The 135,168-nt window shown below is 48.9% G+C and overlaps 32 protein-coding genes across 32 annotated transcripts; 13 read left to right on the plus strand and 19 right to left on the minus strand.

Annotated features, from left to right (window-relative positions):
* Positions 1–380: 380 nt before the first annotated feature.
* Positions 381–1,718, minus strand: VC83_09212 (uncharacterized protein; the record flags this gene model as incomplete). Its single annotated transcript, XM_024472657.1, has 3 exons — positions 381–909; positions 969–1,458; positions 1,529–1,718. 3 exons carry the CDS (start codon positions 1,716–1,718, stop codon positions 381–383), a joined length of 1,209 nt encoding a protein of 402 aa, XP_024319767.1.
* A 421-nt stretch (positions 1,719–2,139) lies between these two features.
* Positions 2,140–3,836, plus strand: VC83_09213 (uncharacterized protein; the record flags this gene model as incomplete). The annotated part of the gene is made up of 4 exons (XM_024472658.1): positions 2,140–2,527; positions 2,551–2,810; positions 2,887–3,648; positions 3,705–3,836. 4 exons carry the CDS (start codon positions 2,140–2,142, stop codon positions 3,834–3,836), a joined length of 1,542 nt encoding a protein of 513 aa, XP_024319766.1.
* Positions 3,837–4,255: 419 nt separating this feature from the next.
* On the minus strand, positions 4,256–4,720 carry VC83_09214 (uncharacterized protein; the record flags this gene model as incomplete). The annotated part of the gene is made up of 1 exon (XM_024472659.1): positions 4,256–4,720. One exon carries the CDS (start codon positions 4,718–4,720, stop codon positions 4,256–4,258), a length of 465 nt encoding a protein of 154 aa, XP_024319765.1.
* Positions 4,721–4,848: 128 nt separating this feature from the next.
* Positions 4,849–5,406, minus strand: VC83_09215 (uncharacterized protein; the record flags this gene model as incomplete). Its single annotated transcript, XM_024472660.1, has 1 exon — positions 4,849–5,406. One exon carries the CDS (start codon positions 5,404–5,406, stop codon positions 4,849–4,851), a length of 558 nt encoding a protein of 185 aa, XP_024319764.1.
* A 17,760-nt stretch (positions 5,407–23,166) lies between these two features.
* VC83_09216 (uncharacterized protein) lies at positions 23,167–24,672 on the minus strand (the record flags this gene model as incomplete). Its single annotated transcript, XM_024472661.1, has 2 exons — positions 23,167–23,598; positions 24,544–24,672. The coding sequence occupies 2 exons, from the start codon at positions 24,670–24,672 to the stop codon at positions 23,167–23,169; spliced, it is 561 nt and encodes a 186-aa protein (XP_024319763.1).
* A 13,525-nt stretch (positions 24,673–38,197) lies between these two features.
* Positions 38,198–40,959, plus strand: VC83_09217 (uncharacterized protein; the record flags this gene model as incomplete). The annotated part of the gene is made up of 1 exon (XM_024472662.1): positions 38,198–40,959. Exon 1 carries the CDS (start codon positions 38,866–38,868, stop codon positions 40,957–40,959), a length of 2,094 nt encoding a protein of 697 aa, XP_024319762.1. The 5' UTR covers positions 38,198–38,865.
* A 115-nt stretch (positions 40,960–41,074) lies between these two features.
* Positions 41,075–47,653, minus strand: VC83_09218 (uncharacterized protein). Its single transcript, XM_024472663.1, has 2 exons — positions 41,774–47,653; positions 41,075–41,714 (listed from the first exon to the last, which is right to left on the minus strand). Exons 1-2 carry the CDS (start codon positions 46,831–46,833, stop codon positions 41,591–41,593), a joined length of 5,184 nt encoding a protein of 1,727 aa, XP_024319769.1. The 5' UTR covers positions 46,834–47,653; the 3' UTR covers positions 41,075–41,590.
* An 8-nt stretch (positions 47,654–47,661) lies between these two features.
* Positions 47,662–48,309, minus strand: VC83_09219 (uncharacterized protein; the record flags this gene model as incomplete). Its single annotated transcript, XM_024472664.1, has 2 exons — positions 47,662–48,121; positions 48,163–48,309. The coding sequence occupies 2 exons, from the start codon at positions 48,307–48,309 to the stop codon at positions 47,825–47,827; spliced, it is 444 nt and encodes a 147-aa protein (XP_024319768.1). The 3' UTR covers positions 47,662–47,824.
* On the plus strand, positions 48,032–51,040 carry PDC1 (Pyruvate decarboxylase). Its single transcript, XM_024472665.1, has 3 exons — positions 48,032–49,248; positions 49,307–50,026; positions 50,081–51,040. The coding sequence occupies exons 1-3, from the start codon at positions 49,050–49,052 to the stop codon at positions 50,893–50,895; spliced, it is 1,734 nt and encodes a 577-aa protein (XP_024319749.1). The 5' UTR covers positions 48,032–49,049; the 3' UTR covers positions 50,896–51,040.
* A 299-nt stretch (positions 51,041–51,339) lies between these two features.
* Positions 51,340–52,997, plus strand: VC83_09221 (uncharacterized protein; the record flags this gene model as incomplete). The annotated part of the gene is made up of 5 exons (XM_024472666.1): positions 51,340–51,411; positions 51,633–51,794; positions 51,845–52,255; positions 52,418–52,558; positions 52,779–52,997. The coding sequence occupies 5 exons, from the start codon at positions 51,340–51,342 to the stop codon at positions 52,995–52,997; spliced, it is 1,005 nt and encodes a 334-aa protein (XP_024319750.1).
* A 2,303-nt stretch (positions 52,998–55,300) lies between these two features.
* Positions 55,301–55,546, minus strand: VC83_09222 (uncharacterized protein; the record flags this gene model as incomplete). Its single annotated transcript, XM_024472667.1, has 2 exons — positions 55,301–55,486; positions 55,541–55,546. 2 exons carry the CDS (start codon positions 55,544–55,546, stop codon positions 55,301–55,303), a joined length of 192 nt encoding a protein of 63 aa, XP_024319747.1.
* Positions 55,547–55,578: 32 nt separating this feature from the next.
* On the plus strand, positions 55,579–56,772 carry VC83_09223 (uncharacterized protein; the record flags this gene model as incomplete). The annotated part of the gene is made up of 1 exon (XM_024472668.1): positions 55,579–56,772. One exon carries the CDS (start codon positions 55,579–55,581, stop codon positions 56,770–56,772), a length of 1,194 nt encoding a protein of 397 aa, XP_024319748.1.
* Positions 56,773–56,956: 184 nt separating this feature from the next.
* VC83_09224 (uncharacterized protein) lies at positions 56,957–59,088 on the minus strand. Its single transcript, XM_024472669.1, has 3 exons — positions 58,764–59,088; positions 58,513–58,712; positions 56,957–58,462 (listed from the first exon to the last, which is right to left on the minus strand). The coding sequence occupies exons 1-3, from the start codon at positions 59,002–59,004 to the stop codon at positions 56,981–56,983; spliced, it is 1,923 nt and encodes a 640-aa protein (XP_024319745.1). The 5' UTR covers positions 59,005–59,088; the 3' UTR covers positions 56,957–56,980.
* A 144-nt stretch (positions 59,089–59,232) lies between these two features.
* Positions 59,233–63,722, plus strand: VC83_09225 (uncharacterized protein). The gene is made up of 2 exons (XM_024472670.1): positions 59,233–63,046; positions 63,152–63,722. The coding sequence occupies exons 1-2, from the start codon at positions 59,397–59,399 to the stop codon at positions 63,405–63,407; spliced, it is 3,906 nt and encodes a 1,301-aa protein (XP_024319746.1). The 5' UTR covers positions 59,233–59,396; the 3' UTR covers positions 63,408–63,722.
* On the minus strand, positions 63,723–66,194 carry MCA1 (Ca(2+)-dependent cysteine protease). The gene is made up of 6 exons (XM_024472671.1): positions 65,754–66,194; positions 65,590–65,701; positions 65,467–65,533; positions 65,016–65,402; positions 64,314–64,922; positions 63,723–64,225 (listed from the first exon to the last, which is right to left on the minus strand). Exons 1-6 carry the CDS (start codon positions 65,858–65,860, stop codon positions 64,200–64,202), a joined length of 1,308 nt encoding a protein of 435 aa, XP_024319744.1. The 5' UTR covers positions 65,861–66,194; the 3' UTR covers positions 63,723–64,199.
* On the minus strand, positions 66,195–66,961 carry VC83_09228 (uncharacterized protein; the record flags this gene model as incomplete). Its single annotated transcript, XM_024472672.1, has 2 exons — positions 66,195–66,744; positions 66,791–66,961. The coding sequence occupies 2 exons, from the start codon at positions 66,959–66,961 to the stop codon at positions 66,580–66,582; spliced, it is 336 nt and encodes a 111-aa protein (XP_024319742.1). The 3' UTR covers positions 66,195–66,579.
* Positions 66,962–67,335: 374 nt separating this feature from the next.
* VC83_09229 (uncharacterized protein) lies at positions 67,336–69,609 on the minus strand (the record flags this gene model as incomplete). Its single annotated transcript, XM_024472673.1, has 3 exons — positions 67,336–68,975; positions 69,028–69,126; positions 69,186–69,609. 3 exons carry the CDS (start codon positions 69,607–69,609, stop codon positions 67,336–67,338), a joined length of 2,163 nt encoding a protein of 720 aa, XP_024319743.1.
* A 415-nt stretch (positions 69,610–70,024) lies between these two features.
* On the plus strand, positions 70,025–71,686 carry VC83_09230 (uncharacterized protein; the record flags this gene model as incomplete). Its single annotated transcript, XM_024472674.1, has 3 exons — positions 70,025–70,159; positions 70,214–71,454; positions 71,512–71,686. The coding sequence occupies 3 exons, from the start codon at positions 70,025–70,027 to the stop codon at positions 71,684–71,686; spliced, it is 1,551 nt and encodes a 516-aa protein (XP_024319759.1).
* Positions 71,687–72,029: 343 nt separating this feature from the next.
* On the minus strand, positions 72,030–72,332 carry VC83_09231 (uncharacterized protein; the record flags this gene model as incomplete). The annotated part of the gene is made up of 2 exons (XM_024472675.1): positions 72,030–72,035; positions 72,099–72,332. The coding sequence occupies 2 exons, from the start codon at positions 72,330–72,332 to the stop codon at positions 72,030–72,032; spliced, it is 240 nt and encodes a 79-aa protein (XP_024319758.1).
* Positions 72,333–72,760: 428 nt separating this feature from the next.
* Positions 72,761–73,723, minus strand: VC83_09232 (uncharacterized protein; the record flags this gene model as incomplete). The annotated part of the gene is made up of 1 exon (XM_024472676.1): positions 72,761–73,723. One exon carries the CDS (start codon positions 73,721–73,723, stop codon positions 72,761–72,763), a length of 963 nt encoding a protein of 320 aa, XP_024319761.1.
* A 42-nt stretch (positions 73,724–73,765) lies between these two features.
* On the plus strand, positions 73,766–75,656 carry COQ1 (coq1 putative hexaprenyl diphosphate synthase). The gene has a single exon (XM_024472677.1). It carries the CDS (start codon positions 74,040–74,042, stop codon positions 75,264–75,266), a length of 1,227 nt encoding a protein of 408 aa, XP_024319760.1. The 5' UTR covers positions 73,766–74,039; the 3' UTR covers positions 75,267–75,656.
* Positions 75,657–75,996: 340 nt separating this feature from the next.
* Positions 75,997–76,329, minus strand: VC83_09234 (uncharacterized protein; the record flags this gene model as incomplete). Its single annotated transcript, XM_024472678.1, has 1 exon — positions 75,997–76,329. The coding sequence occupies one exon, from the start codon at positions 76,327–76,329 to the stop codon at positions 75,997–75,999; it is 333 nt and encodes a 110-aa protein (XP_024319756.1).
* Positions 76,330–85,035: 8,706 nt separating this feature from the next.
* VC83_09235 (uncharacterized protein) lies at positions 85,036–86,477 on the plus strand. The gene is made up of 2 exons (XM_024472679.1): positions 85,036–85,121; positions 85,179–86,477. The coding sequence occupies exons 1-2, from the start codon at positions 85,039–85,041 to the stop codon at positions 86,257–86,259; spliced, it is 1,164 nt and encodes a 387-aa protein (XP_024319755.1). The 5' UTR covers positions 85,036–85,038; the 3' UTR covers positions 86,260–86,477.
* On the plus strand, positions 86,478–88,431 carry VC83_09236 (uncharacterized protein; the record flags this gene model as incomplete). The annotated part of the gene is made up of 1 exon (XM_024472680.1): positions 86,478–88,431. Exon 1 carries the CDS (start codon positions 86,893–86,895, stop codon positions 88,429–88,431), a length of 1,539 nt encoding a protein of 512 aa, XP_024319751.1. The 5' UTR covers positions 86,478–86,892.
* A 158-nt stretch (positions 88,432–88,589) lies between these two features.
* VC83_09237 (uncharacterized protein) lies at positions 88,590–89,761 on the minus strand (the record flags this gene model as incomplete). The annotated part of the gene is made up of 4 exons (XM_024472681.1): positions 88,590–88,597; positions 88,695–88,847; positions 88,912–89,056; positions 89,561–89,761. 4 exons carry the CDS (start codon positions 89,759–89,761, stop codon positions 88,590–88,592), a joined length of 507 nt encoding a protein of 168 aa, XP_024319757.1.
* A 69-nt stretch (positions 89,762–89,830) lies between these two features.
* On the minus strand, positions 89,831–90,779 carry VC83_09238 (uncharacterized protein; the record flags this gene model as incomplete). The annotated part of the gene is made up of 2 exons (XM_024472682.1): positions 89,831–90,201; positions 90,680–90,779. The coding sequence occupies 2 exons, from the start codon at positions 90,777–90,779 to the stop codon at positions 89,831–89,833; spliced, it is 471 nt and encodes a 156-aa protein (XP_024319754.1).
* A 560-nt stretch (positions 90,780–91,339) lies between these two features.
* On the minus strand, positions 91,340–94,854 carry VC83_09239 (uncharacterized protein; the record flags this gene model as incomplete). Its single annotated transcript, XM_024472683.1, has 7 exons — positions 91,340–92,215; positions 92,268–92,812; positions 92,871–93,845; positions 93,905–94,233; positions 94,285–94,432; positions 94,477–94,683; positions 94,746–94,854. 7 exons carry the CDS (start codon positions 94,852–94,854, stop codon positions 91,340–91,342), a joined length of 3,189 nt encoding a protein of 1,062 aa, XP_024319753.1.
* Positions 94,855–95,532: 678 nt separating this feature from the next.
* VC83_09240 (uncharacterized protein) lies at positions 95,533–96,810 on the minus strand. The gene is made up of 5 exons (XM_024472684.1): positions 96,658–96,810; positions 96,527–96,599; positions 96,442–96,467; positions 96,191–96,392; positions 95,533–96,137 (listed from the first exon to the last, which is right to left on the minus strand). The coding sequence occupies exons 1-5, from the start codon at positions 96,769–96,771 to the stop codon at positions 95,680–95,682; spliced, it is 873 nt and encodes a 290-aa protein (XP_024319752.1). The 5' UTR covers positions 96,772–96,810; the 3' UTR covers positions 95,533–95,679.
* A 189-nt stretch (positions 96,811–96,999) lies between these two features.
* On the plus strand, positions 97,000–98,624 carry VC83_09241 (uncharacterized protein). Its single transcript, XM_024472685.1, has 4 exons — positions 97,000–97,315; positions 97,380–97,451; positions 97,545–98,057; positions 98,121–98,624. Exons 1-4 carry the CDS (start codon positions 97,099–97,101, stop codon positions 98,144–98,146), a joined length of 828 nt encoding a protein of 275 aa, XP_024319739.1. The 5' UTR covers positions 97,000–97,098; the 3' UTR covers positions 98,147–98,624.
* A 22,054-nt stretch (positions 98,625–120,678) lies between these two features.
* VC83_09242 (uncharacterized protein) lies at positions 120,679–122,229 on the minus strand. The gene is made up of 2 exons (XM_024472686.1): positions 121,917–122,229; positions 120,679–121,843 (listed from the first exon to the last, which is right to left on the minus strand). Exons 1-2 carry the CDS (start codon positions 122,086–122,088, stop codon positions 120,702–120,704), a joined length of 1,314 nt encoding a protein of 437 aa, XP_024319740.1. The 5' UTR covers positions 122,089–122,229; the 3' UTR covers positions 120,679–120,701.
* Positions 122,230–122,721: 492 nt separating this feature from the next.
* VC83_09243 (uncharacterized protein) lies at positions 122,722–124,211 on the plus strand. The gene is made up of 2 exons (XM_024472687.1): positions 122,722–123,239; positions 123,304–124,211. Exons 1-2 carry the CDS (start codon positions 122,915–122,917, stop codon positions 124,104–124,106), a joined length of 1,128 nt encoding a protein of 375 aa, XP_024319741.1. The 5' UTR covers positions 122,722–122,914; the 3' UTR covers positions 124,107–124,211.
* A 6,921-nt stretch (positions 124,212–131,132) lies between these two features.
* On the plus strand, positions 131,133–132,516 carry VC83_09244 (uncharacterized protein; the record flags this gene model as incomplete). Its single annotated transcript, XM_024472688.1, has 4 exons — positions 131,133–131,570; positions 131,618–131,731; positions 131,794–131,824; positions 132,407–132,516. The coding sequence occupies 4 exons, from the start codon at positions 131,133–131,135 to the stop codon at positions 132,514–132,516; spliced, it is 693 nt and encodes a 230-aa protein (XP_024319738.1).
* Positions 132,517–135,168: the final 2,652 nt, after the last annotated feature.

Consider the following 135,168-nt stretch of genomic DNA (forward strand, 5'->3'; position numbering starts at 1 on the left):
AAAGGCCCGTGATCTTCCCATTTCCCCCGAGATTACTATCATCCCGGCCTATGCACCAGCCTGTGCGTTGCTGCTACCTTCATCGCTTTGGCACTTTCTCTTGCAGCAGCGGAGTTCTAACTCGAGCAGGGCTCCTAGCCTTCGTGCCATCTCTGCCTTATTATTTCAAGTAATGTAAGGGATCCGTGTATCCTTTCCATGCACTTACGCAAACCCTCGGGGCACGCCACCTGGTTACGGCCACTCCTCTCGTAAACGTATTAGGACGTCCGACCCACGTCGTGGCCACGCGATGCATCCACTCCCCCCCAGGCTTCGTCGCAATGAAACCACATCCCCTGTACGACCTGGCCCCATCTCCTTCATCACCCACCCCCATCCTACCTCCCCAGCCCCCCAACCACCGCCCCAACCATAACAGCAACCTCCCTCTCCCACTCCGCCATCCGCCTCTCATCTCTCATCTTCCCCGCCCCACTCGGAACCTGACACCCCCTCGCCACCGCCTCCGCCACCATATCCCTAACCGCATTCCTATTACTCTTCAGCGTCCTCGCCTGCATGCCCCCCGCCTTAACCAGCTCCTGCACGCGCGGCGACAGCGCCGATGCAAGGCTACGCCAAAAATAGCTGGTGAGACTATTCGTCTCTAGCGCTGCTAGTACCGGGACGAGGAAATTTGGTGGCGTGGAGAGCGAGGGGAGGGTGGGGGCTTTGAGGGAGGAGAGCAGGAGTTCGAGGGCGACGAGGTTTTGGCACCGGGAGGAGACGAGGAGGAGTGCGTCGTCGAGGGTGCGGAGGACGCCGAGGGCGCGGATTATGGAGGTTGTGGAGGTGGTGAGGGCGACGCGGAGGTACTCTTGGATGGATTGTACCATCCACTCTGCTTCGAATCTTATGCTCTTCCCTCTCTTCGGTGGTTGTGGGGAGAGCAGGTAAAGCGTCTGTAAGGCGGAGGTGCGCGGGACTTTGCGTCCTCAGCTTGTGCGTAGGTGCTGCCGGAGCCGGTGAGTGTTGACATGGAGAAATCCCGCACGACTTGCTGGGCTTTGGCGTGAAGTGATCGTTCAGCTGGTGCGATCAGTTCGCGCTGTAAGGCGGCGATGGCGTGGACTTTCTCTAGGTTCTCCCCCTCTTCGCCGGGGCCATTAGCGGCTAGCAGCGCGCGACAGGAGAGAATTGTGTTTGAAGCGCGGACAGTGGAGCGGTGGTCATCGCGGGACTGGGCGTTACGGGGCTGCTGCTCGGACATCTGGACTTCGAGCTGGCGACCTAGTTGGAGGGCGCGGCCGACAGAGCGACCTAGGCGGACAGTGTGCCATAGGCGCTCGGAGACGCGTTGGACTTCTTCAGCGGCTTCGTGGCGCGAGATGACTTCCTGCTCGAGGCGTTTGTAGGAGTCGTTTAGGGAGGCTGCTTGGGAGGAGAGTTCGCTGACGATGTGTTCTGAGGCGTGTGCTTGGGTTTCGGTGTGCGAGAGGAGGGGGAGGGCGGAAGCGGAGGTGAGGGTGTGGATGTGGGAGTCGACTTCTTGGATGTCGAAGAGGGACGCTGGAGAGGGGGGTGGAGAGGTCGAGGGGGGAGTCGGTCGCGTTGTTGGTGGTGAGGACGAGGGTGTTGGCGAAGGCGGGGGCGGAGAAGGAGGGATCGAGGAAGAGCTCGTAGTCGATGTAGGAGGGGTCGGAGGCTTCGGCTGAGTTGTTGGAGGTGGTGGCCATTGCGACTGCTGGTTGTGGTAGTGGGATTATGCTACACTGGCTTTGGCATTATGGTGAAGTCGCAAATGGTGAGTGCGTTGATACTGTGACTGTGTTAACTAGCCACTAAGTTATATCAAAGATTTGTGAAGCCGTCACAGAGAGCACCGGATGGATTGTTTCGCCGCGATCCGTAAGTTTATGGGAAGCTTGGACCATGGATCGGTGCGTCATGGCTCAAGTCCAAATGGTTTTGTTAGTCCTTAACTAAAAACTGGGACTGTGTCCGAACCTTGCAACTTCATCAACAAATCCCTCCAGCATATCATTATCACCCATAGATCGGCCCCCAGCTCGAGAAATGTGCTCAATCGAGGAGTGAATGCGATTCTAAGCGCGAGCCGACACTCATCCGCGCCTCCGAAGCTCTCCCACCATCACGATGCCTCTCTTCGACGCACGCGACGTCCTCTCCTTCCCCGGCGGGAACAACGCCAGCGACACCGTCATCGCGGGTATAAACTTCAATCTCACAACTCTCCAGCACTGGAACTACACCCTCTACTCTAACGGCACGCTCTCGAATAATTCGAACTGCTTCCTGACCTTCGAGTCATACACCCCCCACCTCCTCCCCAACGGCACATTCCTCAACACAACATCATGCTATAGCCCCTTGAACGGACTCGGGAACCGTGCGAAGCCCGGTATTGCTCTAGGCGTTTTCTTTGGTCTCAGCCTTGTCTTCACAATGATCACCTGCGCAAGCACGGCAGGCTCTTCCTGCCATCTGAGAAGAGGTTCCACGCCATCGGACGCCGCTGGCAATGGTACTGGATGCTCTGGGTGGCAGGGTGTGGGATGGCCAGCGGCTTCACCAGCGTCGATGTCGACCGCTACTACCTCCCCGAGTGGCCGCTAATCCTCAACTCCATATTCTGGTACCTGATGATTCCCAGCACACTGGCCATCGTGTGGGAAAGCGTGCGCCACTGGGGCAGTTGGCAAGAGCGCCAACTCATCGACCCAGACCCCTTCATACTAAGCCAAAACGATAAAAGAGGCCGGAGGGAATTCTATATGCCCCTCGTCTTCTACGGCTTCGGTTTCCTCGTGAGTCCCCTAACCTGACCCCTACACCCACCCACCCCCAAGTCGGAAAAAAACACCCCACTAACACCCCCCCCAGCACTTCTTCATGGCCGTCCCCCGCAACTGGACACCAATCTCCTACCAACGCTCGCCCTCCCAATCCCTCCAAGTTGCCGCCCCCCAAGCCACAGACGGCCGCTTCAAAGCCGGCGCCATCTTCCTCTTCTTCGCGTGGCTCACGATCCTCTTCTCCCTCGCCCACTCCATGCACTACTACACCCCCCGCCCCTCCCTCCTGCGCACCCTCGCCTCCACCCCACCGGCTTTCCTCCTCACCCTCCCGCTCTCTCTCACGATCGTAGCGTACCAATTCCTCGCCGCTTTCTCGTTTGCGCATAGCCCGCTCAACCTCTCCGCTTCCCCGGCGATAATTTATTCCTTGGGCTGGGCGCCAATCGTGCTTATCTTCATCATCTACGAGGTGGCTGGGTACACGTACCCCAACGAGGACCGCGAGCTGATCCGCCAGCGCCGCCTCCGCGGCCAGGAACTCGATAGGGAGATGGGGTATAACCGCAAACCACCCTGGTGGCGCCGTCTCAACGGTAACCACAACCTGACTGTCCAGCAAGCCCTAGCGAGGAACGCGCAGGAAGTCAGCGGTGCCCCAAGGGCCGCAGATTGGTCAGCAAAGGACGACGTAGAAATGTCCCCCCTCCCCTCAAAACGCAATGCCGAACGCGAGGTGCGGATTGACAACACCCCCGCTGGCCGCGCCTTAGCGCGCCACGAGAGTCGCAGGGAGGCAGAGCTGGATGAGCGGGTGCGAGAGGCTGCTATGGCACTATTCACGCCGCCTGTAGAGAGGAAGAAGACGGATATTGCGTATTTGATGGGGGATGATATGGATGGGAGGGGGGGCCGGGGGCGGGGACGGGGGTGGCGTGGGATGAGTGTGGAAGGAGTGGGAGTACGGGGAGTGTGGCGTCGGGGACGACGATTGTGGGGGCGAAGCCGCAGGTTGTTAGGAGTATGTTGGATATTTAGGGTAAAGGTAAAAAAGGGGGGGGGGCGGGGTGGGGTTTGGTTGGGATTGGTTTGGGGGTTGGATACTGGGATAATATGGTATATGGGATGGGAATAACTAGATACACCTCGGCGGTTACGGGCATGGGGCTCGAATTCGCTCTTTTAATATATATTTATGCACATACACCTGCACTTTCATCCTTCCGAGCAGTAGTTGTGTATATATTTCCTCTCTTCAAACAAAATCTAAGCTGTTTTGGATATGCTGAAAATAACTGAGTTATACCTCCCCCCTTTCTAAGTGTAAGAAACATCAACACCCACACCCATCACGTCCACATGTCCCCGCCCGCAGCGGTACAGTCTAAGCGCCCCCCTCAACACTCTCCATCCTCTCCCCGCCCCCCTCCCCTCAACATCCCTCATCAACCATCCCATCATCCCCCACACAGCCCCATAGCCTCAACCCTCTCCTCCGCACTAAAAAGATCCCACCACCTACTCCTCCACACCGTCACTCCCCCCCCCTCCCCATCCCCCCCTTTACACCCTGGCCCAACCCCATCCCCCCCCTCGACCCCGTCAAGGCCCTCCAGCCCCACCAACACCCCCCTCCCAACCCGCAACCGCGAAATAGCAACATGGTGATTCAAACAGCTCACCAAGAAGACATCATCCCACTCCGCGCCGGGCTGCCGGCCGATACACTGATATCGCGCCTTCCGGTCCCAGGTCGTGGAGGGGGGGCGGAGCTGGCGGTATGCGTCGTACAGGGAGGCTGTTTTGCGGGTTGGGCGGCGTTTTGGGGGAGGGCGGGGGCCTGTAGAGGAGGGGGTAGGGAGGTCTAGTGCGGGTTTGGCAGCGGTTGTAGGGGTAGCGGCGGGAGTTAGAGCAACAGCCATACCCTCTTCCTTCCCGATTGGGCCGCCTGGTCCGCCGCCCCAGCGCGGTTTGAAACACCACCATTTCGCCGGGTCGGCGGGGTCGTGTTTTATTTCCTCCCTGCCTTCGCGGTTGCGCTGCTGAGCTGCTACGAAGAGCGCAGCAGTTTCGCGGGCGAGATCGAGGAGCTCATCGAGGGGTTTGTCGAAGGATGTAGCGTGGCGCGCGGACAGAGCGGCGAGGGGTCCCTCGATGATGCCGCCGCGGGCGGAGAGGCAGTCGGATGGGGTGCGGTAGATGAAGGAGATGTTTGTAGGAAACGAGGATGGCGGGGAGGAGTTGGGGAATGTCGAGTTTGGGGGGGTGAGACGGAGGGACCGATGTGGAGACGTGGTTCGACGCGGGGGAGGGAGACATTGCAGCTGAAATCGTAGGCGACGAGTTTGACGAACGTGGCGAGCAGGGCGGCGCGGAAGTCGGGAGGGGTTTGGGAGCCGGTGCCGGAACGGATGTGGATGCGTTGGTGCGCGGGTTCGGGGTCGGCGAGCGGTTCGGGCCCGGAGAGGGAAGTGTCGACCCAGAATCCGGAGATGAGCTCGAGGTTCTTGAAGAACTCGTAGGCGTTGCCGAGGCGGGCCGTGGGGGTGGAGGGGAGGCGGCGCACGGTGCGGAAGGCTGCGGAGTTGGGGGTGGAGAGTTCTTTCATGCGCTCGTTGTAGGTGGCGCGGCCGGGGGCGGGGCGGCCGTTGTTGAGCGGGGGAGGTGGGATGGGGGGGTGTCGTCGAGGTCGTCGGCGTCGGTGTCGGAGGAGGTGGGGAGCGGGGTGGACCAGGAGGAGGGGGGGAGGAAGGAGGGGTCGGGCAGGAGGGAGGTAAGGGGCGCGTTGGGGATGATGTGTAGCCCGAGGGCTTCGAAGTGTGTGAGTTTTATGTCGGCGGGCCGCTGGATGCCGCGGATGTAGGTGCGTAGCGGGATGTCTTCCGGTGGGGGTGGCGCGGTGCCCGGGGCGCGAGGGAGGAGAGAGGGGAATCGGACGGGTGTCGGGGGGGGGATCTCATGCGGTTGGCTTGGTTCGGCTGGTGCTGCTCCTGGAGGACCTGTGGTATGAAACGTCAGATGGGTGCCAAGCGCGTTTGAGGGAGCGCGGATGCAGTATGCCCGCTGTATCCGGTGGACGGATGCGGAATTGAGGCTATGCGACGGGGGAATCCCGCGGAGATGGAGAGGAGCGCTGCGCGATACTTCATGGAGACAGACGATGGGTGAGTGCCGCACGAACTGGAGGCCATGGGGGAAGGGAGGGGGCCAGGGCACACCAGAAGCCGGGCGAGCAAGCCACGAATAGATGGTCACAGAACGGATGAACTCTGGGGAGTACCCTTATGTCTATGAATGCTATGGACGCGCATTTATAGGCTGAAGGGCGGATGTAGAGACAGTAGACAGAGGTTGGTATGACATACCTGGAGCGGCTCTGGCTCCCGCGCTGGCAACTTGGAGTATACCACCGCTGAACATGGCTGCCAGAGATTGGCTGGCAGGATGGAGAAAGATAAGAGAGGCAATAGAAATGTTTTGTCTATATCATGTCGAGTAGCTGTGAGTATATGGTATAACTATAGTATATATAGCTAGGGAAGAGACGTCGTTGAATGTTTTTGAGGGGGGGATGTTTGTTGTAGTTCGAGAGTGTGGGGTTGGGTGGCTGGCGTTGGTGTGGTATGGCCCCATAGACACTAAGGTGACAACACCTGTATAGTGGGACGATAGTGGAAGGATAGTAAAGGACCGTATAGGCACAGGACTGGATAGTTGGGGAGAATAACTCCGTCCGGGACACCGGTTCACATCCGGGGACGCACGAGAATGCCAGATAGGGCAATTTGTGTAATATATGCTGTGCGATGTTGTGCTGTTCCGACGCGGTTGTAGACGGGGTATTAAGAATCGCACAAGCGCTTGCTTAGCACTTCATTTACCTGTCGTAGGTTTTAGTTCTCTGCTTTTAACAATGCTAATTAATGCATTATACAATGCACCCTTTGCAAACTAGTTAACAGCTGTATAGATTAAGGTTAGAGAGCTATTTTAATGATGCGCAATTGTGATGAGGCTTTAGTTGGGTTATTTAGTGTCTAAGAAACCTATGGTTAAGCGGTGTTTAGGTGAGAGGTTGGAGGTGTTAGCGTTCTAAACCTTAAGATCAAGTGTAGATATTACACCCTTAGGGTTGAATGGGAGAAGTCTAGCACCTTGGAAGCTTCCTTAAATGTTGCTTTCTGTCATTACAATGTTAAATGTAGCATGGAAGGCAGGAAAGAAGTCATCCTTAGTAATGTGAATAATATAACGTACATGTATAGCGAAAGCGCCAAACAAGCGAAAGCGCCAAAATGATGCGGTGACCAAACCCCCCAACTAAATGTTAAATTCCTCAACAACAAAACATGCCCCATAAAAACGATGAAAGCCAATTAGTGCTAGCTATCCAGGCTATGCAAAGCGACCCAAAGTTACGCCTTCGAGTTGCTGCTAGGATCTATTCTGTGGACCACCGCAAGCTAGGTCGTCGTCTAGAAGGTGTACCTTCACGACGCGATATCCAAGCCAACTCACGGAAATTAACTAACCTAGAGGAGTACGTCCTTGTTCAGTATATACTCGACCTAGCTGCCAAAGGGTTTCCTCCTCGGCTGTCTGTTGTTGAAGATATGGCAAGTCGACTACTTGCAACACGCGACGCGTCACGCGTTGGGTCGCGTTGGGCTTCAAACTTTGTTAAGCGGCGTGTAGAGCTCCAGACACGCTTTCAGCGCAAATACGACTACCAGAGGGCTAAGTGCGAAGATCCAGAAGTTATTAATGGCTGGTTTGAGCTTGTGCGTAACACAATTGCGAAATATGGTATCGATGAAGCAGATATCTACAACTTTGATGAGACTGGGTTTATGATGGGCGTTATCTCAACTGCTATGGTTGTAACAAGCTCAGACGGGCGGGCAAAAGCAAAGAAGGTACAGCCTGGTAATCGGGAATGGGTTACAGTAATCCAAGGCGTTAGTTCTCAAGGTTGGGCAGTACCACCATTTATCATTGTTGCAGGCAAAAACCACCTTACATCTTGGTATGAGAATAGTGGATTTTCAAGCGATTGGGTGATTTCTGTTACTGAAAATGGCTGGACTACAAACGAGAGAGGCATGGATTGGATTCAGCACTTTGAGAAGCATACAAAGGCCCGGAGTGTTGGTGGTTATCGCTTGTTAGTCCTTGATGGTCATGAGAGCCACCACTCAGATGAGTTTGAGGAGTACTGCAAGGAACACAACATTATTACGCTTTGTATGCCTGCTCACTCTTCTCATCTACTCCAGCCACTTGATGTTGGCTGTTTCGGCCCGTTAAAGCAGGCCTATGGTCGGCAAATTGAAGATATGATGCAGGCTCATATTTCTCATATTACAAAGGATGACTTCTTTCCTGCCTTCCACGCTGCATTTAACACTACAATGACGGAAAGTAACATTTGAGGCGGGTTCCGAGGGGCAGGGCTTCTTCCATTTGACCCTGAGAGAGTGATATCTACACTTGATCTTAAGTTAAGGACACCAACGCCTCCAAGCTCCCGCCCAGGTACTGCTCAACCTTGGGTTTCTCAGACACCAAACAACCCAATTGAAGCTATGTCACAGTCTACATTTATTAAAACTCGGATTTCACGCCATCAAAATAGCTCTCCAACCTCAATCTATGCAGCTGTTGACCAGTTTACAAAGGGTGCATCGCAAATAATGCATCAATTAGCACTGCTAAAGGGAGAGAACCAAAACCTACGACAGGCAAATGAAGTACTAAGCAAGCGCCGGAGAGCTAGGAAAACACGACTACAGCAAGGAGGATCACTTAGTCAACAAGGGGCGCAAGAGCTACAGGATGAGAGGGATGTTGTGCAGCAGGTAGAGCAGGAAATAAGGGCAAGCCGTGGTCGGAAGCCAAGGGAAGAAACCCGTGCCCGTCGCTGTGGCAAGTGTGGTGAGACTGGGCACAATGCGCGCACGTGTCAGATTGTAATAGACACCTCTGAGGAAGAGGACTCCGAGTAGTTTCAATTGATTTCTAATGTTGTGGTAGATTTATCGCAATGTTTGTCGTGAGGGTAGATAATTTTGGCGCTTTCGCTTGTTTGGCGCTTTCGCTATACATGTACGTTAAGCCTATATCATATCTTTAATTTGCCGACTATAGGCTCTCTTTTACGGGCTAAAACAGCTAACATCAAGTGGCTAGAGTATATGAGAAAAGTAAGTAGGCATACAAAGCGTAATAATGTTGTGTTCTTTATAGTACTCCTTAAACTCGTCTAAGTGGTAGCTCTTATGACCATTAAGGACTAACAGGCAATAACCACTAACAGTCTAGGGCTTTGTATGCTTCTTAAAATGCTAAATCCAATCTATCCCTCTCTTGTTTATGTTATGATTATAGCTGTAAGGACACAGGCAACCCAGCTTGTCATACTGACATTCGTTGCACTCAGTTTGCTATCAAACTCAAGAGCAAACTTAGAAATCTCCTCCTCAAACCTACAAGTCACTATACATATTTTGGCTTGTCACACCAACAACAAGAGCAATACTACTCAACGATTGCTACAACCCTCTATGATTCATTACATGACATCACTCCTTAGTTACTGGGCTAATACTACACATGACATATTTCTATCAACTAGAGGCCTAGGAACATGAACGATAGCTCCAAAAGCTTCTACAACCATCTATGATTCATTACACGTCATCGCTCCTTAGTTACCCACAAGATTGGTTAGGTTATGACATAATCTGTCTATAGGGGTACTCTGACTTTGGACCTCCTTTCACTTCCTATAGGCTAGAAACCTAGGAGATGGTTCTATGGGATTCTCTTACGTCGACTACAGTTACCAAGCCTGGTTAGTCATGGAAAGTCTTGGAAAATGAGAGAACTACACTCCTTTAGCATAAATAGGATTGCCCTTTCCTTAAGAAAGGGCAAGCAGACAATACAGTAAATTGACTATCACATACTTCCACGTCTTTTCCAAGCTTTCAAGCATTGATCTTGTTACTCCTTGTTTCTGAAAAGTCAGTGAGGTTCTAACCTCTGACTTATCCCTGAGTTCTCAGACTCAACATTTGTTACAACTTGTCTAAACAACTCCACTACATCATACACCTGATTGCTGCGTTGTGGAATAGTCTAAGCTACGACCCTTTGGCTCTTTTTCCTAAGACAGTGTGTTGTCTTAGTAAAATCACCCCTTCCTTGGGTGGCTAGATTCTCACATCAGGTGCACCCACCATTACATTGTTGGTAGTACTACCTTTGGATATCAAGGTAGATTAACAGATATTTCGATTAAGGGGGAGGCATATAGACAACCACAACTAGATGAATCAAGAGCAAAACAAGCTATGATTGCTGTGTTACTAGGGGTGGTTTGACCTCTGCAGTGCTGGGATAACAGCACCCTGTAACGCTGACTTCTAAACGATAGAAGACACAGAGGTTCTCTTGCGTAAAGGTTTACTTATCAGAGGAGGCAGGGGATCAGACACAAAGGCTTCAAGTAACACGTTACTAGTATATAACAAATACTGTATTGAGTTGAGCACGAAGCTCCTATCTAAGGAAATACTATCTACTTATATAGTGGCGTCGTGCCTAGTGGACTCTTGGGAACTCACTCGAGTCCTCGGAGTCCTGGACTCTTAGGACTCTTCTCATCATCCTGCGAGTCCATCACGTGCCTAGTGGACTCCTGGGAACTCACTCGAGTCCTCGGAGTCCTGGACTCTTAGGACTCTTCTCATCATCCTGCGAGTCCGTCACGTGATACTTTCGGAACTACTATTCCCCGCTGCCCCTCCAGGTACCAGGGCCGGTCTCATGCGACCTCCCTCCTTCCTGTCCTGTAGTTGGCCAGCCTTCTTGTTCCGTCGTAACACTCGCTCCCTTCCCCTGGGCATTCGTCTCGAATCCTATAAGTACGTCCATGTCCCCGGGACTCTGCTGCTCCTCAGCGAGTCCTTCAACATGCAACATGCCTACTGACACTGCCCGCAAACTCCAGGAACGCAACGATCTTGTCCGTCGAATAAAGAACCACGGATACGAACTACCCGAAATGGATTCTTGCTCGAACTGCGTGAGGCGAAACATTACTTGCGTGTCGTCTCCAAATGATTCACGGCGGTGCGCCGAGTGCGTTCGTCGCAACTTGAAAGAAAAGTGTGACTGTATGGGTCCTGAGCATCCCGACTGGGTGAAGCTCGAACGGGAGGAGGATCGCCTGGATCGCGAAGAGGAAGAAACCCTTTCGAAGTTACTTCGTCTGCGGAAGCAGAAACGCCTCATCCGAACCCGTGGTAAAGATATGCTCCGGCGAGGTTTGAAAACCTTCGACGAGCTTGATGCGGCAGAGGAGGCCGAACGTGTGGCTGCTGAGAAGCGTGACGCTGTTGAGGCCGAGGAACAGGCAGTTAGCGCTGCCTCCTCGTCTGTGACCGGGACCCCCGCTTCCTCCGATCCACTGGCCTACTCCCCTGCATCTTGGGATCAATGGCTGGCGGATGGCGGCGTCGATATTCCTCCAGCAGTTCTTTGCTGATGTTCCTTGTTGGTTCCCACGAATTATCCGTAGGTTCGTAATTTTCCCATTTTATCAAAAACTCTTCTCGACGTCCTACTAACCTTCTGTCTAGGATCGCTTCGACCTCATATTCGATTATCTCATTCTCGGGTTGGAGTTCGGTGTCGGTCGCAATTGGGGTATTTCCTCTTGCTGGTTCCAGTAGTGAGACATGAAATACCGGGTGTAGTCTAGACTTCCTGGGTAGCTGCAGTCTGTAATTAACTGAGCTGACTTTGTTCAATATTTTGAATGGTCCCAATTTCTTGAAGTCCAACTTTGTGCTTGGTCGTTTCGTTTTGATATGTTTCCGGAGTAGGTATACTTTATCCCCCTCCTTGAAGGCAGGTTCCATACTGCGCTTCTTGTTTGCGTATGCGGCGGATCGTTCATTTAAGAATTGGATGTCCGTCGCAAGTTGTTCGTGGAACGATTTCAGTTGTTCCACCACGATCAGGGCTTGTTCAGCTCGTGATTCATCCGGTCTTGGTTGCCTATATGCTTCTGGCTGGTAGCCATAATTGGCAAAGAATGGTGAGACTTTCGTTGCTTCTGTCATCGCGCTGTTATATGCAAACTGTGCGATGGGTAAGATCTGAACCCAGTTATCCTGTTGATGATTGACATAGCTTCGCAGGTACTGTTCAAGGGTCTGATTTAATCTTTCTGTTTGGCCGTCTGTCTGGGGATGAAAAGCTGTTGATAGCTTATGATTTGTTCCCAGTAGCGCCATCAATGATTTCCAGAATTTCGAAGTAAAGAGCTTGTCTCTATCTGAGATGATTTCTTCTGGCATCCCATGATCGGCTAATATGACTCGAATGAAGGTATATGCGAGCGCCTCGGCGTCGCTAGCTTCTAGATATGGTATAAACTTCCCATATTTCGTGAGTCTTTCCGTGATGACGAGGATAGAGTCGTATTCTATTCCTGTTAACGGGTCCTTGGAGGGTGGAAGCTTGACGATGAAGTCCAAAGCTATTGATTTCCACGCTCCTTTTGGTACTGGTGTCGACTTGAGTTGTCCGTATGGCAGATGCCTATTGGATTTTGACTTGCTGCAAATGTCGCACTCTCTTACCACTGTCTCTACCTGCTTCCTCATACCTGGGAAGTAGTAGTGTCGAGTGATTCGTTCGAAGGTTCGTGTTACTCCCTGATGACCGTGTGCTGGTAACGAGTGTTGTTCTTGCACCAGCGGGCGTCTCATTTGACTTGGGACATACACTAACCCTTTGTATCGAATCAATCCTTGTTCGTCGATGGTGAAGTCGCCTTCGACTTTGGACAAGACTCGCTTGGCGCATTCGTCTGTTGCGTAAGCTTTCTTGAGTCTTTCCTCGAGTTCTGTATCTTCGATGACTGAGATCGTCGCTAGTAACTCGTTGTACTGTATTCCTGCATCTGTTTTCTTCAGAATTGCTCTAGGTCTTTCTTCCTTTGGGCCGGCGTAGTCGGTCCGTCTGCTGAGAGCATCTGCTTTTGCATTCTCGGAGCCCTTGCGATAGGTTATCGTGAAGTTGTAGGCTGCGAGGGTTTCTGCCCAGCGGACTTGTCTGCGGTTTAAAACCTTGGTCGTGGTGAAGTATATGAGGTTCTTGTGATCCGTCCATACCTGCACAGGGTAGGTGGATCCCTCAAGATATACTCGCCACTGCTCAAAGGCAACGACAATAGCCAGTAGCTCCTTGTCGTGGATGTCGTAATTAAGTTCCGCGGGTGACAGTTTCCTAGAGTAGTACGCGATTGGTTTGAACTTACCGTTCTCGTCTGGTTGATTCAGACATGCTCCAATTGCGAAGTCAGAAGAGTCCGTTTCGAGGATGATCTTCTTTGCAGGGTCAAATGTAGCAAGGATAGGTGCTTCCGTGAACTTCGTCTTAAGTTCCTGGAAAGCAGCCTCTGCCTTGTCCGTCCATTTGAATTCGAGATCCTTTCTGGTAAGCTCCGTGAGTGGTTGAGCTACCTTGGAATATCCCGAGATGAATCTTCGGTAGAAGTTGGCGAAGCCTAGGAAGGCTTGCACTTCCTTGACCGTGGTCGGTGTTGGCCATTCCAACACTGCCGTTACTTTTGCTTGGTCCATCTTGATGCCGTGCGTTCCAATAATGTAACCCAAGAATTCGACTTGGTTTTTATGGAACTCGCACTTCTCTGGTTTGAGGAGTAAGCTGTACTCCTTTAGTTTCTTCAGGACGAGTTTGACATGCTTGACATGCTCCTCCTTGGTTGCTGAATACACCAGGACGTCGTCTAGGTAGACAATGGTAAAGATGTCTAAGTATTCGTGCAAAGCATCATTCATCAGTCGTTGCATAGATGCGGGTGCGTTTGTTAGCCCAAAGGGCATGACTTGATACTCGAATAGGCCATAGCGGGTGCGGAATGCTGTTTTCCACTCTTCCCCAGCCTTGATTCGGATCAGGTTGTATGCTCCTCGCAGATCTAGCTTACTGAAGATCTTTGCTCCTTAAAATCTATCGTGTAGTTCGTTGATTAACGGCAGGGCATACCTGTCCTTGATTGTGATGTTGTTCAACGCTCGATAGTCCACACATAACCGTAGGGAGCCGTCTTTCTTTGGTACGAAAAGCACCGGACTTCCTGCTGGTGATGTGGATGGTCTGATGAATCCTTTCGCTAGGTTATCATCGATGTACTCCTTAAGTACCTTCAGCTCCTTTTCCGATAGCTGATATATTGGTCCGAACGGTGGACTCTTGTCTTTCTCCAAAGGTATCTCGTGATCCCATGGTTGGTGCTTAGGAAGCGCCTCGTTCTTAGGGCCTTCCTGGAATAATCGCTCGTATTCCTTGTACTCCACCGGTATACTCGTCGGTGAGGATGCCTGGGCTAGGTCATCGAGCTCGGAGGTTGCACATAACTCCTTCCGGCCCTGGGAGGGTTTCTCCCGTTGTCGCGTGTCCGTCCGTTGTTCACACGCGCACTGGCTCATCACAACTTTCTCGTTCCACCAGTCGATCTGGGGGTTGTGTTTCTTGAGCCATGGCACACCAAGGATGCACGCATGGTTGTCCATGTGCACGATGTCAAACTGAATCGTTTCCTTGTGCCCGTGTAGCATGACCATTTCCAATGGGACCGTTTCGTGGGTCACCATTCCTTCATTAGTCGAGATGGGCTCTCCATCTACGACCATTAACGGGTATGGTTCGGTTTTCAATTGCGTCTTGAAACCTTGCGTGTCTGCTACTTTCTTTGTCATAAAGTTGCCCGTCGCTCCTGAGTCAATCATTGCTCGGAGGTGTCGCTGTTGTATCTTAGCAACCACATATAGTTGCATGCTGCCCGTCGTGGCGCATAGCTGGTCTGTACTAGGCCTCTTCGTGTCGCTCGCCGGTGGCCTACCGTCGAGGACTCCTAGTTTTTTGACTCGTCCGAGGAAGGATAGTATTCATCCGCTTCCAATGGTGGTCCTTGGGGAGATCGTTTCCCTCGCTCTTCTGCTTCGTCTAGCAGATGTGGGTATTTCTCGTATACCTGTTCGCTTTTGATAGGCAAGTCCCCTTCAGACTGGCTTCGCCTGAGGGCGTGAACTTGCTCTGCGTCTCTGAAGTGTATCCTGGGCGAGGATCGGGGAAACAACTGATTCTGGTGTTTCTTTTCCCAGTGGAGCTTGCAGTCATCTTCGCTGCAATACTCCCAGTAGACATACGCGTGCCAGGGATGATCAGTCTCTGTTGCGTCTGTCGTTGATAGTTCCCGCTGTCCTCTCACCCATGCACTATCTTCCCTCGGAGGCGTGGAGAACGTGTCTAGTTGCTCCATGGCTCTCCTTTCGATGCGTGGAGTGGGTCTCGCATTTTCCCGTCGGAGCATATCTCTGGCTTTCTCGTCGTACTTCTTCAGGGCTCTCCTGCGGTCCTGGTAGTAAAGTTCGACGCTTTTCATATACTTCAGTTTAGCCATATGCTCGACATCCTTCTCCAGTTCTTCCGCTTCTTGGGCTTCCAACTTAGCTACGTCTTGGGACGTGCCAAGCAGCCTGCGGGTATTCGTTAGTTGGTCGTAGTATCTCCAGAGGTCATCCTTGCAGTCGTCCACCTTGCATTTTAACGGAAGTCCCTGTAACAGGTTCCCGTAGAGGTCTTTAAGCATGGGGATTTTCCTCTGGCCATTGGGCTTGTCTCGTTCGGCCCTAATCTTCGCGTGGGCGTGTTTTGCCATGCGTCTTACTACGTTCTTGCACCGTGGACTCATTGGTTCCGTAGGTGCGAGTTCATCGAAGGTCTCCTGTTCCGAGACGGTGAACGATTCCGCCTCCGACCCTTCGTCTGAGCTCTCGTCTTCTGGGGTGCTTTCGCCATTAGTTCCCCAGTCCTGTTTGTTCACAAATGTGGCGTTCAACTGCATCCCCGAGGCGTTGTAACCTCCCCGGCCTTGCCAGGTAGCATTGAGTTGTTTGCCGACTTTGCGTCCGCCGTTCCCTTTCTTTGGCTGTCTGCAGTCTCGGGCCATGTGGCCTGGCTTGTCGCAGTTAAAACAGAGTCGTTCCTTGAATTGTCTGTCTTTCTTAGGGTCACGGGGTCGTCCAGGTTTGAACGTGGCATCGAGTTCCATTGGGTCCGACCAACGGTTGTCTCGCGGGTGTTGATCCCGTCGTCTGCCCTCGTTTCCCCGGTAGGGGTAACTTTTCTTGGGCTTGTCATAGGTCCGACGTTCCTTCTGGAATTCGTATAGTCGATTGTCGATTCGGACCGTATGTTCGATTAGCGCTACCATGTCCGTTGGTTGTTGTTCCAAACGGGCAAGTTCCATACGTATATGGCTCTTCAGCCCATGTCGGTAGTGGCTGATGAGTGCGCTGGCGTCCCATCCTGTCTGATTGCCGTATCTCTGGAATTCTGTGGAGTATGTGAGGGCGCTGCCAGTCTGCTTAAGTGCAAACAGATGGTCTTCTGCGGTCTTAATCTCATCGATGTCTCCGAACATGCGTCGGATTTCCTTACAGAATCCATTCCAGCTGCCAAACATAGTCTGCGTAGTTGTCATGCTTCCATTGGTACTTTCATATTTGAAATAGTCCTTGAGGAATGGTTCGATCCATCGCAGGGCTTCCCCCCTAAGGTAGGACGCAGTCCACAGGGCATAGCTCTCCTGGGTGGGAAACTTCTCATCATTGAAGTGCTGGTACAGTTCGACCTGTAGCAAAAACACCTCAAGTTCCTTTCGGTTGCCGGAGTAAGTGTCGGGCAACTTGACGCGTAGAGTTTCCTTGAGTTCGTTGACGGTGGGTGCATCGGGCATCTCTTCATTCTCAGGCTTAGACCTCTGAGACGAAGTTGGCGTGGTGGGGGTTTTCCCCTTCGAACTGACGACAGACATGTTGCTTTGTGTGTAAGCCGGTACCTCGTAGAAGTGGTGCTCAAAGTGTAACGCTGACTTCTAAACGATAGAAGACACAGAGGTTCTCTTGCGTAAAGGTTTACTTATCAGAGGAGGCAGGGGATCAGACACAAAGGCTTCAAGTAACACGTTACTAGTATATAACAAATACTGTATTGAGTTGAGCACGAAGCTCCTATCTAAGGAAATACTATCTACTTATATAGTGGCGTCGTGCCTAGTGGACTCTTGGGAACTCACTCGAGTCCTCGGAGTCCTGGACTCTTAGGACTCTTCTCATCATCCTGCGAGTCCATCACGTGCCTAGTGGACTCCTGGGAACTCACTCGAGTCCTCGGAGTCCTGGACTCTTAGGACTCTTCTCATCATCCTGCGAGTCCGTCACGTGATACTTTCGGAACTACTATTCCCCGCTGCCCCTCCAGGTACCAGGGCCGGTCTCATGCGACCTCCCTCCTTCCTGTCCTGTAGTTGGCCAGCCTTCTTGTTCCGTCGTAACACACCCGTGGTTTGGATTCCGCAACTGCTCTCGAGTTCGTCAAGACTCTGAGACTGTCGACGAACATCAGTGGCGCCACTGCCATTGTTGCCATCTACCAGGCGTCCCAGTCCATCTACGATGTCTTCGACAAGGTCGCTGTGCTCTACGAGGGTCGCCAGATCTACTTCGGACACAAGTACAAGGCCAAGGAGTTCTTCGTGAACCTTGGTTTCGACTGCCCCGAGCGCCAGACCACCGCCAATTTCCTCACCTCCCTCACCAGCCCGCTCGAGCGCATTGTCCGCCCTGGCTTCGAGCACAGCACCCCCAAGACCCCCGACGAGTTCGCCGGGGCCTGGCACAGGAGCGCAGACCGCGCTGAGCTGCTCCGCGAGATCGAGGAGTTCGAAGCCGAGTACCCCATCGGTGGCGCCCACCTCGAGAAGTTCAAGAAGGGCCGTCGCGCCCAGCAGGCACGTGGTCAGCGCATCAAGTCGCCTTACACCATCTCGGTTCCCATGCAGATCTAGCTTTGCGTTACGCGTGGCTTCCAGCGCTTGAGGGGTGACATGTCTCTCCTGTTCGCAGGTATCTTCGGTAACACGGTTATGGCTCTGGTCATTGCTTCGGTCTTCTTCAACCTCCAGAATAACACAGAGACGCTCTTCAGCAAGGGCGCTCTCCTCTTCTTTGCTATCTTGATCAACGCCTTCAGTTCTGCTCTCGAAATTCTTACTCTCTTCGCACAGCGTCCAATTGTCGAGAAGCACACGAAATATGCCTTTTATCATCCGTTCGCTGAAGCCATCGCGTCTATGATTTGCGATATGCCTAATAAGATTGGCTCGTCCATCTTCTTCAATATCACGCTCTACTTCATAACGAACCTGAAGCGCACCCCAGGTGCCTTCTTCACTTTCATCCTCTTCGGTTTCTCCTGTGTCATGGCCATGTCTATGTTCTTCCGTTCCATCGGATCCATGGCTCGCAGTCTACCTGAGGCTCTTGGTCCTGCCGCTGTCATCATTTTGGCTCTTATTATCTACACCGGTTTCACCATTCCCACCGTTGACATGCACCCGTGGTTCCGCTGGATCAACTACATCGATCCCGTCGCCTACGCGTTCGAGTCGCTCATGGTGAACGAGTTCTCCGGCCGCGGGGTACGAACCGCGTGCACGGAATCTTTAGAGGTGGTAACGATAGCTCCTCCATTTAAGAATAGCTCTTATGATCTAATGGCAAATCTAACAACTCTAAGTCACTCATTTTTACCACAATTGTCACATTTATGACAGTATTTGAAGAGTATTATGGATTTACGCATTGGCATTTGTGCGGCCTTGGCAATTCTTGGCAATTCTTAGCAATATCCTTAAGATCTAGATATATCCCTAGATCCTAAGGATAGGTCATAGGCCTTAAGGATAGGATATATCTAGATCAGTATCTAGATCAGCTTAGGTCATGTACGATCCGCGCCTAACACTAAGGAGGGAGTTAAAGGCTCTATATATACCTAGATTATAAATTCTAGACTATTCTATATAGATATATTTATAAGCATTTATAAGCATCTCAAATTCTCTAGAAGTTTGTAGAATTCTCTAGAAACATTTCATTTTTCTTATCTTATCTTATCTTATTGTTTATCTAGAACCATACCTAAATAGGTAATACTAAGCCTAATAAGATATAGATTATAATCATGATTATAATCATGACTAATGTATTTCACAAGCGAATGGATCACACAAGCAAGAGGATCACTAAACTTCCTACCTAAAATCGAGAAATTTACAAGATAATAACTCAACAACAACTTCATAATATCTCCATATTAAAAATGTATTTCCAGCCTTTACTATTCAGTTAAATTCCTACCTAATCATTTAGGAATAATCTATTTAGTAGTTCTTAAGATATTAAGTTTAAGCACTGAAATTTAGACTAGGTCTTTATATTTTAATATCTACTAGTCTAATTGCTTTAAAGCTTAGTATAAAGGAGTCTACATGTATATATAAGGCTACACACACATTTTCAGAATATATTATGAAGTTGTTGTTAAGTTATTATCTTGTAAATTTCTCAATTTTAGGTGGGAAGTTTAGTGATCGCTTCGCCTGGGTGATCGCTTCGCCTGTGAAATACGTTAAAATATAACGTGCATGTATAATGAAAGTGCCAAACAAGCGAAAGTGCCAAAATATCGCGACTACCCCATAAGAATTGCGATAAATCCACCACAACAATATAAATTAATTAAAACTACTCGGAGTCCTCTTCCTCAGACCTGTCTATTACAATCTGACAAGTGCGCGCATTGTGTCCAGTCTCACCACACTTACCACAGCGACGTGCATGGGTTTCTTCCCTTATTTCTTGCTCTACTTGCTGCACAACGTCCCTCTCGTCCTGTAGCTCCTGTGCTACCTGTGTCACGGTTCACCAAGGCATAGGGCGCCAGTTGGGTATTATGAATTAAACTCAATCTAGAGAAGAAAGGAAAGAGAAGAGGAGCACTCGAGCAGTGGCTCGATCTATATACAGCTATGTTGTTGTGGAGTGAATTCTCTTTAGCGAGACCAGTTCTGAGAGTTCACTCCACAACTGAAAACTTCGCTCCAACCCCGGAAAGATCCCCACACCCCTGAACCCCCACTCGAGTTGCAAGGCGCACTTGATATCATAACAACCTGTTGACTAAGTGATCCTCCTTGCTGTAGTCGTGTTTTTTTAGCTCTCCGGCGCTTGCTTAATACTTCATTTGCCTGTCGCAGGTTTTGGTTCTCTGCTTTTAACAATGCTAATTGATGCATTATTTGCGATGCACCCTTTGTAAACTGGTCAACAGCTGCATAGATTGAGGTTGGAGAGCTATTTTGATGATGCGCAATTCGGTTTTTAATGAAAGTAGACTGTGATACAGCTTCAGTTGGGTTATTTGGTGTCTGAGAAACCCATGGTTGAGCGGTGTTTGGGCGAGAGGTTGGAGGTGTTGGCGTCTTAAACCTAAGGTCAAGTGTAGATATTACACTCTCAGGGCTAAATGGAAGAAGCCCAGCACCCCGGAACCCTCCCTGAATATTGCTTTCTGTCATTGCAATGTTAAATGCAGCGTGGAAGGCAGGAAAGAAGTCATCCTTAGTAATGTGAATAATATGAGCCCGCATCATATCTTCAATTTGCCGACCGTAAGCTTGCTTTAATGGGCCAAAACAGCCAACATCAAGTGGTTGGAGTATATGGGAAGAGTGAGCAGGCATACAAAGCATAATAATGTTGTGTTCTTTGCAGTACTCCTCAAACTTGTCTGAGTGGTGGCTCTCATGACCATCAAGGACTAAGAAGCGATAACCACCAACACTCTGGGGCTTTGTGTGCTTCTCAAAATGCTGAATCCAATCCATACCTCTCTCGTTTGTAGTCCAGCCATTTGCAGTAACAGCGATTACCCAATCTGCTGGAAATCCGCTATTCTCATACCAAGATGCAAGGTGGTTTTTACCTGCCACAATGACAAATGGCGGCACTGCCCAACCTTGAGAACTAACGCCTTGGATTACTGTAACCCATTCCCGATTGCCAGGCTGCACCTTTTTTGCCTTTGCCCGCCCATCTGAGCTCGTTACTACTGTTGCGCTTGAGGTGACGCCCATCATAAATCCAGTCTCATCAAAGTTGTAGATATCTGCATTGTTGATGCCATACTTTAGAATTGTGTTCCATACAAGCTCAAACCAGCCACGAATGACTTCTGGATCTTCGCACTTAGCCCTCTGGTAGTCGTATTTTTGCTGGAAGCGTGTCCGGAGCTCTACATGGCGCTTAACAAAGTTTGAAGCCCAACGTGACCCGACGCGTGGCGCGTCGCGTGTTGCAAGTAGTCGATTTGCCATATCTTCAACAATAGACAACTGAGGAGGGAACCCTTTAGCAGCTAAGTCAAGTATATACTGAACAAGAACTGATTCCTCTAGGTTACTTAATTTCCGTAAGTTGGCTTGGATATCGCGTCGTGAAGGTACGCCTTGTAAACGGTGACGTAGCTTGCGGTGGTCTACGGAATAGATCCTAGCTGCAACTCGAAGGCGCAAATTTGGGTCGCTTTGCATAGCTTGGATAGCTAGCACTAATTTGCTTTCATCATTTTTATGGCGCATGTTTTGTTGTGGAGGAATTTAACATTTAGTTGGGGGGGTTGGTCACCGCATGATTTTGGCACTTTCGCTTGTTTGGCACTTTCGTTATACATGCACGTTAAAGACGAGTATTGTTAACCGGCGCCGTAGGCGCCGGTTTGTAAGCCGCCTGCCGTGAAGCCACGTAAGCACGTTATTGGGTGTTGGTCACGTGACCACGACGCGTAAACCCAGTAATATTACCAACCCCTCCAAACCCACCTTCTTTCTTCTTCAACAACGCGACGATGACCTCCACCAACCCCGCCACCGCCGAGGCTTCTGGCCTCAAAGCCACTGGTAAGTTCAATTTGTTTCCTTTCCTTCTGTTTTGTTTGATTGATTACTGTATACTAACCTACGTGTCATACTGACATTCGTTGCACTCAGTTTGCTATCAAACTCAAGAGCAAACTTAGAAATCTCCTCCTCAAACCTACAAGTCACCATACATATCTTGGCTTATCACACCAACAACAGAAGCAATACTACTCAACGATTGCTGCAAACTCTTCTACTACATCTGTTTATGCTACATACATCACGGCATATCATTTGGACACTCATTGAACAAGTTATTAAGAAAATCTCCTCCTTAAGGGGGTGGGCCAATACTACCACATGGCATATCTCTACCAACTAGAGGCCTAGGAACATGAACGATAGCTCTAGAAGCTTCTACAACCCTCTATGATTCATTACACGTCATCGCTCCTTAGTTACCCACAAGATTGGTTAAGTTATGACATAATTTGTCTATAGGTACTCTGACCTTGGACCTCCTTTTCACTTCCTATAGGCTAGGAACCCAAGAGATGGTTCTATGGGATTCTCTTACGTTCACTACATGATTAGCAAGCTAGTTGTGGGTCGCACTTGATTTCTAATACATTTACCAAGCCTGGTTAGTCATGGAAAGTCATGGAAAATGAGAGAACTACACTCCTTTGGCATAAATAGGATTGCCCTTTCCTTAAGAAAGGGCAAGCAGGCAATACAGTAAATCGACTAGCACATACTGCTACGTCTTTTCCAAGCTTCCAAGCATTGATCTTGTTATTCTCTGTTTTTGAAAAGTCAGTGAGGTGCTAACCTCTGACTTACCCCTGAGTTCTCAGGCTCAACATTTGTTGCAACTTGTCTAAACCACTTCACCACATCATACACCTGATTGCTGCATTGTGGAATAGTCTAAGCTACAAACAACCCTTTGGCTCTGTTTCCTAAGACAGTGTGTTGTCTTAGTAAATTCATCCCTTCCTTGGGTGGCTAGATTCTCATATCTGGTGCACCCACCATTACACTACGGATAGATGAAGCTCCCGCTCCCGCAACCACCACCTCACCAACCACCACCTCCACCACCACCACCGAGTCTGGCGCTGCACCAATGGCTACCAGTAAGTAACACCCCTCCCTCCGATAGATAGATGGATACTAACAACTGGATAGAAGAAGCTGCGTCCGAATCAACTGTCCCGGCCGCGACCCCACCCGCAACCTCCTCCACGGCGACATCCACGGCGACATACACGGCGACCTCCATGGCGACCGCAACACCCACCAGTAAGTAACACCCCTCTCCCCGCAAGATAGATAGATACTAACAACTGGATAGCTGAGGCTGGATCCGAAGCTGTGCGTCCTCCTGTGTCGTCTCCCGTGACGCCCGCACGCCCGTCCACAGCTACGGCCGTAAGAAGTAAGTAACACCCCTCCCCCGTCCGTAAACATTAGAGATCAATACTAACAGTATGTATAGGTTCACCGCGTCCGATTGTGCTCGACTCCCCGACTCCGCAACAGCAGATGGCGCTGCAGCTGCTGCGCTCTAGCCTCCTGGAGGAACCCCGTCGCTCCCGCGCCCTTGCAGCTGTGCTCGCCCTCCCTGACGCCCGCCACTTGGAATTTCGCGCCCTCGACTCCTCCGACCTGCCGAACCTCGCGAGGATGCAGAACCTCGAGGCGGCCGTAGGGTTTACGGTCGGCGAGCTTGTCCAGCCGCCGTGTACTGACTGCGCGGCCGGATACGGCCAGTTTGCGGGTTGTGTCCGGGCGGAGGGGCTCCTCCATGGGAGCTGCACCAACTGCCACTTCGGTGGCGAAGGCGCGCGCTGTTCGCTCCGTGGTAATTTTTCTCTCCCCCTCTTGTTTTGGTTTCTGTACTAACATGGATGGAATAGCCTCTGCGGTCCCCTTGTGTAATGGTGGGTGCACCAGATATGAGAATCTAGCCACCCAAGGAAGGGATGAATTTACTAAGACAACACACTGTCTTAGGAAACAGAGCCAAAGGGTTGTTTGTAGCTTAGACTATTCCACAACGCAGCAATCAGGTGTATGATGTGGTGAAGTGGTTTAGACAAGTTGCAACAAATGTTGAGTCTGAGAACTCAGGGGTAAGTCAGAGGTTAGCACCTCACTGACTTTTCAAAAACAGAGAATAACAAGATCAATGCTTGGAAGCTTGGAAAAGACGTAGCAGTATGTGCTAGTCAATTTACTGTATTGCCTGCTTGCCCTTTCTTAAGGAAAGGGCAATCCTATTTATGCCAAAGGAGTGTAGTTCTCTCATTTTCCATGACTTTCCATGACTAACCAGGCTTGGTAAATGTATTAGAAATTAAGTGCGACCCACAACTAGCTTGCTAATCATGTAGTGAACGTAAGAGAATCCCATAGAACCATCTCTTGGGTTCCTAGCCTATAGGAAGTGAAAAGGAGGTCCAAGGTCAGAGTACCTATAGACAAATTATGTCATAACTTAACCAATCTTGTGGGTAACTAAGGAGCGATGACGTGTAATGAATCATAGAGGGTTGTAGAAGCTTCTAGAGCTATCGTTCATGTTCCTAGGCCTCTAGTTGGTAGAGATATGCCATGTGGTAGTATTGGCCCACCCCCTTAAGGAGGAGATTTTCTTAATAACTTGTTCAATGAGTGTCCAAATAATATGCCGTGATGTATGTAGCATAAACAGATGTAGTAGAAGAGTTTGCAGCAATCGTTGAGTAGTATTGCTTCTGTTGTTGGTGTGATAAGCCAAGATATGTATGGTGACTTGTAGGTTTGAGGAGGAGATTTCTAAGTTTGCTCTTGAGTTTGATAGCAAACTGAGTGCAACGAATGTCAGTATGACACCTTGGCGCCCATTACGGGTAGTCCTTCAGAACGTTCAGGTAAGTCCCCTCCCTCCCTTATTGTTTGCAGTCCGTAACTAACTTGTAGAAGGTCTACGTGCCCGGCGCCCTGCTGCATCGGCCGCCTCATGCTCCACCGAGGCGCTTACGGGTGGGGTGGGCCATGGCCTAAAGCGGCCCCCCCCCCAGCTGAAAGATCTGCGCTCGTTCCGCCGCGCCCGCACGTCGTCGCCCGCTCGCGCTGCCGCCTCCCGCGTGCCTCCCACCCGCCGCCCTGACGACCCCTACTATGTTGGGAATGAGGAGGACCCCACCCACACCCTCCATGCCTGGATCGAGCGTTTCCGGGCCGCAAGCCCGGCCTCCTGTAGGAGGCTCCGCCTGGGGCACACCCTTGCCGGGGTGGCGATGGATTTCGTCACCTCTACCGAGGCTGCCCCTCGCGGGACCTTCTATACGGAGGTCGTGGTAGGGCCAAGGTCAGAGGAGGAGGAGGATGGAGAGGGATAGGGAGGGGAGGAGGGTGAGGAGGAGGCCTAAGGGCCGTATATTCATGTAAAGTAGTGTAGAATAGTAATTGACACGCCTACGGGCAATGAACCTTGTTTTATTTCTTGTAAAAATGTGATTAAAGTAACTGGTAGATGATTACGGACGTTTACGGATGGTGTTTAAACCCGTAAGCATATTACGGACGAAATCCAAACCTATAAATGCCCGTAACCACCCGTAAATAAAGTTAAGGTAAGCAGTAGAATAGTAGTATAGATAGTATTTCTAATTAATATCACATAATACCTCTGGATATACAACGTTAGGTGTAGTGTTATCGTCACCTTCCAGAAGTAGAACGTGTAAGCCAGCTACGGATGACGTCCGTGACATTGCAACGTAGAATTGCCCGTGACTAAATGTAGGTGCCCGTAAATCAACTCCAACAAACTTAAATGACTGGCCTTGAGACTTATTAATAGTCATTGCAAAACATAACCAGACTGGAAACTGTTTACGGGTAAGGATATATCGTAAGTCCCCCTCGTTCGTCTAGAGCTTTACCCTCGGAATCGTCCGTAGCTGCCCGTAAAATTGTTCTCCAAGTAAGCGGACTGCAAGACAGTGCTGTGTTATGCTTAAAACAATCATACGTGACCCGTTACATAATCCTTCCTGCGGAACTATATTCCGTAAGAGCATTACAGGTACCCCAACCTTAAGCTGCAGAAAGGATAATGGTAGCTGGGCGGGTGAGCAATTCTGAAGCTCCTCAACTGGGACATGATGAAGATTGCCACCTCTATCATTAATGTCTGCAGTATCAATGGATAGTAAGGTTCGTACTGGACCTGGATACCGAGACAGTATAAGAGCGTTAAGGTGTAATACGGTCTCATTATGGACCGTAAGAATAGCCCGGTCCGTAAAGAGATCTTCTACATGATTATGCGGCCGTAATACATTATCTGGGTAGATTGCAGCAATAAGGCCATCTAATTCCTTTAACTGTGTAATATACGGCGGTATTAGTATTATGCCATTAAGTTGCGGATCGTATGGTATTCTCCCAATCCACATAACAAATTCCTCATCAAGCACCCCACCTCGGACACGCATATTAACCCGTAAATGTAGCCGCCGAAGCCGTGGCCATACAAATGAGCACTGTAAACAGGCTTGGACAATCTGCGCTCGAGAACCCTGAGGCATTACGGGTAGAATCTGTGCAAAATCGCCACCGAGTAATACGGGTACGCCACCAAAGAGAACATCGTCCGTAACGGACCGTAAATCGCATAGAAGCCGGTGTACTGCCTCAAAGCAGTATTTATGTTGCATGGGAACCTCATCCCATATAATAAGGCCAGCCTCTTGTAATTGCATGCCGAGCCTTGAGTTGCGGGTTATAGAACAACACGTCTTACTATCAAGTTTTATAGGAATCTTAAACTGATGTACACCCGTTAGGCAGTAATAAGGCGGCAATTCCGGTTGAAGCAACACAGAGTACTGACTTCCCCTGCGCACGGAAGTAATGACATAGAGCCTTATATAAAAAGGTCTTTCCAGTTCCCCCAGGGCCCTGTAGGTAGAAGTGGGCTGTTTGCGGATCACCTTCAATAGCCGTACAGATCGTACGGAAGCACGTAAGCTGGTCTAGGTTTAGTTTCAAGACTAAATCATCTGCAAGAGCTGTCTCTATAACTGGATCAAAGCCTCGGCCTACATACGGGAGCCTTACGGACCATCCGTATTGCGGGAGTGGTAGGTTGAAGTCCGTAAGTGACTTTCCAATGTCCGTAAGGCCAACAGATAGTAGGTATAAGCCGTAATCAAGGTGTGACTCCTGTAGCGAGCTTATGGAAACACTCCTACGTTCGAGCTCTCGTAGTAAGTCGTCACAAAGGTGCTCCTTGAACCGATTCCAAAGGAGAAGCGGCTCAGCCATCATCTCCATCCGTAGACCTGTAAGAAATAGCATCCGTAACCCATGACCACTCGTAAATATAATAGCCTCATTAAAGCATTCGACCCATTCCTGGTCATTTTCAACTAACCCGCGGGCAATACAGGCCTGGTGATAAGTTTCATGACAAATACCATCATATGTACGGAGGTCCGTAAATGACGTTGAGCCCCGGACTACAGTTAATAGCATCCGTAAATAGAACCGTTCGCCAGCCGTAGGGCTACAATGGAACATATGGCCGATATTCCGATCCATTCCCCTTTGCCGGGGCTTCCATTTACGGATCCGTTTGTCCCATACAAACTGCGAAGGGAACTCAGAGTATAATAAGGACTGACCATCCTCATACGTAGCGTTATAACGGAAGAACCCCATTAACGTACTATCCGTAGAGTTAAGCTTTGCAGCAAGCTCTTGGGAAGAAAGATTTTCTGGAAAGTACACTGGCTGTTTGTGCTCTAAATGGATTGAAAGCTGCGTTACGGGTGGCCATTCACCATGAGTTGGATACTCAAATAGGCGCCATATAGCCTCTGCAGACCCAATATACCGGCCTTGGATATAGCGGTCAATCTCATCATTAGACTCAACCGCAAGTGTAGTACGGTCAGAGCCCTTATAGATATATTTATGAATATATTTAACAGCTTGTACAGTACTACATACTTCAACGTTCATATGACAACGGTATTTCTGAAGTAGATACGGGTTGTATGGAACTACCCACTGGTTATTACGGACGACGTTTTCAGTCCGTAAGCCTGGCCGTGGGACCGTAAACGTCCGGCCATCATTGCGACGCCTGTATTGAGGGTATCCCTCCTCGGTAACAATAGTAGCAGGTGCAAATGGCTTTGGGAACTGTTTCGTACATCGTAGCGGTGATGCAGGTGATTTACGGGCCATACACGGTGCCCGTAAATGATCATCTCCACATGGCCCATGGGTCATTGTGGAAATTATCACATCCGTAAGCTCGCCCGTAACATCCCAAGCTGGATCCGGGAGCTCTGCGCAGACCACCTCATCAATTAGGGACGGAACGTTAAATTGGAACCCCTGAATGAAGAGTAATAGGTGCATATGTGGTAGGCCCCGTTTCTGATACTCAATAGTATATACGTGGCCGACATACTGCCCAAGCACACCATCCTTAAGGTCCGTAAGTAGGCTACGGACCTTTAGGTGGAATACTCGGGCAATAAGATCCAGCCGATCCGTAGCTTGCTGACCTGGAAACAGTGCATTTGTAACCTCTGGCCATTTTGGATTAGCCGTAAAGGTGATAAAAAACGTAGGCTTTCCAAAGTGGCGTACAATAGCCATCGAATCCTGATAAAGGCGCTGCATTGCACGATCACTACCCGTAAAGCTTGAAGGTAATACAACGCGATGGCCGAGACTATCCATATCAACGTCGTCGCGAGAGATAGCGTCAGCTAAGCCACTGTACACATCTGAACGGATGGATTTTTGGTTGTTACGGAGCCAACTTAGGGCCGTAGACTCGCAAATCACCAAAATATCAACCGCAAACTGCTGGAAGAGGCGCCCAGCATAGTGTAGAGTATTAAAACACTCGTTACGGGTGAACATGTAGAAGCGGTAGAATGGTCTTTGCTCTAGCCGCCGTTGCTGCCGTGGACCGTTATTCTCCCGTAAGGTAAGACCCCAATGCCACCCGTATTCACCAAAGACAAATAAGAGCACGTAGTGGAGTGGCATATAAGAGGCATGCGTAACATGAACCTTTGATAGCTGCCGCCGCCCGTTTGAAGTGTTACGGAAGGCTAATACCAAGTCTCGCGGACCGGAATCTCCTAGCTCGTCCGGAATAACAGCTGCAATCTCATCACTTGTTGGTAGGTTCTCGCGGCGCTTATCAGCACCACTCTTGACTATAAGACGCATCTGCGGGTTGAGTATGACCCGTTGCGGACTATTACCATCCGGAACAGCCGCAAGTCGCTCCCGAGCTGTCTTATATATGTGGATAAACGGATTATGGTCCGTAAGCAGCTGTAGTAACTGGCTAAGAACCGTAGAATCGAGTTGCGGGTGCTGTAATCGATGGGCTTCTGTAGCATAAGAAGGGTCGTAAAAGAAGAGCTGCGCAAAGGTAGGGGTTTCCTGGGTATTAGGCTGTAACGGGCCCTGGTAGTGGAATAGCTCGCCGTGGATCTGGAAACTCTGTATTCCAGAGTTCTCATTAATCCGTGAATCGCGAGTATAGCTTACGGAAGTAAAAGCCAAGGCATTGTTATATTCGCGGATCTCCTTACGGAAGGCCCTCCCTCTTGGGTCTTGGTCCGTAAATAACTTCCGTAAATATAAGGGGGGCATCCGTAACGTCGGAAGGTCTACATCTCCTTTCTTGCAGCATATCTCATACTGCTTATCCTGTGTAGTCTCTTCTATCCAGTGCAGGGCAGCGCAATATTCACACTCATGGTTAAGCCGGCCAAGGTTATGTGGAGTAGCCTGTATAAAGGAAGAGAGAAAGCCAGGCGGCTTAGAGTTACGGACCGCAACGGGATCCTCAATGACTGTAGACTCCGTAGGGTGTGGTAATATAGGTTGTGGCTGTCGTGGCGGCCGACCACGACAACGCCTTTGCGGTTGCGGTTGAATAGAGTCCGTAACGGGGGGTGGAACGTCCGTAAGAGGTGGTATGCTACCTGTAACGGGTGCTATAATACGTGGCGAGACCCTTCGTTGGATACGGCGAGAAGTACGGGTAGAAGCGCACGTAGAACAGGTCCCGTAGCGTCTTCCGAGCCGATTTGTACGGAAGACTGACGCCTCGCGGAAGGCATGGCAATACGTACACCGAATAGGGGGCGAAGAACTCATCGCAAGCACCTATGTAGCAGGCCAATAGCTTCAAAAACAACACAGAACAAAGCTACAACTACAGATAGAACTATATGCAAAGTAAGGAGTTACGGACAGGGGTTACGGACCGTTACGGGCCTAGGGCCGTAGGTGAAAAATTCTCATACACATTAGGCCCCAATAAGTGGGTCCTAGGCTAACGCAACCAATCATGAATTTTGACATTTAATAGCCAATCAATTCTAACACGTAAGATCCAACGAAGCGGCAGGGGTTGGCCATAAGACAGTATACGGAGGTGTTGTTCATAAGTTTTGTGAGTGGGTTGGGCTAGGGCCCCCTGCGTAGGCTGGTTTGGCAATTCTGGCCAAAGTACCGATTCTCACGCGTCACGAACACTTGAGTGTGAGAGCAATCAATTCTGTAGAATAATGAGTAGAGTAGATACCTAAACCCCTATATAAAACTATACTATAAGCCTAGTACTCTGTGTGCATACCATTTGCAGCAATTACTGCTGCCATACGTGTAGGCATACTATTAAGGAGAGCATTAAGCTCAGCTTCTCCAACTTGCTCCCATGCTTCCTTAACAGCTACACGGAGCTGGTCGTAGGACATATGTTCTGGATGATTATCTTGTAGATAATTCTTCATAATATGCCACACCCGTTCAATTGGGTTGAGATCTGGTGAATATGGGGGCCATTCTATAGGGCAAATACCACGGGATCTCAACTCTTCATATGTTGCACCTGCTCTATGACCTGGAGCTCCATCTTGCATCAATGTAAGGCCTGGGTATAGGCGTAGCCAGCCGTGGATTAGAGGGACAGTATGAGCCATATAGGACTCAGCTCCTATTTTCCCATATTCCTTCTCCCAAAATAGTATAGGACCCTTTCCAAGACCACCTGAGAAGCAGCCCCAGAACATCCAACCTCTAGGGATTGTTAGTAAATCCTATAGTAAATAGGAGTCTCTTACCTTCTCCGTTGTACTCTATCTACAACACATGTATCATCCCACATTTCCCCTGCTTTTCGAGTAATCCATGTACGAGTATGGCGGCCTCCCGTTACCCACGTCTCGTCAGTCCAAAGTATCCTATTCCAATCATTCCGTACCCAATCCTTATGTTCAATAGCCCATGAAAGTCGCTTTTGTCGATTTGTCTCTGAGATAATAGGCTTCCGCATAGCAATCCCTTAATAATTATTAGTCTATATAGTAGTAAAGTAGAGAGGGATACTTACGTCGATTATAGCCTCTCACAGACAGAGCGCGGGTGTAATGGTGGGTGCACCAGATGTGAGAATCTAGCCACCCAAGGAAGGGATGAATTTACTAAGACAACACACTGTCTTAGAAAACAGAGCCAAAGGGTCGTAGCTTAGACTATTCCACAACGCAGCAATCAGGTGTGTGATGTAGTGAAGTGGTTCAGACAAGTTGCAACAAATGTTGAGTCTGGGAACTCGGGGGTAAGTCAGAGGTTAACACCTCACTGACTTTTCAGAAACAAGGAGTAACAAGATGAATGCTTGGAAGCTTGGAAAAGACGTGGAAGTATGTGATAGTCGATTTACTGTATTGTCTGCTTGCCCTTTCTTAAGGAAAGGGCAATCCTATTTATGCTAAAGGAGTGTAGTTCTCTCATTTTCCAAGACTTTCCATGACTTACCAGGCTTGGTAACTGTAGTCGACGTAAGAGAATCCCATAGAACCATCTCTTAGGTTCGTAGCCTATAGGAAGTAAAAGGAGGTCCAAGGTCAGAGTACCCCTATAGACAAATTATGTCATAGACAAATTATGTCATAGACAAATTATGTCATAACTTAACCAATCTTGTGGGTAACTAAAGAGCGATGACATGTAATGAATCATAGAGGTTCGTAGGAGCTTTTAGAGCTATCGTTCATGCTCCTAGGCCTCTAGTTGGTAGAGATATGTCATGTGGTAGTATGAGTGATGTCATGTAATGAATCATAGAGGGTTGTAGAGATATGCTATGTGGTAATATCGGCCCAGTAACTAAGGAGCGATGACGTGTAATGAATCATAGATGGTTGTAGCAATCGTTGAGTAGTATTGCTCTTGTTGTTGGTGTGATAAGCCAAAATATGTATAGTGACTTGTAGGTTTGAGGAGGAGATTTCCAAGTTTGCTCTTGAGTTTGATAGCAAACTGAGTGCAACGAATGTCAGTATGACATGATACCCCTCTTAAGGACGTTTGTTAGCTGTGTGCTTGCCCTTTAGCCAGGTGGCTTTCTTAGAAAAAAATTCTAGAATCAGCTTGGATGCATTTTTTAGATTTCTCTTAGGTTCCCAAGTGTTGTCACTTGTAGGATAGCCTTTCCACTTAACGAGGAAGTAGTCCTGACCTCTAAGTGTCTTTTTGTCAAGGATAGACTCTACTTCATATTCTGGTTGATCCAAAATCAGAACAGGAGGTGGAGGAGACTGAAGTGGTCTTAAGGAACTTTCTTGTGCCTTAGACAAGAGAGATGCATGGAAGACATTATGGATAGTCCAAGTAGGTGGTAATGCAAGCTCGAAAGCATTCTTGCCAATAGTCCTTGTGATCTTAAAGGGTCCAAGTCTTTTAGTATCAAGTTTGTCTGATGGTCTAGTAGTTGTGATATGTCTTCTAGACAAAAAGACTTGATCACCAACTTTGAATTGTGGTGCAACCACCCCCCTGTTAAAGGCCTGAGCCTGCTCGTCTTGTGCACGCTGTATTTGGACCTTGAGATAGTCCTGGAGGCCCTTAAGGTAGATGATTCTTTCAGTAGCAGAAGGGTTTTTGAGATTTTCAGGACAATTAAGTTTTGCCACTTCAAACCTAGGGTGATAACCATAGTTTGCATAGAAAGGTGTCTCTTTTGTGGTGTTAGAGACCGTGTTGTTGTAAGCAAATTCTGCAAGATGGAGAAGATCTGCCCAGTTGTCTTGAGCATAGTTTGTATAAATTCTTAGATATTGTTCAAGTACAGAGTTGACTCTCTCTGTCTGGCCATCTGTTTGAGGGTGATAAGCTGTAGAAAAGCGTTGTTCCATGTTTAAGAGTTTAGAGAACTCCTTAAAAAAGTTTGAAGTGAAAACTGCTCCCCTATCTGAGATCCAGTGTCCAGGAATTCCATGATATTTAAAGACCACCTTGAGGAATAGCCACGCAAGTTCAGAAGCTGTGATAGTCTCATTGCAAGGCTCAAAGTGTGCCATTTTTGTGAGCCTTTCTACCACCACAAGGATAGAGTCATAAGGGGTAGCACCCCCTTTTGGGATAGAAGGAGGCAACTTGACTATAAAGTCAATGGATATGGAGTCCCATGGGCGTTCTGGTATAGGTAGAGGCTGCAAGAGGCCATAGGGCTTTTGCCGTGTAGGTTTGTTCAAGTTGCAAGTAGTGCAAGAAGATATATAGTCTTGAAGAGTAGTCCTTAGACTAGGCCAGTAGAACTTTCTTGTTAGAAGTTCATAAGTTTTTGCAAAGCCAAAGTGCCCTGCAGCTGGAGCATCATGGAACTGCTGTAGGAGGTGTAGCTGTAATCGTTTATCCCTTGGGACATAGATATAGCTCTTGAATAAGAGAAGTCCTTGCTGATTTTTTGAGAAATTTTGTAGTCCAACTTTCTCAAGAGAGGAGCCTTTCTTCTGGAGGTATTCCAAAGTTCTTTTGGCAAAGGGATCGTGGTTGTAAGCATCTTTGAATGCTTTAAGAAGTGTTGCTGAGGGTGTATAGTCTTTAAAGGTCTCTGGTTTCTGAGAAGAGGTAATGGGGGCAACTTGGTTTTGAAGGGATAAGTTTCCCTCTAAGTCCTCTGTAGTGCGAGGGTTGCTTAAAGATGCTGCTATAAGCTTTGTAGAGTCTAGCAGGGCCTTTGTATTGCTTGTTTTAGCAGAATCTTGGTAGTCATGTCTTCTTGAGAGGAGATCTGCTCTTTGATTCTTGGCCCCTGAGACATGTTTTATAACAAAGTCAAAACCTCCTAGTTGTTCAGACCACCTTGCTTGTCGTCGATTGAGCTGTTTAGTGGTTGTAAAGGTCAAGAGATTTGAATGGTCACTGTAAATAGTGATAGGATAGTTTGCCCCTTCAAGGTAGCATCTCCAATGCTTTAGAGAACATACTATGGCAAGCAGTTCCTTGTCTGTAATGGGATAGTTTTGTTCGGCTGCTGATAGCTTTCTTGAGTAAAATGCCACAGGCTGTAGCTCTTCTTGTTTGTCTTTTGGAGCTTGGTATAAGATTCCAGAAATGGCAAAATCTGAGGCATCTGTCTCAAGAGTGGCAGGTTTCAAGGGGTTAAAGTGTAGTAACATTTTCCCTTCTTTGAATTCTCCTTTAAGAGCATCGAAAGCATCTTGCTGTGTCTTATCCCAGTGATACAAAGTGTCCTTGTGAAGTAATTGAGTAAGGGGTAAAGCCAAGGATGTATATCTTGGTATAAACCTCCTGTAATAGTTGGCAAACCCAAGGAAAGACTGAACCTCTTTAATGCTGGAAGGAATAGGCCACGTTTGTACTGCTTTTGTCTTTTCAGGATCCATCTGAATGCCTTCTGTTGAAATTCTATGTCCCAAGAAATCAACTTGAGACATATGGAAAAGACATTTCTCAAGTTTGCAAAAGAGTTGTGCTTGAGATAGCTTCTCTAAGACTTGTCTAACATGTAGAACATGCTCTTGAGTGTCTAAAGAGTATATAAGAATGTCGTCTAAGTAGACAACAACAAAGATATCCAAGTAAGGTCTTAGAATATCATTCATGAGAGCTTGGAAAGAAGCAGGTGCATTGGCAAGCCCAAAAGGCATTACCTGGTATTCAAAATGACCATAGCGTGTTCTGAATGCTGTCTTCCACTCATCATCTTCCTTGATGCGTATCAGGTTATAAGCTCCCCTGAGATCTAACTTGGTAAAGATCTTTGCTGAAGAGAGCCTATCCATGAGCTCAGGGATAAGGGGTAAAGCATATCTGTTTTTAACAGTGACTGCATTAAGGCCCCTATAATCAACACAGAGACGCAAGGAGCCATCTTTCTTCTTGACAAAGAGAATAGGAGCTCCTGCTGGTGAGGAAGAAGGTCTGATAAAGCCAGAACTAAGGTTCTCATCTAGGTATTCTCTGAGAGTTTTCAGCTCTAATTCAGATAGAGAGTAGATAGGGCCGTAGGGAGGCATTGAGCCTTCTGCGAGTGGTATCTCATGGTCATAAGGCTGGTGCTTTGGCAGAATTGATGCCTTTGCCTTGTCAAAAAGATGTTGGTAGTCTTGGTATGCTAAAGGCAAAATGACCTCCTGAGATGATTTCTCCAAATCTGAAGTAGCTGCTATCTCCAGGACAGGTTGGAAAGGTTTAACCCATATCAGAGATGATATATCGTCCATAGTTTGGTCAAAATCCTTGATCTGGGACAAGTCTGAGTCTTGGACCTGAATAGGGGTAACTGAGGCTTGAAGGGTTTTTTCAGTATTGAGCTCCGGATTTGAGCTAAACCCAAGCGATAAATGCTTCCAATTGATAGTTGGATCATGCCTTTGAAGCCATGGAAGACCTAGGATGACTGAGTACTTCATTGGTATAACATCTAAAGAGATGGTGTCTGAAAATCTAGGGGATCTCAAGTTTGAGTACTGGGGTGTTGCAGGTAATGGAACCTGAACTGATAGGAGTTCCATCAATGACTCGGAGCAACTCTGGAGTGCGTTTGGGAATTGTAGGTAACTGGTGTGTCAAGATGAGGTCTTGAGATATAAAGTTGCCTGTTGCCCCTGAGTCTATCATAGCCCTTGTAGATAACACCTGTTGTTTGAAATGGAGTTAAATAGGGATTAACAGGTGTGTGAAACTCTGAGAAAGCACCATCGACACATCTTTGTTGTCTAGGGGAGAAGTTGTAGTCTCAGTTGAAGTTGTGCCTGGTGGGGATTTTTCAAGTTTTTCAGGAATAACAGCTGTGACTGTGTCTGAGGCTGCTATATGTTTTGATTCAGCACTCCCCCGTGCTGAATAGCACTCCTGAATTCTGTGCCCCCCTTTGCCACAGTATAAACAAAGGTTGTTGTCCATTCTGTGTTTTCTTTCTTGAGGAGTAAGTTTACCCCTTTTCAGTTTTTGAGGGCTTCTTGTAGGCTGAGGTGCTGGATTTGCTGTAGATCTCTTTATAGAGGCGTCTAAGTCCATAGGTTCAGGTGCTGAGTCCTTAGCAGTTGGTGTAGAGGTGTAATTGTTGAAATTTCTTGTTGGATGCCAGTCTTGGTTCTTCTCCTTTCTTCTTTCAAAAAGCCTATCATCAAGTCTGACAGCTTTCTCTATAAGCGTTTGAAGTGTTGTAGGGCGTTCTTCTTTGCTGAGTTCATCCTTAATAGAGCTCTTGAGCCCTTGGTAGTAAGTGAAGACTAAGGCTTCTTCATTCCAAGTCAAGTGAGAAGTGCTTCTCCTAAATTCTGTTGTATACTGAGCAGCAGAGGTCTTTTGACATAGCTTCTGTAGCTCTCTTTCTGCTGTAGCAGTTTCGTTGATGTCTCCAAAGGTCCTGGTAAGTTCCTCTTGAAACTGGTCATAAGAGGTAATCAAAGGTGTAGTGGTATTTTGGTTGTTGCCACTAAGTCTTCTAAGATATGGCTCAAAGAAGTTGAATGCAGATCCACGGAGGTAGCTGGCAGCGAAATATATCTTCTGAATATCTGAGGTGAACTGATGAGGCCTGAGGGTGAAGTAGATGTCCAGTTGCATAAGAAATCCCTTCAACTTCCTTCTGTCTCCATGGTATAAATCTGGTGTTTGCACTTTAGGAAGTGCACTTGGGGTACCCGACATAGCCAGAGGAGCTGTGGGAAGCTCTGTATGATGTGTCTGAGTTGAGGATTGTGTTGCTGAAGTGTTGGCTTGAAAGGTGTTTTCCAAATTCTCAAGTTTGTTTGCTATATTTTGTATAAAGGCAAACAGTTGTTGCATCTGCTGTTCAGCAGTAGTTGTAGGAGCTTGGTCGTCCTCCATTGTAGTATCGAAGTGCTGCTATAGAAATAGTTGAAGCTTGAAGCAGACAAGGTGTAATGGTGGGTGCACCAGATGTGAGAATCTAGCCACCCAAGGAAGGGATGAATTTACTAAGACAACACACTGTCTTAGAAAACAGAGCCAAAGGGTCGTAGCTTAGACTATTCCACAACGCAGCAATCAGGTGTGTGATGTAGTGAAGTGGTTCAGACAAGTTGCAACAAATGTTGAGTCTGGGAACTCAGGGGTAAGTCAGAGGTTAACACCTCACTGACTTTTCAGAAACAAGGAGTAACAAGATGAATGCTTGGAAGCTTGGAAAAGACGTGGAAGTATGTGATAGTCGATTTACTGTATTGTCTGCTTGCCCTTTCTTAAGGAAAGGGCAATCCTATTTATGCTAAAGGAGTGTAGCTCTCATTTTCCAAGACTTTCCATGATTACCAGGCTTGGTAACTGTAGTCGACGTAAGAGAATCCCATAGAACCATCTCTTAGGTTCGTAGCCTATAGGAAGTAAAAGGAGGTCCAAGGTCAGAGTACCCCTATAGACAAATTATGTCATAGACAAATTATGTCATAGACAAATTATGTCATAACTTAACCAATCTTGTGGGTAACTAAAGAGCGATGACATGTAATGAATCATAGAGGTTCGTAGGAGCTTTTAGAGCTATCGTTCATGCTCCTAGGCCTCTAGTTGGTAGAGATATGTCATGTGGTAGTATGAGTGATGTCATGTAATGAATCATAGAGGGTTGTAGAGATATGCTATGTGGTAATATCGGCCCAGTAACTAAGGAGCGATGACGTGTAATGAATCATAGATGGTTGTAGCAATCGTTGAGTAGTATTGCTCTTGTTGTTGGTGTGATAAGCCAAAATATGTATAGTGACTTGTAGGTTTGAGGAGGAGATTTCCAAGTTTGCTCTTGAGTTTGATAGCAAACTGAGTGCAACGAATGTCAGTATGACAGCGGGTTAGGACAAGCCGTGAGCATGGAATATTAAGAATGCGTATTATATTTGTATATGGCATACGCCTATTCGTGCGAGATGAGGCTATAAACTCAATAACCTCTTGAACTTGCTCATCGGATAGGATAAGTGGCCTACCCGAACGCTTCTTCGGAGTTGGAGGGCCCTGGCAAGCATACCAAGCCTGCCGTTCCGTGCAGCCAATATAGGCTGCAATTTTTTGGAACTCCCAATCTAGGGAGCGTAGTAGTGCGCAACGAAGCCGCTCATCGCGAGTAAGATGAGGCATTGTAGTTATTGAAAGAGTATGAATTTCCTACATATAAAATACAATAGTAGGAATTTTGACGCGTTAAAAAGGTACAAACAAGCCTACGCGTACCCATGCTCCAACCCATGCCCAACCCCCGGTCATCTCATGACCCACACACAAAACTTATGAACAACACCTCCGTAGTTTAGATAAATATCTTTGTGATGGTTGGTTCCTGGTGTCCGAGGAGGAGAAGGTGTGCACGTGACATTTAACTTCAACATCGGCACAGTAATAACATTTCCCCGTCTTCCCCCCCCAAAACGTCCCAACATCCCAACATCCCACAACCAAACAACACGTGCTTGAACTGGGCTTAATTATGTAGGATTATGCCGTCTCTACCATTTTTCATCTCGTCGTCATAAGCATTTTAAACCCATTTAACCTTCTTCAGGGGCCTGTCAAGGGCTGCCCAGGATGCTTTGTTTCTGATCCATCAAGCGAGGAGTCAAAGTGCTTCATGTATGTTTCATTCACGCCAGTATTGGCGCGTCTGAGACGCCATAGCCCTCATCCCCCCCTCACACATCCGCCATCCGTCCTTAGCGCTGATCAACAAGCCTATCTCCCCATTTCCTTACTCTCACTGTTGCTCGTCTTCTCTTCTCCTCACGAACATGTTTATGGCCTCATTTTGACCGGCCTGTGTGCCTTTTTCCATTTCTCTGCTGTTATCGTACTTCACTTCTCACATAGCGACTGGTCGCTCTTTCTTTTTTCATCATGTCCCTGCCGGCAGGGCGGGTTATCACGACTCGTGATGGGAAGCGATACACTGCGGTCTCGAAGACGATCAAGAGCAGTTCGAAAACGAGCACTAAGGCGGCAACAACAACCCAGAGTTCGGGCAACAACAGTATTAACGACGGCAATAACAACGACAATAACGACTCTAATGATAAGAGCACTGGTGTGGCCACAACAACGGTGAACCCCGCAGCGAGTGTTGTACTAGGCTCTTCCACGACAATTCAAGAAGATGCTCCAGCAACAACGACATCGGATCCACCAGCAACAACAGATCCAGTTGTCGAGATGCCGAGTGGCACAGTGGCTCTGCCCACCACAACGCCAATAGCGGAGATACATCCAGCGGCAGTTGCGAGTCAATTTGGCATCACAACATCGACTTCGATATCGACGCCAACGCCGACTCCAACTCAATCAGCGCAGCCGCAAGCAGTACAGCCGGACCCAAAGTCTGTGACGATTATTGTATCTGATACGACGGTATCTGATACAACATCTGATATATCATCAGAACCAATTTCGACCACACCACCCGCGGCAGACTCTGCAGAGAGCGATATTGCTATCCCCACCGACTTAGTGGTCCCGTCCTCGACCAACAATGAACAGCTGATAGCCGTCATCCCGACAGTCTCAACGGATACTCCCACTCCCTCAGGGCCCGGTTCAGCTGCCGAGTCCGCAACACTCGAAAGTTCCAGCCAAACCGGACAAGTCGCCATCGGTCACCTAGTCGGCGGCATCGTCGGCGGCCTCTCCTTCGCCGCCCTCCTCGGCTGCCTCTGGCTCTACTTCATGCGCCGCCGCCGCCGCCGCGACACCCTCCTCACCCCTATCTGGGTGCAATCCGAAAAGGGCCCCCCAACAGCCTACTACGAGATCGACAACTCCTCCGTCGGCCCCACCTCCCTCGGCACCAAATGGAAAACCAAAGCCGCCTCGCGCTACCACGGCGTCGTCGGCGGCTTCACCGCGCTCTCCTCCAAGATGGACCACAAGCCCAGCCCAAGCGTCAACCTCAACCGGGGGAATTCCCAATTCCTCGCCCCCTCCTTCTCAACCCACAGCCACTCCTCCGTATCTCACCCCCCAAGCGCTCTCACCCGCCGCGAGCGCGCAAGGGATTGGTGGGACCGCCTCACCGCTGACGCGGTCTTCAACTGGGCACTCTCCCGCCACACCAGGCCCACCACCGCCGACCCGCCCTCGCACTTCACGCGCTCGCGCACCGCGTCGCCGTCCTCGCGACATCCGTCACAGGATCTAACCCGGTACCTGGCCTCCAAAGACCGCGAGATGCGCGATGCCGGCGCAGCCGCGGGTTTACCGCCCGATCACCGCCGCTCTATTTCCCTCCCGCCACCTACACGCTCGCGCGAGGACCTCGGGGATGGGAGTCTCGGGATCGATTTCTCGGATGCGGGGAACCCGTTCCCGAACCCGACGGCCGCGGCACCTACGGTTGCTACACGCACATTAGCACCTAACCCCTTCGCTGATCACTCGACCGCCGCGGCGGAGGTGTCACGCCCGCAGCCGTCGGTGGGGACGACTTATGTCGCTGATGTCAGGAGGAGTAGGGGACAGAGCTTCAGTACACCCCGCCATCCAAGTATCCGCACCAGTCGTGAGAGAAGTAGAGATAGGGATACGATGCTCAGTAGCGCCACGACCAACACGCGCCGCGGAAAGGGGAGGAGCGATCCATTCGATCTCGAGCCGGAGATACTACGCGGTGTAGGTGCGGGGACGAGGGGGAGCGTGTTGAGTGACGTGGAGGGGTTGCCTAGTTCGGCGGGGGGTTCGTTGAAGTGGGGGGTGGCGGGTGGGGGGGGGGAGATTCCGGGTGCTGGGGTTGGGGTTGGGGGAGGAGAGGAGAAGGTGTTGGGGGTTGGGTTGAATCATGAGAGTTGGACGAGTAGGTATAGTGGTGGGAGTTGGACGAGTAGGTATAGTCGTGGGAGTAGTGCGGGGTTTAGTGGTTGGGGGGATCCGGGACCGGATTTGGGGCCGAGAGGGGGGTATGGGGGTGTGGGGACGGGGGTGGGGGTGGGGACTGCGATGTGAGGTTTGAGTGCTTTTTTTGGTGGGTGGAGGGTTGGGTTGGGTGGAGTGTGGGAGTTTGGTGGGGTAAGGAGGGGCGTTGGGGTGGTTGGTTGGAGGGGGGATGTACGAGGGGTGTACTGTACAGTACGGCGTTGGGGGGAAGACCTGTGGATGGGGAGAGAAGGAGACGCATATCATCGCACAGCATGTTTTCCATATTAATTGCGCAGAGAATTATTTCTGTACTCTGTACTCTCCATCATATCATATCCCCATGCAGCCTAGCTCCATCCATATCCCAATTCAGGCACAACACAAAAACCAACGAACGGGGTAACTATCCCAAATATACAACAGCATATGCTTGCTCTTTTGTGCCCCTCTTTCCATCACTCTGTTTGTTGCCCAAAGATGGCCCATTGGCAGATACAATAAATAGATAGATAGATATATATAAAAACGCACCAACGCCGTGCTAAATGATTCCCCACCTGGTCCCCCTAACCCGGATCCCTTCCCCTGTTCATTAACAACGCCACTCAAAACAGCACACGCACGGCGGACTACCCGCCGCTCCAACTCCAATCACAAAGTACGATATACCATTCCCTCCTCCGTACACGCAAAAAGCGCCAAAGCAAAAAAAGAACAACTACGGATAAGCGCCCCTGATCTTCGAAAACAGAGTCGTGTCGAGGAAATTATAGTTCGGATCCAGCTCGCAGAACGGATGCTGGTTCAGCAACGTATCAGCCGTAGGCCTTTCACCCGCAGATCTGCTTTCGTGTCAGTACATGCTAGGAAAGTCGGGAAAGTGTTGGGGGGTTAGACTCACATCTGAAAGCAATCAAGCATCAAGCCCATAGCGTACGGGCTGATCGCATTACTAACATCATCCGGGATCGGGGGCGCCTCGTTCAAACTACCGAGTTTATACATCGCCCCCACAGCCTCCTCCTTACTCCACGGCCTGCGCCCAGCAAACATCTCAAGCACCACACAGCCCAAACTCCAGATATCGACTTTAGCGCTATACCCATGGCCCTGCGACCTGACCACCTCAGGCGCCATCCAGAATACCGAGCCTTGCATGTTATTCGACGCGTCGTTTCCATAAATATTATCCGTCTTCTTCGAGATTCCAAAATCGCTAATCTTGCACGTTCCATCCAGATCGAGCAGGATATTATCAGCCTTCAAATCACGATGCAAGATCCCCTCGCGATGGAGGTACGCGAGTCCCGACAGCGTCTGTCGCGTCAGCGAGCTAACGACGGGTTCCTCGAACTTCCCGTGCTTGCGCAGACAGGACCCGACGCTGCCACCGGAAATGTACTCGAGGAAGATGCTGATTGACGTCTCCTTGCGCTCGCACCCGAGGTACTGCACGATATTGACGTGGTCGAGGTCTTTCATGGTGTCGATCTCGAGGTCGAGCGTGGCAACGAGCTCTTTCATCTTGTTCTTGTCGTTGCCGGCTGCCTTGGCGCTGACTTCGACTTGCTTGACGGCGAGGAAGTCGCCGGTGGTGGCGTTCATGCCGAGGTAGACGCGGCCGTAGGTTCCTTTGCCGATTAGCTGGCCCTTAAACCAGCGGAAGGTGGCTTGGCGTTTGGGGATGGTGTCTTGTGGGATGCTGGGGAGAACCATGCTGCCTCGCTGCGGTTTGATCTGGACGATGTTCGCGCCGAACATTTTGGTGCTCTTGCGGCGCAGGATGGCGGACGGTGCCTGTCCGCCCTGTTGGGATGGCTGAGTGAAACGCTTGTTGGCCTCATGTGCACCTCTGGCCACGTCACGGATGGACTTCATTCTACCAAGTCCGCCAGATCGACCGACGTTCCTTTGCGCAACATTCTGGATAGATGGAGGTCGACGACTATCGAGTGTCTTGAGCGTCGATTCATCAGAGCCAAGCGTATCGCCGTTATTGTAATACGATTCCGGGTGCTCTTCAGGGATGGGCGGAGGTGCGTTTGTAGGCATGGCCAGCTGTGGCGCACCAGAGCTTGTAGGAGACGACGGTGGGGATGGACCTTGCCCTCCTTCGAGGACAGGCTGGTCCAGATCGAGATTAGGGAAGAATTCGTCGAGGTGGTTAAACAGCGCTTCAGCGGGAGGTCTGCTTGCCCAAACATCTTCCCTCGCAAACGATCCCCGACGAAGAATCCTGCTCATGTCCTCCGAGCCTGCAGAAATTCCACCAGATGCAGCGGACCAGTTCTCAGACAAGGCAGAGCCTGGAGTGCGGCGTTGCGGCCGCTTCCCGCTTCTTGAACTAGATACTTCGTCTCGTAGTTCGGGATTCTGCAATTGTTCGGCTGTAAGCCAAGCGTCTTTGTCCCGTCTTCCGCTACGCGCACTAGCAGTATTGCCGTCGTCATCTCTCATGTGTTTTGGCGGAGGTTCGTATGTGTTCTCGCCGAAGCTAACTTTACTCTTTGTTCTAGTGATAACCTTCAAGGCAGGGCGTTTGTCAGTATCCCGTTGCTCCGCCTCAGCGGTGCCCAAAGTGGCATCGTTCGCATCAGACCCCTTAGCACGGTTGGGAAGGATCTGGAAGAGGCCATCGTCAGAGTCGTCATCAGAATCATCGTCTTGTTGCGTCTGCTGGGGCCGCTCAAAGGAAACCTGGGCCTCAGTAAAATCAACGTTGGGCCCGTAAGACTTGCGCTCTCCAACCAGGCTCAAGCCTCCGCCAGGGGTACCAGCACTGCTTGGGCTAACATCCACTGGCGAAACCCCTCTGCGCAGCCCTTCTTGTCTAAATTTAGCAATAGCTGCACTTTGACCCTCCAGTGGTGCGCCACGATTCTCTTCAAGCTTGTAGTCGGGAACTATAAACGGCGTATCCCCCTTACCCCATGTCAAGCTGCCTGGTGTCCCACTCGATGACCTTGGGCTGCTCCGACCTGACGCCGAAGGGCCAAACTCAACCGTTGACATTGATGATTTAGGTTTGTCATCGGTGGTATTTGCACCTGGACTTGGTTGGCCGACGTGGAGCAGATGATTGCCCATGCCAGCAAGAGCTGCTCCAATGCCGCCACCAGGGGATGCCTTTCTGTTTCGTCCAGTATCCTGAGGGAAAGTCTGAGTGCATCCAGCTGACGTTGCCGGTCGAACCTCAACATTTACAGGCCCTATAAACCCAGCAGATTGGGCAGTCTTCTTGCTCAGTGAGTTTGCCTTGATCAATGTAGCTGACTCTCCAGGCGGAGGAGGCGGTTTTCTCTGTGGGTAGAGGTTGTCCACCTTTTTGTCTTCGAAGGGCGAGCCTCTTGGCTTGTCGAAGTCAACATTCCTCGTGCCTACAATGCCTGGGCTACGTTCTTGCGTTGGATCCTCCTCAAATGAGAATTCCTTGGTTGTCTTCTTCTTAGTCTGGAAGGCGTGGTTCTTCTTGTCGACTTCGGCCTTGCGGTTATGAGGAGGCGATGAGTTTGATCGGCGTCTTTCTCCATTTATCTGATTAAATTCATCGTCATTATATGAGCGGCCATGGTGTCCTGCTTCCTGTGGGAAGTTCGAACTCAGACCAGCAGAATCAGGTGGTCGCAAGTGCGTGGCTGAAGCGGGTGGGGCGCGCAGGAGTATCTTCAATCCTCCAAATGCATCCGCTCTCATCTTTTTGTTTACAATCAATTTACTGTCATCCAATGCCTCCTCGTGGTCTATTTTCCCCAGCTCTGTCGGATACATTAGGGTGTGGGCAATATCCTGAATCCCAAGCGTGTGGCATAAAATCACTCGAATATCATGAGCAGAGTCAGCATCAGTGACATCGCAAAGTCGATAGTTCAACCCGTCCAAGGTTACAAGGACAAAAAGTCTTGAGGCCGGGTTTGGGCGCTTTCCGCGGTACGTTGTGTGTGAGAATTTATCGTGCTCCAAGGCAGAATAGCTCGATGCCTGTCTATCAAGAGATGTTTCGCTAGCCGCTGCCTTCGCGTTCTGGCCATATTGTGGGGCTCTGAAGCTAAGAGAGGGGCTTGTTGGAGAGTCAAAGTGGTTATCGTCAGGTGAAGGAAGTAAGCCCTCTTCCTTCGGCTTGGGCTTCTTTCGCAAATACTTGAGGAAGCTTTTCGATTCTTTGGCCGAAGTGGGTGCTTCAGATTTGTAAGATCCAAATTCCGACTCGAGCGGCGACGGGCGTGTTCCTTCCTGTCCATAGCGGCGGTGGCCAGCAGCAAACCCTGCTTCACCACCTGCTCCTGCCATTCCAGATCTGAAGGCCTGGCTAATTGCTGGAGAGATTCCTGACCCGTATATTGCTGTGCTTGAGGAGACGGAGTCTGTGCTATTGCTAGCGCGGTGCCCAAATGTTGTACTATGCGGCGAAGCAGAAAGCTTCCCTTGAAATGTGGGTACATACGTCGCAAACGATTGCCCTGGGCTCCCGCTTTTTGGGCTGCCTTCCGTGCGTAATGCAGGTCCCATAAAATGCCCGCTATCTGACATGTCAGCGCTCGCATTAGGGCTGTGTCTCCGAGAGGGATCACTGCCATCAAGTGACTTCAACATATTCCGATGGCCACGGCTATCGGTGGGGCTATCGTTCGATTGGTATGAAGAGCCCGTATAATTGGGAAGAGTTGTGCTTCGATTCTGAGAAGTGATGCGCTTTCCGACCCCTGGGCTCGGCGCATTGAACATGGACTGCTTATCAGGGCTCTCGTCGTCGGGGTTAGCTGTGCTGGGAGTTGTCACGTAGCTTTCCCGCGTCATGTTTGGAGAAGACCCTTGGGTGTGATCTACACAAGCGTTGAAGGAATTTGCAGAGTTTGATTCTCGTCGGCCGTGCGAAGATCTACCAGCAGGTTTTCCGGTGGTAATCTCGCGTATCAATTTGCGCATCCGTTTGCCCTCTTCTCGTTCCCGAGACTGGTCCCAGCCTGTTCCACTGGATGAGCATTGCTTTGCCAGTCGAGGGTAGACCTGCTGGTGCATCATACCGAAATTAGCACGTTTGCCGTGCCCAGTACCCAGTTCAAGGAACGCAGAGCCGTGCACTTCCAACGCCTTAAATGTCTCTTGCCAGTCTGCAGAGAAGTGGTTCTTAGCTAGCCACAATAAGACACGTTCCAACGGCCATTGGGCAGCAAGCTCAATTTGCGCCTGTGTCAGAGCCGGGGCATTGGTATTGTTCATGTTGCCAGGCTCGGCTGTTAAATCCCCTGATTGAGTTATAGGATTGCTTGGCGTTGCTGTTGTCGGTCTGGAGCCATACTCTTGACCAGGCACGTGTGTGTTATTTTGCCTGATTGTGGACGTTTGTGTCTGATACAGTCTCTCGCGGTCGTTGTAGAAGCTGCTTGGCCCTTCATCCATGGGTGTCGTTAGGCCACTTTCTGTCGCAGTCCGGCTCGAACCTCGCGAGGATTCTGATACAGCAGAGAACTCTGAGCCGTCGGCACTGCCGAAACCAGGGATTCCGACGCCAACACCAAACGACAACTCGCCCGCGTGTGGAGTATAGGTTGCTGACATCTGAGTTTCATTTGCCTGTTGTGTCTGAAGTCTGGTCAGAGGTGCGGCCATGTTCATCGGATACTGTTGGCTCGGATTGTATGTTTGGTACTGGTTATTGGCCGATGCTTGTAGTGGGGGCGGGCCGGGATATTGTCGAGCATCATAGGCACGACCCCAGGAGTTCTGCCAGCCACCCTGCATAGGATGGGCACTTCCAGGATGCGGGGGTGGTGGAGGCAGCATCATTCCGTTTGGGTGCTGTTGTGGCTGTCCTGGTCCAGGCCTGGGTGGTGGCGGCGGAAGCGTCATCATATGGGTTTGCTGGATGGGTGGTGATTGTAAGGGTGGTGGCGGCGGGGGGACATACCCTCCCGGCGCGCTTGAGCCTGGCCCATGACGCTGCCCTGGTTGATACATTGGCATGCTCTGTCCTGCCCGCGTCGCTGGTCGATATGAGTTGCTGTTGCTGGATGGTATTAGGAGGAGGTGCTGTCTCGGCTGTAAGCGCCCGAGTTCGTCGTCCTACGCCGGGAGGGTAGATAGAGCTCGAGGCGCTGAGGCTAGGATATGGAGATCCAGAACCGTGAGACGGTATGAGAAGTGAGCTCGGGCTGTTGCCAGCAGTATAATATGTAGGAACGTCGTTCAGAATAAGGTCGTTTGGGAATGCCCCTCCTTCATTCGTGGTGCAGGCGGCAGGTGAAGCGCTGCGGTTTATGTCCGAGTAGTTCGAACGTGTTGATGATGATCGTTGGGCAGGAACTTGTCATCGCAATCCATTCATCGTCGGAGCCAGCAGTACCAGCCTTTCCAGCCTTTGTAGTTCAGACAGCAATGTCCTGAACGGCTGTTGGCATAGCACAATGCGGGTGGCAGCCGCGTCAGTATTTGACGGCGCTGTTTGTAATTCGAGCAATGGCGTTTGGAGCTGCATGCGCCCTTTACCGCGTCGGCGAGTAGAGTCGCGTTTCAAGAAGGTGATGCTTGGTTTGAATCGACTATGCGATCCTAATTCTTCGATGTGACCCTTCAGGTCTCGATTCCTTTGACAGCGATTGTTCCCTGTTTACAGAACTGTTCACAGTTCTGTTCACAGTTCTGAATACTTTGGGTAGCCACTCAGCTTCTGGGATCCCCATGGTTTCTAGACCGTTGGGCGCTTTGACCCCTAGAAAGGTGCACACGGGAGTTTCCGTTCGCCCCTAAGAAACGAGGTACAGGGCGTTAACCAAAATAAAAAAAGATTTCGTCCCCAGATATATGATATTTATTTGTTTATTTGTGTTACATATTAATCATATTTATATATAAACGCGCCGTTGTGGTACTGGAGTTTATTTGAGAGTACCCAGTAAAAACAATAAATAAATTCTATATACCCAGTTCCATCCCACGTGACCCGCCCAAGCCCAATCTAGAAACTCCCCACGTATGAGAACGGGCTGTAAACCCCCCCGTAAACCCCCCTGTTCTCATATGAGAACGGGTCAATTATGAGGCCTGCGGCAAGTCCTGGCATTATGCCCAGGCTCGCCGCAGGTGCCGCAGCGTGTGCGGACCAAGTCCGGCACGGCGGCAACGACTGCCCCAAACGGCAGAAGTCCTCCATGATCCCGGCGAGCCCGGCGTCCTCGAGGACGCCGGGCATCCTCCCTCCGAACCCTCTCTTTTCGCGGTCGGCCGCGGGGGATTCCATTGCTCGTCGTCGGGGCTGGCTCGGACACGCCAGGCACAGCCCTCCTCGGGACAAACGGCGGTTGCCCCGTCTTTGTCCCTCCTCTGGAGCCGCCAAGAGAACTTCTCCTTGACGGCCCAGCCGTCCAGGGGGCGGGACCAAGCGTCCAAGTCGAGGAACTCGCTACCGTCGACAGGGGCAGCGAGTTCGGCTAGCGAGGCCATCGTAGGAGGCAGGGGCGGGGGAGGCGGGGGAGTTTGTGCCTCGCGCGAGGGCTTCCGAGGGGTGTTTCGAGGGGGTCGGAGGAGGGAGGGAGCCTGGGAGGTGTCAGCGGGGTTCTGTGGTGGAGGGGAGGAAGGGAAGGGGGAGGAGGTTTGGGGGTCTCAATTGACCCCCGACTTACCGTGCAATTGAGCTGGTATATTGCCAGCTCAATTGCTTCAAAAAGGCCATATGAGAGCACCTACTCTCAAATGAGAGTACGCCTCTCATTGGCTCGTTAACCTTTCCAAAGGAGGGTTAGCGGCCGACTGGGTAGATGGAGTTTTCTTACCAGTTTACTGGGTATATCGAGTTTTTGCCCTTTATTTATTGTTTTACTATATCCCATGAGCCACCGGCCAGCCACAGAAACCTAACTTCCATCACACGTCCTAAGACATTCGGATTCAGGCATTTTCATGCTTGTCTGATATGTAAGTAAAGACCTGCAGTATCAGCTACTGGCTTGATACAGGTATCATGACGGATTTAGGTAGTTTCTTGCAGGATGCGCCAACTGCCGGTCGATGACTTCATCGATAACCACCAAGGTGGGGTGGCACTTGCCAAAACACTTACGATTCTTCAATTCTTCTTTCCACACATAATCTGGATTCATAGTTGAAATAATATCTCTTTGTCTCCAGTGAAAACCCAAGACAAAGCCAAACTATTCTCAAGCAAATTCTCGTAACAGTCAACCATGTCTTCAAAACCCGAGGATATCCGGACGGCGGACCTGCACAAACCCGTCGATATTGCCGAGTATCTATTTACTCGCCTTAAGCAGATCGGCTGTGATTCAATTCATGGAGTTCCAGGAGATTTCAATTTGGTCGCATTGGACTATATCCCCAAGGCTGGTCTCAAATGGGCTGGGAACTGCAACGAACTTAATGCCGGTGCGTGTTGTGTAGCTTCCCTAACCCATTCTATAAATACTAATAGATCATATTACAGCATATGCAGCTGACGGGTATGCGCGTGTCAAGGGAATCGCTGCCATCGTCACAACATTCGGAGTCGGAGAGCTCTCGGCGATAAACGGAATAGCTGGATCGTACTCTGAGCAAGTCCCAGTTGTGCACATCGTCGGCACCCCTTCGACAACGTCTCAGAAAAATGGGATTCTCTTGCATCATACCCTCGGCAATGGAAACTTCAACGTCTTCTCCGATATGAGCAAGGAGATCTCCTGTGCCATGGCCAAATTAACCCACGCAGATGATGCCGCGTCGCTCATTGACAACGCTTTGAGGGAATGCTGGGTGCAGAGTCGACCTGTCTACATTGCACTCCCGACAGATATGGTGCAAAAGAAGGTCGAAGGCAAAAGGTTGCAGACGCCAATTGATCTATCATTCCCCGAGAATGACCCTGAAAAGGAGAAATACGTGCTTGATGTAATCTTCAAATACCTCTATGCCGCTAAGGAGCCAATTATATTGGTGGACTCTTGCGCAATCCGCCACAGAGTGTTGAAGGAAACGCATGATTTCATCGAGAAGAGCGGTTTGCCCGTATTCGTAGCACCCATGGGAAAGAGTGCTATCAATGAAAGCCATCCCAACTACGGTGGTGTGTATGCAGGCGAAGGGAGCTTGCCCGAAGTCAGAAAGCGCGTAGACGCTTCTGACTTAGTCTTAAATATCGGTGCTATCAAGAGCGATTTCAACACAGGTAAGTTGCCCATAAATATCACCTACACGAGCCCTTCGAACTAACTATCCACAGGTGGCTTCTCGTACAAGACGTCACAGCTGAACACGATTGACCTCCACAGCACATTCACCAAAGTTCGCTACTCCGAGTACCCCGGAGTGAGCATGAGAGGTCTCCTGCGCAATCTCGCCAAAAGTATCGACACAACGAAGCTTACCAGAAGCGCAATCCCAGTCCCTGTGCCGAAGAACAGAGTCGCCGAGAATAGTGGCAGATCCGAGATTATCACACAGGCTATGCTATGGCCTACCGTCGGAGAATTCTTCGAGGAAAACGACATCGTCGTGACGGAGACTGGTACTTCCAATTTTGGTATTTGGGAGACGAGGTTCCCTCCAGGCGTCACGGCACTAAGCCAGGTGCTTTGGGGTAGCATTGGGTGGTCCGTCGGCGCTTGCCAGGGAGCAGCTCTTGCTGCGGTAGACGCAGGTGGAAAGAGGAGAACGATCCTCTTTGTCGGCGATGGCAGTTTCCAGCTCACGGCACAGGAAGTGAGCACCATGCTCCGGCTAGATCTCAAGCCAATCATCTTCATTCTTTGCAACGATGGATACACCATCGAACGGTTCATCCATGGAATGGATGCTGAGTACAACGATATCGCGACCTGGAAGCACAAGTCCCTTATTGATGCCTTCGGCGGTGCTGCCAAGGGAGCGAGGACGTACCAGGTTAAGACTCAGAAGGAGGTTAGGGATCTGTTTGATACTAAGGAGTTCAAGTCTGCGAATGTTTTGCAGCTGGTGGAACTCTTTATCCCGAAGGAAGATGCTCCAGGGGCTCTGAAGATGATAGCGGAGGCCAGTGCGAAAACGAATGCGAGCTAAGTTTGAAGTATGGGAAACAGTGGGGTATTAAAGGTCCAAAGTAACCTGTAACGTAAAATATAAGTGATCTTAAGTAGTATAGCTAATTGATACTTGAGTTATGAAATGTTCGGAATATGGGATAAATTGTTAGGAAATAATTGAGGTTAAATAAATAAGAAACAAACACGATAATATAAAATGTGCCTATTCTTTCGCATTTGAAGGGAAAACAGCTTTAAAACCATTACAATTTAATTATCATACTAGAACCAAATGCAAACCCAAGATAAATACATCGTAAATGACACGATAAAGTGTGGTTATTAAAATATTTCGCTCCTTCCAACCTAACATTAAGCACTGACGTCGTCACAAAAAAATTCGCTTGTTTATATATTCCGAAAGCGTGATGGGGGAAGCACCTGACTTCCACCGACATCGCCACATTTTAACAATCACAAAATGGCTGACACGAATAAGCGGAAGTCAGGGCCGGGAGATAGCAGAGATGATAAGCAAGGCAAGAGAAGCAAGGTATGTTCTGATTTTCGTTCGTTGTCCAATTCTCGTTGGTTCATTTGGGCGGCGTTTGGTCGGTGTTTGGTCAATATTGGGACGACGATGCACGTCGCCCAAGTCGAACAGCGTCAGGATAATATGCAATTGTGGCTCGGTTCATGTCTATCTCTGCGGAATTCGGCACTGTATCCCACGCCACGGCACACAATCTCATGAGTATACTGACATGATCGCAGGGCGGGTCAGGTGGAAAATGGCAAACGCCACACCAAAAGAGCAAAGCCAACACTCCACGGGGCGGTGGGAAGATTGAGCCTGGCGATGCGGGAATCTGGGCTACCTGCATGAAAAGCAAAGAAGGGAAAGCTACGGAGGAATTGAAGAGCCTCTTTGAACATGTAAAGTCACGCGGCACGAATTGGCGTGGCATAACTGACCACCTATCCAGTCTGCCGAGAAGTTCTACAATATTTCACCTGTGAAAGAAGATGATGATGAAGATGAGGATATCGAAGCCTCCATTCGGAAAGAGATCAGCGGCATGGCGGCGACGAAGGATGCGCCAAAGATGTTCCAGCCCGTCTTCCTGGATGTGCAGTGTGTGCTGTTCTTCAAGCTACAGCCTGCAATTGAGCCCGTCGACTTCGTCCATCGGATATGCGAGGAGGCAGCGAGTAACCCCACTGGAAGGACACACAGATTCCTGAACAGGCTGACGCCAATGACACGTATGGGGCGAGCGACGCAGACCGACCTGGAGGCACTGGCTAGGGAGGTCTTACAGAAACATTTTCGGCTAGTGGATGGAGACGGGACGGAAGGGAAAGCGGGCGAGTGTGATGCCCAAGATTTCTGCTCGGTAAGTCTTTTTTAATTCAGCTTTCGTGGTTCTAGACGTGCGTGTTGGAGTGGCTCCTTCGAGGCAATCATGGTCAAATTCTGAGTCTATAGCGATGGATGCAGGCACACGTGCTCAAATCATATGCACTCTGGGAGAGACATCTATACTGACACATCACAGTATGCGATCCGACCAACAATCCGCAACCACAGCCTCTTAAAGCGTGATGTTGTAATCAACACTATCGCAAATCTCATCGATAAGTCCCACAAAGTCTCGCTCACTAACCCAGACAAGGTTATATTGGTCGAACTATACCAAGTAAGTGCATCCCCCACTGCCGGCATACCAGTCCGCAGATCTCATCCCTAGCTTCGCGCACTCCGTTTGGCAGCTCGGTTACACGATGTGAGAGCTACGCGATGCGATGCCCTCAGGGTCCATACTTTAGCTCCACAGCTGTATGCACACGCTATGATTTGGTCTCGGCATTCCTACCAGTTTGAAGGGGTCAACCACAGAACTAACTTTTGAATTACAGAATGTTTGTGGCATGAGTGTCGTGGGAAGCGATTGGGAGGCACTTAAGCGCTACAACCTCAACGAAATTTACTTGCCCACTCCCAAACCGGGGCCGGCGGCACCTGTAACAGAGGGGGTCCCTGCAGCGGAACTTACGGCGCCAGATCTGGCAACGAAAGACGAGACACACGTGCCCGATGAAAACACTGTTGCAGAGCCGACGGCGGCGGCACCGTAGGAAGCAGTGTCCCTCTAGCTATATTGACCCTGTACTCATGCATACAATGGAGCAGTATATAACTGAAATGCACCCCTCACTTAGTTCTCAATTCCACAGTGAAATTCAAATCAAACCCCGCAAGCGATTGCGATAGCGATTCGAGCCCGTGCTGCTCCCGTTGTCGCGGGCAGCCGGTGTCGAACCCTGCTCGCCTATTGCAATCAGCGAAGCTAGGCTACGAAGATAGGTCCGTTTCAAGATGCAGTCTCTATTTCCATGCCCAAAACATGAACGCTTCGGTCCGTCGGCAACTAAAGTAGCACCCTCAGTTGATGCAGGCCAAGGATGCAGACCCCAACGCACGTCGATCGCTTTAGATTGTCGCACCCCAGCAGCTGGGCCATATTTGGTGTGGAATGCGAGTTGTTCCGGGTCCTTCCTCGTCTAAGCAAGGCTACGCATTGTAGCGCATCTGATAATGCGGTCGAAGCGCGACGGTGGATGATGCACTGTCAGTTCCGCCATAGCCGTTTGAGACTCTATATGCAGTTTCGGGAACTGGCTGTCTGGGCACCAGTGTACGCGAGTTGTTAAATCCTCTAAACTGGCGGTGAGCGTGGATCAGACACCGAAGATAAAAAAACTGATATTCAAGTCCATCCAAAGTGTATCCATTCGCTTACAATCCCCGAATCGAATGGCGACCGGGAAGTGTCAACTGAGCTAACCGCTTTGCGGCAATTTTGACGAGGCTTGTAACGTGTGATGAGCTTATATGAACGGAGCTTCGTCCCCAGCACTCTCATGAAGCCCAGTGATGCGCCAGAGGGAATTCCGGATGTAGCATATACGGGTTGTCAGCCCGTATTTCTTGCCGCCACCAAGCTACCAGCCGAGCCGATGGGTGGGGTCCATGATGGGACGGAAAATGCTGCTGAGGTCAGAAGATGAACGCGGCGCCATACAGACAACAGAGCACGTTGGAAGCAGGCAACAGCAACGTGCTTCTAGAATAACCTCGCTTATCTTCTCCCATGCTTCTTGATGCATGCTTCGCTATTCCCGAGCGTCTGATATGGAAGAAATGCCCCATCCCCGTCATCTCTCCACACAGCCGCCAAGCAATTCGTCTTGTTTCAAGAGGCGGGCGATGCGAACTTAACTAGTCTCCGCTACCTAGCTCCGGCTGGGTCAACATGGCACCACTCTCGGGTCGGATATACTCCACGAAGAGAAATTTCGCGTCTTGGAACCTCAAACCACAATCGTGTGCGTATGAGAATGGAAAGGGACAGGCTAACGAGTAACGCCATCTGCCGTTGCCAGTGCTCGCTTGCAGTGATGGATTCCTGCATTGATCAGCGTGCAGGATTTGCCTGGTGGATGAGACATAAAACACGGAATTATATTTGAGATAATCCAGAGTTGCATCGCTGACGACTGGCCGGCCTCGCGAATTGCTACAGCCCCTCCAGTTGCCACGAGCCTTACGACACGGCGTTCGTTATATCTTGGCTTTCTCTAAAATCGAAGCAACTTTCGATAGAGGGTGTGGCGGAATTTTACATGTGCTTCTATCTGCTTCTCAACTCCAAAACTTCTCTAGTAGAAGCTAACTTGCGCACTTGCTGGATGCAAAAGAAGCATATGAAAGTGGATATTCGTTTTTAGACTGTTTACCCGCTTTCTCAGATCCTCCAACTCCTCCACCTTCGCTAATCCTTACGTCATGAGGTACGAGGTGGGTAGGCAAATTACGAAAAATAAGCCCTTACCAGACTGAAGCACACCCAGGCCCAAATGGCGCTCATGGCTGGATGGGCCCAAACCCACGAATAGGACAACACGGCTAGCGAGGCCATGACACGCTGCCGAGGATATCCCATGTTCATTCTGCCGCGACGGGATCTGATTCTCCCCAAAATGAGTATAAGCGAGGCGAGCTCTCTTTTATGTGGCTTGCTCCCACTTGTAGCTGGGCTCAAATTGCTGTTGTGATAATGTGCGTAGCATCTCACTGCATATCCGCGTTTCCCTAGCCTGCCTTCAACATCGTAAAGGAGGGTTTCTATTCGTCTACACAGCAAAAGACCGGAGCTATTGTGGAAATTCATTCAATGGACCCTTTCTCATCTGGATCAAACGCTCCCCGCTTGCTGCCGCGTGGACGATCTTCTCGGGGTATGTCTGGCGTACCTGCTCGTACTTTCGTCTCGAATCTCCCGAAAGAGCGAAGAGCGCCGGGCCCGACGATACAGCCACATTTGAAGCGCTTTCTTATTTTGTAGGATTTGCAGTGGCTCTTCGCTTGATGGCACCATTTAGGATTCAGCATCTCGCTGATACCGCTCACGCACCTGATGGCCGTCGGCCTTGTCGGAGGCAGGGAGAGAGATATTACTCTCATATTTGGCTGAAGCTGCCCTTGTCAACACAACCCTTGAACTATTCATCTCGACGTTATTATTCTCCGTATAATATGGAGTCTCCATGCTGTCATGCTGATACTGGTTTGTATACCGTCAACTATTGTGCTCCCGCATGAAGGTCGAGTTTCTTACCGACATATTCTTCAAAAGCCGGCCCTCGACTATCAGCGATGTATACGCTGCCGATACTCCGCCTCAAAGGCGTTGTAGGGCAAATTGTACCAGATGCTACCCTCGAGTCCGTCCATGAGATCCCGTCAACACATATTACCCGCCTTTATACCCTGAATATATCTGGCTCTCGGCAGCTTCTCCTGTCTCTTCAGCCGTCATTAGCAGTGCGTCTGCTTCGAAACGAGCAGGCACTGATGTTATGTGAGGCAAACTTAATACAGTACTTGAGCAAAACGCCAGCTGGCACTACCATAAAATCACCGCCTGAAGAGGAAGGCTCAAGTGGTCCATTGCTGTCCTCGTTGATACCTAAGATGCTAAAACATTCTTCCAACACCAAAGAGATGGGCTATCCGTATACCATCTTCGAGCAAGTATCAGGATCATCATTATCATCCCAATCCATCTACCTCACAGTGTCGGAACGGCGTCACGTCGACAACCAAATCGGGAAATTGGTGAGGGACTTGGCGTTAAAAACATCGCCGACAGGTACCTTCGGCCCTGTGCTTAAAGTATGCAGGGATCCCCCCGCACAGGATGCATCTTCTGGTGCAGGCGCTGGAGGAGCAGAAACTTGGTCTCTTGCCTTCGACGCACTCGCAGAAAGCATTCTTCGAGATGGAGAGGATATGTCCGTCTTGCTGCCATACGAAATCATTAGACGACAATTCTCTCGACTGTCTTGGCGACTCGAAGCAGTGACGATACCAAGGTTAACACTACCCGATGCGGGGGATGATGCGGTTGTTTTGGTGGAAAGGAGGTTGGAAGAAGGGCCGTTATCGCCGGAAGACTCGGTGCGAGTCACTGGGCTACGACATTGGAGTCGGGGCGTCTTTGGCGATCCGTTGATGTCGAGTTGCTTTGAAAACCCGACCGAGAGTTTCTCAGCTGGGTGGAAAGGGGAGGCCGACGAAGATTTAATAGAAGACCCGGAAGGCGCCAACACACGGATGATGTTATATCGATGCTACAGAGCCATCATAGATATAGTGATCGAATACTACCGCCCACGAAACGAAAGCAGCAGATTCGAAATGGACGCAAGGAAGAGGCTGACTGGTGTACTTACGGAGTTGGAAACGGTCGACATGGAAGGCAATCAGACACCGAAACGAAATAGGTCTATGGCGGCTGCTGATATGACTATGGTGAAGAAACTGAAGGTGGAGAGCGACGGGGAGTAACATATTGGGTATTGAGAAGAGCGGAGGCATTATATACCCATAAAAGCTAGAGGAGCATAAAGAGGAGCATAAAAGCTAGAGGAGCATAAAAGCTAGAGGAGCATAAAAGCTAGAGGAGCATAAAAGCTAGAGGAGCATAAAAGCTAGAGGAGCATAAAAGCTAGAGGAGGGGGCGTACATAGATTGGATCATATTTGGAATTAACTACTTATCGCGACTGGCCGGCCAGTGAATCGTCCTCATCACGAGGAAGTTTCATCCCCATCATACCCATGATATTGCCGCCGGGCCCAGCCATCCCAGCCTGGCTCTTGAAACTCTCCAGCAGATTCTTGGCCAGATTGAAGTCGATGTCGACTTCTTCATCGCTCTCATCCTCCCAGTCCTGTTTTCCAAGTAGGTCTTTGCCTTTCGATCCCCCCGAAGCTTCGCCCTGCAGTGCTGCAGTTTCCCTTGGTTTATGATCGAGTTCCAGTGCACCAGCTTCCCGTAGCTCGGCGCCAATTCTCTTCATAACCTTCCTAATCTCTTCAGCCTCGTCCTCCTCTTCTTCATCATCGGAGTCGAAATCATCCTTGGTATTTGACTGCCGCTGCAATTTCCCTTTTGCCGCATTCGTACTGTCCCCCAGATCAGCCGCAGGCACCCCCATCATCTCCCTCACCAGTCTTGCAAACTCGTTGGGATCAAAGGAAACATCCTTATCTCCATCTTCGTTTTCGTCTTCGTCCGAATCATCCTCATCATCATCGTCGTCAAAATCCATCTCATCCATCTCGGCCCCATCTACTCCGGCATTATCGTCGTTCAGAAATGACTCGAAGCGCTGCACCATCTTCTTCAAGTCCTCCTGAGTTTTCGCGTCTCCAAACCCAGAGGGCGCACTTGGCCCAGCAGACCCTTCAGGTACAGTGCCGCTTCTCACGCCTTTATTACCCTGCAATTCCTTCTCAAAATCCTCAAAGTTGATATCCAGCCAACTTTCATCGTCCTCTTTCATGCTGTTTGCCCAGCCTTTGATTTCGGCATCCGTTGGTAAATATTCTCCTTGGGAAAGATCTTCTATCAATATTTGCATTTCGCGAACAGAGCGGTGGTCGCGCTTAATGCTATCAGTAACCAACATTTCGAAACCAGAGGTAATCTTCATCCCTAGTTCTAACCTTGGCAAGTCCGCCGACTTTGCTGGATCAGACTTGGCTTTTGTTTCGTTCTCTGAGAATATTGGCTTCCATGCTCGTGGAACTTCAAATTGCTGTGACTTTAGTTGAGCATAGAGGACCTTTGTAAACTTTACGCTCACAGTAACCAGATCGTCTGGTGGGAATACCAGGCCCGAAGAAGGACCATCAAGGGGCTTTAGGCCTATTGGGTCTCTCAAATAAAACGCCTCAACTGCGGGTGCAACAGCCGCAGGGCAATTGTGAATGATGAAGGCTAGTTTCCGAGGTATCCTTGTGAGCGCGGAGTGCATCGAGTTGGAAATTTGGGCTGGGTAGTTCCGTAAACGGAAAAAGGCTTCTGTTTCCACGGGAGGCGAGTTTATAATAACATTTGGCGAGTCCTTTATTACGTCAAGGGCTTCTTGAAGTGTCAGAGGCCTCGAGACAGGGCTGGTTTTGGCGTTGGCCGACGCTGTGGTGGCGGCTGTGAGAGGAATGATCCGTAATTTTTGGTTATTAATCCACACCTAGAGATTAATTAGAATTGTTGTGAAAACCGAAATAAAACATCACATGCCCTATTATCTGCAATCTCTGGATTGAGCCAACGAGGAAGCGCGTTTGCAGCCTCGATGAGTAGGAATTCTCCATCCGTATCAACAACTTTGACCCATAAGTCTGAAAACAGCTTGGTGAGTTCCCGGAGAATGTACACAATCAACCACTCGTCCTCGACCGAATCTCCATAATTTGTCAGACCGCGAAGGTGCATTAATCCTTGGAAAGTTAGTAATTGTGGCGGGGTAAACCATTAAACAAGTTTCTCACCAGACGATTGCTCCAGCTTCAAGTTGAAGTCATCTCGTTGCCATATATAATCTTTCAATAGAGCCCCTGTCAGCTTCGTTGCTTCCTTTCGAACAAGTTCGAGGCGAGCAAGTACTTCTTTTTGTGCCAATGATGTGTTGATGATGAAAAGAGTATATTCCACAGAGTCATCCGGAAGCCTTTTTGGAAACCCATCAAAGCCTTCCCCGAACCATTTCAAATCATCTTTTTGCCCGTCCATGACTTAATTAGAAGAACACGCTTGCCTGCCTGTAATAGTTTGCAGTTGAGGCGAACTGGAGGAGGCGATGTCATGTGAAATAATATTGTCAGTAACTGGATGGGATGCCCCACAATTGTGATGGAGAATTTAAGGTTCGGCCGGGGCATCTGCATAATTGCCTGAGGCTGCCACGTGATGGATGATGTGAATGTAAACAAAGACGCGAACCTGCAACTACTCAAAGTCGCGATTTCTACCAACTTTAAGAATACTAACCCCACGACTCAGTATTTAGGAACTGCGACCGGCGTTCATTGCTACAGCAATTGGCTTATTATATTTCAATACCAACGACCGCATTACTATATTTTACCGTTAACGGAGCTCTGAGAGCTTCTTAATTCCCCACCATGGTACAGCCGGGTATTGGGCTCGACACGCCTCGAACAGAAATTGGAGATGCGACATACCTCAACAACCCCTATTTCGACATATCTGAAGAGCAATCATTTCAATCGCCTTCGAAAGATAACAATAACCTCGTCCAGCAATTACAAAATGGCCGCCGAGGCATCAACCTGAAGACTCCACGAAGTCGCGCGCCTTTTGGAGACAGGCGCAATACGAATAATAACGGCTTCGGAGGAGAGTTCACACCTTTGCTGAAAAGCGCTACAAGAAACAACGCTCTGAAGTTAGGCAAGGAAAATGGTGTCCCAAGAACTCCAGCGTTCCTCAGGCCCGGTGGCTTGGACAACATCGCGGAGGACTTAAGCCCAGTGCCGAACATGGACTCGACGTACGCCGACTCGTATGCGAGTGGAACGCCTATACCCCAGATTGATAGCAGCAGCCTCGCATCGACGCCGCTGGCTATGTTGCCGCGGCGGGCCGAAGGAGCGAATATACTTCAAGACGGCAACCAACTCTCACTGCGTGAGCAAGAGAACGTGATCGACAAAATCGAGAAGGAGAACTTTGGTTTGAAACTGAAGATTCATTTCCTGGAAGAGGCTCTACGGAAGGCAGGGCCAGGCTTCAGCGAAATGGCATTGAAGGAAAACACAGACCTCAAAGTGGACAAAGTCACCATGCAAAAGGAATTGCACCGCTATAGGAAGACATTGACTACTGCGGAACGCGACCTTGAGTCTTATCGTCAACAAATCCTGGACATGCAAGAGAAGGTGAAGCGGAGGCACGCCGATGAAGGCGCACAGGAAGAGCTGGATCTTCTCCGCCAAGCTCTACACGATAAGGAAATTGAAGTGCAGGACCTACAACAAAAACTCGAAAGCTCAGCAGATCAAAACGAAGACGTGCAGAAGTTACGGGACTCGGTCACGGATTTGGAACACGATGTTCGCGAGAAAGATCGGATGATAGGCGAGCGAGATGACCAGATTGATAACCTGAAGGCTCAAGTCAATGAGGGCGACGACGAAGTCTTGGAACTCGAAGAGAAGGTCAAGGCAGCTAAGCGGAGAGAGATTGAGCTGGAGGAGAAGGGCCAGTGGAACGATGAGCTTGAAGAAGCCATGGAAACCATTTCAGACCTCGAACAAGACATCAAACTGCTCCAAATCGAGCTTGATGATGTCAAGGACAACCGCGAAGAATTGGCCTCTGAAAAGGAACGCGCGATGGCAGACCTTGAGGAGCTTCAGGATGAATTGGCAAACAAGTCCATCACAACAAAGGGACTTAGCCGCCAAATCGAAGAGAAGGCCAACCGCTTGCAGGACGACTTGGAGGACCTTCGTGAAAAGCACGAAGCGCTGGAGCAGGAGCACAAGTCAAAAATCCAAGAGGCGGATAGGCTACAACAGAGAATCACAGATCTTGACCAAAGCGGAAGTGCCCGGGAGATTAAGCTTCGCGAAGAGTTGGATTCAGCCGTCAAGGATAGAGACCATGCAGAAAGCCAGCAGCATGCGCTCGAGGCCCAGCTGAAATCTGTCCAAACTGAGCTGCATCACATTACGGATCAAAAAGATCTCCTCCAAGTTCGCCACGATGCACTGACTGCCGAATCCGCCCAGCTCCAGATGGAGTTGTCACGAGCAAAGGCTAGAATCGAAAATCTTGAAGAGGATCTACAGAGCGAGAAGTCGTTGTCGCTACAAAATGAGCGCGAAGTCAGAGAACAGTACAAATCAGAAATTGATCGTCTGCATGACGAGATTGAAGATCTTCGTGCTGATGTTCGAGAGAAGGAACGTTTGTACGATGACGATAACGACAAGTGGGAGAGCGAGCGCCGCACCCTTGAATCGCAGCGAGATCTAGCAGAAGAACAAGCGGAGGGCCTGAAGCTTACCATTGAGAAGCTGCAACAGGTTGAAGGTGCCCTTTCCGGCAAGGAATCGAAATTGCAAGAGGCTGTTTCCCTGGAGAAGGAGAGGCATTTACGCGAAGAGGCTCTCTTGACGAAGCAAATCGACGAGTTGACCTCGGATCTGCAGGTTCGCCAAAACAGCTTGGACGAGGCTCGATCGGAGCTCTCCAATGTGAGAGAGGAGTTGCGACTCAGCCAACGTGAGCACAAGTCTCTTTCCGAGAAGATTGAAGCTCTGGAGGACGAAATTGAGGTTCTTCAAACTTCTTTGGACGAGGAGAACGACCGCGCGCAGGTTAACCTAGAGACCGCCAAACACGAGTCTGAAGCCCTTCAACAGCAACTAGACCAGCTGAAACAAGATGTTGCAAATGTCGAATCCAAGTCAAACTCAACTTCGATCCAAGAGCAAAGCTCATCTCTCAAGGCTCTTGAGACAAAGCTGGCTCAAAGCACCAAGAGTGAACAGGCCCTACAAGACCAGCTTGCCAACATCAACCTCGAGATGCACTCTCTCCGCAACCACTCCAACGAGTTAGAAGCAGAGCGAGACGAGATCAAGAGCCAGCTGCGTGATCTAAAATCGCAAGACGACACCTTCCGCGCCGACCAAGAGAAGATCGAGCTCCGCACCGCCAAAATGAAGCTCGACGTCGAAGTCCGGCGTCTCCGCGACGAGACTCGAGTCCTCTCCGAGCAGAAGACCATGATCGAGGTCGAACTCCAAAGCGAGCGCGACCACGCCGACGCCGACCACGCCAACTTCAAGCAGCGAGAGACGGAGTACATCCAGCGCGAATCCGCGACCAAAGAAACCATCCGCACCCTCAAACGCCAGATCAGCTCCCTCGAGCGCCAATCACATAACCTCGAACTCTCCATCCTCCAAACTTCCTCCCCCCACTCCGCCTCCACCGGCTCCATCCACCAGAGCGAAATCCTCGAAGTCCGCTCCCAGCTCGCTACCGCCCACCAAACGCTCAAAGACCTGCGCGCCCAACTCAAGGAAACCGAGCGCAACGCGGCCAAGAAACTCACCTCCGCGCACCTAGACCATCAATCCCAAGCCGCAGAATGGGATTCCGCGCGCTTCACGCTCGAGCGCGACCTCAGCGCCGCGCTCTCCGCCAAATCAGCCTTGGAAGCGCAGGCCACAGCTGCTGAATCCACAGCCGCACGCTTGAAAGCCAAGATTGCACGCTTGGAACAGGAGTTACACGCTGAGCGCGCGACGGCGGAGGGGGATCGCACGATGGCGCTCGAACGACACGATTTGCACGAGATGCTGAGGGAGACGCAGGTCCAGGCCGATAAACTCGAACTCGCCGTGCAAACCCGCGATGCGTCGCTCGCGGCGCTGACTACGACCGAAGCGTCGCTGCGCGCGCAGTTGAAGCGGATTAGAGAGGGGAGGACGGTGCAGAAGGAGCGTGCTACGCGCGCCATGACCGAGCTTGAGGGGTTGGAACGGGAGTTCCGCGGGGCGAAGAGGGGGTGGGAGGCGGAGAGACAGGGGTTGACGAGGGGGGTGAGGTTTGCGAATTCGTCTTCTGTGTTAGAGGGGGGTGCGGAGGCGGAGGTGAGGCATGGGAAGGAGCTAAGAGGATTAGCGATGCAGATTGAGTGGTTGAGGGCGAGGTGTAGGCGTGAGGAGGGGTTGAGGGCTGATGCGGCGTATGCGAAGAGGTTTATGCTGTTGCAGGTTGAGTTGTTTGGGGCTTGGTATGTCTTCTTCTTTTTCTTTTCTTTCCCCAGTTACTTTCCTCTTTTCCGTTGTCCGATATCTTCAGACACCACAAGTGAAGAGCATGTCTAACAACCACCCAGCAACCAAGCAGACCTCCAGATCCTCGCCCAAATGGGCATAACACCCGACCGCACCACCCTCCCTCCCCGCCCCTCCCTCCGCCGCGTGGGATGGATGGTTATCGCCTGTATGCGAATGAAGCGCGGCGCAGAGGCGTGGGCGAAGAGTAGGAAGGTGCATGAGAGGATTGTGGGGACGTTTGAGGGGATGAGGAGGGCTAGTGTTGGTGGTGGTGTGGGGAGGGCGGAGAAGGGGAGGGGGGGGGGAGGAGTTTAGATCCCCCTGCGTCTGCGGCTGTGGTTGCTAAGAAGGAGTCGAGGAGGGTTAGTGAGTTAAGGAGGGAGTGGTAGGGGGTGTCTGTGTTGAGAAATGTTTGAGGATGCATGCATGGGATGTTGGAGTGGCGTATGGCTGTTGGGGAGGTTGTGTTTTATATTGTACTCTGCTGTTTGATGTCTATATGGCTGGCTGGCGTTTGGATGGATGGAAGGATGGATGGGTGGGTGCATACCAATTAGCATGTTGATTATGAAGCCGTCATGTTCGCCTTGCTTGCTTATTATCTTGATGTTCTGTTCGCGCTCCATTTGGTGACCTGCGATGCGCTCACTCCTCAAGGTAACAAGATAACATGATCAGTTTCAGTCAGCCAGCCCGCCCGGCTTATTCAGCGACAACATGGTAAGTACACTAGTAATGTCCTCGATTCCATCTACGCTATCTACGCTACCAACAGACACCACGCTGCACGGCGCTATACTGTACGAGTAGAAAACCAGGCATCATCACAACGCATCATCGCAACGCAGCGCATCTAAAGTTCAGTTCAACGACAATAAAACAAGCAGTAGCGCGCATAACGCTAGCCCTTTCTCTCTCCCTTCCTTCCCTTTCTGATTCTAGTCCATCCCATCCCGGTACCTGAGACCTTGAGACTGTACGACGGTTTTTTGAGTATTCGAGTGTCGTTTGGAGATGACCTGTGCTTCGTTCCGATTTGTATCTGTGCCGGGTTTCCGCTATCCTTCATGGCGCGGTGGCAGGGAGTATAACTTGTGAGAGGGGGGTTTACATGACGAAGAGGAGGTTTGTGTCTGCGTCCGCCATTAGCACTTATTCAAATCAAACCCCCCGAATCCAAACCCCACTCGAGGGCCTGGAATAGGAAAGGGGACAACCTACCCAAAGGATGACTACAGCTCAACTGCGGCTTCTGCGTATACTTGGTCGCCAACTCATCCCTAATACTATTAAGCAGCTGCACATAGCTCTGCTGCGGATTCTTCTTCATCGCCGTAATAAACGCCCAGCTCATCGCCCCCGTCGCCTGCGACGCAATCGACGCATCCGCACTCGTCTGATCATCCTTGCTCCCACTCCACATCACAACATCCGCCGGCGACGTCTTGGTCGCCACCGTCCTATTGTAGGCCTCATCCCCACTAGTAGCTTTCTTAAAGAAGCCCGCCAAGTTGCTGGCCACGCCGCCCATGTCGCCGCGGGAGTACGAGGAAATAACGTTGAGGAGACCTTGACCGGCTTCTTTGGCGAGGTTGGGCTCTTTGAGAATGCCTTGCGTGGAGTAGATGTAGGGGAGGTCAAGGGCGGTGCCGGAGTGGCAGGAGTCGAAGATGGCGGTGAGGCGCACGCCGGGGGAGAGGGGGGTCACCATGATGCGGTGCATTTCGTCGTCGACGATGTGGCCGACTTGGCGGAAGTCGACGGGGTAGATGACCTCATCGTAGCCGTCGGGTTCGTCGCCGTCGAGGTCTTTGGTTTGGCCTCCGTGTCCTTGGTGTTCGTTAGTAACAGTTCCACGCAGTACGTAGGTAAGTAGGGCGGGGGGATCCCAGTGACAGAGAGAAACAGCGGATACGGACATACCGGAATAATGAAAAAACAACGCATCATTCGGCCTCGCATCCTTAACCAACCAATGCATCGCCCTCAGAATATTCTGCTTCGTCGGCTGGCTCATCGGGTTCTGCAGATCATCCGTCAGGATCACCATGTCCTCGCGCTTATACCCAAAGTTCTCAAACAGGTACGATGACATGTTCTTCACGTCGTTGATGCACCCGCGCAGCTGCCCGCGCTGCCCGAAGTAGTTGATCCCGATCAGCAGCGCCTTGCGACGGCCCGTGCAGTTCGAGTATTGGAAGTTGTAGTCCTGGGGGGCGCCGTGGCCGAAGCCTTGGGGCGTGCTGGGTGGAGGGGCGGGCGCTTGGTGGTTGCCGTGCACGTAGGCGTTGGAGTTGACGGTTGGCAGACCTGGAGAAGGGTGGTTGTTAGCTTCGTGTATTTCTAGGTTTTCTCGCCGGTGTGGTGTTCGTACCTGGTCTGCCATACTCGGGGCGGTTCAGGGGAACACCGTTGTATCCGCCGTATTGCTGAGGAGGCGGCTAAGAAGTCTTGTTAGCTTATTGCGGAGATGACCATCATCAGAAGCTCTATTTACCTGCTGCTGCTGGTAACCACCACCATAGTGCTGCTGCGGCGGCGGACCCTGCTGGTATCCGGCGCCATACTGCTGCTGCTGGGGAGCGCCGTAGCCGCCGTATTGTGGTTGTCTGTTCAAGGGTGTCAGCTGGATTCGGACGCGAGTGCAAACCTCGAGCCTACGACTGGTAATGCTGTTGGGGCGGGTACTGCTGCTGAGGAGGACCATATCCACCACCGCCGCCGCCGCCGCTGCCGCCACTATAACCCGCGCCTGGATACCCCGACATGGTTTGGATTTCTTGCAAAGGCTGTGAGTGCGTGTGCGTGTATGTGTGTGTGAGTGTGTTTTCGTGAGGTTTTTTGGTGATGTTGGAAGTGGCGACTGATGGACAACAGACGCGGGCTTTTCCGTGTTGGTCGATTCGATGGAGAGGGAGGAGGAGCGAGGTGAGGTCTGGCGGCGGGACTTTGGTTTGGCCGAGCTGTCTGAGGGAACTTATAGTCTCGGCGGGTAGGGGATCAGGGACATGCAAGACAAGACAGCGGAACAACAAGGGTTCGGCGACTGGAACAAAGGTGATGGATGTGCAGGTGGGATATGCAGGTTGTTTTTACAGATTGTTTATTTGGGTGGCGGTTGGTTGTATGTGGTTGTATGTGGTTACGGAGTTAGCGATGAGGCTGCTGTGGCTGCTGTGGCTGCTGACTAATACCATCTCCTCCCCCCCGCAAATACCCCAATAGCCCTTACCAATTCAATCAAATCGGACAGATGGCCGAGCGGTCTAAGGCGCGTGACTCAAGAACTTACAATTCTTCTGGTCGATCATTAACGCCTAGTGCATTCACGTATCGAAAGATTCGGGGGTTCGAATCCCCCTCTGTTCAGATCTTTTATGGTTCTTTTTTGGTCCTTTTTTGGTCCTTTTTTGGTTCTTTTTATGCCCTTTTTTATGTCCTTTTTTCCCCCCTTTTTTGTCCTTTTTTCCCCCTTTTTTTGCCCTTTTTACCACCCACCCATCGGCCAGACCGTCCTCTGTCCCACCCACCTCGCCTCCATCGTCTCGTGTAGTACCCACCCCACCCGCCCCACCCACCTCATCTTCGGCCCGGCGGCACCGAGGTCCGTCACCAGCTGTGTGCGGGGCGCGGCGTGGCCGATGTGCCACACCTGAGCCACACACCGCCGCAACCCACAACACACGCCAATCACCCACGATCGGCCCGGAGGAGGGACCTTGCTGCCACGAGAGAGCAGTGCTGATCAGACTTTGGAGATGCTGGTTGTGCCCAGTGCTGAGGATGGGAGGGTATTTGTACTGCTTTGGGATGTTCAGCTCGGTGGTGTTGTTGGCATGGCGGCGGTGCAGGAGGTGGAGGGGGGGCATGATGTGTGGAGTTCTCACTCCGTGCCCTGGAATAGATAGGGGCGCTGGTTTTACTGATGCCCTAGAGCTGCCTCACCCTTAGGCTGGTGAAACAGGGCACTCTGGCCCCTGAATTAGCTTAGGGGAATGGTGTCACAGTATATAGAGTAGTTATGGTATGTAGCTACTTTGGATATGCATCTACTGAACCTACCAAGCGCACTTCAACATGATGCCCCTATTCACTGCTGATGGTAATCACCCACGAACATGCACATATCATGGACGGTACACTGCTTGCTTACTTTGAATTCGGTTGTACATATCTATCCAACAGTATAGTACAATACATACATCTAACACATTTTCCGCCCATCCATCATACACCTCCACACCTACGCCCCTCCCCCATGTTTATCCATCTCCCCCTCCACATCCCCATGCAAATCCTGACTCCCCCCCCTCGCCACCATTTCCGCCTTACTCGGCCGAAACGGCCACCTCATAAACTCCTCAAACATCTCCCTCAACATCTCCTCCGTCAAGCTCCTCACCGTCAACATCTCCAAATCCACCACCCCCCCCCGCCCCACATCCCTCAACGCCGGACACCGCGGCAGAATCCACTCCTCCGCCCCCGGCGCCAGCGCCCGCACCCCAGCAACCACACTCTGCTTCGGCATGATAAACAGCGCCGCGAGCATAAACTCAAAGTAGTCGTAGCAACCCAACCCCTCCGCCCTGAGACTCGGCCAGATGCTGCGAGGCTGGAAATCCAGCAGTGCCATCGGTTGCGCAGGCGCGAATTCCGACCGCTTGACAATCAGCGGCTCCATCGCGCGGCGATCCCACACCAGAAGCGCCGGCTCAGCCCGGTGCCCGCGACGCTCTTCGAGGCGCTGGATAACAGCCGTCACCGTCGCGCGCGCCCCCGACTCCAGCGCGCGGCGCCACTCCCGTATCCCCTCCTCCACCCTCTGCATGCCCTCCTCGCGCCCCGGATCGCTCGACGCGCGTAGGGCAGCCCACTCGTTTTCAAGCGCCTCGTAGCTATCCAGCCGTGACTCAACCAAATCATTCACGACCCCCACCGCTTTCAGGCGCCATCGTAGGGCTTGCAAGCGTCGGAACTCCTCTGTGCGGCGCCTTGTGCCGTCGAGCGTGACCTCGGGCGTCGCGCAGTGGTGGGATTCCACTTCATCGTAGAAATCGGGGAATTCCCCGGCCGCGTACCGTGACTCGAGGGTCGCGAGCTCGTCTTCGAATGGGCGTCGGATGCCGATGTTGGGGGTGGTGGCGGCGAGTTGCGAGGTGCGCGCTTCCCTCTCCAGGATCCCCTCGCGGTGCGGCGGGGTGTGCAGGCCTGCAGCTGCCATGGCGGGGGCGACGCGCTGGCCGGAGAGCATGTCGATTGCCTGTTCGCGGCGGTAGTTTTCTGTTTCCAGGTCCCCCCCCGCGACTTCATGGATGTATTCGCACGAGATCTCGGCTTCAATGCTGGATTTCCGCCGGTTGATGATGAGGCGGGGGAGGACGATGCGTTTCTCGAGATCGTGCATCCAGATTAGCATGCGCACTTGCCCGTAGCCTTGGAAGACGGAGTGGGCGCGCGTGGCGGTGAGGAGTTGGTGGACGACCAGGGTGGTGACGGAGGGGAAGCCGATGTAGGGGCGGCGCGGCCAGTACCCTAGGTTGGCGGTGACGAGGAGTGTTGTGTTGGGGTTTTCGAGCGAGGGGTCGCCGGGGGAGAGAAGCTTTTGGTGGGGAAGGTGGCCGTCGCGTTCGAGCTTGTTGAGGTTGTTCCAGATGATACCTGACATGGGGAGAAGCTTGTAGGTGGAGTCCTTTTGGTTCAATAGGGGCTCAAGGTACGGCTGCTTATATGTCGAGGAGTCGGGCTCCATGAGGATGTGAGTCCTGGGCTTCACGATATCGTGCAGTTTAGACGACCACAAGCCAACTCCGGGATTGATGTCAATTATATCACACCCCTTGTGCTTCTCAAGGCTCGGAGCTAGTCGTTGTATAATATCATCTGGTTGGGATTAGCTATAGAGCTCTGACAGGTCCCAGTGCAACATCCATACCACATAATTCCTCGCCGATAATATTCTGACGGGCTTTGTCTCCGCGTTTGCCAAACGCAATGCGTGATAAACTTCTGACGCTTTTCCGCTTGCTGGTTCCTAGGCGAATCTTGTTAGTACCGGCCTACTCGCGTAGTGTACAGTTTTGTGTCCCCTACCTGCATCTGTCTCCGCTTCGCCTTCTGGCATCGCGGCTCGGGCTCCATGCAACACATCTTCAAATGTTTTCTTCAGAAGCGGCCCCTTAAGTATTCCGGCATCACTTCTCTTCTTCCTCGGTTTTGTTGATGGGGTCCTGGGTTTCGGCGGAATCCCACTATTACTCCCCCCCCTCGACGTTCCTGCATCGCTCCTCAGTTTGCGCGTTTTCTTGCCAGTTTTTGGGCCCTCAGCAACGGACTCATCAGTCTTCAGTTGTTTCTGCCCAGACTTGGAGCCACCTGTCGCACTTGTCGCTCTAACCGGACCTCCATCGCTGTATGCTCGAATTAATCCTGTAGCTGGCCGGCAGCACGGATAAGTGAGGGCTGCGATAGGACGTAATCGATTTCGTCGTCTATTTACGAGACGAACAGCCAACATCAATTCTGATTGCACTGTTTGCGAATTCGAGTGGCTCTGGCGACGGGGATATTATGCTATTTTGAAGTATCGGAACTGACGTTGGCATCTCGAACAATCAAAAAGGATGCAGGGACGACCGCCTTAATTCTGCCCTCGAAATGTGACAAACCGACTCACCGCCCTAGCCTCGTCGGCCTGTCGACCAACAAGGTACAACAACAACCGCCATGGAACCTGCGTCAGCTGAAATCGCATCGTTTGCCTCAGCAAACTTCGGAGCTCCCCAGGCACCAGCCAACCTTCCCGATCTTTCTGGGACCTCCCGTGATGGTTAGGGAGTGTTGCCTCAGCTTTTCATCATCAATCATCAAACCTCATAACCCCGCCGAACATTCTACAACCCCGCAGTACCTACAATTATCACGAACAAAAGATGGGAGGCTCTTCGGCCGAGGCAGCGATGCCGATGAGCATTGCAGAAATTGCTGCGCGCGCCCAGGACTTCGAATATGACCCTTACATCAAGCTCAAAGTCTGGTTGAGGACTGCTGAGCTCTTACTGCGCGAGGTTTGCCTCAACATCACATTTGCATGCATGTAACCGCTGACAGTATTGCGCCAGGCCCAGATATACGAAGACGAAGGCAATATTCAACAAGCTTATATGCTCCTCATGCGATTCGTTATCTTGGTCGCCGAAAAACTCTCTGCTCACCCCGACAGTAAAGATCCCGCGAACAGAAGGGCGCTGAAGTTGATGATCAAGTCCATACCCGACGCCGTAGATCGACTCGAGATGCTTAAACCGAGGATTGTCGCTCGATATGATGCTTGGCAAACCACACATGAAGGATGGGATGAACCTGCGGCAGATTTATGGGATGGCCAGAGACGCGGGCCTATGAGACGACCCTCAAAATACGCGGAAGCGGACCCTGCGATTGCTGGAAGAGCAAAAACCTTGGAAGCATCTGAGCACAGCGGCCTTGCCGTCAAACTTGCACACAAAGAAATTCGGAGACGAGACGATATTCGGAGAACAACCCGGCAGGGCGACGACAGAGATCAAATGGGTTATGAAGGGGGTGACGACGGCGTCGACTTGCAGCGCCGTATGGAAGATACCAGGAGGAAGATGGATTCCAGAGATCGAGACACGGACGGAACACGAAAGAAGCTCACGAAATTACACCCATCAGCAAGCGAACCAAGTTCATCGGCGCCGCGCAGCAGCGAATACAGATACCCTTCGATTGCCAAGTCAAGGCCGTTTAAGTACGAAGACAAGCCCGCCGAGATCGAGAGGAATTTCGGCAGAGAATCCGCACCTCCAGTCCCTTCAAAGCAAGTAATCAAACCCACGATATCATGTGAGTCTCCAGCTCCGTTGCGGCCAGCGAAGCTTCTCAAGGACGCTCCACCAAGCTCCACCCCCTCCCCGGTCGACGACCCCTCCGCATACACATTCAAACCATCCGCTTACCTCGAAAACGGCTCACCTCTCCGCACCCTATTTCTTCCTACCATGCTCCGCGAGTCCTTCCTGTCCATTGCGCGGCCCAATACCCAAGCGAATCTCGAGACATGCGGTATCCTGTGCGGGACCCTCATCTCCAACGCGCTTTTTATTTCACGACTGGTGATACCCGAGCAAGAGAGTACCTCTGATACCTGCGAGACGACGAATGAAGGGGCACTGTTCGACTATTGCGACAAGGAGGATCTGATGGTCTTGGGCTGGATTCATACGCACCCGTCTCAAACGTGCTTTATGAGCAGCAGGGATCTGCACACACATTGCGGGTATCAAGTGATGATGCCTGAGAGTATCGCGATTGTGTGTGCCCCGAGCAAGAGTCCCTCGTGAGTCCTCCCCATGTACTGTCTCTAACCGGTTATGCAAAGCTAATATCTACACAGTTGGGGCGTTTTCCGCATGACCGATCCCCCAGGCATGAAGTCGGTGCTGAATTGTAGACAGACCGGACTATTCCACCCACATCCGGAGCCTAATATCTACACCGATGCGATGAGGCCAGGGCATGTTTTCGAGACACCAGGACTGGAATTTAAGGTCGTGGATTTGAGGCCCTAGGCAGAGATAGTGGCGGGATAGACTTAAGATATGGCATGAAATGGCTGGAGCATAGCAGAGTGTTGGCGTCTTGGGCGACGAAGCATGGGCTAGACACGGCGTTCAATCTGCCAATTGGCAACCAGGCATTGCAGTTATTTGCTTCAGGAGACAATGGTACATCTTTCCATATCTCAGAAGTCGAATACAATCAATCCTATGATACAAGCTGGCCCCGGCCTCTCCCCGTTACCACATCACCCCACTATATGTATGTATATCTTTCAACCCCAACCATTCCCTCTGTAACAGACTGTATCCCATTGTACCGTCCAGTCGCTCATAGATCGCTACCCCAACACACTTAATCCTACCCGAGCACCCTCAAGTAGAACCTATACGTCGCTATCAAAATCAACACCCACATCAGCACCTTCACCCAAGGGTTCTCGAGCCACGACTTTGACGCAATCCCATCCAGCGCATCTTTTGGAGTCGTGTGTGCCCCCGATTTCTCAGATCGATGCCCAGTAAGTCCGCGATCGTTTTGGTGGTCTTGGTAGTCGAGGTATGTCTTGTGACCTGACGTCTCGTAGGTGGGGAAGTCGAGAGGGGGATCGTTGGGGTCGAACTTGAAGCCGGGGTTTTCGGTCGTCGGGGTAGTCATATTCGATTTTCGAGAGGAATTAGATGATGTTGGTGAGGAATTGCAACTTTGGAAGTTGTGGAATTAATGAGGAGGCAGGTATTGAAGGGTGGTTGTTGGGTGCGATATTCATGACGTTGAGATGACGATTTATCATATGACGACGGTAGCTTTCGAGACATTTATCTACAAACCTGAAAGTAATAACTCCCTCAAGTATGTAACTCTGTCATATTAGTAGAGGAATAAATTTTGATCTTAATGGTGGTAATCGGGACTAGTTGGTGGCACTCGTGATGGTTGAGGTCGGCGGATAACCACCAAACCACACATAAGTTGGAAAGTGTACCATAGATGATTTGTTTCAAGTCCTTGATTAGAGTTGGAAGAGGTCAGTTGGAAGCTTCTACATAGCTCAACCAAGTCTGCCTCGTTCGGAATTGTCGTGCTTATGACTGACCCTCCTTACTGTTTTTCGTCCGCCGCCGGACAGCTTCATTATCTTTCCCTTTAAGCAGCATGGTTTCCTTCCCCTCCTCCACCTGGGACGTATTATTGTCATTCGGGTTGGCAACCCAGGTATCCACCACTTCCCTAACCTCCTTCACTGCCTTCTCCTCCATGACTGATTCTTTAACCTTCCTAATATATCCAAAATATACTCCGACTTCTGCCACGGCCACCAATATGCTTCCTGCAAAAGATAGTGCCAGTCGAGCGGGAGTGCTCCACCACTTCGAAACCATCCACAACGCCGCAGAGCATGCAATGATGGAGACGAGAACGTTGAGGATAAGGGTGAGCTGGCGAGTGACATCGTCATAGGTTATTTCATCATCGGGTGAAGCTTCGATATATGCTTCTGTCGAGGCGAAAGCAAAGGCTGGTGATGTCGCTGGTAGGTTCCTCGAGTATGTTTCCGACGCCGGGGCTGGCTTTGTCAATCGGACATAGTCGCGTTCTTCAGCATCGCGCCGGAGCCGGGCCATGAGAGCTTTGTATTCGGGAGTTTGCGTGGGTTTAGGAGGCGGAGGGGGTATATAGACATGAGACCCGCGGAGTAGGGCGTCGAGGTGGCATGGTATAGCATTGATAGACTTAAGCTGTCGGGAGAGGGCGACGATTTGGAGGTGGCTTATAGGATTGCCAGGCTTTGGATCTTGTAAGGACGGCTCGCTGGAGGGATTTTGCTGAGAGATGATTTCGGATTGGGGTATTTGTGCTGTCTGTGTTTCCTCTCCTCTCCTAGAATCTTGAATATCGGTTTTGATTGCGCCTGCTTCGTTGGAGCCTGGGGCCAAGGCTGCATCTTCATGAATACCCTGGGAGGCAACTGCCCCTGTGGTCATTGTAGATGTCTCGACGTTGCGAAGACCCTCCACAATGACGGGGGTCATCGTAAGTAGCACCATGTCGACCGAATTATAACTTTGAAGCCAAAATAAAGTGGTCAAGGTGCGTCGGTGTTTCTGGGATATTCCTGTAGACAACGGAGGACTGCAAGGCTGCGGAAAGCGCGACGGAGTAATAGTTTATCCGTGTCTTATCGTCGGGATGGGTCCCGCCCAAAACATTTGTAATGTTCGAAATCAAGCTTCTGCCAAACAAATCTTCGACGCAATCGAACCCGCAATACCTCGCAGCGCGCTCTCTGCTGTCGACAGGGGAGCCATTAAGACGGGGCTGCAGGAATTGCCCATATATCCTGCTTAGCAGACCAGGGAGGCTATGAAAATCCGGTCGCCGAGAGCTTCATTGCTCTTTTCTCGTCCAGGAGTAACAACCACGCAACCTCGACAAGTCTGCCTACAATGCCTTTCCGCCAGCCGGGCGCAATGGTCGCCTTCTAATTCGAGGCTATTTAACCTATCAAGCCGACAACATGCGGGATCATGGGCCCAGGCAGCTAAATTGGCTGCCAATGTCATTTCCAATGCGACATCACAACAAGGCAGGGTGGATCGCCAAATCAGCATTGATCCCCTCAGGATAGTAGCAAAAGAGATGAAATTCTTGAGTGGGAATATCAGACAGCTATTAGGTTCCGGGCATCCTAGTCTGGACAAAGTTGCGAAATACTACACCCAGGCAGAAGGGAAGCATTTCAGGCCACTTCTTGTCCTATTAATGTCGCGCGCCACAGCACTGACACCAAAATGCTCGACATATGATCCCTCGAAACCCTCCGCCAATATAAACAGTGGCATTTCGCGCCCAGATATCCTCTTAGATCACAATCCTACAAGCCCTGGAACAAACCCTCTTACGGATCCGGCATATGCATACTCGCCAACTGAAAGCGACATTCTGCCTTCACAACGGCGCCTCGCCGAAATAACTGAGCTAATTCACACGGCTTCTCTCCTCCACGACGATGTAATTGACCACTCTGACTCGAGACGGGGATCACCATCTGCCAACGTTGAATTCGGCAACAAAATGGCTGTGCTTGCGGGAGACTTCCTCCTGGGCCGCGCATCCATTGCTCTTGCTCGTTTACGAGATGCAGAGGTTGTTGAGCTGCTCGCTACTGTCATCGCGAACCTTGTTGAGGGAGAATTCATGCAGCTGAAAAACACGTCCCGGGATGAGAAGAACCCCCAGTGGACAGAAGAGGCGCTCACATACTACTTACAAAAGACATACCTCAAAACGGCGAGTTTGATCAGCAAAAGTTGCCGCGCGGCTGCGCTTCTGGGAGGAAGTGATAATGTAACAGTCGAGGCGGCATATAGCTACGGAAAAAACCTGGGTCTGGCGTTTCAGCTTGTAGACGATATGTTGGATTATACTATTACCGAGAAGGAACTTGGAAAGCCAGCCGGAGCTGATTTGGAACTTGGCTTGGCCACAGCGCCTCTGCTATTTGCCTGGAAGAACAACCCAGAGCTTGGTGCGTTAGTTGGGAGGAAGTTTGCCGAAGAGGGCGATGTCTCAAGGGTAGGTGACTTCTGATGAACCCCAGCAACATTAATCCGTTTGAACAATCTCTAACATGAAACAGGCGAGATATATCGTCTCTCAAAGCGAAGGAATTGAGCAGACACGTGCCTTGGCAAGAGATTACGCGGATCAAGCTCTTGCGGCTATTGAGCCCTTCCCGGAGAGTGAAGCCAAGGATGGGCTGAGGGAGATGGTCGCCAAGACGATTAACAGGAGGAAGTAGGGTTATTCGATAGTGTGTATACATATGAACTAGACGGAGCATGGTTGGTGGTCTGAAGTTTTGTATAGATCAATGTTAGATGTATTATATATGACGGGTAAACAACACATCCCGCTTTTACGTTGAAGGGGTTAGAAGTGTAAGGCAGCATATATCAATACTACTTTACTGTACCACCATTAAAGCCAAGTTAGCAGCTATTTTCTGTATTCTCGACGCCTGTTCACACTGAGCTTTTTGCTGCTTTGGATAAGGCCCAGGACACCAAGAAATTAAGATTAGAAATGAGATACCCAACTTGCGTCTACCCAAACAAATGAATCAGTATCATATTTTCGTAAACAGGTTTGCTGATTCTTCAAATATAGCCAGCTGAGAATAGTGCCTGCCTCAATAGGCCACTTCAGCATCGTAATTTGAGTGTAGCAGCATACAGTCAACTTCCGTTAAGTCGATACAATTGGTGACACGTGTAAATATCGTAAAAGTGAAAATATCGTTATATTGAAATGCCAAGTATTATGTAATCCACTTATCCAATGTCTCCTGAACCAAGGAATTAAGCTGAATTGCCTCAATTTCGCCCTCCAAACGCTCTAATGCCCTGAGGTGATCGGCTTGGAGAGCATCCTGACACTCCATATACTCAATCAGAACTTTAAGGGCATTGCGAGCATCAGAGGCTGAATAAACAGCCTCTTTAGTCTCAGGCTCCTCTTCTTGCTCATCATTTTGAGTAGGATCACTAAGATGCTCATCCAAAATCTCCTGTAGTATACCCTCCTCATCTGTTGTAACTTCTGTATTGTTGATTTGCTCGTCGATAGGATTTAAAAAGTTCGAAATAGCCATTGAATCATGTATATTGCCAGCTTGAATAACTTGTTCGTATAGTTGTGAAAGGTCTGTTGTAATGGTGGGTGCACCAGATGTGAGAATCTAGCCACCCAAGGAAGGGATGAATTTACTAAGACAACACACTGTCTTAGAAAACAGAGCCAAAGGGTCGTAGCTTAGACTATTCCACAACGCAGCAATCAGGTGTGTGATGTAGTGAAGTGGTTCAGACAAGTTGCAACAAATGTTGAGTCTGGGAACTTAGGGGTAAGTCAGAGGTTAACACCTCACTGACTTTTCAGAAACAAGGAGTAACAAGATGAATGCTTGGAAGCTTGGAAAAGACGTGGAAGTATGTGATAGTCGATTTACTGTATTGTCTACTTGCCCTTTCTTAAGGAAAGGGCAATCCTATTTATGCTAAAGGAGTGTAGTTCTCTCATTTTCCAAGACTTTCCATGATTACCAGGCTTGGTAACTGTAGTCGACGTAAGAGAATCCCATAGAACCATCTCTTAGGTTCGTAGCCTATAGGAAGTAAAAGGAGGTCCAAGGTCAGAGTACCCCTATAGACAAATTATGTCATAGACAAATTATGTCATAGACAAATTATGTCATAACTTAACCAATCTTGTGGGTAACTAAAGAGCGATGACATGTAATGAATCATAGAGGTTCGTAGGAGCTTTTAGAGCTATCGTTCATGCTCCTAGGCCTCTAGTTGGTAGAGATATGTCATGTGGTAGTATGAGTGATGTCATGTAATGAATCATAGAGGGTTGTAGAGATATGCTATGTGGTAATATCGGCCCAGTAACTAAGGAGCGATGACGTGTAATGAATCATAGATGGTTGTAGCAATCGTTGAGTAGTATTGCTCTTGTTGTTGGTGTGATAAGCCAAAATATGTATAGTGACTTGTAGGTTTGAGGAGGAGATTTCCAAGTTTGCTCTTGAGTTTGATAGCAAACTGAGTGCAACGAATGTCAGTATGACATGATACCCCTCTTAAGGACGTTTGTTAGCTGTGTGCTTGCCCTTTAGCCAGGTGGCTTTCTTAGAAAAAAATTCTAGAATCAGCTTGGATGCATTTTTTAGATTTCTCTTAGGTTCCCAAGTGTTGTCACTTGTAGGATAGCCTTTCCACTTAACGAGGAAGTAGTCCTGACCTCTAAGTGTCTTTTTGTCAAGGATAGACTCTACTTCATATTCTGGTTGATCCAAAATCAGAACAGGAGGTGGAGGAGACTGAAGTGGTCTTAAGGAACTTTCTTGTGCCTTAGACAAGAGAGATGCATGGAAGACATTATGGATAGTCCAAGTAGGTGGTAATGCAAGCTCGAAAGCATTCTTGCCAATAGTCCTTGTGATCTTAAAGGGTCCAAGTCTTTTAGTATCAAGTTTGTCTGATGGTCTAGTAGTTGTGATATGTCTTCTAGACAAAAAGACTTGATCACCAACTTTGAATTGTGGTGCAACCACCCCCCTGTTAAAGGCCTGAGCCTGCTCGTCTTGTGCACGCTGTATTTGGACCTTGAGATAGTCCTGGAGGCCCTTAAGGTAGATGATTCTTTCAGTAGCAGAAGGGTTTTTGAGATTTTCAGGACAATTAAGTTTTGCCACTTCAAACCTAGGGTGATAACCATAGTTTGCATAGAAAGGTGTCTCTTTTGTGGTGTTAGAGACCGTGTTGTTGTAAGCAAATTCTGCAAGATGGAGAAGATCTGCCCAGTTGTCTTGAGCATAGTTTGTATAAATTCTTAGATATTGTTCAAGTACAGAGTTGACTCTCTCTGTCTGGCCATCTGTTTGAGGGTGATAAGCTGTAGAAAAGCGTTGTTCCATGTTTAAGAGTTTAGAGAACTCCTTAAAAAAGTTTGAAGTGAAAACTGCTCCCCTATCTGAGATCCAGTGTCCAGGAATTCCATGATATTTAAAGACCACCTTGAGGAATAGCCACGCAAGTTCAGAAGCTGTGATAGTCTCATTGCAAGGCTCAAAGTGTGCCATTTTTGTGAGCCTTTCTACCACCACAAGGATAGAGTCATAAGGGGTAGCACCCCCTTTTGGGATAGAAGGAGGCAACTTGACTATAAAGTCAATGGATATGGAGTCCCATGGGCGTTCTGGTATAGGTAGAGGCTGCAAGAGGCCATAGGGCTTTTGCCGTGTAGGTTTGTTCAAGTTGCAAGTAGTGCAAGAAGATATATAGTCTTGAAGAGTAGTCCTTAGACTAGGCCAGTAGAACTTTCTTGTTAGAAGTTCATAAGTTTTTGCAAAGCCAAAGTGCCCTGCAGCTGGAGCATCATGGAACTGCTGTAGGAGGTGTAGCTGTAATCGTTTATCCCTTGGGACATAGATATAGCTCTTGAATAAGAGAAGTCCTTGCTGATTTTTTGAGAAATTTTGTAGTCCAACTTTCTCAAGAGAGGAGCCTTTCTTCTGGAGGTATTCCAAAGTTCTTTTGGCAAAGGGATCGTGGTTGTAAGCATCTTTGAATGCTTTAAGAAGTGTTGCTGAGGGTGTATAGTCTTTAAAGGTCTCTGGTTTCTGAGAAGAGGTAATGGGGGCAACTTGGTTTTGAAGGGATAAGTTTCCCTCTAAGTCCTCTGTAGTGCGAGGGTTGCTTAAAGATGCTGCTATAAGCTTTGTAGAGTCTAGCAGGGCCTTTGTATTGCTTGTTTTAGCAGAATCTTGGTAGTCATGTCTTCTTGAGAGGAGATCTGCTCTTTGATTCTTGGCCCCTGAGACATGTTTTATAACAAAGTCAAAACCTCCTAGTTGTTCAGACCACCTTGCTTGTCGTCGATTGAGCTGTTTAGTGGTTGTAAAGGTCAAGAGATTTGAATGGTCACTGTAAATAGTGATAGGATAGTTTGCCCCTTCAAGGTAGCATCTCCAATGCTTTAGAGAACATACTATGGCAAGCAGTTCCTTGTCTGTAATGGGATAGTTTTGTTCGGCTGCTGATAGCTTTCTTGAGTAAAATGCCACAGGCTGTAGCTCTTCTTGTTTGTCTTTTGGAGCTTGGTATAAGATTCCAGAAATGGCAAAATCTGAGGCATCTGTCTCAAGAGTGGCAGGTTTCAAGGGGTTAAAGTGTAGTAACATTTTCCCTTCTTTGAATTCTCCTTTAAGAGCATCGAAAGCATCTTGCTGTGTCTTATCCCAGTGATACAAAGTGTCCTTGTGAAGTAATTGAGTAAGGGGTAAAGCCAAGGATGTATATCTTGGTATAAACCTCCTGTAATAGTTGGCAAACCCAAGGAAAGACTGAACCTCTTTAATGCTGGAAGGAATAGGCCACGTTTGTACTGCTTTTGTCTTTTCAGGATCCATCTGAATGCCTTCTGTTGAAATTCTATGTCCCAAGAAATCAACTTGAGACATATGGAAAAGACATTTCTCAAGTTTGCAAAAGAGTTGTGCTTGAGATAGCTTCTCTAAGACTTGTCTAACATGTAGAACATGCTCTTGAGTGTCTAAAGAGTATATAAGAATGTCGTCTAAGTAGACAACAACAAAGATATCCAAGTAAGGTCTTAGAATATCATTCATGAGAGCTTGGAAAGAAGCAGGTGCATTGGCAAGCCCAAAAGGCATTACCTGGTATTCAAAATGACCATAGCGTGTTCTGAATGCTGTCTTCCACTCATCATCTTCCTTGATGCGTATCAGGTTATAAGCTCCCCTGAGATCTAACTTGGTAAAGATCTTTGCTGAAGAGAGCCTATCCATGAGCTCAGGGATAAGGGGTAAAGCATATCTGTTTTTAACAGTGACTGCATTAAGGCCCCTATAATCAACACAGAGACGCAAGGAGCCATCTTTCTTCTTGACAAAGAGAATAGGAGCTCCTGCTGGTGAGGAAGAAGGTCTGATAAAGCCAGAACTAAGGTTCTCATCTAGGTATTCTCTGAGAGTTTTCAGCTCTAATTCAGATAGAGAGTAGATAGGGCCGTAGGGAGGCATTGAGCCTTCTGCGAGTGGTATCTCATGGTCATAAGGCTGGTGCTTTGGCAGAATTGATGCCTTTGCCTTGTCAAAAAGATGTTGGTAGTCTTGGTATGCTAAAGGCAAAATGACCTCCTGAGATGATTTCTCCAAATCTGAAGTAGCTGCTATCTCCAGGACAGGTTGGAAAGGTTTAACCCATATCAGAGATGATATATCGTCCATAGTTTGGTCAAAATCCTTGATCTGGGACAAGTCTGAGTCTTGGACCTGAATAGGGGTAACTGAGGCTTGAAGGGTTTTTTCAGTATTGAGCTCCGGATTTGAGCTAAACCCAAGCGATAAATGCTTCCAATTGATAGTTGGATCATGCCTTTGAAGCCATGGAAGACCTAGGATGACTGAGTACTTCATTGGTATAACATCTAAAGAGATGGTGTCTGAAAATCTAGGGGATCTCAAGTTTGAGTACTGGGGTGTTGCAGGTAATGGAACCTGAACTGATAGGAGTTCCATCAATGACTCGGAGCAACTCTGGAGTGCGTTTGGGAATTGTAGGTAACTGGTGTGTCAAGATGAGGTCTTGAGATATAAAGTTGCCTGTTGCCCCTGAGTCTATCATAGCCCTTGTAGATAACACCTGTTGTTTGAAATGGAGTTGAATAGGGATTAACAGGTGTGTGAAACTCTGAGAAAGCACCATCGACACATCTTTGTTGTCTAGGGGAGAAGTTGTAGTCTCAGTTGAAGTTGTGCCTGGTGGGGATTTTTCAAGTTTTTCAGGAATAACAGCTGTGACTGTGTCTGAGGCTGCTATATGTTTTGATTCAGCACTCCCCCGTGCTGAATAGCACTCCTGAATTCTGTGCCCCCCTTTGCCACAGTATAAACAAAGGTTGTTGTCCATTCTGTGTTTTCTTTCTTGAGGAGTAAGTTTACCCCTTTTCAGTTTTTGAGGGCTTCTTGTAGGCTGAGGTGCTGGATTTGCTGTAGATCTCTTTATAGAGGCGTCTAAGTCCATAGGTTCAGGTGCTGAGTCCTTAGCAGTTGGTGTAGAGGTGTAATTGTTGAAATTTCTTGTTGGATGCCAGTCTTGGTTCTTCTCCTTTCTTCTTTCAAAAAGCCTATCATCAAGTCTGACAGCTTTCTCTATAAGCGTTTGAAGTGTTGTAGGGCGTTCTTCTTTGCTGAGTTCATCCTTAATAGAGCTCTTGAGCCCTTGGTAGTAAGTGAAGACTAAGGCTTCTTCATTCCAAGTCAAGTGAGAAGTGCTTCTCCTAAATTCTGTTGTATACTGAGCAGCAGAGGTCTTTTGACATAGCTTCTGTAGCTCTCTTTCTGCTGTAGCAGTTTCGTTGATGTCTCCAAAGGTCCTGGTAAGTTCCTCTTGAAACTGGTCATAAGAGGTAATCAAAGGTGTAGTGGTATTTTGGTTGTTGCCACTAAGTCTTCTAAGATATGGCTCAAAGAAGTTGAATGCAGATCCACGGAGGTAGCTGGCAGCGAAATATATCTTCTGAATATCTGAGGTGAACTGATGAGGCCTGAGGGTGAAGTAGATGTCCAGTTGCATAAGAAATCCCTTCAACTTCCTTCTGTCTCCATGGTATAAATCTGGTGTTTGCACTTTAGGAAGTGCACTTGGGGTACCCGACATAGCCAGAGGAGCTGTGGGAAGCTCTGTATGATGTGTCTGAGTTGAGGATTGTGTTGCTGAAGTGTTGGCTTGAAAGGTGTTTTCCAAATTCTCAAGTTTGTTTGCTATATTTTGTATAAAGGCAAACAGTTGTTGCATCTGCTGTTCAGCAGTAGTTGTAGGAGCTTGGTCGTCCTCCATTGTAGTATCGAAGTGCTGCTATAGAAATAGTTGAAGCTTGAAGCAGACAAGGTGTAATGGTGGGTGCACCAGATGTGAGAATCTAGCCACCCAAGGAAGGGATGAATTTACTAAGACAACACACTGTCTTAGAAAACAGAGCCAAAGGGTCGTAGCTTAGACTATTCCACAACGCAGCAATCAGGTGTGTGATGTAGTGAAGTGGTTCAGACAAGTTGCAACAAATGTTGAGTCTGGGAACTTAGGGGTAAGTCAGAGGTTAACACCTCACTGACTTTTCAGAAACAAGGAGTAACAAGATGAATGCTTGGAAGCTTGGAAAAGACGTGGAAGTATGTGATAGTCGATTTACTGTATTGTCTACTTGCCCTTTCTTAAGGAAAGGGCAATCCTATTTATGCTAAAAGAGTGTAGTTCTCTCATTTTCCAAGACTTTCCATGATTACCAGGCTTGGTAACTGTAGTCGACGTAAGAGAATCCCATAGAACCATCTCTTAGGTTCGTAGCCTATAGGAAGTAAAAGGAGGTCCAAGGTCAGAGTACCCCTATAGACAAATTATGTCATAGACAAATTATGTCATAGACAAATTATGTCATAACTTAACCAATCTTGTGGGTAACTAAAGAGCGATGACATGTAATGAATCATAGAGGTTCGTAGGAGCTTTTAGAGCTATCGTTCATGCTCCTAGGCCTCTAGTTGGTAGAGATATGTCATGTGGTAGTATGAGTGATGTCATGTAATGAATCATAGAGGGTTGTAGAGATATGCTATGTGGTAATATCGGCCCAGTAACTAAGGAGCGATGACGTGTAATGAATCATAGATGGTTGTAGCAATCGTTGAGTAGTATTGCTCTTGTTGTTGGTGTGATAAGCCAAAATATGTATAGTGACTTGTAGGTTTGAGGAGGAGATTTCCAAGTTTGCTCTTGAGTTTGATAGCAAACTGAGTGCAACGAATGTCAGTATGACATCTGTCGGTGTAATTGAGGTTGGAAGAGTGATTAGAGTTGTAAAAAGTGTTGATTTTCGAAAGCAATTGTATATAATTGATTGTAAAACTTGTTGATTCCAGCTTCGTAAGATCCAGCGAATTGAAAGTCGTAAGCTTGCTTGCTTAATCGGATCCAGATTTGAATTATAACATTCAAGCATAACACAGAGCCATTGTCGATGGTAATAAGCTTTACGAGATTGAATAATGCCTTGATCAAGAGGCTGGAATCAACTAGTACTATTAGCTAGAAGCCAACAGATCCGAATATTAGGAGGTGGGGGACAAAGCTCAACACCAGATATGTGTGCAGAAAAGTTGTCCATTGTAAGAAGGACTTGTCGAGTAAAGCCAATATGTTGATGAAATGCTTGAAGCCAGTCGATCATAATTGTTGAATTCATCCAAGCCTTTTTATTCCACCTCCACTCAGCTCCCATTGTAGATATATTAATATTGCGTAAAGATTGAGGTGTTTTTGCTTTGCCGATAATCCAGATTGGTGTCATACTGACATTCGTTGCACTCAGTTTGCTATCAAACTCAAGAGCAAACTTAGAAATCTCCTCCTCAAACCTACAAGTCACTATACATATTTTGGCTTATCACACCAACAACAAGAGCAATACTACTCAACGATTGCTACAACCATCTATGATTCATTACACGTCATCGCTCCTTAGTTACTGGGCTGATATTACCACATAGCATATCTCTACAACCCTCTATGATTCATTACATGACATCACTCATACTACCACATGACATATCTCTATCAACGAGAGGCCTAGGAACATGAACGATAGCTCCAAAAGCTTCTACAACCCTCTATGATTCATTCACGTCATCGCTCCTTAGTTAACCACAAGATTGGTTAAGTTATGACATAATTTGTCTATAGGGGTACGACCTTGGACCTCCTTTCACTTCCTATAGGCTAGGAACCTAGGAGATGGTTCTATGGGATTCTCTTACGTCGACTACAGTTACCAAGCCTGGTTAGTCATGGAAAGTCTTGGAAAATGAGAGAACTACACTCTTTTAGCATAAATAGGATTGCCCTTTCCTTAAGAAAGGGCAAGCAGACAATACAGTAAATTGACTATCACATACTTCCACGTCTTTTCCAAGCTTCCAAGCATTGATCTTGTTACTCCTTGTTTCTGAAAAGTCAGTGAGGTGTTAACCTCTGACTTACCCCTGAGTTCCCAGACTCAACATTTGTTGCAACTTGTCTGAACCACTTCACTACATCACACACCTGATTGCTGCGTTGTGGAATAGTCTAAGCTACAACCCTTTGGCTCTGTTTCCTAAGACAGTGTGTTGTCTTAGTAAATTCATCCCTTCCTTGGGTGGCTAGATTCTCACATCTGGTGCACCCACCATTACAAGACTCAACATTTGTTATAACTTGTCTAAACTACTCCACTACATCATACACCTGATTGCTGCGTTGTGGAATAGTCTAAGCTATGACCCTTTGGCTCTGTTTCCTAAGACAGTGTGTTGTCTTAGTAAAATCATCCCCTTCCTTGGGTGGCTGGATTCTCACATCTGGTGCACCCACCATTACAACAGGCGGATCACCATATGTACCTATATACGACGACATCTCCAGCTTCAAATTATCATATATTACGCTATATACAGCAGCTAACTACTCTAGGATAAAGCTACACCATCGCAGCTGCTACACTCACGAGTGTAGCAGCTGCTGAAGTGGCCTAATGGGCTGAAGTCCTCCCATTAAACCTTTGTGTAGTCAGTTGTCCACTTTAGGCTTAGCTTACTTAGTTTAGCTTCAAGCGTGGCGTTGATAATCTGCACCGCCATATGTTAGTCACGTGTTCTCGCGTTATCGTTATCGCCTCACACAACGCGCTTTTGCGCCTGCGCCACATCTTCAAGCCGCATCACCATCAGTCGCGTTCAATGAACCTATGTTTCATAACGAAAATCGCCGCGACGATGGGAATAGGCACCACGACAATGGTGTCGTCGGTGTTGGGTAAAAGGTAAGCGTTACCTTCTACAAATTCACACTCAACCACCCACTTCTAACACTTTTCCAGGTCGCGTATGCGAACATACGCAAACCGCGTTAGGAAAGACAGAGCGGATGCACCAGCAAAGATAGTCTGTATTGAAGTTGTCAATCCTCTGCAAGACATTACGAACGTCCTCCCTGTCGCGCCTCTGCCGGCGCCGAAAAGCAAAAGGTCAATTACAGACTATTTCGCAAAACCAACAGCTTCAGCAAACCCCTCATCCTCTGACACCAACCCCTCATCTGATCAGCCCCAAGAACACATCCATTCCAGCACTTCCTCTTCGTCGACAACTCTCCCATCTTCACCATCTCCTTTGGAACCATATCATACCGGCATAAAGCCACAAAGTCGAAAACGTCGGAGGTTAACGACAAGGCCTCGGGCTATCCAAGCAACAAGACCTCAAACCAACAAACCGGACAAAATGATGTCTCCTGAAGACTACGATGGTCCTGTATTTAGCAGCGACTCAGACAGTTCCTATTCTTCCAGCTGGGAGGGTAGTATTGTCGACGGATACACTACAGCCCAGGATGCTACGACCCAGGGCAACCTCGCCAAACATCCCATGGCTACCGCGATCTTTCGATCTAACTCATTTACGAGCTCTCCTTCCAAGGGTCCTAAGGAGACCGGAAGAGCTCGATCCAAGACGAGGGCAGGTGGGGAGGGTATGGTTGGAGAATTTTCCGACATGGTCTACCCCATTCCAGCCAACTACAGCTATCTCATCATGCCTCCTCGGGCCTCTACGACTCCCACCGAAGGCTCTAAGGGTCTTGGAAGAGCTCGATCCAATACAACAGCGGGCCGTGATGCTGAGAAGGCTTACCCGATTCCAGCTTACTCTGATTCTTCCAGCAAGACTGATGTTACCCTAGCTAGACCCAGCAATGGAGGAAATGAGGGCGGACAGAAGGAGAATACCAAACCTAGCAAACTTGTTCAAACCCAGATCAACCTTGGCCAGAATCCCATCACCACTTGCAACGTCTGCAAATTCACACTCAACCGTACCGTCGTTGAGGACGTCAAGGCCCACGACAAATTTCACCAGGCGTTTGTTAACCTTGCCGAGAAGCTTGATATGGATGAATTCTAAAGACACAAGAAGTTTGATGGGTTTTGCGCCGAGACAGTTACAAGCACATATCGGTGTCCAGGCTTGAGCTTTGTTACAGGTTCATTCATGCGGAGTTAGGTTTCGGGGGTTTGGGGTGTCAGGCATATTCACGAGGTCGGCATATTCATGGGGTCAGGCATATTCACGGGCGTCGGCGCATTATACCCTACAATTGTGATTACTAGCTAGGTATATTGCTTCAATGAAATCCTGACTTGTACATTCTGTCTTCCGTATATGATTGTACCGACTGGTCGATCCCAGTCTTCAGCCTCGATTATGGCAATCTATGTCGCCGTTTCCAGTTCATGGATGATCGTAATCATGCTTGTAGTCTGTACATGGAGCAACAAAGAATGGAACACAGGCAGTGAAGAAATTCTATAATTGTTCAGAGTTTAGATTATCATATCCGTGTTTCTTTAATCTGCAAATACAAGCTTTAAAGGTGAGGTACCAAAAACGTCAGCTTGGTCCAAGCGTCGTGATAAGCCGCACCGCATCGGTGACGTCCCGACTGTCACGCTCTCTAAATGCAACGCATCGCAATCCTCTTCAATGGCGCCCATATGACCAGAAAACAATTGATGTTACTGCAGTAGGCTGGGCACGATGGCCGACTTCCACGGCTCTTCGAACCCCTTTCGGCGCAGGACGCCCGCCATCCAAACGAACACAGAGAATGGAACAAAGGCAGAGGAAAGCACAGTGACTAGGCAACTACCCATCGATCAACCGATGCCGCATGGAGATGCGCCGATCAAAAATAACGACAAACCGGTGAAGCATGTTAGGGTGCAGTCGCCGCCGCCGAGCAGCCCGGAGGATGCCATAGAGGATAAATCCCATACGCCACTCCCACAGGGAGAGGGCCATGCACTTGGCCATGACCCATTTGAGTCCGTTATGTCCGATGAATCGTCAGATGATAATGATGAAGAAATACCACCGATAATTGCTGCCAGCAATGATGGAAGAGCGCCTATACCACCGATAAGCTGTGCCGGCAATGATGGGAGAACGTCTATGAACCCGTTCAGCAAGACATTAGCTACGTTAGAACGGACGGAGGGCAAGGAGTCGACCGGCGAAACTCCACCGGTGGGGTCGGGAAAGGCAGCTATGGATGTGGAATCTTTTAAGCGTCTACTCATGACTGGAAGCAGCGGTATCCCAGCTCCTGAATCTCTACCCGGCCCTCCCGCGCAATCAGCGCACACAGGGCCGACAGACGGAAGCAGCACAGAGGCATCATCGGTCTCACGGCACTCGATCTTTGAGAACATCCAAGAGAATCTGCCCGAGTCACCCCGAACCTCACACGAAGTCTCCGATGCAAATGACGAGCCGCGGCGTATGCCGCCAACCCTCCAGCGCTCTGCCTCCGGAAGGAAAAAGCCGCCACCACCCAGCTCACGGCATGGGAAACTCATAAACGTGCAACTAAGAGACAACGCGCGGCCTCATTCTCTCTATTTAACATCTACATCCGCCCCGTCACCCCTATCAACCACAATCCCTACACCAACCGCCGCGGAACGGTCGGCCACCGACCTCAACAAGCCCCTTCCACCCAACCCCTCCCGCGCAAGCCACGACTCAGATCGTGAATCCGTCTTTGACTGCGAATCGGTCGGGAAGGCGCCGGAGCCGTCTTCTCCATCCAACTTACTACGACGTAAACCCGCACCTGCACCTCCCTCAGCACGCCGCCATGGCCATCCTGTCGCCGACCCAAACTCCCCGCACCTATCTCCCAAACGCCTCACCAACATGGGCGACGACAGCCGCAACAGCTCAACGCAGGATCTATCATCATTGCATCCCTCCACCAACCAACAGGCAACCTTTAAAGCCCCCCCACCTCCGCCGCTCCGCCGCCCAGGCTCCATCAGAAACTCCGTTATCTCCCCACCGTTTATAACATCCGAGCTCGAAAACGCCCCTTCGATGCCCCGCGCCCCATCCACTCCCTCTAAGCGCCTCTCCGTCGTCCCCCCTGCCCCTCCTCGGCCCCGCGGCGCAAGCGGGGCAAGCGTCGACGCCAACCTCCCCAACCCTGCCGCGTCGACCACCGAACACCCAGACATCCTCGCTGACCTCGGCGCTCTTCAGAGGGAGATCGACGCCCTTCGCGGGCGTGAAGCTTGAGCATCTCCAGTGCTTGAGATGCCGAAATCCGCTCAGACGGGTTGAACCTCATCAGGCCCTTTATGATTGGGAGGAGAGGCTTTAGGTCTTCTCGGGGACTCTTTACTCGAATCTTCGCTCAAATTTTGATTGCGGATTTGGGCCATTGTTGCCTGTTATCAGTGATCTCGGCGTTAGCTGTTGCTCTCACTGGACTCTTTGGATGGGAGTATGGACATCTTCTTCTCTATAGTTTTAGATCAAAACAATAAAAAGGCGCTTACCTTCCAGGGGCTCCCGTCCGGCTTTCGAACTCATGTCCCTGTATTTCTCCTGCCATTCGGCAGACAAATCCTCGACGAAATTAATCATCTGCGCTACCAGGTCATTGACATCCCAATCTGAAATGGCATCCCTCCAAATACAAAGAAGTATATCTACATAACACGTATTAGTTCTACCAGTGGATAAATTTTTGAGGGAGCACTCGTATATTCTCACCGCGAATCCCACGCGCCACAAATCGAGTCTGTAGTAAAATCTGTCGGTGAAGATCGTTTCCGGCACCCTCAACACTCCAGGCTGCGCGATCCGTTCCTGTTCCGCGCCCTGGGTGAAGGCCTTCCCTAAAGTAATTCAATTTATCCTATATACTGTAGTCTACTGTCGAGTTTTCCTGCCCGTTGCGCAAAAGCCCGAAGGCCCAGTCACCAAAAACACCGCACGATTTGCGCGCGGTCGCAATATCTCGGTCCTTCCTTCAACAAAATTGGAATTCGGTTTGTAACACCTGGCCTGGGACAGGTCGTGGCTAATCATACCTCCTTCCGCGACACCGATCTTGGGTGTGTGGATAGCAATGATATCATAATAGCACCTCGACCTGGTTTCATGGCAATCCGTCAATCCATTGGGGAAGTTGCAAGGTTGACCATTATCATCATAAATCCAAGGTGCGTCCATAGAGGAAGGCACCGTTGCCAAGAAAAGTGGAAGTTCGACCAACTCCCAAGATATAGTACACGCACCTTCCCAGACGACACTTGATAATGGTCCCTATCCTTGGCAAGCGCACCGATGTCATCTCTACCTGCAATAGTGCTTATCAGATACATGTAGCATTATTTGAAGATAATATCAGAGTACGTACCTGAACCCGGGCAATTTCGTTGTAGAAGTTTGACTTGTGTTGAGGAGGAATTGGAATCTCGCCGTTATGAGTTGCATAGCCACCACTAGCGTCCATAGCGACGTTCCCAGGTAAGAATTCCATTAGGATAAATGCATTAGGATAAATGCGACCCCAACTAGATTGTTGCTCGTGGTGCCCGTGCTGATCAGGATTCGCCATCATTTGGCGTCCTCATTGTCCAACACATATACCTTCGCCGAATCGAAAGGCGTCTTGATGAGTCTATCCTCAAGAGAGCTGGTCATAAGGCAGCGCACTATCTTCCGACGTTACCTGCTTTGCGAGATCGACATATGTACTGTCCTTATTATAAAACTCGGGATTGGCCGCATGGGACCATCGCTGCTCCCAGATTCCATAGGCTTGGGTGAGGCTAGGATGGCTGAATTCGAGCTTCGTGTTCTTAGCATTTATGAAGAGCGTTGCGCCTCGAAATCGATGGAAGCCAAGGTTCACCTCAATAGTCTCAAGGATGAGAGTCCAGAGCGGGTCGAGATATTGTGGCTGTATGGGATGCTTGAGGAGCTGCTCTCTAGCGGGCTCTTTCCGGGTAAGGCCTTCCGCAGATACCGCAATAGAGTTGACGTCGGCGACGCGGGCTGAGGCAGGATAATGTTGCAGGATATTAGACGACCCATTAAGCTAGAGCTCCTGATCTTGACGGCTAAGATATGGGAGTGCTCATGGTCGCTGTCCTCATGCAGGTCGGGGAAGAATCTAAGCATGCGTAGTTCGTTCATGCCAATCACGTTTCCAAAACAGTAGTGAGGGATCTTATGCAGAGGGACATATCTATTGGATGCATTTCCCTAAGTAGTGTATCTAGGGACCTTCAGCACAAAATGTATGTCGCCTGTTAGGGTCAGAATGGGATGGACCTTTGGCAACCAATTGATCCCTTGTCGTGCAAAGCCGAGACTGTTGGGAAAGCAACAAGTGCTATCGATGTCAAACGTCGTTTTTGGCAGGCGGTTTTTTTTGCTGGTTGTGTGATGCTGCGACAAGCAGAGGTTATGGGGCAGTCTCAGCATCCTTGGGGGCTCGTCCCTTCAAACGCAGCCTGGCAGTCAACGACACGGAAGTCGGTTGCCTTCATCAGCTTAGCGCTGCCCAAGACGTCTAGAAGCGGTGTTCCTCCGTTGAAACTCCCGTGGATGAGAGGGGTAATATCAGCCATGGAAGAACACCTAGAATGGACATCAGGGCGCTGGTGATGCACCTAGTGGTTCCGGTCAGCTTGCTAATGCTGTTCGTGTGTACAACCTTGGAACTTTCGGAGTTGTTTGGCCAGCTTGAAGGCCGTCCGCTCTTGTGGATGGTTGTTAGTGCTGGGGCTTGGAGCATGGCTTGACAATTGAGGTGCACGAGCTGTCAAATCATTGGTTGGCGCTCTCTGAGGTGCAGTAGGCGTCATAGGTGTGGCGTGATTCTCAATTTCAACTGGAAGCACTCCTGCTCCTGGGGGCAACTGGGGCAACGGGGGTGATGTAGATGGCACACGGACGGTATTCACTCCTGGTTTTCATTCAACCCAGAAGATTGTTCTTCTGGGCTGGAAATGACACACTTCGCTTACCTTTGCTGCCACTCGATCGAGGCTGAGACCCTGGACCTCCTCTTATAAAATTAACAGCTGTTAGGGTTGCGCTTGTTATATCAACCGTGTAGAACCGTACGATTAGACTCTTTCATTTGCTTACTTAGATCCTGCCAGCTACGTCTCTATATTTTAGGTGCCTATGCAAAGACGTCAGAAGAATAGCGATCGCTTTTCATATCCTGGAACCAGCTCTCAACCTCCTCGTCCGTCTTCGGCTTGCCAATGGTGTCGTAATGAGTCTGGAATATTTTTTTTGTCATGGCAGCGACACCCTCCCCGACCATTCTGGACCCGCAGACAAACAACTTTGCGCCATTGTTGAAGACTTTCGCCATCTCATCTCTCTCCTCCCAGAGCCTATCCTGCACATGTCGGCAGCCCTTGCTCTCCTCCGTTGCCGTGGAAAATGCGTAGAACACTTTGACAATTCCGTCCGTCGTCCACTGTTGAAGCTCATCCTTGAAGAGCGCATCCTTTTCAGGATGCGTACAACCAATAAAGAGGTATGCCGGCGCAATCTTTCGTCCGGCTTGAAATTGAATTGCTCTTTCTTGAATGAATCCACGGAAGGGGGCAAGACCTGTTCCAGCGCAGAGCATTATGACAGGAGTGTTCGCAATGTCCCGAGGAGGGTGAAAGTTGCTATGGCTTTCCTTCACCGTAACGTGAATCCTATCACCTTCTCCAACATTGGACAGATAGTTTGATGCCACGCCAAGAAATCGTTTCGACCCAGTGATTTTGGATGGCGCATCTAGCACAGACCAGGTCAGGGATGCTGTTGTCGGGTCCGCCAAGGGAGTCGAAGATATCGAATACTGACGGATGCGCATGGGTGGCAGCATCGCAAGGAAGTCGCCTAAGAGCAGCTCGGCCGATGGATATTCTTCAAGCAGATCTAGAGGGGAGCGGCGCTTCTTCGAAATCTCATCATCAAAGTCTTTTCCAGCAAGAGAAAGCACTTTCTCCCGGGTTTTCTCGTCTGGAATGGTAGCGGCAATTCGTGCGATATTCTACCTGAACGTGAGCTAGTTGATCGGGGAGGTATCCATCCTCTTTACATACCTTTCGTGTTGCCGGTTGGCTCAGTTCTACATATGCACCTAGCACGCCCATTGCTGAAACCGGATGGCCCGTTGGCAATGTTGTGTTTGCACCAACCTTGATGGTGAGCACAGCGTCCCAAGGTAGGCTATAGCGCTTCAGGACTCGTCGGATATTCTTCTGGTCATTGATAGGGAGCACAGCTAGATAGTCTCCGGAGTTATACGACATCCCAGAAGGGAGTCTCAGGACAATGTGTCTCTTCTCTGGTACACCTTCTGCTGTCAAAACCTGGTTGCTGATGACAATTGCTTCTTTGACATCTTGACGAAGCGTGGACTTGCGCGCATCCGTATCGATTTCGATTTCGATAGATTCTTCTCCAGCGGCTACTTCGCCTCCAATGGAGGACCAGAGTTTCTCATCTTGCCATTTATCAAAGTCGTCGAATATGTCACCATTAGCAACGTCTCCAAGACCAGTATCTGCAATTCTTGTCGCACCCGACCTCTCAAGCTCAGCGTCTAGGAGTTTAGGTACCTTGTGAAACGTAGCGTTCCAGTCATCTAGAAATGTCAGCAGGTAACTTCATCTCAGGATATGACAACATCTCGAGGTACATACGGCTTCCACAGCCATAGACTGCAAACTTCACACCAGTCAATGCATGGCCGCTAAGGTTCTGAACCCATTCTACAAATTGAGCAGCATTATCAGGAGGCTGCCCTTCATAACTGGAGCAAATCAGGACCACGGGATGCTTTTTGGATATTTTGTCAACACCTGCATCTAGAGGATCGACCTGAGCACGGTAGCCGTGGCTAGACGCGACTCTTGCCAAATTCTGCGCCAATGCTTCGCATGTCCCGGCATTTGAACCGTACAAGATTGTCAGGCTTTTCTTCGCAGTTCCAGCCGAAGAAACAATGGCTTTCCTGTCTTTCTCTTTCTTCGATTCCGCTGACAAGTCCACGTGAAGGTTTTTCTCGAGCTGAATAGGATCGAGGTCGTGCCTCAGAGTCGCACGCATAAAGAAATCTTTTGGTTTGATGGTGAGGGTCTGCTTTATCTGTAGCTGGTAGCTTGCATCATCGAAACGGAAGTTGAAATGCTGAAGAAGCATGACTGTGGTGAGAATGGTCTCTTGCCATGCAAATGGCCTTCCAATACATCCACGCACGCCATTCCCGAAAGGCTTCCAAGCATTCCTGGGAAGTTTGGCAAATGCATCACCCAGCATTCTTTCCGGTTTGAAGAAATCTGCATCATCCCCATAGACCGCTGGGTCTCGTTGAACCTGTGGAATAACGCAAATAATTCCTTGGCCCTTTTTGATTTCATACTTCCCACCACCCAAGCAGATAGGATCCTCTGTGCTCTCTGGCCGAGCCTGCATTTGGTAGGCAATTGCAGACGGTGTGAGTCTGAGCGTTTCCCGCATGCATGCCTCTATATAAGGGAACTTCGACATGTGGTCCACAGTGATTGGGCCACGGCCAACGACTTCATCTACTTGGCGCTGTGCAGCCTGGTACGCTGACGGGTGTTTGATGAGATTATAGAACAAAAATGATAGAAGACCGCTGGTAGTCTCGTGACCTGTGAGGTATCAGCGATGGTAACTTAGACCCAACAATGAGAAAGGGTGGCCAGCGTACCGGCAATCAGAAAAGTAATCATGTTGTTTAGTATACTCTCTTCTGTCATTTCTTCCCCAGTTTTGACATCTTTCCCTTTTAACATGGCATTTAGTAAGTCTTTTTTGTCGCTGGGATGTGCTCTACGTTCGGCAACCACTTCTCCTGCCACTTTCTTTAAAAGGGCAATGTCAGCATCATACTTTTGCTGAGCTGAGCGCATGAAATACTGCATGACGGCTGGTCGGTTTGCCCGGGCTCCAGATTCCGCTAAGAACCCAACCATAGCATTGACAAATGGATGCATCTCTTCATGGTAGAAGGAGTTGAATCTAGTCCCCATAGCGCAGCTAAAATTTAATTAATAAATGTCATGGTGGTCTAAGTCAATCTATACTTACAGCGCGATCGAGTCGAGGGTTAATTTTGTAAAGTCGTCTGTCACATGAATCTTCTCATTGGAACCAAATCGTGCCCATTTGATCACCAACTGCGATGCAATGTCATGCATCTCATCATACATGCTCCGGATGGAGATTGGGCCAAATGCTATTTACATTAGCAGAGGCATAATATCACGTGCGGCGACCTACCCGGCAGTAGGACACGATGGGCAATTTCCCAATTGTGCTCCCCGGGGTGAGCTGTGAAGAGTCCATCTTTGACGCCATTTCGAATCTGGGCTAAACTTCCTGACACTAGCTTGGTAAAACGCTTTTCATCGCAAACCTCATCCATCAAGGCATGAGTTGTGATAAATATCTTCTCGAAACCACCAATGGTAAGCTTGAAAATGGGGCCTTCATTCGGGGGAGTTCCATCAGCTCGAGAGCTTCAGCGCAGGTTCCGAGGCGTGACATACCATATGTATCCGCGAGGTTTCTAAAGGTAGTGAAACTATTCACAAGGTCGAGGTTATGGGCATTGCCAACAATTGGCAATGGCGGCGGGCCGGGAATTGACTCTGACATGGTCAATGTGTATTTCCGAGGTGAGACGTTTGATATAAATTGAAAAGAAGACCCCGAAATAACGTATTGATTAAGACCCGGGCTGCGTTGGTTCCGGCGGCACGGTCGTTAGTGCTCTGTGGTGCTGGCTACTGACTACTTATAGTTGATTATTACAGAACCTGTGTACTCTACCCCAAGACCAATAATTACCTGATTCCCACCTCTTATCCTCCTATGCATCCAAGACGTCATACTTCGCAGCAAATAGCGCGACCGAGGTAAAGCTTCGGCAGAGGATCCGGTTGTTAGTGGGTTAGCTGTGGCGAATCCTGCAGATTAGTACGTAAACATGAGACAGGCTGGCATCAGAGTTCACGCGTTTCTCGCGGGAAAGGCGGATGCGAAACGGCCCAACGGCAGATTCAGCCCAAGTATAGATCTACCGGCAGGTGTAAGGTCGGGCTGAATGCAAGGGTTAGGTTAGAACGATCGAGTACCCGACTTTTACACTAAGCGAGCCTTAGCAATTCACCTTCGCCTGGTCGATTTGTAATACATTACCATGGAGACGACGGAGGAACAAAAGTTAGGAAACGCCACAGTTCACAATTTAGTTATGAACATAGTTATGAAATCAGCCAGTTCACAATTTAGTTATGTACATAGTTGTGAAATCAGCCAGTTCACAATTTAGTTATGTACATAGTTGTGAAATCAGCCAGTTCACAATTTAGTTATGTACATAGTTGTGAAATCAGCCAGTTCACAATTTAGTTATGTACATAGTTGTGAAATCAGCGTAAGCTCGATTAAAACGATAGTGACATTTAGTTTTACCATTTTCTACAATCGACTATCTCCACCATCACGTACGAGATACCACTTCACACCAACCATATCTATCGAACCATCTCTATACAGTCCTTTGTTTTTCGCCCTGTTTAAGATATCATTGAAATTCTTGTTGCCTTCAACAGCAATCGTGACGGACACAATTCCTTCCGGCTTTCCCTTCTCGCCCGGGGTGAACGTGACATGCCCATTGGTAAACACTAGTTTGCTTTGGACTCTTGGAACGCCAAACATATCCTCCCATTGGGCTGCTGCTGCTTCCGTGTCGGTATCTCCAGGTAGTAGCCGGCAGACTACTTCGACAAGGCGGAGGTGTGAGCAACGCTTCATGCCTGCTGAGTAGGAGCCGTAATCGGGGCCAAGTGGGTGCCAGGGCGAGAACGTTGATGTCAGGGGCTCCGGGTTGCTAGGTGAGCGTTGGTGAGAGTCGAGCTCGGGAATAACCCCGCCTTCTACAGCGTTAGAGATGGTCAATAATTTCGAGTTAGCAAAGAACCCGAACCTTTGATACCCTTCGGGTGGTACTGGACGCAAACAGCGTCATCATCTAGATGACTATATATCACTTTTCCCAAGTTGTTGGACTCAATGAATGATCGTCGTGCAACAGCATCCTCAGTCTGCATAATGATCATATAACCACCATCTCCACGTTTTGATAGGAGGCGCCCTGCAGCCGTATTCTGCCTAATAGGCGAGACAACCTGCAAGCCGTTATTAAAAAGATTGGCGTGTATCATGCAAACAACCTACTTCAATAACATCTCCACCTATAGCCACTGCCATTTTTCGAGTCAGTATTTGATATAGATGTATAGAACATATTACGGCCAAGTACCTATGAAGTTCCTGAGGCCCCATTCAGCAACTCTTGGATCGATGAAGACGACCTCTGTCCCGAAAACGAATGTCTATATGGAGTTTTGTCAGCTAAACGGTTGCAAGCACTCTTATCTGATATAGTCATACTAGAAAATGCTTTGCTCTTTCCAAGTCTTCCGCAACTAGTGCTATCTGCCGTAGTCGTGTGCACAATGCACCTTGAGAAGACGACACGCCATGAAACTTGCTTGTAGAAGACATAGGTCTGCATTCAGTCCAGAGGCTTTGTTTGGGTCTATTCGAAGTCTGATGTAGTCGTCAATAAATGGGCAGCTCCCTTATAAGGATCGACAGCCTACGCTAAAAAGTACCTCGGCGCCGAGCTGTTTTGGCTACCCCACCTACAGGTCGAAATCGGCCAACGTGCCGGATAGATAGTGTTTCCCCGCACGTACTTCTGATGGGCTTACTGACATACATATATACCTACTCCCATATTTAACATTCTACCTAAACCATTAATCATTTAAAAACGAACCCACACAAACTACATTTAGTGTACCTATTCTAGCTTTGACTATCATCAACATGCCGCCGTTTCACAAATATAGGGATATCGAAGTGGAGGTGACTGGCCAAATCGGCATTATCAAGCTAAACAGACCGGAGGCCCTCAATGCATTCAGCAGCGTGCTAATGTCCGATGTTATCTCTGCAATAAGGGAACTGGACGAGCATTCCGATACTGTTTTCACTGTTCTCACGGGGAAAGGCCGATTTTTCTCCGCAGGAGTGGATGTGAAGGGTAAGAACGTCTATAAGTTTCTTAGCTTCCGATAACACGTGGAAATATTAATTGATATGCATAGGGGAGGAAATAGGCCTTGGGGATGTTCCTGCCGCCGAGAAAAAAGTGCGTGCGTTGTCTAAATTGGCCAGAGGTAAGGATATAGATTTCTACTACCTACTCCAATCTTTGATTTCTTTCTTCCAGCGAGAAGACATGCTCTAAGCTAATCCATTCTTTCTGGTAGCTACGGAAATGTTACGTTTGATTATCGACCACAAAAAGGTATTTGTCCTTGCCCTTAATGGGCCTGGTGTAGGTGGTGGCGCAGCTTGGTTTCAGGGAGTTGCCGACATTGTGTTAGCTGCAGAAGGGGCGTGGATGCAAGTCCCCTTCAGTGCTCTCGGTTTAGTACCGGAGAACGGCTCGGCTATAAACTTTGCGCAAAGTATGGGGGTGCATCGGGCCAACGACTTTCTCATGTTTGGTCGGAAATTGACGGCGGAGGAGTTAGAACAGTGGGGATTGGTGAATCGTATTTTTCCTGCCAACGATTTCCATAAGAGGGTTGTGGAGTTCCTTGAGGATCAACTGGCTGTGAATGATGGCAAAAGCATGATGGAGACCAAGAGATTGCAGAATGCACCCTTGCGAGACGGGAGAATTATTGCTTTGTTCAACTCTATTGATGCCCTGGCGGAGCGAATTGTAGAGGATGCACCAACTAAACGATTTATGGAGAAAAAGAAGGAGTTGAAGCGTAAGTTCCATTGCTTATTCCTCTTGCCTTACGATATTGGTTGCTGATCCGCATATACATCAGTTAAGAGCAAAGGCTCGAAACTCTGAAACCTTATTGCAATATCCGAAAAATTGGCCTCGAGATCGCCATTACCTCGTTACAATACTACGAGGAGGCTTAGCTAAAAAAAAATGTTTCTAAACAAGCACGTGAAAGGTTCTATCACTCTCACCTATTTCGAACAGCGCAGTGAAAATGTGTGAGTTCTATGGTAAAGACTGTATATTTGGTCATTAACTGATCTTGAGACTTCGAACATGAGGCGCATACCGTCCCAACAACCATTTCCATAGGATTTCCCCCAATAGGATGCACATCGTGAGACTTTACCCACGTTGTCGAATTCCCCGATCATATCCTTCTCAGAGTCGGCTGGCCTTTTCTTTCTCGAAACATTGATGTACCGCTTTCCAATCACGTCCTCTAGGTAACGTACATGTATAACGAACCGGCCAAACAAGCGAACCGGCCAATCCATTTTACACCTTAAATCACGAATTTCATAACTTAATATCTCAACAACCCTTTAATAATAAGTTATAAAAATATGTACTTAGCCTTTTATAAGCATTTAAAGTACTCTATTTGATTTTTAAAGCAATTAGTATTGTAGTTATTAAGATACTAAGAATTAGGTCAAAAGTGTAAAGGCGTAGGGCCCAGGGTGTCATGGGAGTTCAGGGAACCAGGTCAGGAGGCAGGAAGTAAGGGTTATATTGGTGTGAAGCACAATAGGTCTACACTGATACAGCGACTATTGACTGGAGGCCTCACTCCGAGCCTCCAGCCCCTTATATACAGGAACCCGTAGGCCCTAATTTACTGAGCCCGCCAGGTCCACTGTAAGAGCGTGGCACCTCACGTGCCCTCACGTGAGGGCCGCCTTACAAAAAGTGGGGGCTAAAACTCAATATCTTAATAACTACAATACTAATTGCTTTAAAAATCAAATAGAGTACTTTAAATGCTTATAAAAGGCTAAGTACATATTTTTATAACTTATTATTAAAGGGTTGTTAAGATATTAAGTTATGAAATTCGTGATTTAAGGTGTAAAATGGATTGGCCGGTTCGCTTGTTTGGCCGGTTTGTTATACATGTAACGTACATGTATAGCGAAAGCGCCAAACAAGCGAAAGCGCCAAAATTATCTACCCTCACGACAAACATTGCGATAAATCTACCACAACATTAGAAATCAATTGAAACTACTCGGAGTCCTCTTCCTCAGAGGTGTCTATTACAATCTGACACGTGCGCGCATTGTGCCCAGTCTCACCACACTTGCCACAGCGACGGGCACGGGTTTCTTCCCTTGGCTTCCGACCACGGCTTGCCCTTATTTCCTGCTCTACCTGCTGCACAACATCCCTCTCATCCTGTAGCTCTTGCGCCCCTTGTTGACTAAGTGATCCTCCTTGCTGTAGTCGTGTTTTCCTAGCTCTCCGGCGCTTGCTTAGTACTTCATTTGCCTGTCGTAGGTTTTGGTTCTCTCCCTTTAGCAGTGCTAATTGATGCATTATTTGCGATGCACCCTTTGTAAACTGGTCAACAGCTGCATAGATTGAGGTTGGAGAGCTATTTTGATGGCGTGAAATCCGAGTTTTAATAAATGTAGACTGTGACATAGCTTCAATTGGGTTGTTTGGTGTCTGAGAAACCCAAGGTTGAGCAGTACCTGGGCGGGAGCTTGGAGGCGTTGGTGTCCTTAACTTAAGATCAAGTGTAGATATCACTCTCTCAGGGTCAAATGGAAGAAGCCCTGCCCCTCGGAACCCGCCTCAAATGTTACTTTCCGTCATTGTAGTGTTAAATGCAGCGTGGAAGGCAGGAAAGAAGTCATCCTTTGTAATATGAGAAATATGAGCCTGCATCATATCTTCAATTTGCCGACCATAGGCCTGCTTTAACGGGCCGAAACAGCCAACATCAAGTGGCTGGAGTAGATGAGAAGAGTGAGCAGGCATACAAAGCGTAATAATGTTGTGTTCCTTGCAGTACTCCTCAAACTCATCTGAGTGGTGGCTCTCATGACCATCAAGGACTAACAAGCGATAACCACCAACACTCCGGGCCTTTGTATGCTTCTCAAAGTGCTGAATCCAATCCATGCCTCTCTCGTTTGTAGTCCAGCCATTTTCAGTAACAGAAATCACCCAATCGCTTGAAAATCCACTATTCTCATACCAAGATGTAAGGTGGTTTTTGCCTGCAACAATGATAAATGGTGGTACTGCCCAACCTTGAGAACTAACGCCTTGGATTACTGTAACCCATTCCCGATTACCAGGCTGTACCTTCTTTGCTTTTGCCCGCCCGTCTGAGCTTGTTACAACCATAGCAGTTGAGATAACGCCCATCATAAACCCAGTCTCATCAAAGTTGTAGATATCTGCTTCATCGATACCATATTTCGCAATTGTGTTACGCACAAGCTCAAACCAGCCATTAATAACTTCTGGATCTTCGCACTTAGCCCTCTGGTAGTCGTATTTGCGCTGAAAGCGTGTCTGGAGCTCTACACGCCGCTTAACAAAGTTTGAAGCCCAACGCGACCCAACGCGTGACGCGTCGCGTGTTGCAAGTAGTCGACTTGCCATATCTTCAACAACAGACAGCCGAGGAGGAAACCCTTTGGCAGCTAGGTCGAGTATATACTGAACAAGGACGGACTCCTCTAGGTTAGTTAATTTCCGTGAGTTGGCTTGGATATCGCGTCGTGAAGGTACACCTTCTAGACGACGACCTAGCTTGCGGTGGTCCACAGAATAGATCCTAGCAGCAACTCGAAGGCGTAACTTTGGGTCGCTTTGCATAGCCTGGATAGCTAGCACTAATTGGCTTTCATCGTTTTTATGGGGCATGTTTTGTTGTTGAGGAATTTAACATTTAGTTGGGGGGTTTGGTCACCACATCATTTTGGCGCTTTCGCTTGTTTGGCGCTTTCGCTATACATGTACGTTACGTTATATATATAATAATAATCTCCCTCTTAAATTTTTATTTTTATAACAACAACTACTATTATTATACAACAACTACTATTATACAACTATAACTAATTTACTTGCAGAACTAGTGGCCATGTATAACGAGTGGCCACCTAGATTTCTCACCAAAATTCAATAAATATACAACGTAATAACTCAACAACAGCTTTATAATATAATTTAAATTTTCATATCTAGTCTTTTATATGTACTTAGATTTATTTACTTGAGTTTTAAAGCAATTAGTTAAGCAGCTACTAAGATAGTAAGACTTTAACTAAATTTTAAGGCTAAAACTTAATATCTTAGGAAACAATATATAGATTAACGTGGTTTATCAGTACGTCGGACATATCAGTACCTCGGACACTTTTTCCAAAAACTTCACAATGTGTTTTTTCCACCTTTTATTATGTCAGTGATTACCCAAGAAGCAAAAATCATTCTAGCTATCGAGGCTATCCGAACATCAAAAAATCTAAGTCGTCGGAAGGCTGCTAAGCTCTATGAAGTACCTCATTCTACACTCTGCGACAGAATGAATGGCTGAACTACTGTCTGCGAACGCCAGCCTGCAATGACGAAATTAACTATACTAATTTTATACTCGAATCGCGTGGCGTGGAGGGAGGCGCGTTGGGAAGCTCTGGGCCCACCGATTTGTACAACGACGTCCAGAATTAAAGATGCATTTTAATCGCGTTTAGGACTTCCAAAGGGCCTTGTGCGAAGATCCTGAACTAATTGGCGCGTGGTTTCGACTAGTGGAAAATATGAGGGCAAAATATGGTGTTTCAGACAATACAGTAAATTGACTAGCACATACTTCTATGTCTTTTCCAAGCTTTCAAGCATTGATGTTGTTATTCTTTGTTTCTGAAAAGTCAGTGAGGTGCTAACCTCTGACTTACCCATGAGTTCTCAGACTCAACATTTGTTACAACTTGTCTGAACTACTTCACTACATCATACACCTGATTGCTGCGTTGTGGAATAGTCTAAGCTACAACCCTTTGGCTCTGTTTCCTAAGACAGTGTGTTGTCTTAGTAAAATCATCCCTTCCTTGGGTGGCTAGATTCTCACATCTGGTGCACCCACCATTACATGCACCCACCATTACAAAAGGTAAGTCTTATCCTTTATATAACTAACCTTATTTTATACTAATATAATATAGTATTACTAGAGACAATGCCTCTAATAATAATGTTTTAATTTCTGAATTAAGAGATAAATATCTTAATTTAGGATTAGATACATTTAATGGTAATATACCTTGTATAGCACATGTTATTAACATTGCTGTACAAGATATATTAAATACTTTATTAAAAGACGAAGATAAATATTTTAAGGAATTAGAAGAGCAAAATTTACCAGAAGAAGATAAAGATATAAGTAAGTTTTTACTCTTCCTATAACGTACATGTATAGCGAAAGCGCCAAACAAGCGAAAGCGCCAAAATTATCTACCCTCATGACAAACATTGCGATAAATCTACCACAACATTAGAAATCAATTGAAACTACTCGGAGTCCTCTTCCTCAGAGGTGTCTATTACAATCTGACACGTGCGCGCATTGTGCCCAGTCTCACCACACTTGCCACAGTGACGGGCACGGGTTTCTTCCCTTGGCTTCCGACCATGGCTTGCCCTTATTTCCTGCTCTACCTGCTGCACAACATCCCTCTCATCCTGTAGCTCTTGCGCCCCTTGTTGACTAAGTGATCCTCCTTGCTGTAGTCGTGTTTTCCTAGCTCTCCGGCGCTTGCTTAGTACTTCATTTGCCTGTCGTAGGTTTTGGTTCTCTCCCTTTAGCAGTGCTAATTGATGCATTATTTGCGATGCACCCTTTGTAAACTGGTCAACAGCTGCATAGATTGAGGTTGGAGAGCTATTTTGATGGCGTGAAATCCGAGTTTTAATAAATGTAGACTGTGACATAGCTTCAATTGGGTTGTTTGGTGTCTGAGAAACCCAAGGTTGAGCAGTACCTGGGCGGGAGCTTGGAGGCGTTGGTGTCCTTAACTTAAGATCAAGTGTAGATATCACTCTCTCAGGGTCAAATGGAAGAAGCCCTGCCCCTCGGAACCCGCCTCGAATGTTACTTTCTGTCATTGTAGTGTTAAATGCAGCGTGGAAGGCAGGAAAGAAGTCATCCTTTGTAATATGAGAAATATGAGCCTGCATCATATCTTCAATTTGCCGACCATAGGCCTGCTTTAACGGGCCAAAACAGCCAACATCAAGTGGCTGGAGTAGATGAGAAGAGTGAGCAGGCATACAAAGCGTAATAATGTTGTGTTCCTTGCAGTACTCCTCAAACTCATCTGAGTGGTGGCTCTCATGACCATCAAGGACTAACAAGCGATAACCACCAACACTCCGGGCCTTTGTATGCTTCTCAAAGTGCTGAATCCAATCCATGCCTCTCTCGTTTGTAGTCCAGCCATTTTCAGTAACAGAAATCGCTTGAAAATCCACTATTCTCATACCAAGATGTAAGGTGGTTTTTGCCTGCAACAATGATAAATGGTGGTACTGCCCAACCTTGAGAACTAACGCCTTGGATTACTGTAACCCATTCCCGATTACCAGGCTGTACCTTCTTTGCTTTTGCCCGCCCGTCTGAGCTTGTTACAACCATAGCAGTTGAGATAACGCCCATCATAAACCCAGTCTCATCAAAGTTGTACATATCTGCTTCATCGATACCATATTTCGCAATTGTGTTACGCACAAGCTCAAACCAGCCATTAATAACTTCTGGATCTTCGCACTTAGCCCTCTGGTAGTCGTATTTGCGCTGAAAGCATGTCTGGAGCTCTACACGCCGCTTAACAAAGTTTGAAGCCCAACGCGACCCAACGCGTGACGCGTCGCATGTTGCAAGTAGTCGACTTGCCATATCTTCAACAACAGACAGCCGAGGAGGAAACCCTTTGGCAGCTAGGTCGAGTATATACTGAACAAGGACGGACTCCTCTAGGTTAGTTAATTTCCATGAGTTGGCTTGGATATCGCGTCGTGAAGGTACACCTTCTAGACGACGACCTAGCTTGCGGTGGTCCACAGAATAGATCCTAGCAGCAACTCGAAGGCGTAACTTTGGGTCGCTTTGCATAGCCTGGATAGCTAGCACTAATTGGCTTTCATCGTTTTTATGGGGCATGTTTTGTTGTTGAGGAATTTAACATTTAGTTGGGGGGTTTGGTCACCGCATCATTTTGGCGCTTTCGCTTGTTTGGCGCTTTCGCTATACATGTACGTTACTTATATTTATATATACTAACTAATATTTTAAAGATATCTCTAATAAGTTTACCTTATGGGCTAATGTAACAGGGTGGTGATGACCGACCATTACAGTATATATAGCATGTTACACGTATTCCGGGCGAGCCGGAATATTGTAGTCTTTTTGGCTCAGTGGGATGTAGCGCGAGCATAACCATACATCGTTACAGCTAAAATGAGATGAATTATTATTAGCCTTCAGTATAATCAAGAGAATGCTAGATTATTAGCAAGGCATACTGAAGACTTAAATGGACCTAAGAAGATACAGTTAGGTAAGACTCCTTTATAAAGTTAGTATATACTAAACTTTTAATAGATACCTCTCCCTTCTCTGCAGCTCGCTCTGCCTTTTCAGCCTGTAGAGCCCGGTCTTCACCTACAGTAAGAGCTCCACCAATTTATAGGCATGACCGGCTATTACGGCCTCTGTTCTTGTGCTTCTCAACCTGCCGCCGTAGAATTGAGAGGTCGAGTTATTGAAGTTTACCGTGGGTTGATACTGCTTCTGTACCAGTAACCCAATTGGTATATCTCTGTCGGGAGGGGCTACTAGTACAGGAAGCTTCGCTTTCCAATGCTGTAACTGCTCCTTCGACTCTTGAAAAGAGGTTGGTATAGCTTCTGGTAAATGTGAGGGCAGTCAGCTGACTTTCATATTTTATGAATAGTCTCACTTTATGAATATTGTGTAAATAACTTAAGTCAGAGCTTTTCTTACGAAGCTCTTTCTCTCTTTGTAAACAATCATTTTGCCCAAGTCGCATTCGACCTCGTTTTGTGCTCTTGTACCGTCACAGTAAAGTAGGCGCTGGTTTTGGATATTTCCGTAGCTTTGTAAGCACAATATTACAGTCAATAGGCCATACTCCTGCCTTTCTGAATGCATGAGTAATAGTAAGCAGTTTAAAGGTCTGCTCTCGTATCATAGGAAGATCCCTCATAAACGACCGTAGGTTATACTCAAGGTCGAAATTCAGTATAGCAGTATAGACTGCTTCGCGGTGCCAGTGCTTGTACGGCTGGAAAACCCCAACATCTAATGGCTGTAGAATATGGGTAAGGTGAGACGGGAAAGCGTAAAGAAGGATATTATGCTCTGCTGCGAGTATAGTAAACTTTGGCATATGGTGGCTACTATGAGAATCTAATAGTAGTAGCTTTGTAGAAATTGAGGTGCTTTGCGTATGAGAAATGAAGTGAGTAAGCCATTCGATAGCAAGCTGGTCGTTTGTATAGCCTGATTCTGATAATAGAACCTGTTCCGTACCTATGAGACTTCTATGGTACCAAGCTTCCATATGGACTTTGCCTGGAACGATAAGTATAGGTGGAGTAGCCACTCCACTCGCAGACACAGCTTCAATTATCGTAATAGAAATGCGGTTTTCAGGACTCCCTGTATATAGCTCTGTAACTCCGTATGGAACTATTACCTTCTTGCCTCCTGGAATTCTGTAAGGACACAGGGCACCCAGCTCACAGTAATAGCATATGAGAGTGCGAGTAGGAGGCTAAACGGATGCTATCCTATAGGTCTACTATGAAGGATACAAAAACGATGATGGGGGAACCCCGTCAGTCGATTTTCTCAAGTATCCGAAACCCATCCGACTCGGTTCCGACTCGGTTAGGCCATTCAAATGATCACATGTGACCCCGCGGCTACCTGGAGTCTACTCCCTAGAATGAGAGACGAGAAAGCATCCTTACACTACCCCCCTCCTGAGAGAGTGCTTTGTCCGCAAGGCACGCGGCTAGTATCATGTCCGCAACATCTCCGAATCGTCTCCGTATCGTCTCCATGAACGGAGCATTTCTTGTTATCATAATGGTGGCTGGTAATTGCGTCCGGAACAACTTCGTTTGTCGTGCGCGTCGGGAAGGTGCTTTGTTTGCCACCGTAGTCATCCCGAGGTGGTATCGCGTTAGGGTCCGTGTGGCATGCGAAACTGGAGTTCGCTTTTGTTGGATCTCACGTTCGTTCTTGGGGTCCGAAACAGTACCGGAAGGTGTCCGCTACCCGTTTGAGTAGAATTTTCATAAAACGTGAAAGAAGAAGTGGCCGCGCTAACCCGATTCGGCGTTCATTGTTGTAAGCCAACATTTGAGTATTCCGCTTCGCCCACTTCCTCTTGTTTTTACCTTACAACAACAACGCCAGCAACCCTCCCGCCCGAGACTGGTAAGTGGCCCCTCCCCGTCCGTTTGTTTATGATACTGATAGATTGTATAGTATCCTCCAATCCAAAGAACGAGTAGGTGATGGGAGCGCATTGGCGCGGTGTTGATAACTTGTGCTGGGCTGACGGAATCACAGATTCCAAATTTGAAGATGCCGGTTCCCACCCCCTCCGGGGCTCTTACTGTCGCCTTCCGTGTGCTCTGTTTGCACTGCCTTCGGGCCAAAGCCCGTGGGATCCAGTCCCACGACTGCGTCTGGTCCCCGACCAGTTCAAAGTGTGGGTACTGCACGTCGCAGCACTCGCCTTGCGTCCCGGTAGGTTTTCTTGTGGGGTTCAGAGTTTGGTTTGGTTGGCTGTTGCTGACTTTGGTGAAAGCTGCCCTGGTTCCTTGGGGAAGAGTTTGCGGCCCTCCTGGCCACCGAAGAGGCCACCCCCATCATCCCCGCTGACGTCGTCGCCGCTGCCACCGAGGCCAATCGGGTGGCCCTCCTGGCCACCCAGAGCATGCCAAAGTTCCGCTCCGAGGCGGAGCGTGACCTCTACGAGGAGGCACGCGCCACTCAGGCTGCCCTTGAGTTGGGGCTGGCCGTGAGTAGACCCCCTTCCCCTTGTGACTCGGTGTGGTTCCGATGCTGACTCTGGGCAGCAAATTCGGTCGTCGCTGCACCGTCTCTGGACGGAACAGGAGAGCGTTCCTGCTCTCTTTGAGGAGTTGGTGGCTGCTGTGGGCAAACTGCCCACCGCTGCCGCTCCCGCGGTCGCTCCGACTCGGGGTGATGGAAGGAGGGAGGGGGAGGATGGGGAAGTTGGGGCAGCCTATGGGGCCTAGGTGGGGGAAGACCTTGTGTCGGAGGGGACTCAGGCCTGGCCCTTCGCGTGGGGTCACTTCGACCCTTCGTCTCTCATGGTGGTAGCCGCTTGTTGCGACGCCGGTGAGACGTTTGGGAAGGGTGGCTCCCGCAAGGGTTACGGTGGTGAGTGCGCCCTGGCTTGGAGGGTATTTTAGTTTAGAGTCGCAGACAGCAACGACTCTGTTTCTTCCGCTTTGTCTTTCCCTCCGTGATCGTAGTTTTGTTCCTTTCCCGTCTCCCCTGCCGTAACCACTCTGAGTAGTTCTTGAGGTGGACCTGGTAAGTCTGGGTATTCCGTATGAAACTCTCTGAGTTTCTGGGGAGAGTTCATGAAGTTTGACGCTGGGTACCACTCCGGGTCCGGATCGTATCTGACCCAACTAACCCTGTATTGTAGTTGCTTCTGGTGGAGCCTTACGGCGAGGATCTTTTCCACTTCCCATTCCTCTACACCATCTATCACTTCGCTGCTAGCCTCAGGCGGATCCTGACCAGGTAGGGGGTTGTTCGGATCCTTCATGAGGACGTCTGGTGAGAACACATCGTGTATTTGAGAACTGGTAGGTAGTTCCAATCGAAATGCGTGCCCAATCCGTTATAACACCGTATATGGTCCGATCCATTGTTGGCCCAGCTTGCGGCTAGGACGAGAGTTTTTCTACACTATCTCCTACGTCCCAGTCGATGGCCCTTCGGCGTCGATTCGCGTGCTTAGACATTTCCAATTGTGCCTTTGCCATGTTTTCCTTTGTGTGGACCCATGCGATATGCATTCGGTCTGCAACTGCCTTGGCTTCCTCTCAGTTCAGGGTCTCCCGGGGGTTGATGCTTTTCGGAGTGTTCCAATCCCAACTCGTACGCGGATTGGTTCTGTACTTGAGTCGGTAGGGGGTCATGCCAATGGATGCGTGGGGGAGTGTCATTTGCACGAGATCCATTATGGGGATGAGTTCGCTCCAGTTATCCTGATAATGGGATACGAAGGGCCTCAGTCTCTGATCAATGTATCGGTTCATGATTTCCGTCTGCCCATCGGTCTGCTTATGATAGGCAGTTGACAGCTTAACCTTAACGCCGATAATTCGACAGAACTCTTGCCAAAAGGATGATATGAATTGGGGTCCGCGGTCGCTTACAATCGACTCCGGAGTGTGTCCGAATCAGTTGTGGTTTTGTAGCAAGGTATTGTCACTGAACTCTTTCCGAGTCAGTCCATAAACACTAAGATGCTATCATATCCATGCTTGTCCCTTGGGAACTCCTTAAAGTCCATGGTGAGGTGTTGCATAGGGTATTCGGGTACGGGTAGTGGGTGTAGAAATCCTTGTTGCTTAGTGACATTGGTGTGAGAAAGCCAGCATGTCACGCAGTTTCGTACATACCGCAAACAGTCCGCTTCCATCCCGACCCAATGATATTTTGGGGCGAGCAATTGGCAGGTTTTCCTGCCACTTGGATGTGCTGACGACACTTGATTGTGCACTTCCCGGATCAGTTTCGTACATAGGTCAGTGTGGCGATTCACACATAGGTGGCCTTTGTACAGGAGGAGCTGGTCGTTCATCGCGAATCCGTCCGGTAGGGGTTGTTTCACGCGAGTCTCGGTAAACGACTTCCGATTGTCCTCACATAGCGCCTCTATTAAATTGAAGGGCACCTGGGGCTTGGGGGTGTCCATTGAATTAATGGATGCTATATAGCTCTCGGCGAGTTCGGTGCTGATTCGGAGGTGCAGGCGGCTTGGACCTAACAATACCCTCGCCCTACTATCAAGTTTGACTTTCTGCTGCGTTACCAAGTCCTGGTCTCTTCGGCTCAGAATATCTGCCTTCTGGTTATTCGTGCCCATGGTGTACGTAATGCAGAAGTTGAAGTCGGAGAGTAGTTCCATCCCGAACCTGCTTCATGGTGAGAACCTTGGTAGACATGAAATATTCTAGCGAACGGTGGTCAGTGTAAACATCGACTCAGTGGCGCACCGAAGCCAACTCGGGCCTCCATTTTCCAAAGGCCTTTACTATTACGAATAGTTCCTTGTCATGGATCTCCCAGTTGATCTCGTGTCCGGATAGGACATGACTGTAGAAGCTTACAGGGTACCACCGCTTGTCAGGGTGTTCTTGAGAGAGGACACCAGCTACGACTCCATCGGAGGAATCTGTCTCCAGCTTCGTAGGCAATTTGGGGTTGAAGTGGTGAATTGCCTGTACTGCTAGGAGTTTCTGTCGCAATTCCTCAAAAGCAGCCTCACATTTGTCTGTCCATCGGAACGGCTCTGAGGGACTAGTGATGGTCGTGAGGGCTTTGCTATTTTGCCGAAATTGCGAATGAATTGTCTATAGAAGCCACAGAATCCCAGATAGGACTTCACACCTGTAACAGTGGTCGGACAGATCCAGTTACGAAGGGGTTCGATTTTGTCGGGATGCTTCAACACCGGAGGTAGTGAGAACGTAACCCAAGTATTTTGTCCTGGTGACGTTGAACTTGCATTTATTTAAATCGGCTTGGAGTCCAGCTTCTCGGAGACGCTATAGGACCTTATGCACATGCTCCATGTGTTCCATAGGGTCCTCTGAATAGATTAGAATGTCATCTAAGTATGCGGTAGAGAAGTCATCTAAATATTGCATCAGGACGTCATTCATATACCGCTGATAGGTTGCGGGACCGTTCGTCAGTCCAAATGGCAGCACTTTGCACTTATATGATCCATAGCGAGTCCGAAAGGTCGTGTACTATTCCGAGTCGGGGTGCATCCATATGCGATGGAAGGCTTGTCTGATATCTAGCTTCATGAAGATTTTTGCTTTTGACACCCGTCCTAGTAGTTCGTCGATACGCAGGATGGGGTAGGGATCGTTCCGGGTGAGACCATTTAACTTCCGGTAATCGATGCAAAATCTTAATTTGCCATCTGCTTTCTTTACGAATAGGATAGGGGTGAAGGGGCTGTTGCTGTTGACGATGAATCCCTTTTCCAGGTTTTCCAGCAGGTATTGCTTCATAGCCTTAAGCTCTTCGGTGCCCTGTCGATATAACGGGGAGAAAGCGTTTGGTAAAGGGGCTTCGAGCTGTATCTTGTGGTCGTATATGCAGTGGGGGGGAATTCGATCTGATTCCAACTTCGAAAAGACATCGGTGTACTTCCGGTGCATATGCGGAAGCTTCTGCTGGATGAGGCGGAGCGTTTCTTCGTTCTCTACCAACTCCTTTTCATGAATGATCTGATCGATTTCGTAGATGCCAGTCTGAAAAAAATCAGAGTCGTTTCGCATCATCTTGTGATGGAAAGCATTTGCACTGATTTCGCATATATGCATGGGCGTAAACCTATGTACTAGGGTTTTCTGCGGTGGGGGAGAAACCTCCTGGTTTCGTAGTGGGTTCGATGGTGTATCAGTGATCTCTTCGTAGTCGGAAATTATCACTTTCATTTCCATCGAGCGTCCGCCTGCGCGGCGTCTGTCTTCGCGGTGGATTGCAGAATCCCAGCGATTCGCATCCGACTGGTATGCAGGATGTTTAATGGACGTTTCGCGTGAGTGGTAGGGCAAGGTGATCTCCTTGCTCCAGCTAGGAGTCAGCGGGTACTCCTTTGGCCATACTAACTGGCTCTTTGAAGAGTCAAGTAGGCTGAAAAGCTTCTTCCCAATTATCACATCTTGTGCTCCGAGGTCCAGGAGTACAAAGGGGCAGTTATATATTCGGCGTCCTTCGACTGTTAAGTGTAACTAAATATACTCCGATACGTGGCCTTGGATTTTGCACTGAAATCCACGTATGGGTACAGAGTAGGGTAGTTTCCGTATAGGGCTCTGAAGCGCTTTTGACAGTCGTATTGCAAAAGGCTTGTTAATGACGAGGTAGCCATTTGCTCCTGTGTCTGCTAGGGACTTCGTTTGCACCCCGAGTCCATTCATACTCAGGGTCGTGTCGACTAAGAACTGGGTGCCTCCCAGGAGTTCTTGTAAGTCTAGTCCTCGCAGGTCACATTTGCGTAGACCTAGGAAGGAGCCTTCTCCTAGGCCTCGTCGTTTTCCTCAAGGGACGCATCCGATTGAAGTTCCACGGCTTCTTCCCATTGTTCTTCTGCCTCGGGTTCGTTACGGTCCATTTCCTTGATAGTAGCATTAAGGGGGCATTTGTCCTGGAAATGGCCGGGCTTGCCACACTTGAAACAGTTTTCTGAGGGCACAGGGACTGCGGTTCTCAGACGTTCCGGTATGGCTGGCTTGGGGAGAGATGCGGTTCGGGTGAACAGAGCGGATATGGCTCGAGTCGGCTTCGACGCCGACGAGGCCTTTGCCGTATCCGAGGTACGTGTGGACGAGGCCTTTGCCGTATCCGAGGTACGTGTGGACGTCCTTGCGAGAGCGGGTAGCGGATTCAATTCGTTGTTCCGGCGCCGTTCCTGGTCGAAGGTGGTAAGTTCTCGTACCATGGTCTGGTATTCTCCATTCTATTGGTTTTTGATGATCGCGACGCGGCTGCAGAATTGGGGTGTCAACTTGTTCCACATGTACTGAAACCATTCCGACTCGGAGACTTGTCCTGTGATAGCTGCACTTTGGAAACGAGCCTTGAACTCTGGGAAGGTTTCACTAGCATGCCCTTTCTCTCCCATTTGCAGGTTGTCGAAGAGGTTCCTGGCCTGTTCCGTCTCGTTGCCTGTGAGGTAGTATGAACCTAGTAGATCCATCATCTCCTCAGCACTGCAGAACCCATGCGTAGCGGACAGGTATTTGGACTCTAGGTAGGTCTTCGCCAGGCCGGTAGTAGTTCCCCATATCAACGCTCTTCTCGAGACGTCGGTAAGGTAGTGGTCCTCATTGACTACGAGTCGGTCCCAAATCGAAGCGCTCCATTGTAAGAAGGCATGTTCTACCCCATCGCTGAGAGGAAGGATTTTCTCAGAGATGGTTGATTTCTTATAGCGATTTGGAGGGTCCTCGGTGTGCATTTGTGATGACCCTGGAATCGATGGAGAATGAGTGTTCCAAAGAGGCGGCAATTGAACTGTCTCGGGGGTGTTTCGTGTACGAGGCGTTCGTTGCTCCGTAGCTTCGACTGTGGGTATGGGGGTGTCCACCGGCAGTGTGGACGGGATTCTGGTCTGGGATGCCGACAGGATAACTAGTAGATCCTTGACCTCCTGTATCTGTGCTTCGAGGTGGTCCATTCGACTCGGGATGTCTTCGGATGGCCCAGCGGTCGTAGCTGCAGCGGTGGTTTGTCTCGTAGTCATTCTGGGCAGTTGACCATCGTTGTCTTGGGGTATATTTGATGTCGGCTTTTTCGACATATTGCCTCGGGTGTGTATCGGTACCGATACGAAAGAGCTTGACTTCCGGTAGCTCGTAGCTATCAACGCTCTTGTCCACAATTTCCTCTGTGATATGAGGGGGTTCTTAAGGATCTCGTACCCTATTTGGCGCCAACGCATCGGCGAATTTACCAGCTTGTTCTGAAGAATCAACCCTGATCCACTGGCTGTCCGTGAGATCTCTGGAATCACGGCTATTTGAAGTCGTCAGGTCTCTCCTCTGAAACGTCACCAAGTCGCAGTCGATGGTGTAATGGTAGTTCTCCTGAGTCATTCCGGTGTGGGATATTATTTAAGTACGGCCGTCCCCGGCAGGCGTGATCTTTTTTGTATAATGTAAGGACACAGGGCACCCAACTAACAGTAATAGCATATGAGAGTGTGAGTCGGAGGCTAAACGGATGCTATCCTATAGGTCTACTATGAAGGATACAAAAAAGATGATGGGGGAACCCCGTCAGTCGATTTTCTCAAGTATCCGAAACCCATCCGACTCGGTTCCGACTCGGTTAGGCCATTTAAATGATCACACGTGACCCCGCGGCCACCCGGAGTCTACTCCCTAGAATGAGAGACAAGAAGGCATCCTTACAAATTCCTAGTTGAAAACCAGTCTCATCCATATTCCATATGCAGTCTGGCTGTATATTCTGAGTATTAATGAAGTCATGGTATTCAGAAAACCACTCTTCGAGCACACTCTCATTTTGTGCTTCAACCCGGTGTTGAGAAATAGACTTCGTCTTTATAACATGGAAATCAGCGAGGTCATTCTTAATAAACTTCGTAAGCCAACTATAAGAAGGCAGTGGCTTCAGCTGTAGAATATGGCAAACAGCTGCAAGAGTCATCTGCTTTGTAGCTCCAAGACCTTGCTTATACTGCGTAGTAATCCATTCCTTAAGGGCTTTTTGTAATGGTGGGTGCACCAGATGTGAGAATCTAGCCACCCAAGGAAGGGGTGATTTTACTAAGACAACACACTGTCTTAGGAAACAGAGCCAAAGGGTCGTAGCTTAGACTATTCCACAACGCAGCAATCAGGTGTATGATATAGTGGAGTGGTTTAGACAAGTTGTAACAAATGTTGAGTCTGAGAACTCAGGGATAAGTCAGAGGTTAGCACTTCACTGACTTTTCAGAAACAAGGAGTAACAAGATCAATGCTTGGAAGCTTGGAAAAGATGTGGAAGTATGTGATAGTTGATTTACTGTATTGTCTGCTTGCCCTTTCTTAAGGAAAGGGCAATCCTATTTATGCTAAAGGAGTGTAGTTCTCTCATTTTCCAAGACTTTCCATGACTAACCAGGCTTGGTAACTGTAGTCGATGTAAGAGAATCCCATAGAACCATCTCCTAGGTTCCTAGCCTATAGGAAGTGAAAGGAGGTCCAAGGTCAGAGTACCCCTATAGACAAATTATGTCATAACTTAACCAATCTTGTGGGTAACTAAGGAGCGATGACGTGTAATGAATCATAGAGGGTTGTAGAAGCTTTTGGAGCTATTATTCATGTTCCTAGGCCTCTAGTTGATAGAGATATGTCATGTGTAGTATTAGCCCAGTAACTAAGGAGTGATGTCATGTAATGAATCATAGAGGGTTGTAGAGATATGCTATGTGGTCATATTGGCGCAGTAACTAAGGAGCAATGACGTGTAATGAATCATAGAGGGTTGTAGCAATCGTTGAGTAGTATTGCTCTTGTTGTTGGTGTGATAAGCCAAAATATGTATAGTGACTTGTAGGTTTGAGGAGGAGATTTCTAAGTTTGCTCTTGAGTTTGATAGCAAACTGAGTGCAACGAATGTCAGTATGACATGCATGATGGTATGACTACTCAACCCTTTATATGGTAACTTATCTGAACATGTACAGGAGTGGGTTAGCAAAACCCTTGCAAAGCCAGGTATATTCGCTATGCAGAACGAACATGATCCATCTTGAATATGGGATGTGTTTGAGTCTGTTTATAGTGTAGTGGATGCAGAGAGTGTGTTCTGTTGGGCTAGCTGATATATCCTTTTCTATGAGAAAATAGAATCAAGTGAACTGCATCCTGACGGGACAGCCTCAATTGCTCCTGGGCCATTCTGGATTAAATGTACGGTGTCTATTATATATACAAGTATACATGCTAACTAACTTGGTCTGGTTTATCTCATTGGCAGTGAAGGTAAAGCTACACCTTGACTTCGAAAGGAATCATGGTGTTCGCAACGGCGTTTCTAGGCAGGTGCTCCTTAATTGGTTTGATGCCTATCCGAGGAACCAGCATAAAAACATTAAGCCTACCCGGCTAAAATTTAAGGATATGTATGGACGGCAGAGGAAAATGCCACTTATTGATGACCAGATTGCACAACAATCAATAGGCACCTTGAAGGACAGTATTGACTGGGGTTCAGCAGATGAGTAGGATGGTGGTAGCGAAGGGCAAAGGCAGTATGGGGATGACAAGAATGACAAGGATGATGACCAGTACGATGACGATAACGGTACTTCTGGTAGTAGAGAGGATTTACGTAGTGTGCTTGATGAAGGAATATAATAGGACAGTATTTGTAATTGTAGTGGAATATAAATTTAATGTTTTTAATTACACTTAACGTGGTTTATCAGTACGTCGGACATATCAGTACCTCGGACACTTTTCATTGGCATTCTACTTTGAATATCAATAAATCAACCATAACATATTAAATTAACTATAACTAAGCGGAATCAGATGAACTAGACATATCTATAGCTTCTTGACAAGTTCGCGCATTATGACCAGCTTTTCCACAGATCCCACAGCATCGCCTAGACGGTTGGCCCTCCTTGCGACTACCCCCAACCGCACGTACGTCGCGTCATACCTGCTCATCCACATCCTTCTGTGCGATAATAGCCTGTGCATCCTCTACTATAAGTGCACCTCCTTCACGGACACGAGCCTTTTTAGCCCTGCGGCGTTTGCTAAGGGCTTCGTTGGCTGCTCGAAGGGTACGTACCTCAGCAGACAGAAGGGTGTTCTCATGTGCTAGTCGCTCTGTACCCTTTGCCAATGCAATAACTGTCCCGAAGGGTGGAGTTGGCGAGCTTCCTTGGTGACGGGCAATTCGATTTCGAACGAGGGTTGTTTGTGAAAGAGCTTCAGTTGGGTTGGAAGTGGTCTGGGAGACCCAAGGGTTGGTGTTGGCAGTAGAGGGTCTAGAGGGAGTTGGAGTCCGTAACCTCACGTCAAGCTTTGAAAGCACTGCTTGCGGGTCGAAAGGCACTAAGCCAGCTCCGTGGAACCCGGACTGGGCGTTTTGGGCTGTCATGGATTCCAGATATGCTGCTCTAAAGGCGAGAAAGAACTCGACCTTGGTAATGTGGTTGATATGAGCCTTAATGAAGGTCTCAATCTGCCGACCATATGCCCGCTTCAACACACTAAAGCACCTGACATCAAGTGGCTGAGTTAAATGAGACGAGTGGGGAGGTAGTCCAAGAGTTATAATGTTGTGTGCCTTGCAGTACTCTTGGAACTCGGCCGATTCATGACTCTCGTGCCCGTCTAACACCAGCATTCGATATGGACCCCTTGCACGAACAGCAGTATGTTTGTCGAAGTGTTTCAACCATTCTAGACCCGTCTCATTGTTTGTCCATCCATTGCTTGTCGGTTTAACAACCCAGTTGTGTGGAAGGCCGCCGTCTGTATACCAATTTGCAAGATGATTCTTGCCTTTAACTACCAAAAATGGAGGAATACTCCAGCCGTCACTGTTGATACAAGCAATCGCTGTAGCCCATTCCTGATTCCCTGGCTGAACTGCCTTACCTCTGCCAAGTCGATCTGCATGGGTAACAACCATTGCAGGGCAAATCACACCCATCATAAACCCAGTTTCGTCAAAGTTATAGAAGTCGCAGTCCAAAACACCATATTTTGCCCTCATATTTTCCACTAGTCGAAACCACGTGCCAATTAGTTCAGGATCTTCGCACAAGGCCCTTTGGAAGTCGTAAACGCGATTAAAATGTGTCTTTAATTCTGGACGTCGTTGTACAAATCGGTGGGCCCAGAGCTTCCCGACGCGCCTCCCTCCACGCGATTCGAGTATAAAATTTGCCATATCTTCTACACCAGCAAGCCAGGGTGCAAATCCTCTTGAATCCATATCAAGTATATTCCGAATAACCACCTCCTCTTCTAGTATAGTTAATTTCATCATTGCAGGCTGGCGTTCGTAGACAGTAGTTCGGCCGTTCATTCCGTCGCAGAGTGTAGAATGAGGTACTTCATAGAGCTTAGCAGCCTTCCGACGACTTAGATTTTTTGATGTTCGGATAGCCTTGATAGCTAGAATGATTTTTGCTTCTTGGGTAATCACTGACATAATAAAAGGTGGAAAAAACACATTGTGAAGTTTTTGGAAAAAGTGTCCGAGGTACTGATATGTCCGACGTACTGATAAACCACGTTATATTATATTTTGTATTTTAATATCACGTGTGTTGAATTATTTAATTCTGACAGTAGCCTCTCACATAGGTTTCTATTTATTAATTCTATTGGTTAGGCCTTAATTTCATTACTATTATTAATACTATTTTAGTATAACGTACATGTATAGCGAAAGCGCCAAACAAGCGAAAGCGCCAAAATGATGCGGTGACCAAACCCCCCAACTAAATGTTAAATTCCTCAACAACAAAACATGCCCCATAAAAACGATGAAAGCCAATTAGTGCTAGCTATCCAGGCTATGCAAAGCGACCCAAAGTTACGCCTTCGAGTTGCTGCTAGGATCTATTCTGTGGACCACCGCAAGCTAGGTCGTCGTCTAGAAGGTGTACCTTCACGACGCGATATCCAAGCCAACTCATGGAAATTAACTAACCTAGAGGAGTCCGTCCTTGTTCAGTATATACTCGACCTAGCTGCCAAAGGGTTTCCTCCTCGGCTGTCTGTTGTTGAAGATATGGCAAGTCGACTACTTGCAACATGCGACGCGTCACGCGTTGGGTCGCGTTGGGCTTCAAACTTTGTTAAGCGGCGTGTAGAGCTCCAGACATGCTTTCAGCGCAAATACGACTACCAGAGGGCTAAGTGCGAAGATCCAGAAGTTATTAATGGCTGGTTTGAGCTTGTGCGTAACACAATTGCGAAATATGGTATCGATGAAGCAGATATGTACAACTTTGATGAGACTGGGTTTATGATGGGCGTTATCTCAACTGCTATGGTTGTAACAAGCTCAGACGGGCGGGCAAAAGCAAAGAAGGTACAGCCTGGTAATCGGGAATGGGTTACAGTAATCCAAGGCGTTAGTTCTCAAGGTTGGGCAGTACCACCATTTATCATTGTTGCAGGCAAAAACCACCTTACATCTTGGTATGAGAATAGTGGATTTTCAAGCGATTTCTGTTACTGAAAATGGCTGGACTACAAACGAGAGAGGCATGGATTGGATTCAGCACTTTGAGAAGCATACAAAGGCCCGGAGTGTTGGTGGTTATCGCTTGTTAGTCCTTGATGGTCATGAGAGCCACCACTCAGATGAGTTTGAGGAGTACTGCAAGGAACACAACATTATTACGCTTTGTATGCCTGCTCACTCTTCTCATCTACTCCAGCCACTTGATGTTGGCTGTTTTGGCCCGTTAAAGCAGGCCTATGGTCGGCAAATTGAAGATATGATGCAGGCTCATATTTCTCATATTACAAAGGATGACTTCTTTCCTGCCTTCCACGCTGCATTTAACACTACAATGACAGAAAGTAACATTCGAGGCGGGTTCCGAGGGGCAGGGCTTCTTCCATTTGACCCTGAGAGAGTGATATCTACACTTGATCTTAAGTTAAGGACACCAACGCCTCCAAGCTCCCGCCCAGGTACTGCTCAACCTTGGGTTTCTCAGACACCAAACAACCCAATTGAAGCTATGTCACAGTCTACATTTATTAAAACTCGGATTTCACGCCATCAAAATAGCTCTCCAACCTCAATCTATGCAGCTGTTGACCAGTTTACAAAGGGTGCATCGCAAATAATGCATCAATTAGCACTGCTAAAGGGAGAGAACCAAAACCTACGACAGGCAAATGAAGTACTAAGCAAGCGCCGGAGAGCTAGGAAAACATGACTACAGCAAGGAGGATCACTTAGTCAACAAGGGGCGCAAGAGCTACAGGATGAGAGGGATGTTGTGCAGCAGGTAGAGCAGGAAATAAGGGCAAGCCGTGGTCGGAAGCCAAGGGAAGAAACCCGTGCCCGTCGCTGTGGCAAGTGTGGTGAGACTGGGCACAATGCGCGCACGTGTCAGATTGTAATAGACACCTCTGAGGAAGAGGACTCCGAGTAGTTTCAATTGATTTCTAATGTTGTGGTAGATTTATCGCAATGTTTGTCGTGAGGGTAGATAATTTTGGCGCTTTCGCTTGTTTGGCGCTTTCGCTATACATGTACGTTACAGATTATGTCAGAATCGTCTTCGTATAGTAACACTGATTGGCTGTCAGAATATTACCTTCCGGAAATGCTACTAGTATGGGCTTGGCAGTAAAATATCATACTATGAAGCCCTTTCCTAGCCACATTATTAGCTACATAAGACAGTGTGGGTCAGTCTAAGACCCTTTTATACGATTAATCCTCTCCAATGGTCACGAAAAAAGGGCCGGCCCCCCTAAGGTAAGTTATATTACTTAAGATTTATAAAATAATACTAACTATTTATAGAACTTCACAACTTGATTTTGATAATGAGCTACTTCTTATTAAAAATAAAAATCAAGAAGAAGATAACTCTTTAGATGACTTTGAAAAGGCTTTATATTCACAAAATCTAAATGAAGATTTAGAGACAGAGATTACTCTTTTTACTTTTTAGAACCTACTTCTCATTTTAAAGTAAGTTGCCCTTTTATATATTTATACTAATATTTATAGATCTCTCCATTAGACTTTTGGAAAGCAAATAAGAGTAGATTCCCTATCTTATCTACTATTGCTAGAAGGTATTTACAAATACCTGCTACTAGTGCTCCTATAGAGAGCTCTTTTAGTATAGGTGCTCCCTCTCCTTTCCCTTCGCTATTCTCAACCCTCTTTTTCAGGCAACGCTTCCAGACGAAAGCACGTCAAATATAAGGCGCATTCGCAATCTTTTCCCTTGGTAGCTGATAGCTTGGGTCGTATGTGCCGCCAGCTCGCCTCTCATTTTGGGCACTTTTCCCAGATGTATTGCGATTTCGGCCTCTAGGCGTCGCTCCATTCGGTCGTCCCTTTAAAACATACTTCTCAGCATTTAAATTTCGGATGACGGCGGCTGTAGTCTTACCTTTCCTCTGTATAGAAACCCTCTGGGAGATCGGATCTACCGTTGTCAGGGTATAATATGTGTCAAATTCTAATTCTTAAGTTGAGTTAGTTGCTGTTCAAGATAATATCGTTGATCTCCCATAGTTGCTTCTTGTCATCTCTCCACCTTCCTTGATGTGGCCGGCCAGACCTACTAATATCTATATATCACAGTTATTATCTGCTGAAAATAAATAGATATATATAGTTGCACTGGTTTTGAAGTGTGACAGATTCGCGGCATTAAAGGCTACCTCTCGCACTTTTATATACATATATTACTCTAATGCGATTCTCCAACCATATGGAGGAATCCAACACTGACAGCCTTGTTACCGATGTATGAAGACGTTGCTGGCACTGCAGCAAGTGTATAGGCAACAGCGAGCGAAAGAGACTCCAGTGATCGAGCTCTTCCAGTCATATCTTAGCAATCCTCCCAACTGCAGCTGGCTAAAAATGCGGCCATCCACCAGCAAGGCCAGGCGTTGTTGGAACGCAGCGGGGCTGGTGGATGCAAGGCCGAGTAGCCACATAGCAGTTCGAGTGCAAGTACATTGTTATGTAAACTAGCTTACGAGGAGCAAGATTAGATTAGATGGGTTAATACATTCAACTATCAGACTCAAATCCCTGATTCCAGGGCACCCAAGATTGGTCCGAAAAATCAGACATACACTTGACCTGTTCAGGTGGTTTATCATCCCACGCAATCTTCAACGACTTATCATTGCCCTCCGCCTTCACCGCATCAGAAACATACCCGTGCAACGCCTTGGCCTTCTTAGCAGACCCATCCGAATAGTCCAAATTAACCGACGGGACCACCGCAATCTTGGAATACCCCTCCAACCACAAGTCCTTGCAGAACAATCGCGGTTCGCCCGAATAACACTCACCAGCCTTCGACTTCCTAAATCGTATATTTTTCTCAATCAAAGGCTTTGCACTGAAGACAACAGCGCCGTTCCAGCAGGCAAAGACTTGAAAGGCCTGGTGCTCATCGAATCGCTGACGGGACACTGGGTGGTTCCAAAACAGATTCGAGGAAAATCGCCACCCTCCGTCCGGGGGGATCTCCCAAAATGTGTCCCCATTCATGGCTCTCGCGATCCAGATATCGTAGAAGATGGGAGCGGGGTCTATATCTGACCAGTCCATCGCACATGTCATATCCGCATTCTGAAAGACGCGTTGGTGGACCAGCTCCAGCATATCCTCCATACATATGGCGACGTCATTGACGAAAACCACCGCTGTGTCTGGGGAATACCGAGCCGAATTTTTGAGCAGTGGTTCGAGGGCTAAGTTTCGAAGGCCTGAAAGACCTTCAATTCGGTCACCCTGCTTAGGATCGATGTCGCTGGTTTGGAGGTGAAATTCCAGTCCCAGGTTTTCCATGTCTACGCGCAGCGCATCCAGCACTTCAGAAGTCCCATCATCGGAATGCCCTTCCACTATCGACAAAGCGCAGTTTTCGGGACCGAGAAACCGCACGGTTTCCACAACGGATCCCAGCAATCGAGGGAGTATGCCTACGCATTGTCGCAGATTGAGCGCAAAAAAGTATTTTATCTGCCTATCGGTGGCTTTCGCATCTCCATGATCGACTCGAAGATAGTCGTAGCGCTTCATAGCAAGCGCCGGGCACAGGAGTCGCTCGAATTCTTCGTCTTTGGGGTCTAGTATTGCTTTGACATAGTTATATTTGGGTGCTTGGGCGTCGAGGAGAGTTGTGGTTGCCACTTGAGATGCTGTTGCAGGTTAGCTGGCGGGTTCATACAGTAGGTGTCCTGGCCGCTGAGGAGGGAGAGGGGGACTGCTTACAGGCCTCCTGCTCTGCTGTATTGCTGCCTCCGTAAGAAGGGAGATGTAGGGCGGTGACCAGTTCAGACGACCGATTGTGTAGATCTGAGACAGTTGTGAAGACGATGATGATTGCGATTGCGATGGTGATGACCAATAGCCTCTTTCTAGGTAGCCATGATCTGGTCAGCATCGTCTTTCAGATGAACCTCACATTTAATATTAAAAAAGGGTAATGCGACGGTGCTGGCACATGTTCATCAGTATTGATGGAGATGAAGCTGCTGTTAAGTAACGTAACGATGACATTTATGTGCGGTCAAAGGGTTCAGATGACAGCCGCGGCCCGCCACGTCCCCGCCAAATGCCCCTGAAATACTCCGTACTGTACTCCGTACTGTACATCAGTACGCCAATGGGCCAATGGTTTTCTGGCTCTTTGCGTCCCGGAATAGATCGCCGACATTTCTTTGGGGGGTTTTGCCTTTAGGGCACTTTTACGCGCCGTGCTACGCGATGTGCTCCTCTACCGTACCCCTCACTGAGCCCCTTTCGCCTCACCTCAGAACTCCGAAGTCAGCACTTGATTACTCTTATCTTTAAAAAAATCATAGGGCGAAGGCTTACTATTCACACAAATAAATATAAATGAACCAAGCTTAGAATAAATATAATGAGCCTGAAGCCTTTAGTTTACCTCGAATCTGCCTTGCGCAACTTTAGTATAAAAATACTACGCGCTGGCGCTGTGTTGTACAGTACATGCAGGGGTTAACTGAGGGTAGAAAGATGACGCCTGATTTGCCCGCATCTTCAAACACCAACACTGACAGCAACATTTTGGTCTGAAGCAGGAAAGATTAACGCCATCCAGTGGAGCCGCCAGCCGGCAATCTATAAGCTCTTGCTACCAATGCTTCCCTAGCCTGTCAGTTGAAGCGTAACCCTTTTTTAGATCTGTATCTGAACATGGGTAGCGGCGCCTATATAGTACTGAGTATGGAAATGTCGAGAACGGAATGGTGTTGATGAGTGACGATTTTTACATATCTTTGGCATGGTGGTCGCTCCTGGTATTCTCAACCATTTCTTTGTTGCTCCGTTTTTACCTCGTTTTTGAAATGATGCGCCGCCTAGTGGTCTTCTGGGTTGGGGTTCTTCTCTTCGACATTCAATATGCCGGAGTGCAGGCACAAAAGGCGGTTTGGAAGACTCCGGTGAAGGGCGAAAACCTGGAAGCCAACACGATAGACTCGGTGTTGTTGGATTGGACCTCGACCCTTCCCACCACAATCCTGCGGATGTGGTGTCAGAATAAAACAGATGCAAATAATCTAGTTTTAGGTTCGTTGGTTTCCCTTCTACAATTACAGGTGCCAGTGTAACTAATATGCATTGTTTTTTACAGCTAGCTCATTCTTTGTCGATTCTAAAGGACCCTTCGAATATGTTATGGAACAATATCTGCAAGACAAAACGGAGTTTCCTCTTGCCTGTCATGCCGAACTGGCGGAAAAGCCAGTTGGTGGCGGTACCGATTGCCCGGCTGCGATCGTGTGGTCGTCCAACGCAGCTGAAGCGGCGAAGACGGTTTCGCAGACGAAAGCGGCCTCAACTGTCACCATAACGCCTTCAGCGAACTCAACCCCACCAGGTCAAACTCCAACCCCAACTCCAACCCCAACTCCAAGTTCAACCCCGCCGTCAACTACGGACTCTACTACTAGCGACTCCCCATCAAAACCTCCCACACCTACATCGAGCACAGGCCCGGAGGAAACCGCCAAGTCTCCGACGAATAGCTCAGGGGAAAATCCCTCTGGCGCCACGACAGCTCCAGTAGCACCCGCATCTACACCCAACAGCACAGGTGCCATAATAGGGGGTGCAATTGGCGGCGTAGCCCTCATAGCCTTTATCATCCTCGCAGTCCTCTTCCTGCGAAAATTCCAACGGAACCGCGCAGCCTCCCCCATTCCCACCGAGTCGACACGACGGAGTTTCTATCTCTTCAACGCCTACAACAAAAGGGGGCCAAAGGCGCGTACTACAGGCGTCTTTGAGAAGGAGGGTGAGTATGGGCTAGGGGTACAGGAGAAAGAGGGCGGTGATGTGTCTCGTAGTGGGGGGGTTTATGAGTTGCCGGAAAGTCAAAGGGAGAGGCGGTATAGTCCTGTTGAGCTGCCAGGCGGCTCGGTTTATTACCCATGACAGGGTTGTGATGGGTAGGAAGTGGAAGATAGCCTGAGTTGGTTGTAATAGATGCGATTTAACGATATGATTCATGTACGGTATAAATTATAGCATAAGCACAAGAGACTACATTTATCCCTGAAAAGTATCGCATAAACGCTTCATATATTCATTCAAATATGTTGAACTAAGTGGATTATCTCAGTACAGCGGTAGAAGTAAACTAATAATGGTGAACAGCAGAGCACTGGTGTATGTGATTGTTTTGTTGTTATTAGAGTTAAGCAATCTACAGAATCTATATACTCCGAGTGAGGTGCGCTACCTCGGTAGGTAGCCACCGCACGCCTCAGGATTCAGGTCAGAGCAACCACCCCTTATTTTGACACACCTCTTTGTGTGCCTGAATCGGCCCTTTCCTAGACCGTGACCACCTTCATCTGGAGTTTTTGTATGAACTTCTTATGTTGTGTGGCGGGTAGTGGCTTGGTAAGTCCATCGGCTACCATGTTGGCGGTTTCCACATACCATAAGTCGATAGTTCCCTTTTCGATGTGCTCCCTAATGAAGTGGTGCTTTACATTAATGTGCTTAGTTCTCTGATGAAACTCAGGGTTTTCAGCCAAGCTTAGTGAGCCTTGGTTGTCTCCATAGATTTGTATAGCTTGAATGTTATCACCAGTGTACATCATCTGCTTCATGATCTGTTGCAGCCAGAGTGCTTCTGAAACTGCCTTCGCGAGTGCGTAGTATTCTGCTTCTGTAGTTGACTGTGCCACAGTTTGCTGTCGCTTTGAAGTGTGTAAAATGACACCTCCTGCAAATAGGAATGTGTTTCCAAGGACTGACTTGCGTTGGGATTTATCACTTGCATAGTCTGAGTCGCAGTATCTGTTACGGCTATCGGCAGAGCTATTAGCCGAGTAGGTCACGCTACAGGACCCCACTCTGCAGGATGGAGCTGTGAGAACTGTTGGAACTTCTACAGTTCCTACAGTTCCTACAGTTCCTTAGGATGTAACTGTTAGAACCTGTACAGTTCCTACAGTTCCTCAGGATGAAACTGTTAGAACCTGTACAGTTCCTACAGTTCCTTAGGATGAAACTGTTAGAACCTGTACAGTTCCTTACAGTTCCCTTTGGCACGACGCCACTATATAAGTAGATAGTATTTCCTTAGATAGGAGCTTTGTGCTCAACTCAAAATAGTATTCTTTACAATACTGTAATGTGTTACTTGGAAAGCCTTTGTGTTTAATCCCCTGCCTCCTCTGTCAAGTCAACCTTACGCAAGGAACCTCTGTGTCTTCTATCGTTTAGAAGTCAGCGTTACACTTAAGGCTACCAAGCAATACTTACTGAAAAAACTTGGAAATAGGATTCATTGTCAACAGTAATAGCCCCTTCGCATCCCCGATGTAATGGTGGGTGCACCAGATGTGAGAATCTAGCCACCCAAGGAAGGGGTGATTTTACTAAGACAACACACTGTCTTAGGAAACAGAGCCAAAGGGTCGTAGCTTAGACTATTCCACAATGCAGCAATCAGGTGTATGATATAGTGGAGTGGTTTAGACAAGTTGTAACAAATGTTGAGTCTGAGAACTCAGGGATAAGTCAGAGGTTAACACCTCACTGACTTTTCAGAAACAAGAAGTAACAAGATCAATGCTTGGAAGCTTGGAAAAGATGTGGAAGTATGTGATAGTTGATTTACTGTATTGTCTGCTTGCCCTTTCTTAAGGAAAGGGCAATCCTATTTATGCTAAAGGAGTGTAGTTCTCTAATTTTCCAAGACTTTCCATGACTAACCAGGCTTGGTAACTGTAGTCGATGTAAGAGAATCCCATAGAACCTAGGTTCCTAGCCTATAGGAAGTGAAAGGAGGTCCAAGGTCAGAGTACCCCTATAGACAAATTATGCCATAACTTAACCAATCTTGTGGGTAACTAAGGAGCGATGACGTGTAATGAATCATAGAGGGTTGTAGAAGCTTTTGGAGCTATCATTCATGTTCCTAGGCCTCTAGTTGATAGAGATATGTCATGTGTAGTATTAGCCCAGTAACTAAGGAGTGATGTCATGTAATGAATCATAGAGGGTTGTAGAGATATGCTATGTGGTCATATTGGCGCAGTAACTAAGGAGCAATGACGTGTAATGAATCATAGAGGGTTGTAGCAATCGTTGAGTAGTATTGCTCTTGTTGTTGGTGTGATAAGCCAAAATATGTATAGTGACTTGTAGGTTTGAGGAGGAGATTTCTAAGTTTGCTCTTGAGTTTGATAGCAAACTGAGTGCAACGAATGTCAGTTATGACACCCGATACTATTCGTAAAGAAAGCAGATGGCAAATTAAGATTTTGCATCGATTACCGGAAGTTAAATGGTCTCACCCGGAATAATCCCTACCCCATCCTGCATATCTATGAACTACTAGGATGGGTGTTGAAAGCAAAAATCTTCACGAAGCTAGATATCAGACAAGCCTTCCATCGCATATGGATGCACCCCGACTCGGAATAGTACACGACCTTTCGGACTCGCTATGGATCCTATAAGTGCAAAGTGCTGCCGTTTGGACTAACGAACGGTCCCGGAACCTATCAGCGGTATATGAATGACGTCCTGATGCAATATTTAGATGACTTCTCTACCGCATACTTAGATGACATTCTAATCTATTCAGAGGACCCTATGGAACACATGGAGCATGTGCATAAGGTCCTATAGCGTCTCCGAGAAGCTGGACTCCAAGCCGATTTAAATAAATGCAAGTTCAACGTCACCAGGACAAAATACTTGGGTTACGTTCTCACTACCTCCGGTGTTGAAGCATCCCGACAAAATCGAACCCCTTCGTAACTGGATCTGACCGACCACTGTTACAGGTGTGAAGTCCTATCTGGGATTCTGTGGCTTCTATAGACAATTCATTCGCAATTTCGGCAAAATAGCAAAGCCCTCACGACCATCACTAGTCCCTCAGAGCCGTTCCGATGGACAGACAAATGTGAGGCTGCTTTTGAGGAATTGCGACAGAAACTCCTAGCAGTACAGGCAATTCACCACTTCAACCCCAAATTGCCTACGAAGCTGGAGACAGATTCCTCCGATGGAGTCGTAGCTGGTGTCCTCTCTCAAGAACACCCTGACAAGCGGTGGTACCCTGTAAGCTTCTACAGTCATGTCCTATCCGGACACGAGATCAACTGGGAGATCCATGACAAGGAACTATTCGTAATAGTAAAGGCCTTTGGAAAATGTAGGCCCGAGTTGGCTTCGGTGCGCCACTGAGTCGATGTTTACACTGACCACCGTTCGCTAGAATATTTCATGTCTACCAAGGTTCTCACCATGAAGCAGGTTCGGGATGGAACTACTCTCCGACTTCAACTTCTGCATTACGTACACCATGGGCACAAATAACCAGAAGGCAGATATTCTGAGCCGAAGAGACTAGGACTTGGTAACGCAGCAGAAAGTCAAACTTGATAGTAGGGTGAGGGTATTGTTAGGTCCAAGCCGCCTGCACCTCCGAATCAGCACCGAACTCAGGGGAGCTACATAGCATCCATTAATTCGATGGACACCTCTATGTAACGCTGACTTCTAAACGATAGAAGACACAGAGGTTCCTTGCATAAGGTTGACTCGACAGTGGAGGCAGTGGATTAGACACAAAGGCTTTCCAAGTAACACGTTACAGTATTGTAAAGAATACTATATTGAGTTGAGCACGAAGCTCCTATCTAAGGAAATACTATCTACTTATATAGTGGCGTCGTGCCAAAGGGATATCCATGGATAACATGGATAACATAATATCCATGATATCCATGATATCCAATGTTATCCATCATGTGAGGTTGCAGCCGTAAGCGCTAGCCATAGCACTAGTACTTAGCCGTAACACTCTAAGCCCCAGATGCCTTTCGATTTAATAGAGGCTTTATGTGCGGACAACAGAGAGTCGTTTACAGAGACATGCGCAAAACACCCCCTACCTGACGTGTTCGCGATGAACGACCAGCTTCTTCTAGACAAAGGCTGGCTATGTGTAAATCGCCACACCGAGCTATGTAAGAAACTAATCCAAGAAGCGCATGACCAGGTGTCGGTGGCACATCCTAGCAGCTGGAAAACCTATCAATTGATTGCCCCAAAGTACCACTGGGTCGGGATGGAAGCAGATTGTTTGCGCTATGTGAGGAATTGTGTGACATGTTGGCTTTCTCATACCAATGTCACCAAGCAACAAGGATTCCTACACCCGCTGCCCGTACCCGAATATCCTATGCAACACCTCACCATGGACTTCAAGGAGTTCCCAAGGGACAAGCATGGATACGACAGCATCTTAGTGTTTATGGACCGACTCGGAAAGAGTTCAGTGACCATACCTTGCTACAAAACCACAACTGCCCAGCAAATGGCACAATTGTTCATCGAATGGATATACCGATTCGGACACACTCCAGAGTCGATTGTAAGCAACCGCAGACCCCAATTCGTATCATCCTTTTGGCAGGAGTTCTGTCGAATTATCGGCGTTAATGTTAAGCTGTTGACTGCCTATCATAAGCAGACTGATGGACAGACGGAAATCATGAACCGATACATCAATCAGAGCGACAAGGTCTTCATAAGTTGCCTAGGGTCCGGCAATCGCAACCCCAGAACCAAGACCTACATAGACAAGTTCATTACCAAAGTCAGGTTGACACACTTGACTTTATTGACCTTGAGGTCGACGATTTACAAGGGCTGCCCCCAAGCCAAAACGAGGGTGGTTATTCACTACCTTCACTTACAAAGCCTTCTATTGCAAAGAGGCCACAGAAAGATAATGGGCTCAACATACACCAGAAGGGGACAACGGAGACAACCGAATTAAGTCAAGTCCATAACAAGTCACAGTCTGGTCGAGAAATTCTAGAGTCGTAGTGTAATACAGACATATAGTAATAATTATAGTAATTGCCAATCTATCTAAAACCACGTGAAAAATGTTCAAGTAGTGCCGTGAAAACTGTTTGGCTTCAGACCGGACCGCAGTCTGGGTTGAAGATTTGGGACCGGACCGCCCCATGGTCCGGTCTGGGGTCAGTCCCCCATGACGCACGCTAGTAGGTAGCCACCGCACGCCTCAGGATTCAGGTCAGAGCAACCACCCCTTATTTTGACAAAATAAACGCAATAAATGCAGACGCATGAAGCTTAGAATATAAAGGGCTTCGAGCATTCAGCGAGTTTGTTACAGCTATCGGAACTTGAAATCATGGAGATTACGTGCTGGAGCCCTGTGATACTATTCTGTCTGTTGGATGTCTGATAGCATTTTCCCAGGGGTGGTCAGGGGTCTGGGGTCTGAGTTCAGGGGTAAAATAGTGGCGCGCCTGGTTTGAAACGCGAGCGTCTAAACACTATCACACCATTCGCTGCCACCAACAACAACTCTGAGTGACAAATTCCAACATCGTGCTCTCAAGCAATTTCGGGGCATAGAGCCTTCTTTAACGCTCGTCCCAAAAATAAGAATATAACGGGAGCGCAGTTTTAGTGGAGCAGCCAAGCTCTTGGTAACCTAAAAAAGTACCCCCACCCCCCGGTCTGATCCACCCGGCGGGAAGACGCTGCCAGTTGTACAGTATTATCTCGTTAAGTTGATACACGATTAGTCAATTTTCTGGATAACTCAATAACTTTCTTCGGATCCTTCCATTCGTCATAAAAATCACGATACACATGATATTGAGTCCCTTTTCCCAATTATCGACTTAAACTAATTACTGGACTACTCTTAGAATACCTTCAAAATGCCTTCGAAAAAGCTCTATTCTATGTCTCTCGAAAAGGGAAAAGCCCTCTGAACCTGGCATCGATCTCACCATCCGAAACCTACACAAAAGGCCACTAGACAGTGGTTTCTCGAGAAATACAATCGTCGACTTAGCCAATCTACAGTCTCAGAATCCCTTAGCTCTCGATTTTTGGACCTTGACGATACTTCTAATACTCTGGAAACAAACAGCTCTAAAGCTCAGCGTCGCCGCGCTGTCGCCTGGCCTGAATTAGAAGCTGCTTTTTACGACTGGCAGAGGCTTATTGAAGAGCGTGGTGGCATTACAACTACAGAAATCTTACAATCAAAGGCGAAGATTATCTGGAATCAGCTACCACAATACCGTGGACTACCTATGCCAGACAACGGCATAATATATTATATCGAAGTCTACATGGCGAAGCTGGATCTATTGGTGTCACTGCAGAAGAACAAATGAAGGCTATACAAACTATTGCGGGGGAGTTTTTAGAGGACAATATTTACAACATGGATGAGACTGGGCTTTACTGGAGGATGAGCCCTTCAAAGGGCTTTACAACACGATCAATTCCAGGACAGATGTAAAGGCGTAGGACCCAGGGTCACACGGGAGCTCAGGGAACCAGATCAGTAGGTAGGAAGTAGGATTCAATGCGTAACAATAGGTCTACGTATATACAGCGACTATTGACTGGAGGCCTCACTCCGAGCCTCCAGCCCCTTATATACAGGAACCCGTAGGCCCTAATTTACCGAGCCCGCCAGGTCCACTGTAAGAGCGTGACACCTCACGTGCCCTCACGTGAGGGCCGCCTTACAATTACCTCCCCCTTCTAGGGAATTGCCCCCAATTCCAGGCATAGAGATCAGGGCTGATTGCGCCCTTGTTTGGGCTTGTTTGGCTTGTTTGCTCGCGCGTAGGGTGGGTTGTTGTTATCGAACTCGCGCCTGTCAGGGGGGTCCCGTGACCCCCCTTGTTGTTGTGCCGCGGCCACCCCCAGTTGTTGTGGGCATCGCGCTTAACTCCCACTTCCTACCCAACTTCCTACTTTCCTCACACAACCTCACACCAAGTGCCCGCTCTTCTGGGTTCTTGGCTTCTTCCTTTTGATCCTCTTCCAAGGTTTGCTTCAAGGCTTACTCCCTCTTCGCAAGGTATTTACCTCCCTTCCGTCCTTCATCTTCAGGGACTGATCTGTGGATTAGTTCCGTCAATCATGGCTCCGCGCAAGCAGCCCAAGAAGACAGTGGCGCCTGTCGCCACCCCTCTCAAGCGCTCTTCCGCCCAGATGTCTGGGTCTCCCGAGTTGGAGTCACCTGCCACCCCTACTCCCTTCGGTCCTGCTTCCGTTGCGTCCACCTCTCGCCCTCGCACCGTGCGTCCCTACCGATCACCTTCGGTTGAGGATGCTCCAGAGGAGGAGGAGGAGGTCGCTGCTCAGTTGGCCGCCAAGGAGATGCGTACGGCGCTGGGGTGGAAGCTTTCTGCGCGCCGCCCAGTTCCAGAGTCTGTTGGTCCCCTTCGCGCAGGCTCCCGCGACTGCTGCGTCAAGTGTTCGGTCACCTATTACAACTATCCTGGACAGATCTGCTGGGTCCCTGTTGGCTTGGACAAGTGCGGCGACTGTCTCCAAGGAAACCACCGCTGCGTTCCGGTAGGCCTCCTTTTCCTTCTTAGTGGGATATGCTGACAACCAGGCAGGTCGGTCCTGATCAGAAGGATGCCCTCACTGCCCTGCAGCTCAAGGCCGACGCCTATTTGAACTGTTGCGCTGTGACGAGGACGCTGGGCTGGAAGATGATTCGGTCGCCACCCGTGAGGCTATGGCCTCCCTCCTCTTTGCCCAACGCGAGTTCACTACCGCTGATAAGGGCAAGGAGCCTCGCACCCTGAAGGTCAAGAATAAGGGTAAGAGAGCTGCTACGTCCTTCCACTGTCACGGTTCACCAAGGCATAGGGCGCCAGTTGGGTATTATGAATTAAACTCAATCTAGAGAAGAAAGGAAAGAGAAGAGAAGCACTCGAGCAGTGGCTCGATCTATATACAGTGTAAGGATGCCTCCTTACTCGGGGTAGTTACGGCCGTCACGTGGCGCCATCGAGACTCGGGGCCGTTACGGGTCAGTCGCGACTGACAGCCTTAGGCACATAACGTAAGGAAGCCTTAGGCAAACAGGGAGCTAGCTGAGTCGGAGCGGTTTCGGGTATTTTAAGGGAACAGCCATACAGGGTGACACCTTCATCTTTTTTGTATCCTTCGTAGTAGACCTATAGGATAGAATACAGCATCACCTCCGACTCGCACTCCCATATGCACCTACGGAGAGCCGTATTCCCTGTGTCCTTACATTATACAAAAAAGATCACGCCTGCCGGGGACGGCCGTACTTAAATAATATCCCACAACGGAACGACTCAGGAGAACTGTCGAAACACCACCGACCGCGACTCAGTGACATTTCGAAGTAGAGACCTGACGACTTCAAATAGCCGTGACCCCAGAGAACTCACGGACAACCAGTGGATCAGGGTTTGATCCTGCAGAGCAAGCTGGTAAAGTCGCCGACGCGTTGGCGCCGAATAGGATACGAGATCCTTAAGAACCCCCTCAAGCACAGAGGCAATTGTGAACAAGAGTGTTGATAGCTACGAGCTACCGGAAGTCAAACTCTTTCGTATCGACACCGATACACTCCCGAACCAATATGAGGAAAATGACCTCAAACATCCCCCAAGACAATGATGGTCAACCGTCACGAATGTCAACGAGACAAACCACCGCTGCAGCTACGACCGCTGCACCCACCGATGACATACCGGATCGAATGGCAAACCTCGAGATCCAGATGCAAGAGATCAAGGAAATGATAGCCAACCTAGCGGCAACCCAGACCAGAATACCGTCCACGCCACAGGTGGACACCGTCGAAGTTGAGGAGCGACGAACTTCCCCTATACGAAACACCCCGAGACAGTTCAGTTGCCGCCTCTTCGAAACACTCGTTCTCCATCGATTCCGAGGATGTATTCCGAAGACCCTCCGAATCGCTACAAGAAATCCACCATCTCTGAGAAGATTACGCCGCTCAGCGATGGGATAGAACATACCTTTATGCAATGGAGCGCGTCCATTCGGGACCGCCTCGTAGTCAATGAGGATCACTACCCTACCGACGTCTCGAGAAGAGCGTTGATATGGGGGACTACGACTGGCCTGGCAAAGAAATACCTCGAACCCCAATACCTATCCGCGACACATGGGTTTCGGAGTGCCGACGAGATGATGGACCTGTTGGGTTCATATTACCTCACTGGCAACGAAACGGAACAGGCCCGGAACCTCTTCGACGACCTCCAAATGGGAGAGAAAGGACATACCAACGAGACTTTCTCAGAGTTCAAAGCTCGCTTCCAAAGTGCAGCTATTACGGGACAGGTCACAGAGTCGGAATGGTGTCGGTACATGTGGAACAAGTTGACCCCTCAATTCCGTAGCCGCGTAGCGGTTATCAAAAGTCAATGGAAGGGAGACTACCACACTATGGTCCGAGAACTCACCGCCTTCGATCAGGAGCGACGCCGGAACAACGAGCTAAGCTTCCCGTCCAAGAGCGGCGAGTCGAGCTCCCGAGGACCCGCTCGTCTGAGCTCATCTAGGTTCACACCCGCTGAGCCCGGAAGAACCCAACCGCCGAGGCCTACAAGAAGCCCTCTGGTCTCCTTCCAGAGGACTCCTTTTACGCCCACGGCCCCCAAGCCGGACATTACAGGCCGCGTGCGGACCGCCGTGCCGGCTACGTCCGGGAACTGTTTCAAGTGCGGCAAGCCGGGCCATTTCCAAGACAAATGCCCGCTCAACCCCACCGTCAAGGAGATTGACCGCGAAGCCCCTGAGGACGAAGAGCAGTGGGAGGAAGCAGTCGCCCACCAGTCGGATGCGTCCCTGGAGGAAAACGACGAGGCCTAGGGAAAGGCTCCTTCCTAGGTCTACGCAAATGTGATCTGCAAGGACTGGATTTACGAGAGCTCTTGGGAGGCTCCCAATTTCTCGTTGATACAACCCTGAGTATGAACGGACTCGGGGTGCAAACAAAGTCACTCGCAGACACAGGAGCAAATGGCTACCTCGTCATTAATAAGCTTTTCGCGCAACGGTTGTCGAAAGCGCTTCAGAGCCCCATACGGAAACTGCCCTACTCTGTACCCATACGTGGATTTCAGCGAAATATCCAAAGCTACGTATCGGAGTATATTCGGTTACACTTGACAGTCGAAGGACGCCGAATATATAACTGCCCCTTTGTGCTCCTAGATCTCGGAGCGCAAGATGTGATAATTGGGAAGAAGCTTTTTAGCCGCTTCCGAATCCTACTCGACTCTGCAAAGAGCCTGCTAGTATGGCCAAAGGAGTACCCGCCTACTCCTAGCTGGAGCAAAGAGATCACCTTGCCCTACCACTCGCGTGAACTGTCTATACGTCACCCCGCCCATCAATCGGATGCGAACCGGCGGGACGATGCCATCGACCATGACGACAGATGACGTGAGGGCAGACGCTCGATACCAATGAAAGTGATAACGGCCCATCGTGACGCTATTATGATCACCCCACCGAGCCCGGTGCGAGACGAGGGAACGACCCACCTGCACCCCAAAACCCCAAGGACACGAGCCTCGCCCGTGGAAACCTATAAAGACGGACCCTTAGGGCAAGTGGAGGCGAAACCTCCAAGAAACGGACCATCCGCATATGAGAGAAAGAATCATGGGAGGAGCGGAGTCTTCTCTCTTTCCCGACGCCAGACCCTGGTACGCAGCTTCACGCCGGTCCAAATTTGCGAGATTGGCGCAAACGCTTTCCACTATGAGATGATGCGAAGCGACTCCGAGTTCTTTACGACAAGCATCTCACGAGATCGACCAGATCATCCGAGAGAGGGAAGCGGCCGAGGACGAGGAAACGCTCCGCCTCATTCGGGACAAGCTTCCGCATATGCACTGCAACTATTCCAATGTCTTCTCGAAGTCGGAATCTGATCAGCTTCCCCCGCATCGCATATACGATCACAAGATACAACTAGAAGCCCCTTTACCAAATGCCTTTTCGCCACTATACCGACAAAGCACCGAAGAGCTTAAGGCGACTAAGCAATACCTATTAGAGAACCTCGAGAAGGGCTTTATAGTCAATAGCAATAGCCCGTTTGCCTCCCCTATACTGTTCGTGAAGAAGGCAGATGGCAAACTGAGAT

This window comes from Pseudogymnoascus destructans, assembly GCF_001641265.1.
Source record: "Pseudogymnoascus destructans isolate 20631-21 unplaced genomic scaffold scaffold_38, whole genome shotgun sequence".
NCBI classification, from domain to species: Eukaryota; Fungi; Ascomycota; class Leotiomycetes; order Thelebolales; family Thelebolaceae; genus Pseudogymnoascus; species Pseudogymnoascus destructans.

Coding starts and splice junctions, on each gene's coding strand:
- VC83_09224 (XM_024472669.1), bottom strand. CDS start 59,004: ATGGACGGGCAAAAAGATGATTTGAAATGGTTCGGGGAAGGCTTTGAT. Junction 58,713..58,763: donor GAAGCTGGAGCAATCGTCTG/GTGAGAAACTTG, acceptor TAACTTTCCAAG/GATTAATGCACCTTCGCGGT. Junction 58,463..58,512: donor CAGAGATTGCAGATAATAGG/GCATGTGATGTT, acceptor ATTAATCTCTAG/GTGTGGATTAATAACCAAAA.
- VC83_09218 (XM_024472663.1), bottom strand. CDS start 46,833: ATGCCAATGTATCAACCAGGGCAGCGTCATGGGCCAGGCTCAAGCGCG. Junction 41,715..41,773: donor ATGCTTGATTGCTTTCAGAT/GTGAGTCTAACC, acceptor ACACGAAAGCAG/ATCTGCGGGTGAAAGGCCTA.
- VC83_09235 (XM_024472679.1), top strand. CDS start 85,039: ATGAACCTATGTTTCATAACGAAAATCGCCGCGACGATGGGAATAGGC. Junction 85,122..85,178: donor TCGTCGGTGTTGGGTAAAAG/GTAAGCGTTACC, acceptor ACACTTTTCCAG/GTCGCGTATGCGAACATACG.
- VC83_09243 (XM_024472687.1), top strand. CDS start 122,915: ATGGTGTTGATGAGTGACGATTTTTACATATCTTTGGCATGGTGGTCG. Junction 123,240..123,303: donor TGCAAATAATCTAGTTTTAG/GTTCGTTGGTTT, acceptor TGTTTTTTACAG/CTAGCTCATTCTTTGTCGAT.
- VC83_09241 (XM_024472685.1), top strand. CDS start 97,099: ATGCCGCCGTTTCACAAATATAGGGATATCGAAGTGGAGGTGACTGGC. Junction 97,316..97,379: donor CGCAGGAGTGGATGTGAAGG/GTAAGAACGTCT, acceptor TGATATGCATAG/GGGAGGAAATAGGCCTTGGG. Junction 98,058..98,120: donor GAAAAAGAAGGAGTTGAAGC/GTAAGTTCCATT, acceptor CATATACATCAG/TTAAGAGCAAAGGCTCGAAA.
- COQ1 (XM_024472677.1), top strand. CDS start 74,040: ATGAAAATCCGGTCGCCGAGAGCTTCATTGCTCTTTTCTCGTCCAGGA.
- VC83_09240 (XM_024472684.1), bottom strand. CDS start 96,771: ATGTCTTCTACAAGCAAGTTTCATGGCGTGTCGTCTTCTCAAGGTGCA. Junction 96,468..96,526: donor GGGCCTCAGGAACTTCATAG/GTACTTGGCCGT, acceptor GAAAAATGGCAG/TGGCTATAGGTGGAGATGTT. Junction 96,138..96,190: donor CCACCCGAAGGGTATCAAAG/GTTCGGGTTCTT, acceptor ACGCTGTAGAAG/GCGGGGTTATTCCCGAGCTC.
- MCA1 (XM_024472671.1), bottom strand. CDS start 65,860: ATGTCGGGGTATCCAGGCGCGGGTTATAGTGGCGGCAGCGGCGGCGGC. Junction 65,702..65,753: donor CCCCAACAGCATTACCAGTC/GTAGGCTCGAGG, acceptor ACCCTTGAACAG/ACAACCACAATACGGCGGCT. Junction 65,534..65,589: donor GTGGTTACCAGCAGCAGCAG/GTAAATAGAGCT, acceptor AAGACTTCTTAG/CCGCCTCCTCAGCAATACGG.
- VC83_09242 (XM_024472686.1), bottom strand. CDS start 122,088: ATGCTGACCAGATCATGGCTACCTAGAAAGAGGCTATTGGTCATCACC. Junction 121,844..121,916: donor TACAGCAGAGCAGGAGGCCT/GTAAGCAGTCCC, acceptor AACCTGCAACAG/CATCTCAAGTGGCAACCACA.
- VC83_09225 (XM_024472670.1), top strand. CDS start 59,397: ATGGTACAGCCGGGTATTGGGCTCGACACGCCTCGAACAGAAATTGGA. Junction 63,047..63,151: donor GTTGAGTTGTTTGGGGCTTG/GTATGTCTTCTT, acceptor ACAACCACCCAG/CAACCAAGCAGACCTCCAGA.
- PDC1 (XM_024472665.1), top strand. CDS start 49,050: ATGTCTTCAAAACCCGAGGATATCCGGACGGCGGACCTGCACAAACCC. Junction 49,249..49,306: donor CTGCAACGAACTTAATGCCG/GTGCGTGTTGTG, acceptor ATCATATTACAG/CATATGCAGCTGACGGGTAT. Junction 50,027..50,080: donor CAAGAGCGATTTCAACACAG/GTAAGTTGCCCA, acceptor AACTATCCACAG/GTGGCTTCTCGTACAAGACG.